This window comes from Periophthalmus magnuspinnatus, chromosome 8 (genome assembly GCF_009829125.3).
Source record: "Periophthalmus magnuspinnatus isolate fPerMag1 chromosome 8, fPerMag1.2.pri, whole genome shotgun sequence".
NCBI classification, from domain to species: domain Eukaryota; kingdom Metazoa; phylum Chordata; class Actinopteri; order Gobiiformes; family Gobiidae; genus Periophthalmus; species Periophthalmus magnuspinnatus.
The window spans coordinates 22726393-22867388 of record NC_047133.1 but is presented as its reverse complement, the minus strand read 5'-3'; the positions used below and the strand labels follow the sequence as shown (position 1 = coordinate 22867388).

Sequence of the window (140996 nt, the reverse complement as noted above, 5' to 3'; positions counted from 1 at the left end):
AGCAGGTCTCAAACAATAATAAAAATACTTTTACTTTTCAGTTCAATTTACAATACAGTTACTTTTCAATGTAGTGGAGTAGAAAGTGCAGATACATGCTCTCAAATGTAGTGAAGCAAAAGTAAATAGTATCCACTTTAAAATGGACAAATGAATGTACAAATTTTAGGTATCTCTACTTTACTTAAGTACAGTACTTTACTATTTTTACTTTGTTACATTCCGCCACTGGGTCTTACTAGTGCTGATATGGATAAATGTCCAATTCTGTTGTATTTACGTAATTTTTTCAGTAATGATACTTGTTCAAAGAAATTTCTAGTTTTGATACTAGACTTAGTAATTGATTGCAGCTAGCTATAGTTTTTCTTTTGACATCCAAAGATTTAAGATTTGCATGCAGAAATCATCCCAAATCATGTCAACTACTAGCATGCTAGTTTCCCTATTTTTATACTATTAATACCAATGCTGTCACCACCATAACTCACACGAGCAAATACATTTGTTCACTAATAGCTTACAATAATTCTTGATAAGACTAATTTCCTTTATAATATTTTTGGCGTGGCAGTTTAGCAAAGCAACCCAGCCTAGCGAGGTACAGGGCTATAAGGGTGTATTTCCTCCTCTTTAGATGAGAATCAAAGTCAAAACAAATCTTGTAATGTAGAAAGATGTAATCACGTCTGTCCAAAGAATGTGGGTCTGAAATCAACATCTGGAATGTAATCTCTCTGGGAAACCATTACATGCTGGAGATTGTTGCTATGAAGCGTGGCGGGTGTAAAAAGGACAATCACATACTGTAATGTTGGAGATAAGATATTCTATACTAAGACCTATAAGGAAAGCAGTGTGGTGGGTTATTTGAGTAGCACACAGGTTACCTAAACGGTACTATTTTACTTGCAAATTTGATAAGCAAATAATGCAAAGTAATAAAGTGTGGGCTTATCTTCAAAAAGCAGAATTCAGTCAAACACCACTTGTATTGTGGCTATGCTAATAATTGCCTTTGTGATTTGGTGATTGCAGTTTTGATCTAACTGCATCTAGGCAGTAGTGATGAAGTACTCAGTTATGTAAGTAAAAGTACAGATACAGAGGTAAAAATTTACTTGAGTAAAAGTAAAAATATCCCATGAAAAAAATATTTAAGTAAAAGTATTTAATTACCTGATGATTTTTGAATATTTAATCATGAAATATTAATTTTGTGTATTTATTTTTGTTTGCTCAAAGCTGAAGCTTGAACTCGAAAACTTTAGTCAGGATGTTACCACAAACATGCTAAAAATAACCCTCCAATCATATGAAAATTAGTAGAACGTACAGATACCTACTCTCAAATGTAAAATACTTCCTTAAATTTTACAGTGAATACTTTTCACCATAAAATTTAAAATACAGTTGCTTAAAAATTCTACTGAAGTACAGTATTTTACTACTTGTACTTTGTTGCCTTTCACCATTGCATTAAGGGCTGTACAATTAATTGAATTTCAGTTACAATTATGATAATTACTTTTGCAAAAAATAAGGAATCAGGATTTTTAACATTAGCTTAAAGTGCGTTCAATGCAGAAAAGTTGCTTGTGAATTGTACTTTTTACTTGTGAAGTACTTTTACAGCAGTATTTCTGTGAGATGTGTCACTACTTTCATTTCATGTTTGTTCTTTTCATTTTAGATGTGCTGATACCTCACTTCCTGATAAGCAAATAACCTTGAGAGTAACCATGTTTTCAGTTATGATTAAAATAATTGTGATTATTATTTTTCCCCTAATCAAGTAATTACAGCTAATCTTACAGGCTGCTCTATGTTGTAGTGAACTCAGGCCAAAGCGCTGAGTGTAAAATGATTCAGCGAGTCACGAGCCACAGGCCTCTGTCAGTGCGTCGACCATGTTGACTTTGGAGGACAGACAGGGAAGGGAGGCTTGGCTGTCTTACTTTTATAGGTTTACGTTGGGATGTGACCAGATGCATTACAGTTCATTGAAGGAAAATGTACTGAACGTTGTTGCAGTTTTGTTGCAACAGCTTCTATTTCACTAGACTTTAAACTGATGCTATCTTATCTTTGCACACCAAGAAACACATTTGTAACATAATTTGTTTGTGTGTGTGTGTGTGTGTGTGTGTATATATATATATATATATATATATGTATATGTATATATGTATATATGTATATATGTATATATATATATATATATATATATATATATATATATATATATATATATATATATATATATATATATATATATATATATATATATATATATATATATATATATATATCACATTACCAAACCAGGACCCATAGAAACAATATGCAATGACTCAGCTAAGTCTAAATTCTATAGAACTAGATCAGGTCTAAAGGAGAACTAAAGTCTGTTTAGTCGTACCAAAGAAGCTTGCATTCCTCCAGTAGTTCCCATGCCATATTTTAAAAACATTGCTTCAAATTCAATTTTCTTTTGTCATGAACATATAAAGCTGTCAAATATTTCATACACTCTTTTGCTTGTGTATTTGTTCGTCTGTGCAGCTAATCTGTCCAGCAAAAAGACTGAATGAGTGACACTATAATTGTCTGCAAATGACAATCACAAATACACAAAGACCAAATGCAAGAAAAAAACAAATGTGTGGGAGACAAACTGGCAGTATAATGAGCCTGTTTCTAATGTGGTTATTAAAACTGAAAAACATCATTTTAGTTGGAACCGAGATAATTAAAACACATAGTTACTCCATTGTTTAACAGCGTCACCTCTGCATAAAATGACTGCTGTGTTGTTGTGTCCCATTCATAGCTTGTATATATAAATGGACATAGCTAACCCACTAGCATAGATGTGTCTCTGGCTCCAATTCACTTTACATTGAAAAATTACCTCTAATATAAAGAAATGACAGGGATGTGAAAATAAAACTAACAGAACAAACTTGCTTCAGATATAATGATTTTTCCTTGAGATGTCATGCCACCCTAGTCTCATGAAACCGATCTGACAGTTACTCAACCAAGACACTTTAAGGGAAATATAGAAACAAGGGAGGTTTAAATTAGACTTGCATTGCTGTTTGCTTCTCTGTCTCCCCTCTGGCCCCCTCCCCTGCTCAGCTCTGCTTTACATCAGGATCCCTACCGTTTGAACCAATGACAAAAGTAATTAAATGTCTGGTGTTCTGTCCACGGGGCAAGAGAGGGTGCTATTGGTGCAGCAGTGATGGAGATGGAGGTGGCAGACTGTGCACAAGTGAATTATATTTGCATGATTTGGTGAGTCAGTGTCAGGCGGTGACAAGCGCTTTGGTTGTCACTTGTCAGGGTAGTTTTATGACGATCCTTTAACTATATACTGGTTTCAAGGAACAGATTTTTGCAGTGATTTTTTTGGAAATGTCACAGTTTGTTGAGGGTAAAGGAAGGAGGATAGTGAGTGACAGCGTGAGGAGGAAATCAATACTATATAGGCCTAGTAGGTTACTATACCAACCTAATGTCCAAAAAAATGAACAATTTTTTATGCATAGTATTTATTGAATGTTCTTTTAATTGCACTAACGTTTTGCAATCTGGCAATCTCACTCACTGTTGTTCAAAAACATGTCAGGTTGAACAACTGAAAAAACTGATTTTAGAAACTAAGGCATTGCAGTAAATTGTGTGTACTCATTGTGTTATAAAATATGGTTAAGTATATTGAAAAAAAAGGTTATAGTAGCAGTGTCAATATTTATCGCATGTACATTTTCTTTGCAATAATGGGGGGATTTGAGCAGTAGAGGGTTGAATAAGTAACTTTTATGGCTAATTGTTGGTTTCAGGCCTTTAAATAATAATGTCTATTTAAAAATGGTTTACCTTGACATACTTGCTGTATTGCGTTTGTGTCAGCTGCATAAAGTACATTCAATATTATCGTTTATTGCAATATTTCTCTGTAGCAATATATCCTGCTTAAAAATTTGTTATCGTGACACATCTAAGTCGTAGTATTATTGGTTATTGCAATATTGCTCTTCAAAATTAGTTTTAGAAAATGAGTTCAAAACCACAGTATCCCAAAAACTGCTGCTCTGCATGAGTTAACAATAATCGCTACGACATAAAGCACAGTGTTAGTACATAGTCTAATTTCTTTGTCCCTACATTGTCATTTTATTCAATTGTTTACTGGATTTTGGGGTAAATACATGTTTACCTGACTCTTGCATGCTTCATCAGTCCAGATCCACTTGTGTTAATCACGTTATCTGGTTGTCTGACTCCGCACCAGACTGCTTTGCTCCAGTCTGCTCTAATCTGGGACCTGCTCAATGACAATGAGGATTTAACATTATAAAAACCCCACAGCAGACAGAACCATGACAAAAAGAAAGATTCATGTCCACTTTAACAATGCCATATGTAAACAGTGATTGCAGCATAGGCTATAAGTGTCATCTTGTGTTATGGAGCATATGGAGTGAGTGAACTGCCAGCAGGGGTCAGACTGGTTTTAAGTATTAACACATTGAAGATGACCCTCTATGGACTATGTCTGGAGTCTTTCTTCCTGCTCCACTGAGTAACCCTTACAACACTTCCTGTCATCACAGAGGTCTAAAACAGGAGCCTGTGGTGCCTGAAAACTGGCAACTCAAAACAGATGTAGACACCAAAGCAAAGCACAAAGTGTTTATAGAGAACTGTGAGATAGTATCAACAACATTGTCTCCAGGCGTATAAAGTTTCAGTAAGGAAACAAATAATGAGTCTGTTATTACTACTATTAAAGATGCCCTATGTAACTTTTCTGCTTCTAAAGATGTTATTGTTTTGGCTGGAAGTTCCACACAATACAGTATATAATCTATCTGGCTTTTATAAATTAAATTTTTTATTGCTAAACATGCAGTCTTATTGTGAATGGGGTCTCCTCCAGAAAAGTTACATAGAGCACCTTTAATATTTTGTGAAGTAAGGGCTTTGAATGGCAATATCCTGGTTCTTTTCCAATTCCGGTATATAATACTTGTTAAGACTCTCATAATGACCGTTGTGAGATAGAGCCAAACTAACTTGCAGGCATTTAATTTTCATAGTGTAGTCATTTTGATGGAACCAGTGTTGTTAATGTAGCTACAATATTTGCTCTTCTGCACGACTCTACTCTCAAATGTGTAATAATGAAAGAACAAAGTGATTGATTGCAGAAGTTAGATGGTGGCACTGTAAAATAGATGTGTGTTAGCCACAACCACAGGGAGCTGGGTAATGGCTGGGTTTAGGAAGTATCTCCTGCAGCCAAGCCTCATCATGGGAATGCATGCACACTCAGTGCAGTGTAATACATGCTGAATGCAAGTAGGACAACAAAGAGAGCCAGATAACAAACTCATCTCTGTCAAGATGTTATTATTTAGTGTTTGTTAATTATTAGCAGTTTTACAACGCTATTCTAATATGGTCACCAAAATCAGTACGGCTCACACTTTTCTTCACTTCAGAAGACAGTTACTTTGTATTTATGTAGGACAATGCATATTATTGAACATCTGCAGTGTTCACTTAAAATGTAAATATGATGGATTAAAGCAAAAGTGCAGTTTTCTATTTCTAATACAAGAGCATGTAAAGACTAAACATGAAATCGTTGTACATTGTATGCATCCAATCTCTTTAAATTGGCTATAGATTCAAAGTAGATATCTTTGCCTGTATGTGTGTGGTAGATTTCTGATGTGTTCTGTCTGTGTGCAGCTGGCAGGCCTGGGGTGGGACAGGGAGCATGGCTGAAGCGCGGAGGGAGAGCACGAGCAGCCTGCAGAGGAAGAAGCCCCCATGGCTCCGGCTGGACATCCCAACTGCTCAGATGTCACTCGACGAGCCCCCCACATTTGTCCCGGTGAACACCCTTCACAAAAATCTATTATTTTAACAAGCTTTCAAATCCTGTCTTAATGTATATATATATATGTGTGTGTGCGTGTGTGTGTGTATGTATGTATGTATGTATGTATGTATGTATGTATGTATGTATATATATATATATATATATATATATATATATATATATATATATATATATATATATATATATATATATATATATATATATGACATCAGATGCTAAGTAACACTAGATCACCCAAACAGCCATAAGACACCCAAAGAGCCATTTGGACCCGGTTTCCACAGAAAAAAAACACACTGGAAGCCACAAATACTTTTTGACATCTAAAATGAAGATAACACTGTATATATTGTTTTGTTTTTTTACCTTTATGCTTTGAATAAACATTTATAGTGTGTTGCTTAAGAATTCCGTGAAGTGCTACAGAGACTTCTGCTCCTGAATCTCTGCACAGTATCTGAAAATTGGGGCTGTGTCTTTATGCAGGACTGTCAGCTGTCATCTGTGAGGCATGAACAGTGTTTGTTTTTTAACATAGTTTTGCAAGTGTGATGCTTATTTTGAGCAACAAAAAATTATAAAATATAATTTTATTTTAATATTTCACAATCACAATAACCTTCCAATTTAAACTACAATTTAAAAAAGAACTAACACAAAAAATACACTTCAATTAAATGCTTAATTTACTTTCTCAAGCCAACAGTATAAGGATGAAAGAGCCACATGCGGCTCCGAAGCGAGCCACAGGTTGCCGAACCCTGCACTCATTTGTGTAGGTACTATAAAGGGGCTTGATTCAGTAGTATGACCAAATGTTAATATCAAAGAAGTTATAATCCTTTGTTCTGTGTTGAGAATTATGTTATACTGTATAAATTATATAGATTAGAGTATAGATTATAATTGAGATAAATGAGCCCTGTGTTCTCTGTACAGGACATCATTGTAGCTTATGCAACTTTTATAAAGCTTTTTCCCTTTGCATCATAGTTTAGTTTAAATGGATGTATTGTGACTATTTCTAATCATACTGTGTTGTTTGTAGCCCACGAAGAGGCAGGGTTTCCTCCGCAGTATCAGCATGCCAGTGGAGACGGTTCACCTCCAGTCTCCACCGCGGGATTTCTTCGACACCAGGCGGCCAGTGTTACAACGGCAGTCGTCTATCACCCAGACAATAAAGAGGTAAAGACAAGTAACAGTCAGCTAAGCACCGCTCTGTGTGGTTCTGTTTGCTGCTGTATACTGTGTGAAGATCAGGTTTCATTGGTAATAGAAAAACAGTTATTCTCTTGGAAAACCTTGGAAAAAAACTTGGTGGTTTATTGCATTTAGGCTGAGTCCTTAATCACCAAGCGGCAGTGAATAACTACACCAAAACTCTGCGAGCTAGCTTTTCAAATTTCTTTTCCAGAATTTCTTCACTGTTAATGAAATAACACTTGGCTGCAATCACAAATGAACAAAATGATTTATTGATTATTGAAATGATAATTAAAGTAATTGTTATCAAGACTTCACTGCACTGTTCAGTGAAAGAAGAATGCATATTTTGAGATTTTGACTGGACATGCAACAGATTAAAAAAAACAAAAAACAGCCCCACAGTGTAATTTGCCTAACCTTTCCTTGCATTGAACTCTTTACCTAACTTTGCCTCTGTCTGCATGCACTTGCACACTTTAGCTGCCCTCTTCACTGCCTCTTGTTTCTCTCCTTCTCTTCCTCTTGTCTTCCCTTGTCTCTCCTCTTCCTTTCCTCCTTTGTCTGTGGCCTGCTCTGGCGGTCGCAGCAGTAGGAGAGTGCACTTTGAGCGGATTAACACAGTCCCCATAAAGGGCCAGCGAGCTCTGCGCCGCAGCATCCGGAAGCACCACTCTCTGTCACGAACACTGCTCAGGTACGGCAGGAGGGAGAGGTCAAACCATTGCTATTGTTTTCTGATGTCATCACAACAGTCCAATAGGCCCATGATGTGTAATTGTCTTTTTAAAATACACTGATACAGATTTCATGAGTGTCTGCTTCCTGGTATGTGCAACATATTGAGGATTTCTTCCCATGCAAAAGCTAAAATATTTTGCTTTAAATTGTTAATGAGTCCTAACTTTTTTTTTTTGCTATAATATATACTTGAGGATGTTTGTCCAATGTTGATTTGATCAGTGCCAGTATTTGTGAATATTTTTCACTATTCAATAATGAAAACTGGCTCCAGCCCGTCTTATCTAGAATCAGTGAATGATTGCCACAAGTAAACTATGGTTAAAATTATAACAAGAACTAACTCTTCCTGTTAGAAATTCCTCTTAATTTGAGTAATAGTAACGTTCCGCCTGTTCCTGGGAGGGGCTTCACATTCTTATCCACATCTGTGCTGCAGTGTTCAGAACTCGAGATGCTCATGGTTTGAGTCATAGTTTCATCTGACTTTATGCAGAGCTGTCGAATCAAATTTAGCTGATAACACTGATAAGAAAACATGTGATACTGACGATTCATCTGCTCAAATCTTGATTTTGTTTTATCTAAATCCAGCCTCAGTCCTGTCCTGCACTTTGTAACTTTTCTGGTTTCCATGGTGAACACAGAGTCTGGAATGTTAGCACATAAAAATTGTGTATCTTACATAAATTAAGTTTATTTTTTGTTACTTAAAAATACCATGAAAACGTGGTTTGTTACAGTGAGTGGAATCGCCTCTCCACAGATTTGGCCTGTAACATGGCCTGATGGCGCCATCTACTTTTCTCCATGGGGATAGATTTGTTTTATGCGACATACAAAGCAATGACATCTTCATGGAGACAAGCAGGTGTCCCTGGCAGTTCTTCTTATATGGTTCTCATCCTTTAAAAATACACATGTGATTACATTTCTTCGTAAATGGGAATAAATTAAGGTCAGCTACTTGGAAAGCCAAATAATAAGTTTGAAAACCACTAGAGTAGTTGTTAACAAACACAACCCTGCCAACGCACATGGTCATAATGAAGCTGTGTAGGTGTCTATCTACCCACGATTATTCAGTAGCTGAAAGAACAAGGCTCTGAAACTAGCACACTGCATATATAAAAAGAAAACTCACCACGTCCTTCCTTTGAAGACAGTCTTGACTTCCTGACCACAGGGAAGCAGTAATGATGTTTACTCTGTTAGTTATCAGCTGCAAGTTCAACGACCTCATTACAAAGCGGTGCCGCACTTGAATGGCTGATAAAACATGTGGAAAAGTTTGTAGAATTCCCACAGTAGGTAAAAATGTGTAACCCGATCTTGATGCCCTGAATGAGTTTGTGTGTGCTTGTGTGTCCTGTCAAAAACATGCCCAGACTAGTCCCTTTTCTGGCCCTCATAATGGCCTTGGAAGCTTTCAGTTTTTTCCATTTGAAGTGTAGAGTCACAGCTGTCCATATGTATTAGTGTAATCAGATATAGCCTGTTAAAATCATTAGTTAAGAACAACATTAATCTGAATTATTTGTTGAAATAGGGGAACAGCAGACTGGTTTGGGGTGAGTAAAGATGGCGATGCGACGCAGAAATGGCAGAGGAAGAGCCTCCGTCACTGTAGCCTCCGATATGGGAAGCTGAAGCCACAGGTGATTCGTGAGATGGACCTCCCAAGTCAAGACAACATCTCCTTAACCAGCACAGAGACTCCGCCCCCCCTCTATGTCCCCTCGTCTCAACATGGGATGCAGAAGGTAACCATATATCTGTACATCTATATAATGCTTTGCTAATGCTGTTTTGGGTGTGAGCAATATAAAGATTTTAGTCAAATTATGATATCAAATGATTCATAAAGATTGCAACTCTGTGCCCATGAGCACTTTTTCCCCGCTTTCCTTACTCACTTCCCCGCTTTCCCTGCTCACTTCTCCTATTTGTCAGCCTATTGAATGAGTTAAAGGAAATATGATGCTCTCTAGATGCACTACTTAAATCATTATCAATTTCAAATACTAGCTATTGAGAAAATGCATTATTTTTGTTGCCCTGTCACCCACTCACTTTAATTATGATCTTTTGACAATAGTTGTTTTATGTTGTAATCAGCTAATCTCTGTGCTCTGATTTATACTTAAACTATGAGCCATTTTTTATACGCCCTCACATTCTCTTGTCGGGTTGTCACAGCGATTCACGCTCACTCAACAAATGCTACTAGATTAAATGTGACATAACGGTGCCTTTGGGGTGGCAAGCTACCTCTTTTAAACACAGTGGTCTTAAAACTGGATACTAGGATTTATGTTTCACTACTGTAGTGTAACAATAATGAATTAAGTGTTGAGAGACGCAGCGGCTAACTAACCTCAAGGTCTGCAAATTGAAATAGAAATTTGCATATGAACATTGAAATTATTTAATTACCATGATTTAGTCTGCAATCAATAAAATATCTCATCTCCATGGGGTGTTATTATGTATAAAACCTGGTAACTGTTTTTTTTTTTTTTACATCTACCAACGTGTTTTAAAATGCGTGGGATTCTTATTATTAGTTTAACAGTTCATATTTCTCTCCAATGTTAATGTTTGTGTTTGAACAGAATCCTATTATTAAAACAGAAATCTCAGTTGCATCACCTGTAATTGAATAAATGTATTACAGATGTTTTATTTGTCTTACTGTGGAACATCCGATGCAAAGGAATAGCATCTCTATGAGACTCTTAAGTGATTTTTTTTTTTTTTTTATGGCACACCTGACAATTCCTCAAAGCACAAGTCTAAATCTGTAAATCAAGGAACTATACCAGGGTTTTATTAAACATCTTTAAAGTAATGAAACTTTTTGGATTATTGGTTATAGTTAGTGATAATATTTATTTCAAACCTGCATGTATAATTCACATAATAACATATCATAACACTACAGACACAAGTACACATATGTATGGTTTGAAAAGGGGATGAATGATGGATGGATTATGCAAACCTAAGGATATTAATGCTTGTGTCTGTGTATATTTCAGATTGTGGACCCCCTGGCCCGTGGCAGAGCTTTCCGTATGGTGGAGGAGGTGGATGGCTACAGTGTTCCTCAGACCCCAATCACTCCTGGGGCGGCCTCCCTCTGCTCCTTCACCAGCTCGCGCTCTGGGTTAAACAGGTTACCACGGCGACGCAAAAGAGAGAGTGTGGCCAAGATGAGCTTCAGAGCTGCCGCAGCATTGGTCAAAGTAAGACAGGAATACTATGCACAATAAAAGATTATAAGAGGCTAACTACTTTCTGATACAAAAATATAAGTAATTTTGGACTGCACAGTGAACACACTGACTAAAGCATGGCACTTTTAGACAGGCCAGGGTTGCCAGATTTTCAGATAAAACATGTAACTAACATCAATGGCTTTGAAAACACTAAGAACGTAGAATTCGCTTATTATTAAATCTATTAATGTGAAGCAAAACTACAAAAAAGCTACTATTGCAAGCAACTTTCTAAGAAACACTTGGCAACTATGAGCTGGCTGTCACACAATGAATGAAAAAGTTATGTATATTAATGGAAAACTTAACTTAAAACTTAACTTAACCTAACTTTAACTTTTGTCTGCATAGTTATTTTGGGTATTTCAACCAGAAAACTTATAGCTCCTCTGATCTGAGTTTTAAGAATGTCAGTAACTTTTGAAGACCAACATGGGATCTGTGAGGAAATGCCATAGAGAACATTTGTCAGGACTCAGACCTCTGCGTGTTGTAGGGTCGGTCGTTTCGAGAAAGCACCCTGCGGAGGGCCCATCGGCGCAGCTTCACTCCGGCCAGCTTCATGGAGGAGGACATGATGGACTATCCTGATGAACTGGACACATCCTTTTTCGCAAGAGTGAGTATGAACTCTCTAATTAGTTTAATTTAACATGAAAGTATTTTAAGGATTTATGAATTCATTACTATATCTTATTCATGGGTTTCAACATCCTGTTTTATGCAATATTTTGAGAACTTTTTAACTATTAATTGCTATGCCAAGGGTCCTAATATAATGATATGTAAATTAATATTCAAATATTGTCCAACATCATTTCTTGTCTCTAGTTTTCTGATCTAATTTGTTGACATCATTTGTACATATTTTTGCACAATAGGACATTATGATGCAGGAGGAGCTGTCCACATACGCTGATGAGGTCTTCGAGTCCCCCTCTGAGGCGGCCATGAAGGACGCAGAGCCCAGCACCAAAAAGGACGACACGGAGCTCACGGGCAGCGCTCTGGACAAGTCTGAGCTGGAGAGAAGTCACCTCATGCTGTGAGTGGAGCCGCTTTAACACACTCTTTACATTTACGCAGATTTACTGTGCTGCACGTGTAGCCTCAGATAAGCCCACAGGTCACACAAGGGCTGACGAAGGTATTTCAGTGAATGAGCTAGAAAACTGCTTAAGGCCTATATCAATTGTATGGAATATAGGCCAATAGTGAACAGATTAGCTGTATAATTAATGTGTAAGAAATGCATAAAGATTTTATTTGTATAAACTGTATTAATAGGTTAGATATTTAACATTTTTGGGAAATACTGTAACTCAAGTCTAGTGGCTTTGTTTAATTATAGACGATAAGTTAGGAACACTTAAGGTAATGAAATATTATGGTAATATACATAAAATATTTTCCAGCCCATTGGAGAGAGGATGGAGGAAAGCCAAAGAGGGGACACCCGCCCCCCCAAAGGTACCCCTGCGTCAGGAGGTCATTAGCAACTACGGGCAGCGACGTGGACAGAGGATTGGACTTCCTGTGAAGAAACTGTTCGCTCGTGAGAAGAGGCCGTACGGGCTCGGGATGGTGGGGAAACTCACAAACCGGACATACCGCAAACGCATCGACAGCTATGTCAAGAGGCAGATAGAGGACATGGATGACCATCGGTACATAGGGATATTGTTTTGCGATTGAATTAAGTCAAGTCACATAATTAGACGTGAAAATTCATATGAAAAAGTTAATAATAATAATTGTTAAATTGTATGTCTTTTCTAGGCCTTTTTTCACTTACTGGATCACCTCAGTCCATTTACTCATCACTATCTTGGCCGTTTGCATCTATGGTTTTGCACCCGTGGGTTTTTCCCAACATGAGACTGTTGATTCTGTAAGTTAATTATTCACTAACAGCCAACTGCCAACAAAATGAGCATTGATTTTACTTTTTTCCCCTATTCTCTTTTGAAGGTTTTAAGAAACAAAGGTGTGTATGAAAATGTCAAGTTTGTGCAGCAGGAGAACTTTTGGATTGGGCCGAGTTCAGTAAGTAAACTGCCTATGAACAGCCATGATTCTAAACGACTGTAGTTAAATTTTTGTTTTAAAACAATTAACGAGGGCTGATCTTTTACTCATTTATCTGTAACTCAAAGAAATATTGGCATTGACGCAGTTTAATATTTCAAAACTTAACTGTTTTAAACCATTTCCAAACAAACCCTATATCAGGATTATACCAGATCTAACCCAGACTTAAACATCAAATGTGATTTAAACTAAATCAGGCCAAAACGAGAACATGAATAACACTGGCACTTGTGTTTTGTCAGCAATACATACCACAGTTTGGGAATCATGGCTCTTTAACACATTTTTCTATTGACCCTTATAATCGTTTTTTTACTGAAACATTTAACTGTTTTACAGGAAGCCCTAATCCACTTGGGGGCCAAATACTCTCCATGCATGCGTCAGGATAAGCAGGTGCACGATCTTATCAGGGAAAAGAGAGCTATCGAACGCAACTCCGCCTGCTGTGTACGCAACGACCGCTCCGGCTGCGTCCAGACCACAGAGGAGGAATGCTCGGTCCGTCAACCCTCCACTTCAATTATCTGAATCCTAACCTCATTAACTCAGTGCAGATTAAAACTGAGCTTCCCTCTTGTGTTTTGGGATTGCAGAGTACGCTCGCAGTGTGGGTGAAGTGGCCTAAGCATTCCAGCACTCCACAGTTAAATGGGAAAGACAGGCAGTATGGCTCAGTCTGCCATCAGGATCCAAGGTATTTGATTGTCTATAATAAAAGAGTGGATTATATTGGCCAGAAGACAATGTTAGTGTTATTTTTATATATAATTGTAGAATTTTCTCAGTTATAAACATTTAAAGGAATTAAAATTTAAAGTATTAAAAGTAATGATTTGTATAAAGCAGCAGGTAATATAAGATTGGTTGTTTATCTACTTCTGTGCTGCCTCATTCTGTATTATGTGAACTATGTAACTTTTCTGGTGAGGTGACTGCTACCTGCTTGTCTCCATGGAGATGTATTAAATTTATGTGTCTTACATTTATTCAGTAATATGTGTTTTTAATAAAGAAAATAAATTATTGCATTCTTGCTGTAAGCGGGCTCACCTCACCACAAATCTGACATGTAACTTAAAAGTTAAATGCCCAAGGAACATTTTAGGTCTCCATAGACACATCCAAGTGGCCGACCATCCACCAGAAATGTTACATAGTGCATCTTTAAATAAATGCGATTTTAGCTCTCGACTGTGACATTGATGTTTTTCAAAAAGGAATATTTTCTTGTTTTTTGTGTCTAGGATATGTCTAGAGCCGGCTTCAGGATCACCTCACGAATGGCCAGATGACATCACCAAATGGCCTGTAAGTAATAAGTATGGCTTGAATATATCTGTTTTTGAGTTTGATATCCAGGGTTAGATAAACAATAACCTGTCAATATGAAATGTAATTATTAAAACATGTTCAGTTATTCTTTCACTAAACACAATTTTTGTGTTATTTATCTTAAATCATTTGGGCCAACGTCCAAAACTTGAAAGGTCCTACTTTACGCAAAATTGACTCTTATGAGCTCTAAGCCATTTTACAATGTTGCCTTCTCAAAAATATACCTGGAGCTGTGTTTTGGTTCATTCATACATGTTTAAGTATTTCTGTGTTAATTCTGTTTACATCTCCAAAGCTTAAAATGTTCTGTTCCACCTTGTGATGTAATGAAGAAGCAGTTTTCAAGTTAACAACTACTTTTTACGTAGAGATAGGAAATCCAGGTTTGAAATTGTCCAAATGATTGAAGTAAAGGTGTTTAAAGGAGTTTATATACACAATAAAGCATTTCCTGTATTACCACATGACATCACAAGATCAGGTCAGGAGTCTTTTCTATTTGGGAGAAGAACCCTAAATATGCAGCATATGTGTGAATGAAACAAAACACCTACGGGTATGTTTTTGATGACGAAACAACATTATAACATAGATCAGAGAATAGCGTCATATGGGTCTTTAAAGCATTTTGTGATACACTTTTTCTTTTCTCTCACAGATTTGCACCAGGTACAACACAGGGAACCACACCAACCTGCCTCATATTGACTGCACCATCACCGGGCGACCGTGCTGCATCGGAACCAAAGGAAGGTCAGTGAATCTACAAACATTTACGCTCATAGTCTTATACATAAGACATGATCACTATGTAACTGTGCGTATCTCTTCTGTTATTAAAGGTGTGAAATCACATCTCGAGAATACTGCGACTTTATGATGGGCTACTTCCACGAGGAGGCCACTCTCTGCTCACAAGTAAGTGGCTTTCATTTGAGCTGAAGGCTAAAGTTTAACCATCGTCACTTATCCCTGCCCCTCCTCTTTCTACATATTGTTTACATTGTATTTACACACAGATTTCAGTTTTGATACATATTTAATTGACATGTTATTAGTTTTTTATAATTTAAATAAGGGTCTGCCACCTGCTTGTTCTCAGGAAGATGTCATTGTTGTTGCACTATCAAACATTCCCATTGCTTAATTCCAAACAAAGCAACAACATCTCTATGGAGACCAGGCAGATGGTGGACCCGCCCCATCAGAAAAAGTTACATAGTACACCTTTAAGACTGTTTTGCTTGAGCTACTATGTCCAAGAAATGTTCTGCTGTGTTTCAGTTAAGTTTCTCTAGATCTAATAAAGTTTAATATTTCCACTTTTAAAACTTTTTCGACAGGTGCACTGTATGGATAATGTCTGTGGGCTGCTCCCCTTCCTCAACCCTGAGATTCCAGATCAGTTTTACAGGCTCTGGCTCTCACTTTTCCTTCACGCTGGGTGAGTCCAACTAATTACAATTTTAAATAATTAAATACATTAATAATTATGCAATTTACTTCCAAAATAATCCAACAATAACATATTTTATACCTACTATTATTAACAGCATTACATTTGTGGTCATTCACTTTTGTAGTTATCTGAAAAACCAGACCAGACCAGATCAATGTTAAAAATAGTGTTTATACCTGGAGGCAGCAACATATTATTAAAGATCTGAATCAGAGTGCTGCTTATTCAGTTTGATATTGTTACACAAGGCTCATATTTCAGTAGATAAATCATAAACAAAAAACACCTGATAGATACAATATTGACTTCAATATTGTTGAACATTTACTGTCTGGGTGAAGCTGAGTTGGAAAGAACACCGGATATTTCTAGTGTTACATGACAAAATTGCCTTATTTTCTGTAAAAGTTGTAAAAATTGTTTAAGTCAAGTAATCAAAAACAAAGATAAAATACACATGCCTTTCACGCAATAGGCAATATACATTGAATGGCCCAGTGAAATCAGACATACTGGACCAACAGCTAACACCAGCTAGTCACTGTCCTCTGGAAGACACGTCTGATCATTTTTGTTAATGTAATTGGAAGCACAAAACCAGAAATAGTGCACGAAATGTGGTATTTTTAAAGAACAGACCACACAAAAATAAGAAAAAAAACTAAATCTTATCTGAAGGACCAGTGCAAGAAACACAAATGTTCAAATAGTTAATTTCATATCATTAATATGGACATAGTAAGGACAGTTTTACATTTACTTTAGTTACTACCCACCTCTGCACACAGGGTTAATGGGAAAGCTTCTTCACACTTCACCTGAACTATTACTGCTGCACTGTTCAGTAAAAAGAAATATTAAAGCATAGAATTAGATTGTAGATTACATACAGTGAGACACATGTAAAATTGCCTATTGTCTGACTTCACTGAAGAGCAGTTTCATCATCTCCTGCCTGTCTGTTATCTGCCCTCAGGGTAATTAAACAAAGTGCCCCTCACCTCCAACTCATTAAGCCTCAATGAGATATAGAGTGTTTCAGGCCCTACTGTTGAGGGCTTATAGACTGGGGGATTACCTTTCCAACACGTGAGCTTTACCGAAGTTCACGTCATCACTTTAACATTGTTTTCACCTATAGAATCCACTGACACTTAAATAAAAGTTGATAGATAATGAGCACGCTAGAACAGGTACAACCAACAAGAACAATTTTTAGTGTCAATCTGACCTAGTTTTTTGTTTCAGTCCTGGCTGGCTGTTTTTATCATTCACTATCCTCTACCACAGGGTAATTATTTTTCCTCGAGGGCCATATTCGAATCCAGGCATATGCTAGAGGATCACTGGTGTAACAAATGCTCATAAACTAATTTCTGTAAAGTATATATTGTCGTAATCCTCTATAAGGAACATCGACTACTATGTTATAATATAATAATTAATAAAAATTGACCTCTTTGTTACATTCTTCAGACATTTTTTCTTTTTTTTTAAATATTGCTCTTCAACATTGGTCTTTCCAACATGACACTATCTTTCCCTCTTTAGGATCCTTCACTGTCTGGTGTCTGTGGCGTTCCAAATGACCATATTACGAGACCTGGAGAAACTGGCGGGCTGGCTGCGGATATCAATCATCTACATCCTCAGCGGCATCACCGGAAACCTGGCTTCAGCCATATTTCTTCCATACAGAGCAGAGGTGACTCAATAGAATGAAATAGCTTTATGTAATCACATCATATATGATAGTATTTTGAATTAGTCTGAGTACTAGTCTAGTCTAATACTAGTGTAATGTGTAGGAATACATTTAGCCTAGGGATTTGGAAAGGGAAATATAAGGAGAATAATCTGGCCTAAAATATATGAAAAATCTACACTCAAAGGCTTTTTTGTAAAATGCAAATACATGATGAACATATAATTTCAGTACCTATCTATTATGCAGGACAACGTGGCAAAAATATTACTCAGTTTCTTTTCTTCATATTCATCAATCATAATTTTCTTTTCAATTTTCTTTTATCTCATTTTGAATTAAGAAACATGGCTTTCAATATTACTTTTCTGGACATAAACGATACAGACTTATTTCCATTTACCACACAAAAATAGTCAGAATTCTCCGTCAAAATCCAAATGACTTTTACTGAAAATTGGCTGTAGACCTCTTGATCAAAAAGCTCCAGGCTGATCATTGGAAATGGATATAATTCAAATTATGATTAATTGCACAGCTTTATCCGCTCAGTTGGCAAAGAATTGTAACCGTGATATGCAAACCACAACAATATATAAGTATGACTTTACAACAACAGTAGCTCAATTAGTTGAGTGTCCATCCTCTGATCTGAAAGTTGGTGGTTTGAATCCTGTTCTTGACATAAACATCATTGGTTGAGTGGTCAGATTCAATGATGCACAGGTTGGTGGTGCAATTGTAGCTCCCACAGATGATTAGTGTTGTTGTGTTCTTGAATAAGACACTTAACCCACCCAGCCCCTGGTGTCTAACATATGTGTGTGAATGGGTGAGTGGTTCCTTGATGTAAAATGCTGTCAATGCTTTGAAGGTGGAAAAGCGCTGTATAAAAATGTAACCGTTTGCCATTTTACTGTGATTTTTCTTTGCCCACATTTTAACAACTCTTTCCTGTTCCTAGGTCGGTCCGGCGGGATCTCAGTTTGGGATCTTGGCCTGTCTGTTTGTGGAGTTATTCCAGAGTTGGCAGATCCTGGCTCAACCTTGGAGGGCCTTCACCAAACTGCTCTGCGTTGTCCTCTTCCTGTTCGCCTTTGGTCTACTGCCCTGGATCGATAACTTTGCCCACATCTGCGGCTTCATCTCGGGCTTCTTCCTCTCCTTCGCCTTTCTGCCCTACATCAGTTTCGGACGCATGGACCTGTACCGAAAGCGCTGTCAGATTATAGTGTTTCTGCTGGTGTTTTTCGGGCTGTTTTCTGGCCTCGTGGTGCTATTCTACGTCTATCCCATCAAGTGCGAGTGGTGCGAGTTGATCACGTGCATCCCATTCACAGACAAATTTTGTGAGAAGTATGATCTGAATGCCCATCTCCATTGAACCAAGTAATTACAAGGACAATATATGGATGTCAGTGTATGTCTCAAGAAGGGGGCGATGTATGTTTCCTGTGAAACTATGGTGAAATGCCTTGTGTTTTTTTATCAGACTAAATATCAGATGGACTTGCTATGTGTTTACTTACCATTGTCACCACAGTCAAAATAAGGTATATCTTTTTTAAGCCTCGTCAAGCTACCCTTTACATGTGAGGTTACAAAAAACAAAGAATTTTTACTTTATAACTTCAAAGTTTTATTACAATTCAGGCAACGTCACAGAAGCGCAGGGAGACAAAATGAAATTCTTGCAAAACCTTTGGTGCCTTGTTCAGAAAATGTACCAACTACTGCCATAATTTTGTTACAGTTTGCTGAGCACTCGAATGTTTTATTTCGTTATTGCTTCTCAAGAAGTGATGGTTGTTCTGAATGTGGTAGTGTTTTAGCTACCTGGCTACTCACATGTAACTGAAAATAACAGTAAAAAATAACAAAACTCAAATCATGTGTGGAGTGTAAGTCACTTATTTGCTCTTTATTGTATATACAGTAGTTAATTATTGTGTTAAGGTAAAAAAAAATCATATGAAGGTTTTATTCAAACTTGAGTGTTACTCTCAGCATATAGCTACACTGAACAGATAAGCGCTAACCTGTAAAATAATTTGCCATAACATTATGACTACCTGATTCACACATAAACTTTGAGCAGAAAATGATAATATGTCTAATATTAAGGTAGGTTCCTTTATAAGATCTGTGTTTTTTTCACTTCACTTGCCCATAAGCTTTATCTTTACCTTAATTGGAATATATTTCTTACCTGTAATATATAATTTTATGTTGGTTTACAAAAATAAAAAAGAATAGATTTATAGAGACAGCTGTACCCAAACAACATACAACTTGACAATAAAACAGTATCAGATAAACAGGAAGTTGGCATCTATACGGTTTTAAATGAACCTATTTATTAATTTATTTTGGACTTGATGGATTTTGATGCCATCATTATCACCATTATCTGTTAGTCCTTTTGCATCTAGTAAATAGGTTTTCCTGTGGCTGTTGGGCCTAGCAGCCACTGTTCCTCCTCGTGTATGCTTGTCCTCCAAGTGAGTACTCCATCTCCTGGAAGTGCATGCTGGACACAGTGATGGCGGATGGCCCTTTCTCCTTGAAGCCTGCTTTGAGGTAGAAGGGGACCAGGAAGTCTTCACAGATCAGCAGAGCTCTGCGGATGCCCGGGATACAGCGCAGGTACTGCAGGTAGCGCCACAGAAGCACAGAGCCTTTGCCCTGCTGCCGACAGTGACGATGGACAGAAAGGACGTGGATGTGGACTGTGGGTGTGTCCGGGACGTGCACAGTCATGGCCTCCTGAGGTACAACAAAAATAAAGTGTATCAAACATGCACAATGCCTTTGTTTCATTGGGAGTTAAGTTCAGTTAAGTTAACTTAAAATTAAAGTCAGTTTTTATTTCTTCATAAAGAAATATGTCCTCTTCAGTTTCAATGCAACAGAAGGGAACAGAGAGCAGTGCCCAGGGATCATGCATGAAAATGAGCTTGTGCACAACTTTATACACTAAGGCAAAAGATAGCAACTGGCTACTTACTAAATATACAAAATAAATGGGGATGCCAATTACATGGGTTTTACATGGCTCAAGAATGCATAATGTTCTTACTTGTGAGAGTCTTTCTTTGTCCCAGCCCGATCCAATGATGAATGCCACCAGTTGTCCCTCCTCAAACCATCCCAAGGACAGCTCAGGACACTGCCCCAGGAAACTGAGCACCTCATCCAGGGTGAGTGGACACTCTCCAGAAACAGACACGAAAGCTGCGGATAAAGAAGGTAACATAATGTTATTAAAAACTGACCTACAGAAAAGCCACATTAGACACTTAAAAAAAAAACAAAAAAACATTGCTGCTTTCAACCTATTTTTAATGTACATTTTGACCTTATTTTAGTATTTCAAGTTCTCTTACCTTCTCTCTCAATCTCAAACACACTGATGGCATCTTGTGGCGTGAGATTCCTGAATTCGCTGGCTGGTAGTGTGTGCCTTCTCTGCCGCAGTGGACTGACCACACTAACTGGAGTTTTCAAAAAGAAAGGTTTGAGAAAAGGCGATCCTGTGCTCACCTGATGCGTCATTATCAAAGTAAATGTATTGTTTCAGCTTGTAGTAGTAGTAGTAGTTTGTAGTTACTTTAAAATACAGTTTGTCACCCTCTTTTGTGGCAGCCAAAGATGTTCACCCTGATCAAGCTGTGAACTTCTTCGTTCCAGAGATGGGACTGTGGTGTTATTTGAAATCAGGTGCTTGGATCTCCTCCTCTGTCCCTCCCCCTTTTCTCATCCGGCAAAGTGGCCATCTTTAAGTAGGATAAACATCATGGCACGTGTGTCCATTTAAAATCCCTGGAAGGACTACAAATTACAACTTTACAAGTTAAACCAGTACTTTTTACATTTTATGGAATCTCTTTTACATTGGTGCTCACATTTTATGCAAAAATTTAAATATCCAGTTGTTTTTATACCATACAAGTGATATTTTTTGTTTTATTTAAGTTAAGAATGGATTACCGGTAGTCCCATCTCATGTATGGCCACAAATGCTCTCTGCTGTCTGCTTTCAGATATGTGTTTGTTGTCAGCTCTACACATGTTTTTGTAGATCAAGGGCATGTGGTTTAAGGAATCTCCCACTTAAAAGAAGGAGCTCAAAGAGATTTACTGTAGACTAATTAACAGAGAGTACTCCAGTGAGACCAGGGCTAAACCAGCTCACTCACTATGTAAACATAGTTCTATTAAACTTATTATGAAGAGATTTTTTTTCTTACATACACAGATCAAGTTACAACTTTAGAGAAGTCCCTTAATCAGCCTTGGCTGGTTGCGATACAGTTCAGAGCTCATTTCTTTCTCCAGTACTAAAGGTCCCCATCTCACAGCTTAGCCTTAATATTGTTCAGTGGATACCCCAGAGATAGAGCAGAAATAGTTGTTGTGAGGATTAAGGACTTGTCCAAATGCTTCCGGTTGGCAACAGCAATGGAAAGTCTTTATGAGGACAGCTGGACATTTGCAACAGACTACTCCTACTTTTGAGAATATAACTTATGCACACAGCAATGATGGTGGTGAGATTAGTAAAGTAGTAAGTATTTTTGTCTGTGGTAGATCCCTTGTAAATTATTAAGTGGTGGTGGTGGTGCTGGTGCTCTCAATTATACCAGTAAATGTCTTGGTGGAAGTTCACTTGACAATTTCTCTGACAATTCTGTTACTACTACAATTTCTTTCTATATCATCAGTGAGTTATTTAAATATTGTAGACATAAGATTTCCCATCTCTAAAAAGCAGCAATGGTGGTTTGCAGATAATAATTTGGCAAACTCATTTATAGCAGCATTTTACTCTTATGAAAGCCATGAATTTATTATATTCATTTTACCACAAGAGCAAGTGGGTCAAATGTGCAATTAAAACCTCATTAAACTTTACACCTGTTTTATTTGGGCAGTCAAACAAATGCAAAGGATATCTATATCCTATGGACAGTGGCAGCTGATAGCCCAAATAGGGGGAGCTTATAACATATATATTTATATTTTTACATAATGATTGATTATCATAAAACAAATACAAGGCCCATCCTGTTTCTGATTTCCTTCTATTTTTATTATTGGTAAAAAACAAAATTATAGCTGTATATGGTTCACTTACAGTTTAATAAATAAAACTAAGAAGTTCTGCTCCAGGGACTGTAGGCCTATGTGTACTAAACCAGGGCCAAAGAGTAGTCTATTACCCAAGGCTAAACTAGGTCTGCCAGCCAATCCCTGGCTTTAGACGTCATTGGGATGTCCCTGCCTCCCAAATGACGTCTAAAGATGAAGTTGTTTGGAGCATTAAGTATTGTTTTGCCTGTTGTGGTTTTCCACATCCTTACTCCTTCTCTCACAAATGCATTTGTTGTTTAGGGAGACACACTTTAATTCTTGGCCTTCTGGATCCTCGTCCTGGAATATGTACAGTGTTTGCCAAAGGATCAACAAAAATACACTGTAACACTGTAGCATTACCATTATCTTTCTAAACTTTGTGACGTGAACTGTCACGGTCGGTGAATGAACACTAGAGGGCAGTATTTGGACCTTCACCAAATTTACTTGTGTGGCCTAACTATTGACGATCAAATGTTCCGAGCCTCATCGATTTCATGTAATATAAACCTAAAAATTAGACCACATTTCACTTAATCTGGACTACACCAGGTCTGAAATTATATATGCCTAAACCCAAAGTAGATCATAACTAAACTTGGTGTAAATCAGGTCTAAAACTGGACAGCAGTATTTAAGTACATTCAGTTTTATCTCAGATAAAGGGAGCAGCTTGAGCAGCACAGGATGCCCAGTATCACCAGGAGCAGTAGATAGAATAAAAAATTTAAAAAAACCCACAAAATTTGCTGTTAATATTTGAATTTACCTTTAATGTTTTACACATGCGCCTATACACGGAGGAGGAAATGGGGGTTCATTTTAGCCACAGCCACATTCTATGGAGCTATCCTGGATACCAGGTTGACAGTGGTCAGGACAGGGAGAGGAAGGCACAGTATCAAAGCTGAAATGCACAGAAGAGGGGAGAGCAACATGGTTTAAGCTTTTATATTCACATGCAAGTGCAAGGTTAGAAATCAAGAGTTTGACTAAATGTGTTCTGTAAAAATGAATATACATAATAAAAATGTACTGCCTTAATAGTTAAAAGTAAATGCATAATTGATAGGGCTACATGGCATATAAACAGTAAGATACATTTCCAATAGAACAAATACAAATGACTGTTTACAGTAAAACAAAAGTCCAATGCAACAAGCAGGCCGCTGTATCAGTTAAAGGCACAGAGATCTAAACAAATGGAGCTACATCACAGAAGCAGACACTTGCATGGCCACATAAACTATACAAAGATCTGCAACAGAACCATGCCATTGGAGGCAGCAGACAAGCAGCATTAGCCACATCTTTGAATACAGCTGTTGGGTAAATCTGTTGCTTATGGATTATTAAAGTATTAAATAACGTGTTTATAGGATCAATAACTTTCATACGAGAATTTGTTTCTATACAATAAGCATTTCTACACTTTAGCAAATAACAGCTTCTTAATACAGTTATAATACATATATCTCACATTTTTCAAAAATTAAAAAAAAAAAAAAGTTAACTGATGATTAAGTCTTGTTAAAAGGGAATAAATTCTGAATAATGTTGGAGTGCAAAATTACAGAAGAAACATGACTTTAAAAATCTGTTCACAACCAAAACACACAAACTTCAACTTTAGTCATTTAAATGTTCTAAATTTAGTGTTACAAACGGTCAAGGTTAAGTGTGCTTAAAAGCACTGCCATATCAGGCAGTGAAACATTATGTCTCAAATATCAACAGGGAATGAAATGTATAAGACCCACAAAAACATGGTCAACTCATGAAGTTAAAAGATCAATGACGAAAGTCTATTTCTCTTTTCTAGAGACTGATAAATGTCCACTTTGTGTCTTGGCTCTCGTCTGAAGAAGCGGTTTGTGAATGAATGACTCAGGGGTCGAGGTGCTCGTCCTCCAAACGATAGTTACTCGTGGGACACAATAGAGGCTGGCTGGAGCAGTTAGTGCTCTGACTCTTCAGGCTTTCAGTTGACTCCGATGACCCTTAAAATGAAAAAAACAAACCACTCATTGAGTCCATTTACAATTTTAGGAGTCATTACTACAAATAGTATAGTACATTTTTAAAAGAAAGCTTATAGAGAAGCAGAATAGACAGGAATGCCAACATACCAGTTACTCGTCCATACCAATGGAACATGAGTCAGGACCTAGAGCTGCCCAGAAGGGGGCGGTACAGAGTAGCAGGATAACAGCAATGTTAGGAAACAGAAGAAGCACAAGAGCACACAGGTTAGTGCTAAAGCACCAGACATGCTAGACTGAGATCTGAACACACAAAGACAGCTACAGTTTAAGAACTGATTTAATGAGAGGTACAGTAATATCTTATGGGTTATGTGTGAAAACGTTACCTGGGAGAGAGAGGTCCTCGGAGGGTCACTCTCTGTTTTGGTCAAGCTGCTGTGCTCCACTGCTGCAGTCCTGAAGGATGTCTCCCCCCGCGGCCAGTCTGTCGTCTGGATGAGAATGAAACATGTAATGTTCTACTTCTCAGCATTTGTGCATGAATGTGTCATATGCCTAAAGCATAAAATCTCACCATCATCTGGAGACAAGGACTCGGCCACATCCTCTGTAGCAGTATTCTGCAATTGATAAACAACAGTCAAAGCTTGTCTATAACACTGTTTGGCTGCAAAGTTTCATGTTGTAAAGCGTACATCTGTGGGTGCTGGGCTGCTGGAGAGATGAGTATGTGGCTGGGCATCTGACATCTCTGATAGCTTCTCCTCATCCTCCTCCTGGATGGGTGAGGAGGGAGACCTCAGGGTGCTGGGAACAACACAACCTGTAAATGCCTGAATACTCCATCCACAGCTCTCCCTCTAGTTTCTTATTATTGTCAAGCCATTTTACCTGTCAGGAGACTTGCTGACTTTGCTCTTTTGCAGGCTGCTGTCGCTCAAATGCTCTGGAGAGCTCAGCTGCCCTCTGTCTCCTCCCATGCCGCCAGAAAAGTTGATCTCATCATAAAGAGGGGCTGATGGGATTGCAGGGGACACAGACCTCAGCCCATTCAGAGCCTCCAGCAAAGAAATGGGCTCGAATCCAGGAGGCACAGAGTCTGAGCTCTGCACAAAATACACAACACAAACAATCTATAAAATGCAATTTCTTGTTGCCATACTATGAAATGCTTGTGTGGATCAGCATATTACTGAGTGTTCGTCATGGTCCATTGTTTGGGCAAGAACAGGACTGAAGGACACAGGGGACAGAGCACCAGGTTTTTTCCTCACAGCTCTAATCTGCAGCAGCGCTCTGAAAGCTGAAAAAAGATACAGCGGCGTAAATCGTTTGCATTCCTCTTAAAATGTTTAAATGTTTTTCTTACGCAGTCTGCAGATGGGACAGTTGTTGCCTGGTATCGAAGGTGTCAGCACACGAGTTACAGAGACACAAATGTCGACACGGTAATATCAGAGTGTCTCTCAGGTCAGACAAACATACAACGCACTCATTACTGTTGTCACTGTTTTCATCATCTGAAGGCTGCAAAACAATATATAATATATAATAATTACTTTTAAAATGTACTGGCAAGGATAACATTTTACTAGATCTTCAGGGTCACCCTTGGTTTCTGGTTGTTTTTATTCTCAATCCCATAGATTTCTTGTAAAAGATAGCTCACACGGTCCCACCTACAAATGCAAAGATAATTTAAAAGCCATTTTAGAGGCACTTGGAGGGAAATTAAACCACATTCAAACAAGACAGAAATTTCTCCAATCTTTAGCCCTCTTCCTAACTACATGGAATATAAAGGATCAAATCTAAAACTTTACAATTTGCTTCTGTTTCAGAGGCTTGGACAGAGAAGCTGCCATCAACGTGCTGCAGGAAGAAACTATATTAGCCAGTAGTTAATTTATAGAATACTTAATTGTTATATGTAAAGGTATACACACTCGTTCAAAAGCTGCCAGTAGCACATGAGCATGCCCCAAACAATCTGTAAACAAAAAAAGTATTTTGTGACCAAAGATACATTTTATCCTCTATCCAGTTCTAAAAGAGTGCATTTAATTTAATATGGAGAGGTGTTAAAATTAACAACTGTTAAGCAATAAAAGCTGTGAAATAAATGCATTTGCATACCGTCTCCTTCGTCAACCACAGCTTGGATCACCATGGGAAACACTCCACGATCCAGGTCAAAGTTCAGCTGTAATGGAAAGAATGCATTATTTAATGAGTGATCGGTTGGCTTCGGCACTGCACAGTGTCCTCAAACACAAACCACTTTTTATATTTATAGAAAGGTGACAGGTCTTGTGTAAATACTCACATCTTCCTCTTTCCACTCACTGAAGTCTATTTTAAATGACGGCATCGAGAACTGTTGGCTCACACCTCTTTTGTAGTGCACTGTTTCAGAAACCATAGATGGGTCCTTGGGACTGTACCTAAAGGGATGACAGGAAGATTAGCAAGAAACAGTGTTTTTAGTTTTTATATAAAATGTAAGAATAGCAACAACATATTTAGAGGTATCACAGCCCATTATATTTATTATAATAACTGTATTGTGCCTTATATAATACTTATAATATAAAGACAAAGCAATGGGACATTCCCATGGATACCACAATTTTCTTTTTCACTGCAAAGGACATAAATGCATCGATTTTAATCTTTGGATTTCATTTATTCTTTATTCATACAGGGAGATCCCAATGAGAGGAGCAGACCCTTTTTCATGAGCGCCCTTTTAAAATACTCAACAATACAAACAAAATAAATAACTACATAAGTCAATTTAAAATATTAAAAACAGGAGCAGGTGTGAATATAAATGTTTATCACCAGATTATTAAAGTGCATTAGTGGCACCAATGTATCCAGTTTTGCATGTCCTTGAAATGTTTTCCATTTTGGGAAGCAAAATAACCAAAAGCTCCCCTCCCCCCATTTCAGTACTAGTTTTTAAATGTAGACAATCATGAAATCTTGTATTAAATGTTCCTGTATTAAAGTTCAACAAGGAAGTGAAATATTCAGGCAGTCTATCAAGCAGTCCCTTATAAGCACATTTTATAAACGGTTGTTCTCTTCTGACATATAGCGATGGCCAACTGACTTTTTTTCCCATACAGTGTACAGTGAAGGGTTTTAAATTCATCCTGTTATGAAATGAAGGGGTGAGTGAAAGAGTATCTAAAGGTTTCAAAGTAGAGGCTCATATCTGCATGTATATTAGATCTCCATAATCTAGAACAGAAAGAAAGGTTGCTTGAACAATTTCTTTCCTGTAATTCAATGTGATATAATATAAGCTTCTATATAATAAAATGATCATTTGGTTTTTAAACTCACTTACATCATGCCAAGATATGCATTTTAAAGGACAAGCTTTAGTCAAGCCAAAGATATTTTATACATTTCAATCAATGTACCATTTAGTGTATAAATATTTGTAGCTTGCACATCACTTACATGCTTTTTAGAAAAAAAAAAAACCCACTTTGTTTTATATGTATTCAATGATAATTTAAGATTTTTGAGGGAATTTTGGATATCATTAAAATCTTTTTGCAGTTTTAAAATCACGTGATCAGAAAAGGAAGTGCCTGCATACAAACAACATCATCTGCATATAAATGCAACCAATAGAATTGAATATAGTAAAAAGTAGCATTGTCAAACCCAATAAGTTGCAGGCGCTTCAGAGGATTTTATGATCTATTCAATCAAAAGTGCTTTAGTTAATTCAAACAATGTTACACAATCTTGTTTATCATCAAGAGCTGTGAAACTGTCATTTAAAAACGTTTGTGTTTGCAGAGACAGCACTATGTCCTTTTCTGAAACTGAAATGTATTAAAATTCACAACTCCCAAATTCAACCCGGTCTAAGTAAAATAAGTTAACATTGTTCTAGTTTTGATGTCTCTATATAACTAAAACCATCTCATTATGTAGGTAATGCATTATCCTTACACTGCCATCCCATTGGAGAATTCTTCAAAGGCTTGGCAATACAGAGTGATGGCAACGCGTGCATCAGCATCAAAGGTGAACTCTACTCCGTACTGAACTTTGGGCTTCCCTCCTTCTTCCACTGGTGTATCAGAGTCATCTTTATACCTGGTAAACAGGTGATACAGTCATTACCACCAAATAAAAGCTCCTCTCTGTAGAACATTTACCCAGCATGTGCTTTTAATGCAACACTTACCTGACCAAGCGTAAGGAGTCCTTTCTAATGTTTACCAAGCTCCGTAGGGTTTTCACAGGCTCATGGGGAGCAGGTGTTACGTATGGAAACTATTAGCATACATTCATAGCATTAGAAAACAATGGCAATGGGTGTTATGACTGTATGAGAAACACAGGAAAGAGGGACGACATGATTACCTGCACTGGCCGATTGCCAAGAAAGTTTAGGTCCATGTTTTCACCAAAAAGATACCCTTCTGGATGGGGTGTGTCAAATTTCTCTCCCCCCATGAAGAAATGGCTTGCGAAATAATTCCCTGTAAAACAAAAAAAAAAAGACTCAAATGTAAATATTGTGGACACGGGCCAATTATAAACTATAAGTACAACTAAAGATGAGTTATTGACGACCTCTGTTTAGCGTGTACAAATATAGCGACAATTATATCACAACGCTTGCACCCATGAACATTATCATCTAGCTAATTAGTGCTAAGTAGCTACCTTTGATGTTAACCAATACGAACATATAACAATGGTATGCTATAATACTCACCAGATTTAGGTGGGAATCGATAAACTGAGTTGGCCTGGATGTCGATATCCTCAACACCAGCGATTCTACGGCTTAATATGGACCCCATGTCTGAGGTTGGATCTGAAAATGTTAGCTTTAGTTAGCCTGAAGCTCTGCGGTGAAAAACGACAAGGCAACTCCTGTCACCACGATCCCGGGCGTGGCAATAAACACCAGAACTAGTGTATTGTTACCCAAATATATCCAAGTTAGCTATTTTAACATGATATCGTTTCGTTCATCGGACACTACCTCACTACGCAGCGAAGGCTAATGCTAAACGCTAATACGGGAGCTGTTGTTTTGCCCAGTGCTCTGTTACGGTGGCAAAGGAGCACATCTGATTGGCTCTCTCTGCATTTTTAATAGTCCAACTTTTAATGACAGAAAAAAAAAATAAAAAATAAAAATAAATCAACCAAACAACTTTATTTTTTGTGTACATTTAAAGAGAATTACTTTTATAAATAAAGTTATATACATAATTTGCAATGAATTTAAGTGTAAGTGCAGTATTTTACTATATATGTCTGTGTTTCTTGATAATGATTCACCCAGCTACCATAAAATGTATTCTCGTTAATTCAGATTACATTGTTAACTGATTTTTCAATATTTTAACGCATAATTGAAGCCAATGAATAATTAACACGACGCCGTAAATTGATAATGAATGACGTCAGGCGTAAATCTAATGGATGTTGTCGACTGTCACTGCAAACCATTTCAGTCTCACCGAGGACGGGCTGTCAGTTTCTCAAAAGGGCAGGTAATTACGCGTTTATTACAGTGACAGCTGCATTAAAACATAAACTAGTAACACATTATACTGCACCAAGAGAAATCAGGCTTTTATTTTAGCGTGACTTCCGAATTCTGTGTTTGCGTGTGGCTACAGTAACGGCGCTAACCACAGCTAACATAACATCACGATATTGTAGTATAAACAGATAATACACTTTTAAAATTAGGGTTTATAGATTGGTGTAAATATTGGTTATTGTGATAATGTTTCTCAAACTCTGACAGTGTAGTAGCTTGTGCAATATAGCAGTCATTAACGCTACGGCTTCGCTAGCTGCTAGCTAAACAACCAATGACCCCTCAGCGTGTTTAAAATGTACACAAGTGAGCATGAAAGCTAGCTACATCTGAAGTTATAGGCAACATACAAGCATTATAGTAATAAAGAGGTAGCCCTGCAGAATAACAATGGTGTGACCTGCTAGCCTCCATTACGTTATGTAACAAAGTTATTCAGAGTTAGTTGTGCAAGTAGCTTTGGCTTGGATTAACAGGCTAAGGATTAAACAACAACTAGCCGGGGTTATTTGGATGGCAGAAGATTTACCTGAAATATTTTGGTTCGTGCTTTAATTAACAATTCCATTAGTTGTACTTTGTATTTGTCAAGGGTGTATTCATTTCAGTAAGTAAATATTTTTGTCCATTTATTACACAGCCAAAGTTTGAGCTGCTGAGGTCGACAGGCAAACTATAAGGTACATTTTGAGATTGTAAACTGGACATTGGAGTTGTTAAAAATGCTTATAGTTTATCTTCAACTACTTTTCATCACTGTCTGTAGTAATTTACAGGTGATGTATGAATTTCTAGCTGTTTTTCCTTTTCTTTTTGTTCAAAGTCACTTGTCTGTTTGTGTCTGTAATAATCATGCAGGGCCTTATTCAGACTTTGTGTGTTTCTGTCTGCAGCCCAGAAATAATAGCCATCAGTGAAGCGGTCTTCTTTAACCATCTTGGTTCAAACATCCGGCAATTATGTCGAGTGATCCTCCTCCGCCGTATCCTGGGGGACCCAGTGCACCACTCATCGAAGAAAAGAATGGGCAGCCTGGTAATGGTTGCAATTGTTACACTAGATCAGTTTTCAAACTGTTTTAATGTCTCACAAATGTGTATCTCAACTTTGGTAACTTCAGTACCTGCCTTAATGTTTTCTTTATCACTATGTGCCTTTGAAACAGTAAGAACAACCCAGCCGCAACAAGGCCACCCTCCACCTCCAGACTATGGCCCTCCTCCATATGAAGGACCACAGCCAGGATACCTCCCGCCACATGTTCCTGGAGAAGGAGCTATGCCCATGCCTATGCCCATGCCCATGCCTATGCCACCTCCTCAAGGTACCCATCTTTTATATAGTTTTTAAGGTTTTTAGTTAGTTCTCAGTGGGGCAATGTTGAGGGTAGTTTTTATGAGAAGTCCCCCCTGCCAGTTGGTAATAGAAATTCTAAAACTGTGCTACAAAAATATTTTGGTGATACATATTTGGAAATAAGAAGAGTTGAGAATAAATGTTAAAAAGTGTAGATTTAAAAAAATAATAATTTTGCAACACAGTCAAATCACTTGCTTATTTGGAGAAAAGAAATGTGTTTATGTTACAGTTGTACAGCTAAAGTAGTCACTGCTTTGATTATTTGATTAAATTCACAACTGTTTTGGTTTTACAAAGTAATATTGTATAAAAAATTAAAATATATTATTTCTTCCCTTACAAATAGAGATGCATTATTAGGTTAGTGCAGTATTGCTACCACCATATTATTGTCTTGTGTATAGTGCCAGACATGTATTATGAACATTATATGACCTTGTCAACAGGTGCCCACTACCCCCCTCCCCCTGGACACTTCCCTCACCCGATGCCTGGACAGATGGGCCCTGGCCCTGGTCCTTTTGTGCACATGGGGGGCCACACAGCCACAGTGCTGGCTCCTCCAGGAGCAGCCACCACAGTGACTGTGTTGCAGGGAGAGATGTTTCAGACCAGCCCAGTGCAGACTGTCTGTCCACACTGTCAGCAGGCCATCGTCACCCGCATCTCCCATGACATCGGCCTCATGAACACACTCTTCTGCCTCTTCTGCTTCTTCGTGGGGTAAGTCCAGGGGGTGACAGGGTTCGATATATATATATATAGCCCAGAGAAGGGCGTGTGAGTGGCAATTGAATTATTAGTTTAGAGTCACTATGTTCATTTTTCTGAGAAAAAAATACTCAGAACTGTTAAATCAGTGTGTCTTTATTATTTAGCTGTCTTGGAAAAAAAAATAAGCACTCACTAATGCTGCTGTAGTCTAGCATCTGTAAATATATAAGAAATATGTACAAAAAATGTTAATGAACTATTAATGTTAATACAATGTTATATATTTTATCTATTTTGGAATGAAAAGCAAGTACTATACTAGCATGATGTAAAGTGGAAGTATATTAAAAATAAAACAAATGTTGAGACATCTATATACAGTATACCCATAATCTACTTGACGTTTTTATTATGCCAAATAATCTCAGAACTAAATTGAAAAAAGTTAATTATTACACAGTTTGCAGATCTTTTTGCACACTTCAAGATGAATAGGCCCATGTTTTTGAGTCTAATACTGTCTATTCTTTGGCAGGTGTGATCTGGGGTGCTGCTTGGTCCCCTGCCTGATCGATGACCTAAAGGATGTGACACACTCTTGTCCATCCTGTAAGGGATACATTTACACATACAAGCGTATATGCTAACCACCGACAGCTATTTGATACAACATGCACCTGAATACACTGGTAGTGATGGGCCTTTTCAGTTTGGTGTTGTGTCCATAACATTATATTGACACCTGTCCTCATTTGTTCATATTTATTGTAAATATCATTTCTTATTTCTTGATCTAATCCCTCACTAAACACTGAAACAGGAGGCGTCCACAGTGGTAGTTGATCCACATTTGCAACTGAGTCATAATGCAGAAAGAAGGATTGTAATTTAATGCATTTATGAGGTACTGATAGAGGGCCTCCCCTAGGAAAGACTGTGAAACACTCACTATTTATTTACATTTATTAATTTATGTTTAAATGTCTTCAAATCATATTTTATTTTTTAATGATTCCATATGAAGAACTGTGATTTTCCTTTTGTTTGTATGTATGGTTATTGGTTTTATCCTAATATCCTTTTGAATGTGAGCAAACTAACATGTCATCGGCTTGTTGTGGATTGCCCGAGGTTGCTGTTACTTGCTAAACTAATTCTGTACTTTTGGGGTCGTAGTATGAAAACAAACAGTTTACATGTCAGTGCTGTCAGGTGCTGACATGCAATTAGACACTAAACATTATGCACTTTAAGTTTTAAAGATTTTATTTACTTCTTGAATTTGTAAAACTTCACACAATCAAAAGATCTGAGTCTTTGTTTTGTAGTTAGTTATTTTAAAAGTTTGGCCTTTTTGCCTTTTTGTTAATTAAAAAAAACACAAATTAAAAATTGTTTTGAGGAAACAATACATAAATGCAGCTACTAGAAAAAGATTTTTATTTTAACAGTAGTAGTTAAAAACAGGGACATGCATGTCATTTGAGCAACTTCTCTTTAGCATCTTGTCATTTGGTGCCACTCAGACCTCTTAGTGCCACTGTAAAGTTTGTCATAAAATGCAGTAAGAACAGTGCTTTTTGTGGCACAATCATCTAAATAAAATGTTACTCTTCAGATGATATTCTGTCTTTAAAATAAACTCAGATGCATGTTAGATTATAAAGATGTTTAACAAGTAATATACACTAGTAACATCTCTGATTAAGCTTTAACTGAAATTGATCAAAAAAAGTACTCCACTAACGGCCATTGCATAAATTCAACTCGTACAAAAGCATGCTCCAACTACACTGGTCATCTTTTCTCAGTAAAGCAGTCTACGCTGTTTCAAGCCATGCAACTAAATAAACAAAAACAACAGTTAATAACTGTATTTTCCCTAATGAAGTTGTGCAGGAAAGTTGTTGAAGGACTTTGAAGACAATGTATTGTATGCCATTGTGGATTATGCTGGTCTGCATTGCTTTCTAAATGTCTGTGATATGTACAACGATGTAAGTCAAAATTGTTGAACTGTTGTATACAGTTACTATTTTATCAATAAAAAGCAAGAACATGTTTGAGTAAAGTAAATTTATTTCAGTGTTAGTTCTGTAACAAGGACACAATCTGACAAGTTGAAAAGAGTTTTGTAATAAATAAAAAAGCAGTTGAGTGAGCAAAGAAATATTTCAGATAACTTAGCAAGTGCTGAGGGTTAATCTCTCCATCTATGTCCACACTGAGCGTTGCAACACTTGTAAAAGGTGGTCATGGGTTCATCAGCAGATCTGGTCTGAATTTGCATGAAATATGCCCGAGGATGCTCACATTTGGGGCAGGTTTCTGAAATAAAACATGTTCATGTTTATGTTCATTCATAGATTGGCCCTTTTCACAAAGCAGGTTGAACTACCCAAGAGTTGTGCACTTTTGTAGCTCATTAAACACTATTTTATAATTGTCAAAGTCATTTTACACCCCATCATTTTTGCACATGTTACGTGTGTCAGGATATATATTTGAGCATTTGGAGTGTAGTAACAAACTGTATTTTTATAGGTGACATTAAATACATTTATTAATATTAATTAATAAGGAAACAATTAACTAAATTAATAGATCTATTTGCTTGATATCAAGCTGATAAACGTGACCAAGCTAAGTATCAAGTTATGAATAAGAAGTTATCCTAAGGAGTGAGTTGTGTTATATTATAAATTATAAATAGAAACAAAATGTATTAAAGTTGACAATAAATTCATTTAAAGTTAAATCCTTGCCATTAAATCTTGTTTTAACTGTTCATAGTACTTTGGTGAATGAGCTCTCCTTCAGGGGCAGACTTTGGTTAAGCTCAGGGTTAGAGGAATAAAACCTGCTTTAGACTAGGTTAGGTTCACAGAGTGAGTTGATTGACTCAGGGTTTAGGTTAGGTCTCCCTGTGAAACTGAAACTCTGAGCTGACCACTTTTCAGTATTAATTAAGTCTGAGTTTGGCCTAAATTTGCTTCTTGAAACAGGGCCAGATATTTTAAAATGAACTGGATTTTATAAACAATAAAAGATTCACCTGCTGTGGAGTCAACATTTTCCCAAGCTGCTGCTCCACCAAGGACATCATCCACCTCCTTTAGCTTCGGGTACTTTCTGTTGTTTACCTAGGTACAGGAAAGAGAATAATAAACATATGCACCATGATATATGAACCAATTTAGTAACAATTAGATTAAATTTGTAATAAAATGAACAGTTACATTAATGATGTGAGACGTACATTAAATATATAAATCAATCATTACCAGATCTATCATTTAAACTTTAAATCTAAAAATAACCCACCTTTCTTGTGATGTTATGAACGTATGGGCATGTGTTACAGGCAAATCTCATACACTTTTGTCCTTCTTCGACGATCAAAACGTTTCCACAAGTTGGACAAAACAAAAGCATGTTTATAGTGAATTATTAACTAAAACTATTTGGACAATACCGCAATTCAGGCGCTGCAAACAAGACAAAATGTTACATTTAACAACAGTAAACAAACCATTGCATGAGGTTGGATACACCGGAAATAAAGCTCTGTAATTGCAGACGCGTTACTGCCGCCTACTGTGTCGGCAGATTAATCAACAACCATCAATATTCTTCAAATTATTCGATCACTACAATATCAATGCACGTTATCCCCAAGTTTTAATGTAACTGAGTAAATAATTAATTATCTGCTAACATTTGAACAGCCAATGCGGTGAAAGTTTGCGTCTTCTTAAGGGGAACCATTCTTTTTTGCCAAATGTAGCTTCGGCAATATATAAATGCAACACACAATGTTTATTTCTTCTGAGTGAACGATTTATATAAAACTAGTGTGATTTTTAGTATATATGGTGGTACGATTATACATCCTAAACAGAGCAGGTCGTGTGGCTAAGTCTCTTTAGGTTTAGGACAAACTTATTAAATGTTCTGAGGGGATGATGGAAGAGCAGAGCCTGGACATGGCTGAACCAGGACAAAGTGTAAAATATGAAAAGACTGAGGAGAGCAAAGAGCCTACAGAGGACGAACCTGCAGCAGAATCAGAAGAAGATGAGGAGGCTCTGCCGCATTCAGAAATCCTAGACATCTTTGAGGAGGGCCTAGCTCGTCTGGTGCAGGACCCTCTGCTCTGTGATCTTCCAATACAGGTCTTTCTCACAATACTTTATAACTGTTGTAACAGTAGAAATATCAAATAAATGTATAAAGGTTTAGATTTACTATATACATAGTAAACGAAAAATTGTATTCTGTCAACTGGACAAAAAGTTTTTGAGTGAAGACATTTGGCTGCTCATCCATGCAGCTTCTTTAGTTCTGGTCAGATTACTGCTGGACGCTGCCTTTCTGAAAGGATACATTTGTAAAAATCAATGTTCTATTGTGTGTGGGCATGTATGTCTATAAATATAATGCTAATGAGTTAATGCTAACTACTTAACCATCTCCAGGTGACACTTGAAGAGGTAAACTCCCAGATCGCACTGGAATATGGCCAAGCCATGACAGTCAGAGTTGTAAAGGCAGATGGTGAAGTAATGCGTAAGTGTATCATTTATATGATATTGAATCTATTACATTATTTAATATTCTTCTAATATTAACATACTATCTGTCGTTTTCATCTTAAGCCATTGTAGTGGTGCAAAATGCTACAGTCCTTGATTTAAAAAAGGCCATATCCAGATATATGGAGCTCAAACAGCAGCGTGAGGGAGGAGTCAGATGTATAAGCTGGTAAGTGCTTAAATGAAGTTAGAAAAAAGTTACTTGTTGAATAATTTCTATCTCTTGTTTATAGGCGATATGTTTGGAGAACATATTATTTAGTGTTTCAAGGGGAAAAGCTTGAAGATGACAAAATGAGAATTAAGGAGTAAGTGTTTCATTTGTTTAATTATAACTATAACACATGATTCAATATAATGAACATGCACATATTCTTTCTATGTTTTAGTTATGGTATTAGAAACCGAGATGAAGTGACATTTATGAAGAGACTAAGGAAAAAGTGATTGGATCATCACCAAAAAGAACCACTGCAGCTTCCTGGAGTGATTTATATCACTTATGGACATTTATATACGCCAAGTATGAATGATGTGTGTTTTTATTATTCTAATTTGTAAGATACAAAATGTGCTGTTATTGTCAGTATATGTATTTTATATATTACATGTTTTCTAAATAAATTAGTCACTATTCGGTTACTGTTTTATTACCATTTGAATTTTGAATATTGAAAAATGGGGCTTTTATGTTTTTTACAGCTCTTGGCTGTCCACATACTGATTTGAATATTTACTGATAAAGGCAAACACAAGCCTGTTGTGTGTCTCACCCATGACATTACAGCCCATATTAAAATTTGAAGGCAGACACGGAACATACAGGTAAACTAAACTTTTAGATTTTTTTTAAAGCTTAATTCTGTACCATGTTTGCAAATATCATTATTTAAAGATTTAGCAGTAGTATGTAAGTATGTTATATATTAGTGCTTCAATTTATTCTTCGGTGATAAGATTTGTTTTGATGAAAGTTACTGAAACTTTTTGTGATTATTACGTTATGTATTCTGTTTTTTACATTTTTTTGAAATTCAAATATACATAGGCTTTTATTTACAAAACATTATGGGTGACAGTCTCCTTTTACTGTACTTGTTTAGACAGATCATATTTTAGTCTGGCAATGACTTCAACAGAGAATGAGGAGCAAGACATATGGTACGAGTTGGAAAATGTATCACTGAAGATGCAGCAGCTTGTGGAACATAAAAAGGTGTTGTGTATCATGAGAGAGCTTAAAAACAGAGTCGGGTGTGAACCGACAGGTGAGAGCCCATAAAATGTGCTAATTTTAGTGCCTATTTTGAACTTAATGTTATTTAGCCATGTTGTGTTTGTGTTGTACATATTAATCTTAATACATTTGGAATTATTTGCTTTAGTTAATGTATAATTATTGCACTAGATAAAATAGACGATGTAAATGAGGAAGAATTAAACAACATTGAGGAGAAACTAAACCAGTTGGAGGCGATAAGAGTTGAACTTCAAAAGAGACATGACAAACAAATCCAAAAACCCAAAAAAGGTGCATTAGAAATATGTCACATTTCTTCTATAGTCCAATGAGATATTATAACCACTTTACAATAACAATAATCTATTTTATAGTAAGCTTCAGTGAAGAATGCAATGTGTTGCCAGATTCAAGTGATGAAAGCTCAACACCACAGATATTCTTTGTGGAACCCCCACCTAATTTTCCAGGTATTTGGTAGTTATTATACCTTTTTCTGCCTTTTGACAAATCACTGCCAAGAAATGTTAATATTGTGGGATGTTCAATTTCCTTCTTTATCTGAATATCGCCATAATATAGATTTAGTGGGAAAATATATAACAGTCATGAAACCAGAAGTAATCATTTAGTCATTCAGGTGTGTTCCAACAAGTTGTCCACTTAACAGCTTTTTGAAACCTTCATTATAGCCTATTCATTAATTCAATATATTCAAAATTGTAATGGTATTGTAATTGTTTTTGTATTACCCTGATGTGTGCATTGATCAGATATGGGTGGAGCAGTCAAAAATGTTACTCAAGTAAAAGTTTTCCATTACTTAAAAATAATATGAATACAAGTAGTCCAAGAAATGACTCAAGTAAGAGAAAAAAAAGCACAACTGGGCAAACCACTACACAATTAAGAAGACTGTTACTTCAAACTAAATATTACTCAAGTAGGGGTAAAAGTATGCAGTCCAAAAACTACTCTAAGAAGTACAGTTTTTTTGAAAGGTTACTGTAGTAAATGTAACTGAATAACTGTAACTGAGTACTACCTATCTCTGTCAAGAACAACAAATCACTGCCAAGAAATGTTAATACTGTGGAATAGAGTTATGGTATGATTTATTTCTCTATAATATTATATTCTTTGCAAGTAATGTTATACGTCTGTTTTTACTTTTTCGTCATTTAAACAGTTTCTTGTTCCCACACAGCTCCTACAGTTTTATTAGATTACAACAGTTTTCAATTTAAGCCAACCAAAACTCAGTGCCCAGAGTGCTCACAGTTTATTACCACAAAGACAACCACGACTGTGAGCAGCATTACTTGGTTAGCCTGCATGATGACAGCCATGATGGGGTAAGTATGTTGTAACCACCCACTTAACTGTTTTGCATAGATGAATACAGTGATGTCTAACAGGATATTGAATTTGCTTTAGGTGTGTTGCTGGTTGTTGTTTACTTCCCTTTTGTTTGAACAGCTTCAAAAAGACGATACACAAATGTCCCATGTGTAACACGTCGATCTCCACTGTGAAGAAACTTTAAAGGCAGAAATGGGGTGTGCGGATGCCAAACCTTAATCAATGAACAAGTATTTTTCATTTAGCTTTTTGTAATTATTTTTTACTATATCACTGCTTAAAAATATGTTATGTAAATACAAAATATTACATTTTAAGTGTTGTGTGTAACAAATTACAGTAGAGACATCTGGAGGGGTGGGTTATATGATACAAACATACAATTGTTTTCTAAGAGCCTAGATCACTATTTAAGGTGTGATAATGATTCATGTACATTCTTGGAGAGGCAATTAAAGCTGTTTTCTGCTTCTGAAAATTGCATTGTGATTGGTTAAAACAATCTGTCACTCACTCTGAGCATAATGGAGGCTGACCAAAAATGTCAGTGTTTGAGAAAAGAGCTGGATTAAACAGAGAAGCACTAAATCATATCCCTTAAATAGCATATTATCACCATTTTCATCATCAACATGGCCACCCTTAGTCTAGACCACACATGATCGTATCTTTCAATTCCTAACTTGTAATTAAGCTGGACTATCCACAGTGTTTCGGAATAATGAAAAGTTAGAACTGTTGCCATAGCAATTGACAATTCCAAACTCGACATTACATCTTTTGAATGTTCAAACATCCTCAGAATGGCACCATATAACAGCAAGCTAAAACCCATGAATAAGGAAGGTATAAAGTATAGCTAACTATGTAACTAATTGTTAGTGTTAATAGGTATTTTTGGTCTGCATTTCAAAATGGAACAAATGGAAAATATTCTGCTTTTAATGTAAAGCACTTAAGAGTATAAAGCATATGAAAGATGCTCAAGTAGTAAGCCGTGTTTACACATTTGTATAAAAGGTAATAGGTCATACATTAAAATACAGACATTATGCAATACAATACATTTTGGTGTCGAGCAAAATTTATAGTCTTCTTTCCAGCACATGTTCCCTCTCAAAGTGCCACCTCTGACTCCCAAAGCGCTGTCAGGAAAAGAGTGATGACAAACGGACCACAGCTTCATTAGTGAAAGTCTTGAGCTGATTTGATGCGAGCTGCAGATGCCATTGGAAAACAGCTGGAGGTGGTTTCAGACAAGGAGGTTTGTGGTCAGAGGTGGCCTGGAATGTTCATACAGTAATGTCCAATCCACCATCTTGAAAATCTTGCATTCAAAAATGGGAGATGACTATTCAAGGTACAAATGAAGCTTTTAGTGCAAAAAAGTGCAAACGCTGGTCCACTGATGAATAAGCTTACCCTATATTTAAAACAGGTTGAAAAATGGACCAAAGAAACTGATGCATATACAATGAGACAGATGCATACATGTGTGCTAAAAAGCCATACAGAAATATGTCTCTTATCATAATTACTCATAGTTCTCTTGTCCAGTACCACTCCTATGAAGTATTGCTCATTTTAGAGTAAGAGCTAAACATGCACTATGTAACTTTTTCTGGTTGCAGCGTCTGCCACCAGCTTGTCACCGTAGAGATGTCATTGCTTTGCCTAAAAAAAATTCACAGTGGGGCATTAAAAATATCTATGGTGCATTTATTTAATTACAGATGTTTTTAGTGTTGAGAAATATCTATACAAAAAACAGCTTTCTTACTTACTGTGAGCGGGGTTGCCTCTCCACAGATCTGATCTCTAACTTGGCCTATTGACATCACCTGCTTGTCTTTATGGAGAAAAGTTTAATGCCATCCTGTGAGACATTATATGCAAAGCAATAACATCTCCATTAGAGACAAGTAGGTGGCAGACACACCACCACAAAAGTTACATATTGCACAGTTTTAAAAAGTACACATTTCCTAAAAGTACCTTGGTAAGTATTTTGGTCTATTTGACAAAAGGGAATGCATGTGGGTTACCGTCCTATTCCCAGCTCAACTGCATTTCATTTGAGTCTAAAAAGTCTGAGGCAAAGATGCCCACGTGAGCGGACATATCTGTGAGGTCCAGCCAGTCCATGCTGTCTTCATTCTGGATGTGTGAATCTGAAGTGTTCTCCTCAAACTCCATGTGAATACTGTGCAAGGGCGAATGCAGTGCTTCTGTTTGCTTGTGGGCAAGGGACTGCGCTGACAGGAGGGGGGGCTGAGCGACTTGGACCACAGCCGGGGGGCGACAAAACACTGTGTTTATTGGCAGAGTGGTAACACTGGCAGTGACAGGGAGAGGCTGATCCAGGCTGTGAGGCTCTGGTTTGACAAAGGGTAGGATCTCTGAAAAACACAGATATACAGTCATTAAGTACACCTGTTTCATTTTATTATGTTTATATTCTTAAAGGTACACTCTGGAGCTTTTCTAATGGATTGTCTGGCATCTGTTGTCTCCATGGAGCAGTCACAGTCTCCATGAAGACAAGCAGGTCATTCCACCAGGACAAATAAAGATCAGATCTGTTAAGCTATAATTGATTGGAAGTGAAAATAAATTGTTTATTGGCACACCGTGGAAAGCTCCAGATGACTTTTCCACAATAAAAACATGAGATTCCTCACCTCCAGTTTCAATGAGCACATCAAAAAGGTCATCCATCTGCTGACTCGAGACAGACGGACACTAAAAGCCAAGATAACACATATATTAGACTACTGCATTAGTCTTATAGAGCACACTCTCAGTAAGACACTAAGTCACTTTACAATTTCATGCACTTATACATTAACTTGTTATGAAGGTGGTAACTTATTTCTGCCTGTAGCCACAAATGACTTGGGGTAGACTAATGGCTGACACTTGGCTGCCAATCTGTTCCTATGGGCCCCTCTGATCACCACCAGTCACTCACACACCACAGACAACCAAATTAGGTTTAGTAGTAGTTTTACCCAAGGACACAACCCCAGTCTGAAACATTAAACTTAATGATTATGGGTGAAATGTTCTCAGCACAGAGCCAAAATGAAACAACTAAGAGGAAATGCACATTAAGATCATATATAGACTATAACTTAGGTGACATTTCACACCTTAGGTTAGTTCAAACAGATACTCCTTATTGTAAACAACTAGGGTGTGTTAGTTTCAGTGTAGCTCCTCCATTTAGACATTAGACATTTAAGGAAATGGCTTTCAGAACTCTGTCAAAACTGAAGAAGCTACTTGGATGAGTTGTGAAACATATTTACTCTTAAAACTTTTGTTCACTTCACAGGATTCAGTGTTTAATTGTTTTGATATTTACAGTCATTTTATGTATAATTGTTTACCTGTGAGATCAAGCCGCGTGTCTGTTTAACAGCTTCTTCATAGCGAGGAGGGTCTTTGGACTTGTGTGGCAATAGAAGTAAAGATGCTTCATTGTGGACCTGCTTAGAAGAAGACCCAAGTTTGTAACCATTTCATAGTGTCAGTGTTTATCATTTTGAATTACCACGTACCTTGTCTGCAGATGTTTGGTTGGAGGAGAACGTGGTCAGGACCGCTGCATCTGTCCACGCCTGCACAAATATTTACACTGGTCAACAACACAGAGCTCCACTGAAATGGGTTCAATGTGGTACAAATGAGCCTTCTGCAACAGCTTATTTATGGTCATTCCCAAACAATTAGCTGGTATTTAGCTGTAAATGACTAAATAACTTACAGACGCTCTCGCAAAAAAACATTTTGAAATGTGCACTAAATTATCAGTGGAAACAAGAGAAGCCTGTCGATCAATTGTATATGATGAAGACTTGGCAAACACTTGCATTCAACAGTATTACAAATAAAATAAAATTACACCCAAAACAATTATTTATATTTTTTGACAATAATGCATTTAATAATAATAATAATATGATATGATGTGATATGATATAATGATAATAATAAAGATCATTAACATTTGACCTTTTTTGCTAGTGCATTACATTACACTAGCAAAAAAGCATTGTAATAGCATAGAACAAGTGCATGCATGGGCCTGTGTATGTATGAATTTAAATGTACTTTTAATATACAAAACACTCAAATATATGGTAGCATCAATTTGTATATGTATGCTTGTTTATTATATGATCATAACTATAATCTAGGTGTGTAATTCTAATGTAGTAATAAACAATTGTACAAGACATAATTTTACTTCTTTTGAGCTTTGTATACTTTCCTACTTGTTGTCTGTATCTCCATTACAAACAGCTCAAATAAACAATATGAACTGAACTGAAAGTTTAATTGTAAGATCAAACTTGAATTCCTGATAATCAACCGACTGTATTTATTTTAGTCTTATACGGGACTATTCTAAACACATTTAACAATATGATTATTCTTTTTGTCCGTATATTGCCTGTCTGCTGCACAGTAATGGATCTGGAGACATGGTTCTTGCTGCTCTGTGACTGATGCTAAATTTGGAGTCTCAGATCAGATGGAGGACAGAGGGCAGACGGGCCGCTACTGTCGACACCTGCCCCTCCAGAACAGTCACCAGGGCCTGACGGGAACCACGGCATTTCATTAACAATGCAACTACAGCTCCGTGGCAACATACGAGTGATCTAGTAGACAGACAGGAAATCAATAACAAAATATTCACTGTATTAAAGTGATGGGTATAGACTTACTGATGACTATTATTAGGATTGGACAACTACAGTTTTTTTTCCCCTCATATTGATCAATTGATGAGATTTTTTATTAGATTTTGTCTTATTAAAAACTAATAAAATGTCTTTAAATATTATTTTCCTGAACATAAACTACAATTGCCACTTCAAATAAAAAATAGCCCAGATTCCACTTCCAAACTATGTGCCCTGCTGTAAACCACATGTTTTACTGGCAGAGGATTGGCTGTGCACCTCTCGATTAAAGGACCCATATTACACTATTTCTGACCTATGCTATAATGTTGATTCCTCATAACAAACAGACCTGGAGTTGTGTTTTGTTGAAAACTACTGCTTCATGACATCACAAGGTGGAATAGAGCATTCTGAGGTTTGGAGATGTAGACAGACTAATAATGAAAGACTACTCAAACATGTGTGAATTAAACAAAACACAACTCCAGGTGTGTTTTTGAGGAGGTAACAACATTATAACATGGCTTAAAGCTCATGAGCGTCAATTTTGTGTGATATAGAACCTGTAAAAATCTGATGTATCTCAATTGTTAAGTTAAAGCATTTCTTACAAGAGGTGAGTTACAAGTGTTCCTGGTCCTATGTAGTGAATCATGCACCACTGCACCAGTAAAGTATCAAAGCATTCCTACATCTAGGTCTAAAAATAGAAACTGCCTGACATATTACTCAAATGTTAAACAAATTAGTATAAGAATGCACCTCCTGCTTTTAACTTCTTGGTATTTGAAGTCCCGGTCTTGTTTTTAGGTGTGTTGCTAATAAACATTCAAAGCAATTATTTATGTAAAATTATGTAAATTCACAAACTACTATAACTGAACTGAATCTGAGTTTGCAATGGTAATTTTGTGCCTGTCCAATGAGATCTTGTCAATACAAAAATAAACACATCCTCATTAAAGGCGCACCATGTAACTTTCCAGAGGGAGGGTCTGCCATATGCTTGTTTCTGTGGAAATGTTGTTACTTTAGCAGGAATGTCCATTAAAGTTATCTATCTTGAGATAACACCACCAGGCCAAGATGCACTCCACTAGATCTGTGGAGAGGTGACCCTGCTCACAGTAGGAATGCATGTTTTTCAGGATATCTTTGAGCCATAAAAAGCTGTAATGAAATAAATTATATCTAAATATGTAATACTTTGAGCCATATTGGTGGCGGACCAGAAATCAGAAAAGTTACACAGTAGACTTTTGGTAAACAAAGTAAGAAATATATATAATCAACAAAATGGTTTACTCTTTTACCTTCTGAGCAGTGCCATGCTGCTGTAACTGAGCAGAGACTTTGGTGTTTGGTCCTGTATTCTGCAGTAGTCCTGGAGAAGACGACCCTGGATTGGGTAAGTTCATGGACATTAGGACGGGATGCACAATACTCCTCTGTATGACCTCTTGTTTGACCCCAGAGGGCGGGACAGGACACAGGCTGGACGTCCCGGAGCAGTTTAAAGGTGTAACTACTTCCTGTTTGACCTGAATGAGAGCAGGGCAGGGTACAGGGGGTGGGGAATCACCTTGCTGAAATCTCTTCTCCACCTCCAGTTGCATTTTTAACTCCTCCACCAGCCTCTGCTCCTGCTCCAACTTTCTCATCAGCTCCTCAATCTGTCGCTCTTTCTCAAACAAGCGCTGGTCCTTGTCCCCCTCCTCAGGCCCCTCACCGGGACAGTCCGGGGTCTCACATGGGACACTGTCTTTCAGGCCCAGTTTGGACACTTTGGTGGCGATAGGCGACACAGGAGGGCTGAGTATGTCCATGCGGTTTTCGTGGTAAGACCGAAGTCTCTCGATCAAATCTATCTTTGTCCCAGAAACAGGTAAAGAGCGGAGTTTGAGCTCTGCCTTTAGTTCAGCAACCTGTAAAGAAATTAAATATAATAATATAACTGCAATCAAAAAGTGTATATGATCACATGATTTGAGCTACACAGTAACATACACACTAGATGCACTCTTCCCTCATATTGATCAGTCCTAATTTTCAACTAAACATTATTTTTGTTTTTCAAAATTGCCATTTAAAACAAAAAATAGTCAAATTTACTATTGCACAGCTCTACACTAAAATCTGTTTTTTTCGATTTATGATGAAGACCCATAAATTGTCTTCATATAACACACCAGATCCTTTTTGCTTTCCAATACATGCTCAGCTTTATAAACCATGAGAGTGATTGGTTGAATATGGTTTGATATTGAATTTAAACCACATTTCTGAGGAAACATTATAATATTTTTCAAACCTGGTGTCCATAGTAAGGCACACTGCATATTACCAGTACACAGTGTATAATAACCTCCACAGCTTCCATTAAACTTTCTTAATCCAATGTATGATCCATATTCCAGCTAAATACATTAATACACTAATGATGTCACCTTCATGTCCTCCAGATTGGCTGGCAGCTCTGACTTGTGATTGGTCTGGTTTGGTACAAGATTTAAAGATGTCACATTTCCACTGCAACAGCTGCTCTGTACTTCAGACGTCTGCCTGAGAAAAGGGAGTGAAGCTGATTTTAGAAACTATCCCCCATTAATCACAATGAACTTCTGTGTAGGAAGCAGGAAATGTGAAGTATTTGAGACACAGTGCAGCTGGGGTCGTTTTATGAAGCTACGCCAGGTGTTACTGAACTGGATGCCACCTATTTATCATCAGACAAGTGAAAAATATCAATGCTGTTGTGGCACTTGTTTGGGACATTTTAAGCAGCTAATGGGAAACATGAGAAACTTTGATGATTGTGCGAGCTGTTTGTGAATTCGGTGCTTGTGGGCCTATCTCCAGATCTTGAGCCAGGATCTTGGTGAGAACTACTTATCGGATTAATTGACCAAAAAGAGGTGTGGTTTGGCATTGGCAAAAGCTTTAAAAATGTAAGAATCCTGCACAAAACCTACTGGTAAACAGCATCCTGAAAAAAGAAAAAAAGCTGATTAAATTGTCCAGTCACTCCCAAGACCCCATGCGTTCTCCTCTCTGCATATACACTTATAAGAACTACACTTTAACTACCCCAAAACTATTAACCATAACCCTTTAATTAAGTAATTCTAGTAAATAAACCTGAATCATTCTTAATTAACTGTTCACTATGAATGAAATCTTTGTTCATGTTTTATTGAGGCTCATTAGGATGTAATTATTATGAAGTTCTGCCAAATAATTAGTTAACTAATATAAAATCTGCTGCCAGACACAGGGAGAACTTAGAAAGACTTCACCCTTGGGAAATGAATCAGTGATTATAATAATATACAAATTTCAGATGACATCTTACTTGATAGCTGGTGGTTGGACAGTGCTGTAGCTGAACTGTTGCTGGCTGAGAATCTGTAGCTGTAGAAACTGCTGTTGTTGCTCTAGGAGACGGGCGTACGCAGAGTCCATGGGCACTGGGTCGTGCTCCTGTTTCTGATGTGGAGGAATGTACTGATGATACTTCAGCTTCTTCACGCGCGGCTTCGGATCTCTGCTCTTTTTACTGCGACTCTTCTCACCTGCGGTTCTGGAAAGGCTTTGCTGCAGGAGAGAATATCCGTGGGTTTCAGAATGATAAAAAAACTACTGTTGCCATAGCGATTAACAATTTAAAACAAAACATATCTTTAGAATGGGGAAAAAGTCCTCAAAATGTTGCATATAACAAGAAAGTGATGCCCATTAATAGACATTTTAAACCTGGTTGATACTGATACCTTTTGACTAGCCAGGGCATTAAGCAATGTGAAATGAAGGTGAAGAGTGGGGAGTGACATTCAGTCATTTTAAAAACTGGGAATCAATCACATTGCTGAGACTAGTGCAGAGCTGAGCATATGTCCTGCCAGCTGTGGTTTGTGGTTTGTGGTTGTTATTGATAAATGCATTTTGTCATGGAAAACACAACATCTGTTACAAGTGTTATATTTTAATTCTTTTTATTTTTGGTTCTGTTTTCTCTATTTATCAGACACCAGAGGTAGTATCTTAGGGTAACACTGGACAGAAAGACAGAAATGTAGACATCCATCAACAGCTAAAATAATGCAGAAGACGTTTTAAGACAAATTAGTTTCTTGAGATGAAATCTGACCTAGATGAAGTGAAGAAAATGTTTATAAAGGCCAACAAATATTTCTCACTACTAAAAGATTTACAGAATGTTATGAAGTAAGTGACTATAGGGACAAGCCAAGGACCATACATTAAGCAGACCTGGCATTGTCCATTTAAGGAGGATCAGGAAACTGCTTCATAAATGTCTCCCTCATTGTTTTACACCTGAGATTGCAGGATACAGATGGACAGGGCTTGGCATATTAACAAGTGACAAAGCAGTGATGAAAGGGGCTGAGGTGAACTAACACGAACACAAACGTCCAATCTATCTTGCGCTCATGTTCCAGGGAGGATAGCAGCGCCCTGATAAATGTCCAGACCGTTCTGCCGTCCTTTGATTTCTGGCTTAGGTTTTACACAGTCTGTCATCTGAGCCTAATTGAAGACAAACTCAGGCTGGCACAAAGTTAAGAACAAGCACTCAAAATCCCTGTTGTCTTTGAACTCGGCAGCGAACAGTGACTTAAAGTTCACCCCTAAAACGATGTGACTATAAGTATGACAAAACACAGGGCTATATCTCTGACAGGACATGTTGCGTTACAATTTCCAAAGAAAACACAGAGTGAATACGAGAGAGGGTGAGAGGTTAATGCCATGCCAGATGTATACGGACACTTACATCATGAAACAAAATATAAAATCATTACCGCATTTGTGGAATTTTGATGTGGTGATGATGAACATGATACATAATGAAATGGATGATCTACTGTACGCTATGACATTGTTCAGCTCAATTTACCAAAGAGCTTTTGAAGAATTTGTTCCCCCTTTTTCTTTCTTTCTTTCTGAATGCCCATTATAGGTAGTCACTTTCTTTGAAGCGGCGGTACCACAAATCACTTGCATTGTTACTGTAGCAGGTTAGATGACGCAACCCATTAACCTGAATTTAAAGGTGCAAAACGAATCTAAATGTTCTGCAGTATGGCATTAAACGTCTCTTTCAATCGTGTGCTTCTAAAACATGCATTCTTATTGTGAATGGGGTGACTTCTCCACAGATCTGACCTGTAAACTGGATAGCGGAGTCACCTGCTTCATGAAGATAGCCAAGTTTAATGCCATACAGTGGAACATTCCAGACTTACTTTAACTTCAAGATCTGGCAAATCACTATAAATGTGCCAGCTTGAAAAATATGATGTCTTTTACAAAATATAATGCATTTAAAAGTAACAAATAACTTATTAACTGGTTTTTTAGACTCACCTTGACCAAAACTGGACCTGGTGTGATGTTATGAACCAATGCCGTCGTTGGAGAAGATGAAATTTGAAAATAGTTCTGTTTCTCGCTGCTCTGTGATACATCGGCAATTGACTGGGGCTTGGGTGAAGACTACAAAAACAAAGAAGACACAAGCTGTTATATTTATATGTAATAATTTAATAATGTATGTATTATAGTTCTTTTAACATGTTTTCTGTTATTCCAAGACACTATAAAATCCTTAATCTAAAATCCTTAATATACCTGTTTGTGGGAGTTGCAGGCAGGCGATCGTGCACTTTCTTTATCCCCACTTTCTCTTGAAGACGTGGAGCTGTCAGACTTTTGGCTGCCGGGAGAGGAGCCATCACTACTGTCCTCATCGAAGCTGTACACATCTGGGGTCTTAATGTTGCTCAGTTCATCACCTAAACAGAACACGTAAGTGAGGCCAAATAAGGAACACATTTGACAAAGAAGGAGGAATGAAATGAATAGACAGTTGATATAGATAGATAGCCATAGATAGACAAAACTAAAACATAGTTCATTTATATTCTAACAAACAGTATAATACAAGTAAAGGCCACATATTAAAGCTAAGCTAAATGTGGGATATGTATTAAAAATGGACAGTAAATGACCAATATTGAGTTTGCTGATAGAATAATGATGAAAAAAACCCAAAACACTTCAACAAAGAGCACATTTTAGATAGATTGCAGAAATATTGACTGATTATTGTGACCCAGATATACATTTTGGTCAATATGTTCCACCTCTAGTCCATAACGTGTCTATATAATGCACAAGTGTCAAACTCAAGGCCCGGGGGCCAAATGCAGCCCGCCATTTCATTTTTTGCGGCCCACGACAAGGTAAATTTAAATGTATGACTGTCTTAAAATGTCAGTTTATCAGAAGTTACGCAGTTACACAGACATATATTTTATATCTTTGCAAATTTGAGACGAACCATTTTGCTGATGTGGCCCTCGTTGAAATTGAGTTTGACACCCCTGATATAATGTGCGACCAGTATGTACCATTCCCAGCCTCTTTGTCCTCAGATTGCACAGGTAGGATGTTTTTCTCCACCAGCTCCATGGGCCCTGGTCGCTGGGAGATCTTTTCATTCAGAGAGTCAGCGAGTCTGGCCTTCTTCAGTCTCAGCTGTGCAGCCTGGAGCGATGAGTCTGCCTGGGTCTCTGTAAACACAATCAACAACAGCTCTGCAGTTTATGTGTTAAAACAACACACAGCAATCCTGTGATTCAAAACAGGGCGAAGGGAGACGTGAAGACCTTCTATATGCAAGTAAACAAACTGAATTATTATAAGCCCAAGTAAACCTAGGAGCTCAATACTATTACTACTACTATTACTACTATTACTACTATAACCATTATTACTACTTCTACAACCACTACTACTTCTGCTTTTACTGCGGCTCTTACAACCATTCTTATTACCACTTACCATAACGAAGTACAGGTAGTAAAGTACTGTACTTAAGTAGAATTTTTAGGTATCTGTACTTAAGTCATGTAAATTTTACAGTGGATACTTTTTACTTTTACTTCATTACATTTGAGAGCAGATATCTGTACTTTTTACTCCACTACATTTTGAACAGGACTGAAAAGTAAAAAGTACTTTTCATATGATTTGAGGCGATATTTTTTGACCATGTTTGCCAAGCTTCGGCTTCGAGCAAACAAAAATAAATACATATAATTAATTTTAAAAAAGAAAAGTGATTCATTTTGTTACTGTTGACCAAAATCTGTATCACATTTTACTTAATATCACTGCACTTAACTAATTAACAACACTTGTGTGAAATACTTTTACTTTTTACTCTGAAAATACTTAAATAACAAAATTGAGTATTTCACCCACCAATGAATATTACTAATAGTACTTTTACACAGAGATGACAAAGAGGATGAGTCAAAATATGTAATGGAAAATATAATATTTCTGTACAATATATTGGTCAGTCAGTGTGATCCAGTTCTAGCATACTATGAATAATCTCTTACTGGTCTGGCCTTATCAGGAGCAGTGATGGTGTTACCTTGGAGGATGTGCATCCGGACCAGCTCAGAGCGCTCAGGTCGACTGCACAGTTTATGCTTCAGGAAAGTCCCAGTCTGCAATAAAAAGTCATTCATTTTACGTGAGTATAAACACAGTCATGATCAACGTTTTGCTGATGATACAGCGTTAGTTAAAGACTCACCCGCGCTCGCTCCAGGCTGCGGATCTGCTCATGAAAAACAGCTGGGGCTTTCAGGGCTAAAAACAACAACAAGTATTATATTTTTACATGAGTCATAATGTTGAATTAGCCACAACAAAGACATATTGTAATGATGTCATGTCAGAAGTTAACTTGACCTTTGCGTAAATGTTGTCGTTAACAACCCACAGTGTATAATCAATGGGATTTTGGTTTTTCCCCTTTGTCCACATATAAACTGAAACAGGATGCGCTGATAGTTTCTTGGTGGTTGTATAGGATCTACTGTATGTAGGTGTAGTGCCACAAACTTTCAAATTTATCCTCAATTAAGGACCAGCAGAAACAATTACAGAGGCTATGGCTTGATGTGCAAACAGTGAGGTTCTGTCATTTCTAATCGTCTATAGCAGGGGTGTCAAACTCATTTTTACAAAGGGCCACAACAACAAAATGGTTGTTCTCAAAGGGCCAGATGTAACTAACTGTAAGATAAATGTCACTAAATGTAACCAAACTTAATGTAATTTATTATTATTATGATTTTTTATCTTGTTAATTAACCATTTCTATATTTATTGCTTATTCAAGTTACAAATATTGCATATGGATTTGCATAAAGATGAAAAAATGGCTCTTTAACTCTGTATCTAATGATAAACTGACATTTTAAGACAGCCATACCTTTTAATTTCCTTTGTCGCGGGCCACATAAAATGATGTGGCGGGCTGCATTTGGCCCACGGGCCTTGCGTTTGACACATGTGGTCTATAGTATGATCTTTTTAATCATCTATATCCAATCCTCTCTCAGAATTAAGGAAGGAAATTTGAAGGAAGAAACAAAGAAACAATACAAAAGTGATTCATGTTAGTTGTCATATTGTCTCTCCTTATATGCAAGTACTAGAAACCTACACAAACTTTTATTTTATATTAAACCCAGGGGAAAATATTGTGTTTTTTTAGGCCCAGAGTCACCACTAGTTCCTGTTTAACCATAAAACTATAACAATAAATCAACCTCCGCCCCGTGATTACTAATAATCGGCTCATCGCTACAGGCCGCCCCGTCACCTCTGCTGGGACGAGGGCTGTTAACTTTAGGACAGTGTGAGAGGGTGAGAGGGGAGAGTGTGAATAGTGTGTCAGCGCTGAAACCAAAACATTCCTGACGAAGCAGAGACCTCAGCGCATACCTGACATAAGCTCACAAGAGGAGACTGCAGAGGAACGGTCTGGTTCATAGGGGTGAAAGTAGACTTCCTCTGATGGAACAATCTATGACTTATGACCATCACATTTATAGTTTAAGGAAAGGGAAGAAGCTTTCAGTGAAAAAAGGAGTTACCTTCTTCAGAATTTTGGCACTGATGCAGATATTACATCATGAACTGACAAGTGTTTTCAAATACTCCTAATTTAGTTTCTTTGATTCTCCTTTGCTGTAGTATTTCCTAAATACAGTGATTTGCTTTGTTTCTTGATAAACGTCCTCTACCTTAACAGTGCATGCCCTCACACTGATAAATTTTCAGTTTTTTTATAGGCTTTTTTATAGGACATTTTTTTTCAGTGATTTGAATGTCTATAATAGGTATGTTTTAGCAAGACCATTAACAAACACAGCAGTGATAGTAGACTGGTGACATAGGTTCAGCTAATTTTGAAAATGTGGAAGGAACCTGATACGCCTACACTGAATATGTGGAAAAAAGAATAATGGACAATTTTGCATGTGATGAGATGCTGGGGAGGGTAAATGTAAGAAAAGTTGAGCCTCAACAATAACAGTTTTTGCTTTTACATGTGTACAAGTATGAAGAAAATTACTGGTCAAACATATTTCAATTATAAAACAACAACAACACATTGACAGAGAATATACTATGTGCACTTTATAAAGAGAGATAGTAATTTGAATCTTACTCACGTGGCATAATGCCCTGCTCAACCAGCTGCTCTCGAGTTCGTCTCTGCTGCAGACACAACTGGAGAACTACAAGACACAAATAATCAAAACTTAACACAAAAAATATTAAATCAGCTAATTTTCCTAGTAGAGGAAGAAGAGCTTACAGCTACCAGTGTGCTTTTTGTGCTGGTTTCATTTAAGGATGTGAAGACGTTACAGTTTCAAAAACAAAATCAAGGAATTTAGATTCAATCGACACCGTGAAAAAGTAAACCTAAATATTAAGTGTTTTGTGTCTGGTTCTTTGGTCACAATAACACAGTTTATCATAGAACAATAATGTATGAGACAATGGGAACAAAGGAAAATGGACACATTTGTGAACAATGGTGACTTGAGTGGACTCTGGCTCTACAGACTTGAACTTTATCTGCAAATGGATGCACAATAGTCCTGGACACTTCTGCAGCCTGCCATCCTGTATTAGTCCTGGTTCAGTCCTGGCTCAGTCCTGGTTCAGTCCTGGTTTAGTCCTGGTTCAGTCTTGGGTCAGTCCTGGTTTAGTCTTGTTTAGTCCTAGGTCAGTCCTGGTTTAGTCCCAGTTCAGTCCTGGTTTAGTCCTGGGTCAGTCCTGGTTTAGTCCTGGTTTAGTCCTGGTTTAGTCCTGGTTTAGTCCTGGTTTAGTCCTGGTTTAGTCCTGGTTTAGTCCTGGTTCAATCCTGGCTTAGTCCTGGCTTGGTCTTGGTCTAGTCCTGGTTTAGTCCATGGGAGTGGATCTCTCCTTCACTGTGATTCTCCTCAAGGTTTCTCTTTTTCCCACTGGGTTTTTTGAGTATTTCCTTGCTGAGAAGGAGGGTCTAAGGGCAGAGGACGTTCTGGGACAGTAATCCATTTGCTTGTTTTCTAATGAATACTGGTTAATCTGCTTGTCTGTTGTTGACCAGTGTCTGTTTAACTGTTGATGTTCTAACAAACTTTCAGTTGGTTAAATCAATGATCTTCTGGAGTTTACAAAAATAAATTGTATTGAAATTTTATGTTTCTTTTCACCATAATCGTGAAACTAAAATGTTATATTGTGACATCTTTTAGTTCCAGTGAAGGGCATCTCCCATAAACCCAATGCAAATCAGTACAAACTAGTGAAAGTATATATTAAAAAAAAGAAAGAAAAAACTGAATACAACAGATTACCAGTAAATAGAGGGAAAGTTCATTCATCACAAGTTCAATTATCTTAACAATTGAAGATTAAGAAACCACTAATGTTTCTGAAGATAGCGCAGTGATGCATGTCTGGTCGATCCAGGGTTATGGCTGATAAGTTATAGTTGAACATCAAAGTTGAGGCCACACGTACTGCCTTCTCCAGTCAATATAAACTAGGCAGAGAGTGGAGTTAAAACATTGATAAACAAAGCAGTGCGGACATGATTCAAGACAAAAACACGGATTAGAAACGAAGGCCCCTCTGATAAATGAGGTGCAGTTTTGGCAGTGTTCACACTACGGGAGAAATCATCCAAGTTTACATGCACACTTTTGTACTAAATCAGTTTTATCGTTGGGCCTTTTGTCAAATTTCAAAGTGTAATTGTGTATTACTAATGATTCAATGGGATACAATTAACAGATGTAATATTGTTCTACTTTCAGTTCTACCTTCTAAGTAATTAGATCATCTACTAATAATAGGTTTGGAATTGGTTGTGATTCCAGACCAAGATGATGTCATAACCATAAATAACTGTACTTGTGCACTGCATTACACATGAAAGTAAAAATGCATTAAGCAAGACAAAATAAGGAAGTACATGGAAATGCAATAAAGGGATATAAGGAATAAATGAACTGCCCAATGCAAGGTCGTCACGATAGTTACTATACCCACTTAATGGTCAATATATGATGAGATTTGAGCTGTGGATGGTTGAATAAATAACTTCTATGACTCATTATATGCACATGCTAACTACTAAAGTGTTTCATTCTGCTGTTTATGTACTGCAGTTTGTGTTTTAAACCATATTGTACATTTAGAATATTTTTTGGGGATAATTCTACTTCAGGATTATTGTGTCAGTGGCATAAAGTAGTTGCAATATTATCGTTTATCTTCTATACTTCAACAATATACACATTGTACTTCAAAATGTGTTATCATGGTCTATATATGAGCTATTTCAATCCTACACTCAACAGGTTTGGTCCCTGAATTGTTTTACAGGGAGTAAAGTGAAAAAAATGGTAGACATGCATGGACTCAAACTGGAAATCTGGCATTAAACAAGTGTGACATGATGTCTGTGTAATCCCTCAGTCGTCCAGGTCTGACAAGAACAACAACATGACAGATAGTGGGATAGCGATTAGAGATAAACCAATGTAATGGCCAACTGATATAAAGGCCAGAAATGTGCACTTTTTAGCAAAGTTTTTTTTTATTTTTTTTAGATTGATTTAAATCTAATTTGGGGAACTGGCTCCACACATTGGTCTCAAAATATGTCTGCACTTAGTTGCCATAGGTTGCTCGGCATCAGTCATAAACAAAACAGAAAACAAAACACTAGTATCCATAGTAACTAAAACTGTAAGATTTTAATAATCTTTGTCAGTCATCGTTCTACTTAAATACAGCGTACAATACTATAAATGGACTTATATATGCAGCAATTTTTGGTATTTTAAAAAATTCATCATTGCAGTAATTGTGCGAGTGTTAATCCCACTTAAACGGCCACTACCCTTGTATTCTGTACCTCAGCAAAACACTTTAAAACACATTTATATCACCAACTCAAGTCACAGTCCAAAAACAAATAAAAATGCATAGGAAAAAGTACTGCAAAGAAGAGCTATATTACATAAGACAAGTACATGTGGTCTGTTCCCTCAAGTGTTCATAAAAGTGCAGTTATTATTAAAGAGACCAATGTATACACACTGTACTCTTTATTATTGCCATTTGCATATACTTGGTTGGTTTATACAGAATTTAAGGGAAAACAGCGCCTCCCTCTCCAGTCTCCAGGGAGGGACTCTGTGTCTGAACAAGTCTCACTGAGTCACACAGCAAAAATAAACGGGGCAGCTGTGAGAACAAGGCCTGGGAACCGCCAAATTTAGGGGCAGTTAAGAGGGCAGGAAAAGGACCGTGGACTGGTGGGTAGTCGGGGGACGCAGAACCATCAAGGCTATGGGAGCAGTGGACACAGTCTGGTTGTTTTGACTGTGGAGGTGAAAGTAATGAAAGTTTGTATGCAATTGAAATGACTACAAAGTATTAATTATACTACTGTTAAAGATGCACTACGTAATTTTTTCAGATACTGCGCTACTTCTTTGTTTCCATGTAGATGTTCTTTGCCTAGAATGTTTCACACTATAAAATTAAACATATCTACGTCGCATTTGTTCAGTTGTATGTTTTGGCCCATGGTGGCTTATGTTTCTCAGTACTTCTCCCCACTGAGAAAGATAAGTTTAATGCCTTACTGTGGAACATCCTAGGCAAAACAATGCATTTTCATGGAGACAAGCAGATGGCGGACCCTCAACCAATCAAGCTACATAGCACACCTTTAAGTTCTTAATTAGATACATATTGTCCCCCAATTTTTGCTTGATTTAAGATGCAAAACTTTCTACAAAATCATCTATATCATCCATTTTTTTCTTGATGTGTTGAGTTTCTGATAAGCAACACATAAAAATAAGACATTAGTATTGCCCTTATCTCTGTTAATATCAAATCTGACACTAATGATCGCCTCATGGGGTTAACTTTATATGAAAAACAAAATAAGAATGCAGAGTTTAATTTGTGCATCCATTTTCCTCTGTGTGGGTCAAGTTGAGGGTCACTCCCCAGACCTAAACCCTGGCTAAACTTCCCATGATGCAACCTGCCTGGCTCATCTACCACAGGGTAAACACAAGGTAGCAGTTGATGTAATCTCTGATCCCAGACCAAGATCCTGGAGGTATCCAATTTGATTTTCATTTGATTTTTTTTTAAAGAAAGACAAATACTAGTAGAAAAATTTTTGGTGTGGTTTACTCTCATGCTGTTATGACGGAGCGCATGTTAGTTTAGGCTGACACCGCTGACTTTCTGATTATAAATATTAAAACTGCCAAATACAACTCTATTTAGTGGAGATTAATACTATTTATCAAGAGAAAAACAAATACAAAAGGGATATTACAAATCAGTGTAGACCAGGGTTGATACATGGTTCATAGTGGAACACAGCCATAACTCTCCAACATCCCTAATATAAAGATGTATGGAACACTTAAGTGCACATACCATAATGTATATGCACGTGCTATCTACATCTGACTTTACTGTATGTGAAAGTTGTTTTTACTTATTGAATTTATATTGTACTACAAAAAAAGATTTTAAAAAAACTGTTATGGTATGTGACGGTCAGCTTTTGATCCAAATGATAAAGGTCAGTAATGCTCTGAGAAATATTATTATTACTTTCTGCTGTCAATCTGAATCATTGCTTGGCTACAGAGGTAATTTTAAAACACTAGACCTATGGTGAAAGCAAGTTTAATAGTTTATAAAGAACTTAAACATGTTCATAGTTTGAGCAAACAAAAATATACACTTTTTTTAGGTGATACTTTTACTTGAATGTTTTTTTGCTCCGGTATATCTCTGGTATTTAAGTAACAAAATTGAGTACTTCTTCCACCTTTATCATTGTTTTTTTGTTTGTTTTTTTTTTTACACTGTTTTATAACTATTTTGTCAAATTATGGTAAATTATATTTTTGAACATGTTGGCAGAACTTTACCCACAAACTAAAAGGTTTAAATTTGACTGTCATACCTCAAATGCCTGATCAAATCTAGACACCCTTATCTGAAAAAGGCCTTATTGCGCAAATTAACTTTCTCACATCTCTCATATTCTTGAATATAGTTGTCACCACTTATATTGTTTGTCCATAATCCACTTTTATCAGCCAACTGTCTGCTTTTCGACAAAATGACAAATGGCCCTGATTCAATGATAAATAATGGCTGCAAAAAGCATTGTTTTGTTATTTAAGCCTAATCACACAGAGCTGGCTTGTTTGTGGGCGCATTAGATGGGGGCATTACTTTTTCCCTTGGTTACAGCTTTCAGCACAAGTGAGTGGGCGTGTCCAATACTCACACACTCACTTCTTTGCCTGTTACAGCTATTTTTAGACCAACGATAAAATTGTGATTACATCATAATAAAGAAACTGTTACTACAAACATGTGAATGTGTTTTTAAATAATTCATTAAAAACATACTGTATTCAATTTCCTTCTTTTCTGCTATTCTCATGGGACTTGTTGCTCTCATGGGGCTTGTAGATTTGAGCATTTGCATTTTACATATACTATAACTGACATGGTAATAGACTGGATGCACTTCTCCCCTTTAATATAAGACAGGATAAATCTTTATTTGGCCCACAATGGGGAAATTATAGTGTTGCAACACAAAGTTCAAAAACAGCAGGAGAGTAGGAAGCATGAAGTCAGAATCAAGATAAATAACTTAACAGACTTAACCATAGACATAAAATCAAACCATTTAACCAGGCTTAGGGTCAGCAGAGAAAGTACAGCTAGTACAAAATTACTACCATTGCTCAACCTATTTCACAGTTTAGTTACTAGTAATAATCAGCAATTTGAATACTAACACTAATACTTATCATTATAGTAACCAATGACCAATTTGTCAGTATTTCAGAAGGAGCAAGTTATAAATTATACTGCATTACAAAGAAACCAAAGTGTATTTTTAACATTGAGGCAGAACAGATGCCTAAGCCTGGTTTGATGGTTTAACTGCCCTGTTATTTTCTGGTCAGCCCAAACGTCCCCGCAAACATATTAATATCAATGAAAACGTACACATTGAAAATCACTGAATACATTATAAGTTAGTACCTGTTTTGAACTTGCCCCTGCAGATTGGGGGGGTCTCCACTTGAAGGCAGGCCATAGGGGACAGAGGTACGGCAGATGTCCAGCTCTGGAGTCCCATGGAGCGAAGAGGCCGGCCCGGAGCAAATAACTGCCCAGCGAGGAGTCACCAAAGGCAGCCACGAACCACCACGAGTCAGTCCCTCCTCTCTCTGGCTCCAGCTTGGCCTCAGCCGACCAAACTGTGAGTGGTATAACGTCATGAGGAGGAGCGGGAGGGAACACAAGTCTGCTGAAGTTAACCCTTGCTGGTCTCTCTCTCTCTCTCAAAGGAATCAGCCCCCAAGAACTTTGTGTATGAGTTTTGGGATCCAGGAAATGCTCGGACAATCTGTAATATTGAAAAAAGAAAAGCTGGGAACACATGTCTATAGCCAAAACTGAAATGAGCAAGATTTTGTCCTAAGGGAGAATAAAGAGCAGCCAAAAGTCACTTGTGTTATTTGGTGCAATTTGTACAAGATTTTCTTAGTGTCTTTAATTGATTTTATGTGCAGGCTGCTCTATAAGTTCTTGAATGCTGATAGATGAGAATTGTATAGGTTTTAATTGAATGTTTTAATTGTGTTGTAGAAATTACTGCATGTTTTATGGAGTAGTGAAATGTTGAAAAGAGAAGGCAGGAGCAGATTTTCATGGTGGCTTGATGTGGGTAAAGAAGCTAAACAGGAAGTGAGATAACAAGAGATTAAGGGCATTTTTTATGGGACTGCTCCATGAAGGCAACAGACTACAACCCTAGAAGTCAAGGTGCAGCAACACTGTGACTTTTGGCAAACCACTTATCCTTGTAACTCTTCAATATAAACAGATTTAGAAAACCAAATGAAGATAAAGAAATGGGAATAAAGTAATCTACATCATGTGACATTGACAGAAAGTGATTACTGACTAGTTAAACTTGGACTCTATAGGCTTTAGAGTGATTAAACATTCAAAACAAAATACTAAATCTTTTGTAAAATCCTCAAAATATGTCTATAATCAGGAAGCTGAAACCCATTAAAAGGGAATGCATATTTTCCTAGCCATAGAAACAACAAAATGGTTTACTGCTGAGTGCACACACCTGTCCAAATTTCCATTTTAAATCTCGTCCTGTCCTTCACAGTCTAAGAAAGGATTTAAAAGTCAAATATTCAGTTCAAAGATCTCAGTATGATAACTTTTTCCTCATTTATTAATTTTTTCCCTCAATCATTTGAAGTATGCTCAGGGAACCGTGGTGCAATAAGCATATTTCTAAGACTGACACTTTGAAGAAAATCATTTGTTGAGTAGTTTTAAATTCTTATTTTTGGCATTTGGTTTTGTTTAATAGGACATTTAACTAGAAATGACACAGGCGAGAGAGTCCAAACTAAAACTTTCAACTTCAAGCTAAAAGGCTATCATTTAAAGAAACAGAACATATTATTGAGTGTAAATTAACTGACAAGCAAGTTCTGAGTACACTATGTCTTCATAATAGTACACAGAGAACCATTTCTAGATAGAGGCATGTTCTGCAAATATAAACAAACCATATTTTTCAAAGGGAAAAACATGTCAACAATACCAACCCGATTGTGTTACTGGCTCCAAAGCTGTTCTAATCTAAGTCAATGACTCATAATACAAACAAATTGTTCAAATCGGCTTGTTTTCACTCACTGGTTTGGTCTTAAATGGTCAAAATGTGAGCGCAAAATTGATGCTTAGATTAGGGCTGTGCAATTAATCGGATTGTAATTAAGATTAGTGATTTGTAATTGTCAATCATGTGTTTGGATCTTTTCAATCGTGAAGTCGGCAGCCAATAGAGTCAATAAAAGCATGTGAGTTCAGACTTGAGAAATAAATTGAACAGTTGATTTTTTTTGTTTTTGTTTGTGCAACTATTAAAAGCCTGTCTTGTTTATTTTGGAAATTAATAGTGAAAGCCACTTACATCTGCTTTTTAAGGAAAACAAAAATGTAACCAAAAATTGTGATCAATATGAGGAAATTAAAATATATAGTGTACTACAGCGTACACATACTCAGCCCTAGTTTATTTCCATGTCACTGTAGTCTTTAGTGACTTCTCAGGCCATTGTGAAACCACACTCCTCCTCATGCACCAGCTGAAATGAAATTACTATTCATTTGTTCGACATTATTTGTTTTGTTGTTTGTTCCTGTGATTGACTGCAAAATGGCAATACGATGACTCACTTTGATTTGAAAGAGTCAGCGATTGCATAATTTTACTTGTAGACCTCCCACAACACAAAGTGGTCACATATCTTTCCATAACAAATGTCAGGCCAAAATCTGTGTCTGGAGAAGATACATCTGTACTCCTACCTATATGTACAAAAACTTAAAAAAAACAACTCCCACCACTTACATATTTATGTGTAAACAACATTGGCATTTTTGGCTTGAAGACTTTTTAGTCAAAACATCTCTCTTAAAATTTTTACAGTGTGTTTTATTTACAAATGGTCATAAAATAGCAGGGATTTTTCATACCTCCCTTGTGGTTGATGCTTTCATGTATCACAAATAAATGTGATATTTATGAGTCTCTTGAGTTTTGATCATTGTCCAAACTTGTTGTCACTCTGCCCTAAAGTTGTTGCTTGAGATTGAGAGAGTAATGTTTTACATGTGTTTCCATGTAGTGGGACAGCATTTAAAAGGGATTCCACATAGATGGAGAGTAGTATTTAGTAAAGGCAAAACAGATGATGAAAATAAGTTTTACCCTGGAACTTTCAGTTTTGCATTTTTACATTTTATGTCAGATGCCCTTCCTGTAAGAACCAGCCCGTATGTATTAAGATTGAGGTAAAATATATATATTTTAAAAATCACACCCCAAAAATGACATGCATGTATATCTTTTAAATAAATCAACTTAACATCTAAATTATTAAAGAGAAAAAGGTAACATAATATATATTCTACAGCAAATTCCCCACTGTGGGCTGAATAAAGCTTTCTTATCTTATCTTCATTTTATAATAAAGATGAAAAATAGCTTTTTAAATATATGCATAACAAAAATATTATGCAAAATTAAAAATACCACAACCAAAACAGCTGAAAAAGTCTGTTTGGACAAACCCATGGCCATTTGACGTAGGTCTTTGTGCCATATGACGGCCCTCAGCTAAACTGCACAGATTAAGCCACTTCACATCAAAGCTGCTCTCTTCTCCATATCTGTGTACAACATGTGCCAAACCATTAGACTGTTTTTTTTTCCCCCAAAGTCCATCTGTGACAAACAGTGAGTAAAAAAATAACAAGATCAGGATAAAAACAGTGTAATCCCCTCTCCTTTCAGCACTTAAAGACTTAAGGATAGTTTGATGGTTGAGACCTTAATCAAACTCAGGTGCAGTGATAAAAAGTCATCTGTATGGGCTCACTCCCTCATGTGTGTTTACTATAGAAGTCAGGCAGTGTCAAATTCCTCATGGATCCAGCTCTGGTCGGGATCAGACTAAGACCAGGTATGCAAGAGAGGTCTTTAAGGACGGCCACACAATCTACCGCAAATACGAGGTAGAAGACTACCCCTATAGAGTTACACTGCCAGCACTACTTACCTACAGTACTCCAATGTGCCTACTTATCTTACTATTACTACAATAATACGACACCAACAACTATTGCCTAGTGTGAATATAGTGTGTGTGTGACTGTTGCTGATGGTTGGTGGGCCTGATGCCACAAATTGGCAGCCTCGCTTCCATCAGTTTACCTAATAGTTGCTTACTGCCAACAAGTATAAAGAGAATGAATAACGCACAAAGTTGTAAAGCGACTGGAAAAGCAATAAGGGTACTACTACAGCTATTACTATTACCATAACTACCAGTAATTATTAGAAATGCCGTGCAACAATACATTCACAACATTGCCTTTTAGCATCAGGTACCTTACGTAACACTTGGATCACATTTTGATTGAAAACATGGCCAGGAATGTGCCTTATGGACGGGAGGAGAATCATCACGGTGCACTATTCTTTCAAGCCAACATTCAAATTTATGGGAGAAATCTTCAACTCATTACAGACCTGATGTCAAAAGAGCGCAATGAAATAAAAGTAGATATTGGTTCTCACAGGGGAGTCACCAAAGCACATACTAGCACTACATCCCATGAAGGCCATTACAGATGGTGGGAAAGCCAAAGGGAAATCCCATAAGGACTCCGGCGCGCTTTGAAGCTACTACACACTGTTGCCACCAGAGGCTAAATACATGTGGCAAATTCACACAAACATGCAGTTACAAACGACATACACTGTTTTGATTATAGTCATTTATGTATGTTGGCTATTCAATATAGGCGTTTGAGTCTCATTATTTACTATGCCCATATGCTAGAATGATACTATCAAGATTTATGGGCATAGGATTGACTGATAGTAATCTAAGCTGTGTTGTGTTAACATTGTGAACCCTGATTTACGTAGCGTTCTCATAGCTTCTGGTAGCTATTCAGAAGCTTGCAGATTTATTGTGACATATCTCCTCTGACTGACCTGATGGTATGTTTCGCAACATCATGAAAAAAGAGGAGTATCTAAACTTAAAGGTCCTATATTATGAAAAATTGACTCTAGTGAGGTTTTAGACAGATTATAATGGTGTTAGCTCATCAAAAACATACCTGGAGTTGTGTTTTGTTTCATTCACACATGTTTGAGGAACCTTTTATTATTATTCTGTCAACATCTCCAAAGCTCAAAATGCTCTGTTCCACCTTGTGATGTCATGAAGTGGTAGTTTTCAAGTTAGCAACTACCTTTTACCTTTAGTTCAGTAGAGATCGGGGCAGAAATAATCCAAATGATTCCAGTGAAGGTGTATGGAGTTTAAAAACACAGTAGAGCACTTCCTGTATTACCACATGATGACATCACAAGGTGGAACAGAGAGTTGTCTATTTGAGACAAGAACTAAATCTAAATATGTAATGTTTGTGTGTTAAACATGTGTGAATGAAAACGCAACTCTAGGTATGTTTGTGATGAGGAAACAACATTATAACTTAAATCAGCAAATAACATAATACGGGCCCTTTAAGTTGAACCTGTCACACTATATCATTAAATCACTTTATCCGATCTGAGCAGAGGTGTATTATGGGTAGGGCTGTCCATGGAAATTGATACCCAGATAAAAACTGATACTAAAACTAGTATCAGAACTAGATATTAATTTAAGTGGAGTATAATACTGAAAAAATCTTATAGTCGGACCTATCAACTTACTATAATTTTACATAATTTTGAGAGCTACCGCAACTGTATTAAACTGTGTCTATGAGTTGAGTGAATCTTAAAATCGTATTTAGCTTTTTTCAGGTGAGTTGGATTTGATGAAGTTTGCAGATTAAAGTCATATGTCAGCTTGTGGTTAGCACTTCACCTCCACCACCATTGGGTTCAACGTTCTTTGCCAAAAACCTCAATTCAACACATTTTCATTTACTCTTTGAAACACTGCACACTACCTCCACTACGGTTTATTATTGTTGTCACATTTATGATCTGAATGCAAGTAATGCTTTACGCCTTGATGCCAGTTGTGTCGTAACTTGGGATTGTGATTTAAAAATGAGAAAAACACAATTGAGTAACTTTGTACAGATTTAGTTGAGAAAGATCCCATAGAGAGTTGTGGTTAATTTGTCATTGGGAAGTTTATGCATGCTTTTCCACCTCCAGGACGCCACTAATCTAATACATGTTGACATTATCAGCCTATTCATCTGTGCTCATCGAATAAAGAAAAAATGAAATAAGATGTCGCTTCAACTCACTACAGAAATAAGTACTAAAGAAACTGTATATAATTACAATGACTAAGACCAGTAATGAAATACTAAGTCTCTCATTCTAAGAAACCAGAAGAACTGTAAAAGCACCTGGATTAAATGTGCACTGTGTAACCTTTCTGAAGGAGGGTCCACCACCTATTTGTTTCCATGGAGATGTTATTGCTTTGCCTGGAATGTATCACAGTATGGCATTAAACTCATCTTTTTCCCTGAAGACAAGCAGTTGACAAGTTACAGGTTAGATCTGTGGAAAAACGTTGGAAAAACATGTTTTTCAAGATATTATTTAGCAGCTAAAACACCTGTAATTGAATAAAATAAATATGTCATTCTACAACATTCTAAGCAAAGCAATAACATCTTCATGGATAAAAGTTGCATAGTACACCTTTACAATTTGTGTTTTTTTGTTTTTTTTGTTTTTTTTTTTTATAAAATGCAATAATTATGTGTTTCTTTTCCAGAAAAAAAAAAAAAAAATTGGGATTATGTTGTCTTTATGCTACGACTTCTAAAGGCCTTTTACAAATAGTTACAGGACTGACTCATTATTTTGACCCTAAGACCAAAACATGTTTTTTAATGTCTAACCAAAGCAATACGTATGACATATTATTCAGCTATCAGACCAGAAACAAAAAACATGACCGCTGCTTAAAATAGCCAATTCATACAGTACTTTAGCAGCTGGATCTAATACTATTAAATAAAAAAAACATGGATACAGCCCCCCATCCCACCACAAGTTGAATAACATATAAAGAAGCACCCTCTTCACACATCCTCTCACATTCCTGGATGTCAACAAGCGTGACTTTCCCATAATGAACATACACTATTACTGGGCACTGGCCTGTTCTCCGCGGGGGGTCGTCCCGGGGTCGACCACAGACAGAAATAGGCCGCTGTTTGCTCACTGGCACTGTGCACTGTTGTTCTGGGAGTCATGCAAAATGGACTGAAAGTTTGGTTTGGTGCAAGAATGGAAAGCTGGAGATACAGTACCCTGCAAGATCAAAACAAAGTTAAAAATATGTACTAGTGTTGGTACTAGAGTCTATTTTAGGTCTGAGACATATGAGATTCTGGCAACTACAGGGGGAAAATGTAATGCCTCCATCAGAAAATTATATATTTAGTAGGTTTTTGGATAACAACTTTAACAGACCATTTTACATGTTGATACATGATGTGGCTAAGTTCTGAAAAAGGGGGTAACAAAGGATAAGCAGAAGAGTTTACACTAAACATTTAGCTTATTTGGTACACAGAGTCATGCTTTTTAACAATGTGATTATTTATTTTTGGATTTTTTTCTGACTTGAGAAAATTAAATTAAATGGACATTAATCTAGAATTGACTCTTATTCAAATACAGCACACATTAGAAGAAGAACTTTGTAAAATGCAGCTAGAATTATTGTTTTAAAAGTAACATTAAAATTGCTAATTATAGTTAAATGTTTTCAAATTGGTAAAAGTCAAGCAAGCCATTTAATACATTATAGCAGACATGTCAGACTCAGGCCCACGGGCCAAATCTGGCCCTCGATATAAATATATTTGGCCCGTGAGATCATATCAAATATGTATTAGAGCTGGTCCACGAGCCACCGCACCAGTATAGCGCAGGCACCTCTAATACTACAAATCCCACAATGCTTTGCAAATGTGTTGGCGTGGCCCCCACCATTTCTGTTGACACTCATTAGCATTTGCTACCTGTTGCCTCACTCAAATTGAATCCACCCCTTCTGAAAAACATGCAGATGTTGTTGAAATGTTTCAATAAATATTTAGTTTGGCCTGTGACTTAGTCACAGTTTTTAATTTTGGCCTTCTGTGAATTTGAGTTTGACACCACTGCACTATAAGAATTATAGTACACAAAGTAACATATTTTCTTTGCCTATTAATTATGGTCCTAGTTCAGTTAACCTTTTTGATACAAGACTGCATTGTTATACACAGTGACGTCAATAGCCATGACTGACACAGTGAAGCTGCTTCCACACTCACATGCAAAACGGAGGCAGACATTTTCCTCTCACCTAAAATCACCTAAATGTGAGCTAAAGGTGAGCATTTTTATGGCCATCTTACCCTGACATCACAATGGTTTTTGAGCCAACAGCGAACCAACTTTTATGAGTGTAATATGGGAGCCTGAACACGTCACCACTCACACTATAAAACAGGAGACTTTGGGGAGTAGAGACATTTCAACAAAAGGTCACTGTTTATAAATAAGCAATGTTTTGGAAGTGAGACTAAACCATTGTATCTATCTAATGGCCCATGAGTCATCCAGCCATAAAATTGTTACTCACTTAAATTTGATCCACAAACAATTTTTGAACTTCAATCCACAATCAGATACAACTCTCAGCGGATTACACAAATGATAGCTGTTGTAGAAACAGTTTGTGTTTTTGTTAAAAATAACAAATGACATTATGTAAAAATCACTCTGTTTTATTGGATCTGATTAGATGTCAAAAAGTTCACTTTAAGTGTTGGTTTGTTAGCCCTTTGCAGCATAACCCTTTTGGAAACATTACTGATGCTGTAAAATCAGTAGTATAAGCAGTATAAATGGAGAGAGAGAAAGTATGTGTATCCATCTCTAACTTTTTTCTATGAGTTTCAGAATAAATATTTGTCCTTTTTATTACATTTTATTAATTTAACATTATTTATTAGATTCAACACTGTTTCTTTAGACAATACAATGTCATTTTCAACATTAAATAATAGGACTTTTTTGTATGACCATGTGGCCTTATATGTGTTTAATCCCTCAGTCGTTTTTTAGTATTGATACTTGTTCAAATGAATATCTTGTTTTGATACTAGTTTTAGTATAGCATATTTAGCATTAGTATCTGATTTTCAATACTTAGCAACCCTAGTATACAATACACATTTTTGGCACAATGTATTTATTAAGCAAAGATAGAGCAGATATATTGGTGTGGTTTTCTTCTGCTACAAAATGCACTAATGCACATTGCCCACAATGATCACGTAAGTGAAGGTAGGGTTTGCCATAAGAGCTACTGAAGCACAGTCCGTACACTAGACTTTATGTAATACAATAACAAGCTTGTTGCTGCTGACTCAAGGGGAAAGCCTAATACTTAATGCCATCTGTACCCTTTACATTGCATTAAATGTACAGTATGTGTGAGCCTTGTGATGAGTGAGGCAGTTAAGTAGTCAGACAAACAAGGATTTGCGGAGTTCCTGAGAAGTAAAAAATAAAAAAGCCATAATGTAAAATGACAGTGAACGCACCGCACTTAGGCTGAGGCCCAGAGTCAGTGATTGGCACCGCACGACTTTTCCATGCCTGAGTGGAAAGTGAAAACCACCACTGCTTTTCACTTTAGACAATTTGTCCAAGTGGGAATGTCTGGAGAACACCGTACCGAGTCATGAAACTTTCTTGAATTTATGAAACTGTTAAATTGCTCATGACTGGTAGCCATACTATCTGGATAACTGCTTAATATTATCTCACTGCAAACTGTCAGTGTGGTGGTTGGGGGGAGGAGTGGCAATGGCACAGACAGAAGCAAAACATTCTGTAAGTCTACCCCAGGGCAGCTATGGCGTCAATGTAAAACACTTTGAGCGTCTTGAAAAAGTGCTATATAAATCCAATGCATCATCATCAATGTCAAACTAGCTTGTAAAATCAATATAAGCATTTATTTATAGTAAACCAATATTATTATCACCAAGTGTCATTATGTGTAATAGTTAACTTAATTTGTTTAAAATATATGATTTGTTCTTATAATGGTAGGTAACAACAGTGTAACTAAGGCCTACAACTAACAAGCTGCAATAACACAGTCCAGGCCTCAGGGAACACTACAACAATGCGTACACTATAAAGCAATCTATGTTGTTTTTATGCGTGTAGGCTACTGTAGCAGTCTATTCCGTGAAGCAGTAATCAAAGTCTATGTGTAATGCTTTTCTTAGGAGCTCTCCCTTGGTGCCAGCCTCCCATGCTCCCCCCTATATTCACACTGTCCTCTCCTCACAGTGGCCCGACTTCCTGACTCTGCCCTGGGAAACCGAAGTTACCCTGATTACGGACATTTCCTTCCTCCTCAACTGTAGCAGCAGCAACAGTAATGGCCCCAGTATTTACTCGGGGCCCGCAGCGGTAAACTGCAGATCCCACACCCACATGGCAATTGCATCATGGGCCAGAGGGGTCAGGGGTGCCTGGGAGAGGGCCTATGTTAGTCCAGACACATAACATGAGGGATATGGCTGTTATTTACGTCACATGATCACAAGGACTGTTTAAAATGTTGAAGCTATTAGCACAGCATGGTCTGAAGATTGGTTAATGACTGATGCACACACCTTTAACTAAATGTGCCTCTAACTTCAACAATGAAAATGTAGCATAAACCAATGCTCAATAGGGTAAAATCTCTATAAAATTATATTTTTTTCATCTATTTCATCTTTACTCTTTTCTAATTGCTTATTGCATAGTTTTCATTGTAGTCAACATGATTATCATGATCTCACAATGAAGTCAATATCAAATACAGGCTTCCTGTTTTAATGAATCCAGTATTTCTTTATGGGCTGCTATAATCTTACAATAAAAGCTATTCATAAAAAATGTTGGGATGAGTTCAGTTTTAAAACACACCACTAGAGGGCAATAGAACTGCGTGTTCTTTTGATCTGTTATGATTGGCTAAAGCTTTAGTTTCCATTGTTAATGATTATAAGGCTTTACACAAATATTATGATGTGACTATTGATCAATAAAGCATTTCTTGTGATAAAATCATCATAGAAATAGAACAAAGGGACATTCCCAAAATTTTTAAGGTAATGAAAGTGAGTCACTTGGAGTGTGTATTTCAGGGTCTGACACAATCCCCCACCCCCTTCATAAAACGTCATGTCCTCTTTCACAACACAAAAAATAAAATAAAATCAAATAATCAGATTGGTCTATCTCTGGGGCATATTCACTATTCCTCTTCTGTCCAAATTATCCCAGTCTGACCTCACATGAGCTTTCTATCTTCACTCTCAAAAAGAAACTGCACATCCAGCTTTGCCAACTATCCTATCTTTAAAAGAACAAAGAGCAATGTTGTTTAATTTTCAAAATTTTAAATAAAAATGTATACTAATGGTATGTGGGTTGGCAGTAGTAGTGACACAAAATACCCGAAAGTTGTGTTATTGGTCCAAAGTGACTCCCCTGTATTTGGATTACACTGCCATCTAGTGTCAAAATGACTTTCGAGTGCACATTACAATAATAGGCATAATATCCCAGCATGCATTTTTCTACTTTTCCAACAGGGAGAGGCTGGAGAAGACAGCCATCATCCTGCTTAGACTGCTCACAGAGGCACATAACGAGAGAAGCCATAGTAGTGAAAACTCCAACTCAACATCCCACGGCCTATTAGTGAAAAAACTCCACCAGGCAAACACAGCTCTGAGTGTCCATGAAAGTTCTGGGTAAATTTAAATTGGGCTGATTGAGTCCAGTAGATGACCCATTTGGCTCGATAAAAATCCCCATTGTATCCAGTGCAGCATCTGGTGCCTAAAAATATGATGTGTCAAATGCTTAATGTAGAATATTTCTCTGCAGTAAAACTTGCAACTAACTCAGAGCCACAAGGAACAGTCAAAGTTGTCCATTCAAATAAATAAATAAATAAATAAATAAAAAATCAAATAACCTTTTTAATGTTTACGATACTGATAGAGGAGGAACCGTCAAATATGTACTGGTGGTGTTATGAGTACATGCAGTTAACTAAAAGTATATGAAATATATCTGCTCTTTGTCTGGAGAGAGGCCACTCTTAGCCAAATGTAGCTTCATATAAACAAAATGAATGTACTATACTTGTGAGTTAGTACTAGTAGTGCTAAAGCCAGACAACATGAAAACACACTGCTTTTCAAAGTTGTGAAATAGTTCCCAAAACCAGAAACAGAGGACTAGAATAGAAATAAAACCATAATTTCTGTGTCTTTATATTCAGTAACATTTAGTTTAGGGATCACATTTTAATTATTAACAAGGGGATATTTTGTATTTAACTTAGTGGTTATTTAGCTATTCGTACTTATTTAAGCTTATTAAGATTATAGTTTATGTACAATAAACACTGTACATTGCTAATAATGCTAATGAACAGTAATGAACAGTAAATAAGAGATTTAATGGGGAACGATTAGCTCGTGTCAAATAACTTGTGAAAAATGGCCATACAGAGAAAATCTTTAGTACTTTATGCTACCAAGAATCAAATTAACCACTTAGCATGTTGTTTACTGCCAGTAAGCAATTAATGTGGTCCATAAATGAAAGTGTTGCCATGTTTTAAATTTGTATGACTTCTTACTATAAATAGACTAAAACTGTTTACCTATGAGATCTATATATCCCTATATTGAGCTGGGAAGACCTAAGACTTTCCCTCGAAGGTCAAATATAGCCTCATCTGAGTGTATCTGTGCCAGACTCTCCCTGTGTGTTTGAGAGATCAGCTTTAGCTCCAGTAAAATGTGCAGGGCCTAAAATAGGTCTAATCGAAGAATAGTGTTTCACGTTTCATGGCACCAGAGACCAACCCAGGCAGTTAAAGCTCTCACTGATGTCCTCTGCTCTTCACTCCTCCAGCATCAAAACACAAGGCCCAAGGGCACATGGGGCTAGACAGGTTCAGATAAGCACAGGAGGAGAGAGTAACCAAAAAGTATACTCAAGAGTTCTGTCTAAATATTATTACTAAATATTATTATTATTAATATAATATCTGATTATAAGTAGTAGTATTATTTGAATGATTATACATAGAAGTACAAAGTAATGGTCCAGGAAATTACTCAAGTAAGTTTGAGTTTGAAATAAAAAAAGAAAAAAAAGTATTGTAACAATAATAAGCCATTTAGTTGCAGTAGCAGTTGTCAAAGTGTAATAAGCATGTCTGCCTTTGTTTCCAAACTCAAGCTTGTCTGTTCAAAAAATTGCTGCAAAAAGAAGCCTCGTTCAGTTGTTTTTATCTTTCTCCAAAATGTATCATGCAAATTCAAGCTTTAGCTCCTTCAATTTACAACTGCTGCTACTGTGAACTCCCCAGGCCCATATTTACAAGTACTTTGCCTCTTTCATGTCTAAAAATAGCCTACAAAATCTGTGCAAAATTGAACATAATGGGCGTTTAGTGGGCTGCCTCACCTGGGAACACGCTGGACTCACTCAGACACCGCTGCTTCACTCCAGTCAGAAATCCCTGGGAACAGTGCCAGCACTGCCAGCCCATTTTTGTCTATCTGTGCAATGGCAGGTCTACAGTCTTTGGCCCTTCAAGCAGCTAATGTTCCCAGCACAGAGACCACTATGGCCACTTCTTCACTGCCTCATATCTGGGTCTCACATAATGCATCGCCTCCAGCAATGGCTTTCTGAAATACAAGGTGAATAGTCAATGACATCTGAAAATAACCACCTGCAGATCCAATTCTTCAAATGAAAGTCAATTCATGAACTGTGCAAATGATACAGGTGTTAAAAGGTGCAGGTTAAGTGAGCGCTGCAGCGATTAACTCAACTTGTCATTCATGTGTCAGCTGTAAAAGCTAAATAATATTAATATTAGTGAACAATGAAACCACTGATGTGTCATTGTATTTTATGAATGTTTTCTGTAAGATTAGGTCGCTATGGAATATCCTTTTTTGTTTGTTTCAATACATGCTGCAAGTTTATCACTAATGTTTCATATGTTTGAAATGTGCACTATGAAACATTTCTGATAGAGGGTCTGTCACCTGCTTGTCTCTATGTAGATATTATTGTTTGGCCTGTAATGTTCCATAGGATGGCATTAAACCTATATCTCCAGGGACACAAGCAGGTGACACCACATTCCAAGTTACAGATCAGATTTATGGAGAGGCGACCCTGTTAGGATTCATGCTTTCAATGATGGGACAATGAAAACACGTGTAATACAATAAGTACAACTTTTAAAAAAATAATAAAATGTAATACCCCACCGTGGAACATACCAGACAAAGCAATAACATCTCCATGGAGACAAGCAGGTGGTGTACCCTCCATCACTTAACTTACAAAGTTAAAAGGCTAAAAAAGTCTCATGCATTTTCTGGCATAATAGGTTCTTCACAACTCATTTATTTTTGTATGAATATAAACACTAACAGGTTTAAAGATGATTTTAATGTAAATATCATATAAAAAGAGGCTGAAAATGCAGTCTTTGAGTCAATTAAATTCTAAAAATAAAGAAACTCCAGGAAGAGGTTTAAAAACACAAGATTTAGCTCCCTATCCCTGACAATAACAACAAAATGTAACCTGTATTTAAAACCCCCCCCCAAAAACCCCAAAATAATTCCAGTATCACGCGGCCTCAGATTATGAAGACTTTCTTAGTTATTTTTGTCATCGAGACACAGGCACCAGGTGGGCACTGTGGGCTCCGCATGACAGGTGACCTCAAGTTCAACTGTTTCTTGTGATACTTCTTCACTTTGAAAAAGACAAAACAGTTTAGGGCCAAACTAAGAAAAACACGTTATTCACTCCTGTACTTGTAAAGGATGGAGGTCAGACAGTAATTTTTTAAGACACATGCTTTTTTTGATTCTTTCCTTTTTAAAGAGTGTTAAAGTTATGGTTATGCAAAATTAGATGTGACAAAAGACTTCCTGGCTTGCAGATTTTTCTTTGAGTAGACACTTCAAAACATTCTTTCAACTACAAGAGTCTGGAAATTGCTTTGCGCATTACAAAACCATGATTTAAACTTTCTCAACTTCCCTTCCAAATCGGATTCCGCTAAAACAACTTACGTGGCCACTCTGACAAGCTCATATTTAAAAACTAAATTAACTAATTACAAGTCCAATACAGTTGTGACCCTAAAGCCCTCCATTCCATCTGTCAAAACCTCACAGTTAATGAGCTTGTCAGGTTTTCAAGCTCTTTATCAGCTACGCCCCGCTCTCCACCACACTGGCTATTTTCCCTGTTACCATGACAACGTCTCTGCCTCTCGATTGTGGACGAAAATGTCACGGTGAGTAGCAGCACTGATTGAAAACCTATGGACAGAGAGAAGGGTGTCCTACTTGCGTCTACAAATGACTCTTTTTGAGAGGCAAAAAGCTGGTCCCTCTAATCTATGTATAGTCATGAGAAAGTGTGTCGGCCTCGTCTCATTGGCCAATATTGTGCAGTCATTCTATATTAGTGAAAGGAGTTGATGGTGGAGCTACAAAGCGTGACAGCTGCAAGAATGGTGTACTGTCAGGAGCGTTTTGCATCCTTCACAGATTAAATAGTAATAAATAGCATCAGTTGCAAGAGTTTATCTGAGGCGTAGATGTAATGTTCAACTCAAATGTTATTGTTTTTAATTTTAGACACAATTATGGTGAAAATGGGGAAAAGATCTTAAACTGTAAAAAAAAAAAAAAAGGGAAAAATTAATGCTATTATTGTGTCCTCTGTTATTTGACTTGGAAGATGACCCACCACCAAGAGAAATACCCACCAATATGAACCAGATTAGCCCCCATCCAACTTTCAAACTCTTTAACTCTTTAACCCCCCCTCAAAAAAAAAAAAAAAGGTAAAACACTGACTGGTGACATACTTGTGGCAAAAACTAGTTGTGATTGTAATACTTTTTAAAACTGTAAGAGTGCAGGCTACATACAGTTCCTCTAACCAGAAGTGTGAAAGGCAAAGACACGCTTGCCCTTATAAAACCACTAAAACCAGATGAATAATTGTTCATTCATTTCCTTTTTTTTCCCAAGATTTCAAATTTTTAAGTGTCTTTTTTCCCCAGATAAAAGACAATTACTTACGCAACAGAACCATACTTCATTATAGCATGTCTCTTAACAGCATGATGCCCAATTAACAGGTCTTTCCAAAATGGACTCTATGAGTGCACTGTAACCACCCTGGCTCTGGTAGCCTGACAAAACTCTTTCCTTTGTGTGAACAGTTAATTAGACTCTCTCTGTGCAGCAGCAGAATTACAGCACTCCTTTTGGCCACCTGCTCCTCCTTCTCAAACGTACCACCATATTGTGATTTCTGCCAATGCGCACGGCCAAGATGCACCTGCAAAGGCCACATGCATATCATGCTGGACTGTTTTATTGAATGCCAACAATTAACAGCTTTGATATTTTCAAATTCTACTAATATAAAGGTACATTAACCCAAAGTAACACAGATTCTGATGAATATTGTTAAGACAGTAAAGACTGTACTGTATTTGTAAAATCAAGGGGTTATTGTTTATGTTCATTTTCATTGTTCCTCTTGTGTAAATCAGACTCACTCAGATGCAATACATACAATAAACCTTTCCATGATTAGAAAGGAGCAGATATGAAGAAAGTTAGGCAAAATACTAGACTTTGAATTTCCTTGGGAATCAATAAAATATATCTATCTATTTGTCTTGTCTCTTCATAATCATCAATAATAAGGCTAGAATATTTGTACTTTAAATCATAAAGCCAGCATTAATGCCTGTGTTTTACTGATGTCATCTTGACCAAACACAGATGCTCTGATAACGTCAACTATGATGAAAAAATAAAAATCTCTCCACAAAAGTCATCCCTTTCAACAACCGTACAGCTTATAAATGATCCTCCATCTTTCAAATATACATAAATACTCTCCCTCAGGGACAATGTTCCAAATATAATGGGAGCTGGCAAAATAATAAATAAATGAACCACACAAAAAAGTGGCAAATAGTAAATCCTCTGATGATTCATGATGTTGAAAAATGTTTGGCCTAAAAATAGTCCGAAAGCCTTTTGTTGTTGTCAGATGGTGAGCTGAGCAGAGAGTGCTGATGCTGGACTTTATAACATGTGAATAAGAAAATATTGTAAAAACAAAAATACAAAGATGAAAAGAGATGATTTGTGTACACTGTGACCTTTTCTTCATTTCTTCATTTTATTATACAACTTCTACTGACCATTACATGCACGATTTTGTAGTAATGTATTGAAACGTATTCTTGCAAATCTAAACAAAGTTATTTTGAGGTGGCTGAGTGAGTATTTTGTCCTTCTTTGAGACCAACAACGTGCAAAGCTTCAACTTCATGATTAGATTCAATGTATTTAGTTAATGTGTAAAACAACTTGACGATCAAAGCTAAAATCTAGAACCATTTACAAGGGGTCTATAAATTGTTAAGTTGAGTTATATATAACTTGTTTAACTTGAGGATGCTCTTGCGCATGTCTCTGTTATCACAGTAACACAGGGCTCAAAGTCTGTAATTAGGGCTGGGTTTCAGTAGCTGCGCTCCCTCCTCTCTCTCTGTTCACTCATTTAGCGCTGTTGTCTGATTTGTGCGCCTAGTGCCACAGCCAGGGGCACAGCCTCACGCGCTCCCCCCTCAGGAGCGCATCTCTCTGGGCGCACGGCAGAAGTGGAGACATTCTCCCAGGAAAAGCGCGCGAGTACGTTACGCATGGAAGCGGAGCAGCGGTGGATGTGGTCCATTTACGCACGGCTCCTGTGTTCCACAGCTGGATAAACAGAGAGGCAGCATGCGCGTGGCAGAGCACCTGCTCGTGTACTTTTTGGTCAAAGTCATGGTGTGCGATGCGGAGGGCGAGCCGGGTCACACAGAAGACGACTTTTTGATCGGGTATAACGACTCTGTAGAGATCGACACGTCGGAGACTCCACACACTGAGGATAAATGTCGGGGGTACTACGACGTGATGGGTCAATGGGACCCGCCGTTCGTGTGCAGGACGGGAAACTACTTGTACTGCTGCGGCACCTGTGGATTCCGCTTCTGCTGTGCATTCAAAAGCTCACGGCTGGACCAAACCACCTGCAAGAACTACGACACACCACCGTGGATGATGACAGGACGACCACCGCCAAAGGTAGACGTGGCTCTTGACGCTTCCAAGGATAAAACTAACCTGATCGTGTATGTGATCTGCGGAGTGGTGGCCATCATGGCACTAATAGGGATTTTCACCAAACTCGGTCTGGAGAAGACGCACCGGCCAAACCGTGAAAACATGTCCAGGTACGACGCACGCGTAAAGTTGATCTGAACTTGTGGTGCGTAAAAGTCACAGACTATTTGACATAGCATATTAAAGACGATAGAGTTTTTTCAATGTGCAGGCATCATTGCACATTTTCTATCTGTAAAAATCCAGGGTACAAAATCCTACAGCCTACTTGTGTCTTGTCACTGGCAATTAAGTGTAAACAGAAACGTGTGGTTTGTTGGTGACTTTTCCAGGGCTCTTGCAAATGTGATTCACCACTCTGAAAATGATGGTGCAGTTGGGCAACACTATGAGAATCTACAGAGCAGAATGAACAGCCTGCGTAAGTATGAATGTTCTATTATTTTGTTCTATTATTTTTGTGTTTTATTATTCCTCACTCTTGATACAACACAACTGAGCAATTGTTTTGGAGCTCTACACCACCAGTCTAAACTAATCTAGCATTTGATAATATTCAGCTGTTTAGAATGCAGATTTCAATGAGGTACAGATAACCTGAAACCTAGTACTTGTATCACTAACCCATTACACACCTCACATTGCACAACAGCTTCTATTAAACCAATCATGGCTCAACAAATTGTCATTGAAGACCTCCCTGCAGCATCTGACTGATTACGGAGATTGTGTGATGATACAATATGTCTGAGATACATATGTGTATTTGTATTATATCAGAGCATAAAGGTCCTTGATGAATGGAGTGGACTGAGAAGATATAATTTAAACAGTCAACAGGTCTAAATTTTCTAAAATGTGTGAAGCAATCAAAATCAGAGGCTGTTTTTGATCCATGTGAAGGCGCTGATTACACTGATTGCCTGTGTCTTTCTGCTTACTGCTCTTGAATCTAAAATTAAATCAAAACTGGGACTGGATTTAGAAATTCACCTGTAGAGTGCATTATCTTACGTGTCAATATAAAACATTATGAGCACTATAAATTTCAGTTGAAATTGTCAAAGATGTTGACTGTTCTCATGGTAACACAGGTGTAATGATGCATTCACATACTCATCAGGTGGTCTGAGTTTCTGAGTTAGAAAGCTGTTTTTTGTTTTTTTTTCTAATCATGGCTCTTGTATGACTAACAAGGAGGAACTAAACCTGTCAAAACAAGGCTAAACTGACTAAAAAAAGGGAAAAACATGAATGAATAAAATAACAATTTGGACAGCACACATTTTAACAAATGTAGACCCAATAAAAATGTCCTCCTTCTAAAAAAACTTGACCTATAAGAACAATTTAATGACCAAAGAAATCAACATGCCCCTGTTTTATCCAATTTTCTTGTAGGCCCTGAAGCACTTAATTCACCTGAGACGACGACGCTAGACTAGACCTGATTTTTTATAATTGAAAAAAAACAATATTAACTTTTATAGCTGCTGTCACGAGAAATACGTTTAGGCAATTGTAATGTTTTAGTATTTGACAAACACGTGGCTTTTTAAAACTCACACTAAAGGTAATAAAATATAGTGGATACCAATATTTAGGTTATGAGTACCGGTAACTATCATTACCCGATACCAACAGACACCAGTGCAACAACTTTCATGCACCTGAATCCTTCATACATTTTAATTATTTTAGGTAAAAATTTGAGCTGATAGCTGATGTGGTATAATAATTCTACCTGCATCTCAAAATAACAGAGCTAAAAGAGAGGTGTGTGTGTGTGTAAATGCAAATGTACTCTGAAGACATTCTAAACCATACCAATTATTTTCTATTCTAAACAAAGAATTACGGAGCCACTTGACAACATCAGCTGCCTTTGAAAGGAGCGCAGACATGGGCACAGTTGGGAGGAGCAGTGAGTACAGTGGGAGCACATTGGACACCACAACCTACCCCGTACCTCTACAGAGAAACAAAAACATTTCAGGAGAATAAGTAGTGACAGCTCACAGCTCTGTGCAGACAAACTGGCTTCTACCTGTCACTAACGTAACCACACTTAATTAACATCTTATTACAACTGAAACCAACACACCATTTTACATTAAACAATTACTTTTGCCTGGTACTGGATGCTTCATGAACTTAAAATATTATATTATTTTGATGCAGTGTTCTAACTAAAAATAAACTAACTATATTTCATGCATGCAGTATTTTGTATAACTTTGACAGGCTTAATAAAAATAGTGAGTAACCTCTCAATGTCAGCTTAAAGTGGCCACTGTCTCAGTGTTTCCAGAGGCCGACACTGGCCACCCACAATACCTTGCAGAAATACAAGGAATAGAATAACAATAACCTGATAAACAACACAACATATTCAGTCTCTTTGAATTACCTAGTTATACCAATAACATATTTTAGTAAATGTCAAGTCAAGTATTTGTGTATTCTTAAAGGGATTACACTATTTTCTGTATGTTTTTCCTCATCACAAACATACCTGTAGTTGTGTGTGTAGTTTTGCTTCATTCACACATGTTTAACACATAAACCCTGCATATTTAGACTGAGTTCTTCTCTCAAACTGAAAAAACACTCTATTCCACTTTGTGACATCATCATGTGGTAATACAAAAAGGGCTCCACTGTGTTTGTAAAGTCCACACCTTCACTAGAATCATTTTGACAATTTCAGCCCTGGAATTGCCAATCTCTACTGAACAAAAGGTAAAACGTAGCTGTTAACTTGAAAACTACCACTTCATGACATCACAAGGTGGAACAAAGCATTTTGAGCTTTGGAGGTGTAGACAGGCTAATTATAAGTGTAACATGTGTGAATGAAACAAAACACAACTCTGGATATATTTTTGATGAGGTAACAACAATATAATATGGTTTAAAGCTCACAAGAGTACATTTTGTGTAATATAGAACCTTTAAAGTGGAAAAAATACAAAGAGGCTGCTAATTATACCATAATTATAATTATACCAGATATACCATATGGAGAACTAGGTATTATCTTGACAAAGGAATACTAATAGCTTCGAAGCAGGTTGTCAGTAAATAATATCAGCTATCTCTTTGTACCATTTTGGAGCAAACTGATCCCAAAATACACTTTTAAATGTTTTATGAGTGTCTGGAGTATTGACTGGCTAACTTTCATCCATGGAGTCTTTAACCTTACGAGTCTGCAGTCGCGCCCTAGTTTTTGGCATGACTTTGACAACAACAAAGAACAAATGAAACCTATCTCCATCTGTCTCCATATGCAGGTAGTGACAGATGACTTCAGAGACTGTGTGTTCAGCTCTGTAAAAAGGCACTGACAATAGATGTGACCTTTAACTAGATCACATACATCAAAGTGTGTCCTTGTGCCCTACTTATCAATCTAAAAAACTGGAGCAGAGCAGTGTACAATCTCATCACTTTGAATGCGAGGTCTCAAGTTGAGCTAAAAAACGGTGACCTGGTTGGATAAATGTGTATAATAATGAGTTAATAATGACCATTCCGTCTAATTTGTATATTAGCATATATAGCATACAATAACATATAATCCATGTGTGTAGGCAAAAAAATAAAACTGAATGTACATTATATATTCCTTTTACTTAAAGCCTTTCCAAATACCAACAAATCACAAATTCTACACTAATTGTACTAATAGAAAAATGACACATGACTGGTTAACATGATAAAAGTTGAGGAAAACGTGTAAAAGTGAATGTCTATAAAAATATCTAAAATATCTCTTAACATGAGTAATACTTAAAGTCTTTTGCGTTGTTTAAGCATTGATAGTTTGAGACTTTCCTAACTAATTAGCATGATCAAGTGCGCTACTGACCAGTGGGGAATAAGTGCCTCATTAACCTACTTTTGTGTTATTTATTTTATTTTTTTATCAGACACAGTTTAGAGCATTGACCTAAAAGGTTTAAAGGTGCACTATGTATCTTTTCTGATAGAGATTCTAACATTTGCTAGTCTCCACGGAGATGTTTTTGCTTGGCTGGATTGTTTCACAGTACGGCATTAAACTTATCTATCTCCATAGAGAGAAGCTACCTGCCACTCAAGACTCTATCATCTTTTTCATGGTATTTTTGTGCGATAAAACCACCTGTAACTGAATAAATACGTTTAATGCCATACAGAGGAACATTCCAGGCAAAGAAATAACATTTTCATGGAGACAAGCAGGTGGCAGAACTGCCATTGGCAAAGTTAAACAGTGTACCTTTAAACAAAATTACTATTTCTGTGTACTAATCTCACAGTTGTGCTGCAGACTGCTGAAGCTCCATGGACACAGTGAACATCTGTGTGCTCTGTCATGCCAGTGCAGTAGGCAGGGGGCCAGTCTGTTCACCACTAACCCTTTAATTTAGCAGATGTCTCCTGTAGGATTACCACAGTCTTACAAAGAACAGTCATGGCTTCCCAGCTGGCACCCAAGCAAGGTCTACTTTACCCAGAGTGGCACTGGGGACGCATCACTAAATATCAAAGTGTGTCTTGTTTAAAGGTGTACTGTGTAGCTTTTCTGGTGGTCAGTCAAGTGATTTAAAGGGCCAATATTATGCTATTCCCCGATCTATGTTATAGTGTTGTTTCCTCATCACAAACATACCTAGAGTTGTGTTTTGCTTCATTCACACATTCGGAAGTGCTCTACTATGTTTTTAAACTCCACACACCTTCACTAGAATCACCTGGATAATTTCAGCCCTGGAATTGCCAATCTCTACTGACCTAAAATGTAAAAAGGCAGCTATCGAAATGTGAAAACTACCGCTTCATGACATAACAAGGTGGAACAGAGCATTTTGAGCTTTGGAGACGTACTAATAATAAAGGGCTAGTCAGGCATGTGTGAATGAAACAAAATGCAACCACAAATATGTTTTTGACTTAAAGCTCACAAGAGTTAATTTGGTGTAATATAGGACCTGTAAATGATGTGATATAATTAGGACCAAAAGTATGGTTGCCCGTCTTGTTCTATTATGACCACCTGTTGGACATGAAGCCCCATAAACAACAAATGGAATCTGACATATTGTTATTTTTTTTTTGCACAATTTTAGTTACTGGTCACTTCAGACTGGTTCTGACAAGACCTGCAAAAAGATGAGACCTAGCATCTGGCCTTTCGTTTTTGGGCTCAGCACTTATCGTGGGCACTTTTTCTTTGCAAAATTGAGGGGATTTTTGTTGTAATACATAAAGATTTGAGCTGTAGGGTGTTGAATAAGTTACTTCTATGGCTAATTATTGCTTCAGTCAGCTATTTATTTGTTGCAGCTCATGCCTTTTAATGATATTGTTTATTTAAAAATGGTTTATTGGGATTATCTTGCTTTATTTTAACTGTATCAGTGGGACACAAAAACTTCAGTATTATTATTTATTGCAATATATCAATAGCAATATATCATGCATCAAAATGTGTGGTCAGAAACAGAGCTTGACACAACCTTATTTACCTTTGTTTTAAATTATACTACAGCTTTTATTTTAGTTTTATTTCTGTTTATCTGCTTTTGTTCTCCAAAACAACAACAATTTAGATATTAGCATTTTTTTTTTTACATCTTTCACGCCTAAAATGAAGATACAAAATTGCACTAAAAGATGATCTGCATTTACTAACTGCCAGTTATAATGTACAAATTCACGGATTACTTTTATTTTATTTTACAGACAATGACCAACTGAATAACTCAAGCCAAGCATCCACACTAATACCACAGCCTTACCCCGTCCCAGACCTCACCAGCCCCTATGACCACCAGCTGCCAGTCAAAGACATCAACACGTACGCCACACTCAAGGCTGTAGGTAAGCAGAAATTATTAATTAAAAGCCATCCAAATATTAATTAACACATACAGATGGTTCAAATCTCCAGAAATCTGTTAGTTAATCCTGTTGCTATTAAAAGACATGGAGTGGCATCAAGAGAATATTTATAGAAGTCTGTTTCCTATTATCAAAACCATTTAAAAGCTTATGCAGAAGGCTTTTGATGAGTAATAATAGAGATGATGGAAGAAGAACGCTTTGCAGATTAAAAGTGAGAGTAAAAATATTTTGTCTGGAGCTATCTTTGGGGTGTTGAAGTTTGATGTTTAGCGGTGCAAGTAACACAATAACACCTTGTGTGGCGGAATCGACAATCATGAAAGTTAAGGCTTACTTTAGACAAACTCTGTAGGCGTAAGGTATCTGTGAAAATTCTTACTCATCCAGGTTAAAACATTTATCTGGGCGTCTCAGTGAAGATACGAGATGATTTATGGAATTAGTAAGTGATTTTATGTTTAATATTGTTCACACATCTGATTAAAATGGAAAAGAAAAGAATAAATCGAACACTAGTACAATGTAGAAGATGTGTGAGGAAAAAAATGTTGTGTGTGTGTATTTTAACCAGTACCAGTTTTTCCTGGTTTTAGATTTCAGTTCAAGATTCAAGATTTTAAGGTCAAATACTTAAATCTAATCCAATACATAATCTAATAATGAGTTAACACTGATGGTGAAACTTTGCATTTATTACTCACTAACTGATGTTAACCAAAATACTATAAACAACCAATTAACTGGTCATGAACTAAATCTTGCGGCTGGATACCTTTACATTTTTTCCTTGTACTGTACTTAAACAATACCTGTTTTGTTGCACTCGTACTTGCATTTAAGCATTCCTTTATATCTAGACAGACAAAATTTGTGATCTAAATAATATATATAGTGTACCAAACCCTACTTTTAGTTAGTAACAATTACAGTTGGTGTTACTGAAAAGCTTGTTGTTGACGTGTTTTCAGCGGAGAAGGTGAACCTGTACAGCTTCAGACAGCAGTCGTTGGAGATGTCCCTTAAAGGCGGCCTGCCCATGGAGTCTCTGGAGGATGTGGAGCCCAGTAACCCATACAGCCCACCCCGACACCCCTCTCTCAAGCACAGCCGACACAAGCCCCGCCCTCCACGCAGTCACAGCTCTCAGTCTCTGTACTACAGCAACAACAGCCCCGCCCTCCTCCGCTCCTGGGACAGTCGCGACACACTTGGCCTGAGACAAGTCTACACCCCTCAGAAACTGTGTGTGATAGAGAAGGAGCTCCACACCACGCGCTACATGCCCCCCCAACCGTACTTTGTCACCAACAGTAAGACTGAGGTGACAGTGTGAGGGGTAACAAGAGACTGTAGACTGTGGATGGGACCCTTAGCACCCATAAAGAGGAGAGGGACACGAGAACCTCTGAACTAATGTGGAGCCAGTGTGTAGTTTGCACAGTTGATGTTGTCCATGGAATTTAAGGCTAACCATACTCTGGTTGGTTTGAAAAGACATGTTTTTGCTTTGAACTTGGTCTGATGTTTGGTAATTTGTTGTTGACATGTAAAGATTGTTTACTTTAATTGAAGATACAAGAAAAATGTGTCCAAGTTTGAATGCATATAGAAAGTGATGCTAGTTTTGGTCTTAAGTTCCAGTTAAAATGAAATGCAAAGTTGTTTTCACATGATTCAAGTGGGAATGAGGCTGTTAAAGCACAATACATACTATCTATATCTGCACAAACATATTCAACACCTGCTTTTTATTTCACTAAATCACCACAGACTGTTGATAGTATTTTACTACTAATGCAAAACTAATGTTTTCTTGTTGGTTTGTAACTGTCAGAACTGAACGTGCATCATGTGATGGTTGTCTCTGAGGCTCTACACGTAATAAGTTAAACAATAATGTTTATTACGTAATTAATTACAATTTTTTGTAAAGGATTGGAGCAAATACAAATCTCAACATATAATAGATATTCATTATACCAAACTGTAAGTGTTAATTAAAATGATAATTTATAGAAAGCCAACGGTGTATTTTCTTACCAAATAGAAAAATGCTTCAGACAGTAGTTGCCTGAACTGCATGCCAGAACTGTATAAGTGTATTACATGACAAAGCATTGACCCTATCTTGCAATGGTAAACAATGTTACAACCTGAAAAAGAATCATGGGAATGAATCATGGTTCAGGAACATTGTTGATTTCGTGGAAATTCCAAACTTCCATTATTGGCTTATTATGTAGTCACTCTACTGTTTACAGACCGCTCTGTTGGAAGCACAGATTTTGATAGACCCCTGAGAGTGCTGTCATTTTTCTGAAGATGCCAGGAGACTGTCTTGTTAATTAGCCAGTGATGTTTCTTTGCACCAGGATGGCTCCCTCTGGAAATTTAATCAGCACAATAACCTAATTCAGTCACATACAGCCAGCTAAGACACCATGATGCCCAAAACACTCAGACAGGACCGCTTTTATGGAATTGTGATAAATGCATTCAAAGTAAAGAAAAACATTCAAAGGCACTTTACTTTATTCCCTTTTGGCCAATTATTGTAAATACAGACAGATAATAAGCAGAAAATGAAATGGAAGGTGAGAGTAGCATTAGTTTTTGGTCCAATAAAATCTATTCAAAATGTAATGTATATAACCTAAAAGAGTTCAACCAAGACCACTACCAAATAACCCCAAAACATACACAGGGAGAACATGCAAACTACACACAGTGCTAACTACCACACCACTCTGCTGCCAAAATCAAGCATTTCATACACCGCTCTACGGCCATTATATTACCATCATAACCATTTTAGAGTAGACTATAGTTTAAAAATGTGATTAAAGTTAAGAAAAATTTAACTTTTGATGAAGAAAGTAGAGAAGACATTTTGGAATTCCACAGATAAAGGATTTTACATTTACATTTAACAGAGCCCACAGATCAGCATTAAGGGCACAAAGAATACATTCTCTACAGAGCCTGCCCTATATAGTATACTCTATGGTTTCAGCAAAGCAATTCAAAAAGCAGACGTCTGTTTTCCACATAATCCAGTGCGCATGCAGCCGGCCCAGCGCGCTCTCATCACAATGAACCACAAAGACACAAGAACCAGATCTGAGACTACAGCTGCCGAAAGACTGGGACAGATTAGGAGTCAGGGCCTATGGAGACATGAATCCCTCCAATATAAGAAGCACTGTCAAGAGGAGATCCTTGAAGCCTCAAATGAACTCTTCATCGTGGCTTTGTGGAATATGTAACTAGGGATAGGACCGAACACAATTCCCACAAGACGAGACACGATATTGGTTCCAAAGATGAGATTTTGAGATAGTTAATTATGCATAAATTGTGCTGTCATTTGGAACTGCAGCCCATGAGGTGTAACTCACCAGCTTTTAAGCCATTTTTGTCCAAGCCATAAGCAAACAGATGGCAAAAAAAATCTCACAAGATCATTTTTCACAGTGCACAATTCTATTACAATGTTATCTTGTATCTTGTAACTAATATGATGCTTATATTTTTTATTATTTGCCTGTTTTAAAATGGTTTACTTTATCATTTGTAGAAAAACAAGTGTATTTTGTTATGATTGTGGTTAAGTTGTTCCATCATAACACCAAAATTTGGACTGCACAAGTGAGTTTTGACCGATGGAAAAGTTTCAATTTGACTCTGTTCCTTGTGGCAAGATTCCGACTGTAATTATAACAACTGTTGTCTGCACTCAACATGATAATTATTTTTACATGTAATCAATGTTGAATTACAATCATGTTCCTGATATCGTTACATTTCCCCCATTCTGATCTAATCCCATAGCTATAATGTTGCGGCTTGATTACATTTACATATGCCTCAGTATTGAAACATGCGTCTGTCTGTATAAGAACCAGAAACCACCTCCTTCACCTTCACATTGTAATTAGAAATATAGTTTAAGCCCCAATCCCTGTTTATGATTTTGTTGTAATGTAGTAAAACGTCTATAAAGTTACAACATTCGTATCAAAAACTGCTAATGAGCTCCACCGCTCTTCTTTGAAATGAATCAAGATAAGAACTTTCATTAATGTTACAAGCAAAGAAATTCACTTAATGATAGTCTAATATATGCAAGTCAAGCCAACTCTTAATTGCATTTCTTTCTATTGAGTCTGTCAAATATTAATTCAAAAACCCAATTCTGGATAAGACCAGCAACCAAAATAAGTATAATAATCCATCCATCCATCCATCCATTTTCTTCCGCTTATCCGGAGCCAGGTCGTGGGGCAGCAGTCTAAGCAGGGACTCCCAAACTTCCCTCACCCCAGACACGTCCTCCAGCTCCTCCGGTGAGATCCCAAGGCATTCCCAGGCCAGCCGAGAGACATAGTCCCTCCAGCGTGTCCTGGGTCTTCCTATAATAATTAAGCAATCAAATTTTTATGTGTTTGTAAAATGTAAATGCCTATGCTTGAAGTCACCATCATTAGGAATTGATGGTTTCATTTAAATTCTGTCATCTGCTTGTGAAACGTAAGAGGGACTGGAGCCAGGTGTAATGTTATTGCAGGGGACTCACATCTGTAGATTTCTGTGCATGCTTACTGGAAGTCAATGTAAAAACAAGGCTTATTTAGGACATTCAACATCTATGGTACATACTGAGAGATGTTTTTTTAACATAAATCTATCCCCAGTCTCTTATCCATGTTATTTAAGTAATGAATAGAACCAAGGTGTCAGGAAAATGAAAGAATTTGAATGTTCATACAGAAATGCAGACTTCCATCTCTAAAGACACGACAATGGGTCTATTCAACTAGCAGAAATAGAAAGAGGGAGACAGGGAGAGAGATAGAGAGAGAGAAAGAAAGAAAAAAAGAAAGGGAATGGGAGAGACACTAATGGACACTGGCTTATACATTCATCTGTGTTATTACATCACAGAGTAAAAAGTGATAATCTTTTCTAGGATGTAATATACATTGTCATATTCAGAAAAGGTTCCAAAATGTGTTTCTGGTTATGTAATCTCGTAAAAACACTTTGGTGAGATTCTGGGACTAAAACGTTTCACTAAACTTATCAATTATGAGGTAAATGTACTTTAGTCAGGCAGGCAAAAATGTGTGTCCAGTCGTGTTTCTGTTAAGATGTCATTGCAGTTTTAAGTCTTTTTTTTTTAACCTCAACAAAGTTTAAAATGGGGGAAAGGCTTTTGTCTATAGAACAGTATCAATTCAATTCAATTTTCCTACAAAATTTGATAAAGATAAGAAAGTACACAGCTTACCATTCTCAAAAACTCAACTAAAACTCATATAACCCATATTTGTGTGTCACAACGATGGCTTATGTTTTGTGGGTGCATTGACAGAAGCTTATCCGTGGGTTTCAAATACAGAATGATGAAAAACCAGGGCTGTTGCCATTGTGATTAATAATTTAAAAGACAAGTGTTATCTCTTTTCAATGGCAAAAAGTCATTAAAATGTTGCAGAAAGCTTAAAATACCCCTAAGTGTAGGATAGATTATTGTAGTAAGCAACAACAAAGGTATGTATTCAGTATTCTTTTCTCCAAATGTAGCTACGCTTTGTTGTCAACTTCATGCATTTGAGCAGCGCAGCTCAGAAAACCATCTGTGACAGTGAAATAATTTGAAATGATGCCCTCAGCTGCCATACTTCGCTTTGGACACAACTGTCACATTCGATTATAAAACAGACTGATCCAACATCTTTCAGACGTCAACACGGAGACAATGTCCTCCCTCCAAAAAGTCACTGCCTAGAACCATGATTACAGTCATTCACCACTCCATGCTGCTAAAGTCATCAGCAAGTTCAACTGTCAAAACAAACGCATTATGAAAAATACATTAAGCCCTAAGCAGACAAAGGTCATATCAAGTATCAGGCATAGCGCAATAAAAACAACAAAGCTTTCAAATGTAATGGCCACATGAGAGCTCAGATTGTGCATGGGTTTTCTGCACTTATCCAGAAGGGCAAATTAACATTCAAACAAAGGCAAAAGAAGAAACTCAGCTTCCTAAAGGGTAAGTCCTGATGAAAACCTTCTAATTGACATCCATTTGAACTGTCAGATTGCCTTGGATCCATTCATCCATCTTTATTTTTTTGTTCAACGTTAATTCATTCAAAAGATATTCCAGTGTTCCAATGGCACACAAAAGATCTTCATCATTTTTTATTTTCTCTCCCCTGAACCCCATTCTCAACATGTAAACATGAGCTAGAGACAATATTTATAAGAAATAAATATTGATAAAATAAATACATAAATGAAGAATGACAGATGAAATAATAAACCTGGTAGAAAAAAACAAAAACAAACAACATATACAATTAATACAAAAAAGATAAAATAAATGCATGAAAAATTAATAAGGTTTGAACATAAGCCAAAAAAAAAAAAAAAAAAGATTCCAAATTGTATAAATTTGTTTAACTTAGCCTTTGCATGTGTACCTAATTATCTCCAACTGAGTGTAGTACATGGCACCCCTAACCCAGAGCCCATATGCAGGCGGTTGTGGTTCCTTCCAGTTCAATAAGATCCTCCTATGAGTTAACAGTTTGCAGAAAGCCACCAGACTAACCTGTACCTCAGTCAAATGTAAACTCATCCCTCTTTATTCTAATACTGAATGCCGGTAAGTAAAAAAACAAACAAATAAAAAAGCACCCTCCAACCTCAATACTAACAAAAAAATTGCAATAATAATGGTAATTTAGAGTTAGAATTCATCAGTGATCTGTATATATCTTTGAATTAGTAGCGGGAGTAGTGGGATGCGTGAAAGAACCCACTATAACATATTATGGACATGCAACTTTCATAATCAGACAATGAGTGGATTGAGAACCAACAATATTTTTGTATGGATGTCAGAATGATGACAACTCTTCCTCTGTGCATAACTTGAAAATAATAGGCTACAAAATAACATTGATACAACAAAAATGTATCATATGGGATTCTGACAGTGCTCTTTTTGTCAATATTTTTTAAGATTTTGGAAAACTAATTGAAGCACCATCTAAGCTCTTCTAAGTAAATGCATCTGTCTGGGTCCAAGCACAAAAGCATTTATGTTATCCAATTAATACAATAATTATTCATCAGCAGCTCTAACAGACAAGTCCCTTTGATTAAAATATAAATACACAAGACTGAAGTCAATAACAAGTTGTGCAATGTTTATAATGCTAATTGGCATGAATGAATGTGGTTTAGAAGAAAGATGCTCAGAGATGCAAACAAACATGATATGTATACAGATGAAATGGAACAAATAGCCAAGACAAAGAGTTATTTACCTTGACATCTTCTTATTTTGATGAGCACAGCAGCTGACAACACCTTTCTACCTGAAAAGGCAATTATAGGTGTCAGTTGTGTCTTCTACTGAACTGTTATAATGAGTTGTAATTGCCTTCACATATCAGGATAAGAAATAATTCACTTTTAGTTATGAGAAAACTTGTATTCTTTATTCTATCATTTGATTCTGAAGCTAAATGAGAGTAAATTTGTTTACATAACCACAGTACCCTCTACTGGTAATGATAGTGAATGCAATTTTGGGACTCGTCACTTGACACAGTCAAACATAACATAGAATCGGTGGTATACATTGCGACTTTATTTCACAAGAGAGGTTCTGAAGTAGTTGGCCTATAAATATATTGTTTATGTTGACTTTAATCAATGAAATTTCCTGTTGGCCTGATGTTATCTGAAAGTGGTTGTACTTTAGAGCCTGGCAGGTTCATGGCTGGCTAAAAAGAACCCAGATACCAAGTACAGAGTAAACATTAAGTTAATCATTACAGCCATACATGTGATTAGGAAACGGGCCTCATGCACTGGTCATATCCTCCACAGTGACACAAATCAATATAATTTATGTTACGTGGGAAAAATGAATCACACAATAAGCTCAATCAGTGTAAACATGACATTTGTGTATGAATATAATCAAATACCTGTAAGTATGTAAAATTACCTGATCATTATTGGATGTGGTTAACATTTATTCAAATGTAAAGAGCAACAGGTGTTATCTCTATGCCATCAGTTCAGATCTACAGGAAGTGGACTCAATGACTGAGCCTCTGTAAACATCAAAGGCCATTCAGTCACAAAAGACATATACATGAATGGACCATTTAGTTCTTGTGTCTACAGAATACTATAAAAATACTATAAAATAACCATATATGACATAATACTAAGCAATAAATGAACAAAAAATAATACAGTTATGTACATTTTCTACACTTTGTTTACAGTTGTCATAACTGCCATCCATTAAAGCAATGTATATTTTTTCAATGCATTATATTTTTAAGACACTTAATAATCACAATGCCAATAAAGCTATTATATGACGATGGTGGTATAATGAAAATGAAAGGGTTAATTATTGCAGTTTACTGACTTACCAGAACCATTACGGGCTTGTAGAGGGGGCAGGCTTCTGCATACAAACACACGCACAAGGGTCAGGCATCAGTGTTTGAGCCTGTAAACGCTGAATCCAGACCAGCAGTTGCAAGGTAAGGTGGATTTAAAATTAAATGCATACACAGGAAAGCATGGTGAGATTGTGCGTTGTGTATTGACCACATACTTGTTTTTAAATATTTTTCTAGTATGAAAGCCATTGTCCTGCTGGTGTTGTTGGCCCAAGGGATCCTTCTTGTGCAGTCCACTCCAGATAGCTCTGCGGAGAGGGGGACAGAAGAGCCCATCCCATGTTCAAAGTCATGCACCTGTCATTACGATGACTACAGCCTGGAGCTCAATGGCTACTGCAGCTTCAAAAACTTGACCCAGATACCAAATGACATGCCGACATCCACCCATTCACTTTGGCTAGATGGAAACTTATTCACGTCACTCCCCGCTAACTCTTTCAAAGATCTTTCTAACCTGGATTTTCTAAACCTTCAAAGTGGACAGCTGGCCACCATTGACACCCAGGCCTTTCGCGGACTAAGATCTCTCGCTCATGTCCATCTTGAGAGAAATAGACTAAGAACTTTGCCAGGAACAGTTTTCCAAAGTACACCAAATCTTGCCTCACTGAGTCTTCACAATAACCAGCTCACTCGCATTGAGGAAAGGCTTTTTGCTGGACTGTCCAACATGTGGCTCCTGAACCTGGGCTGGAATTCCATAGCAGTGCTCCCGGAGACGGCATTCCAGGACCTCCATGGCCTGCGAGAGCTGATACTGGCTGGGAACAGGCTGGCCTACCTGCAACCTCAGCTTTTCCAAAATCTCATAGAACTAAAAGAGCTAGATCTAACTGGAAATTTTATTAAGGTGATCAAAGCTAACGTGTTTATCAAACTTACCAAACTACAAAAGCTGTATCTGGCTCAGAATCAGATTGTTACTGTGGTACCAAGAGCTTTTATGGGCATGAAGTCTCTGAGATGGCTAGACCTTACAAATAACAAACTAACCGCTTTGCATGATGATACTTTCCTGGGTCTTCATAGTCTACATGTGTTACGTCTGTCCAATAACACAATTAATGCAATACGTCCGAGAACTTTCCGTGACCTGCAGTATTTAGAAGAACTTCGGCTCAGCTACAACAGAATCCGATCTTTGGGAGAAAGAATTTTTGAAGGACTTGGTCATCTTGAAGTGCTCGAACTAGATCACAACCAAGTCCAGGAGGCACACGTGGGTAGTTTTGCAGGGCTGTCCCACGTCGCAGTTATTAACCTTTCAGGGAGTTGTTTCATCACACTTCCAGACCAGGTTTTTAAAGGCTTACCAAAACTTCACAGCCTCCACTTGGATAGAGGTTGCCTTACCAGAATAACTTCTCAAGCTTTCACTGGACTTTCGGGTCTACGCCGGATATTTTTACAACATAACAATATCTCTGTGATAGAACGCAACAGCTTTGCCGACATGGCTGGCTTATCAGGTTTAGATTTGCGTTCAAACAAACTAGAGATCTTAAGTGTCCAGGCATTCTCTGGACTAAAAAGTTTAGAGTATTTGCTTCTGTCCAACAATGAATGCCAACTGTTGGCGCTGAATGATACAAAGCATGTTCTCCCTAAACTCAGATATATTGACCTTAGAAACAATGCCTTGGCTAACTTGTTCCCAGACTTCCCATCGACCATGGAAAAACTTCTTCTCTCTGGAAACCCCTGGAGATGTGACTGCAATGCTCTCCCACTCAGGAAATACAGCCAGGCGAATGTTTTGGTTGTTCCGCGACAACTGGAGACTCATGCAGAGGGTGAAGAGCCAGATACTACCATTACAATATACAACAACATTACATGCACTAGCCCAACTCGACTGGCAGGACAGGATCTACGGGACATAAACAGTGAACATTTTCAGAGCTGCTAGTCTGATAGTTATATTTTTGTGATTTCAAAACTGAAGGAAAAAAAAAAAAACACAGAGAGCACAGAGAGCTTTACACATTTCACGTACAAGTTTAGAATTAGACAGAAACAAAATCAATGAATATGCACTTTTTATGATACGGTAGGCTATGATGATGATGACCTATACACTAATATCATCATTGTTATCATTGTAAGCGCTTCGAGTGCTATAAAAATTGTGAGCATTTACCAATGTTTACAGATCTACAGGTAATTAGCCATTAATGTTGTGCAATATATTCCATTTCTGATCTCTGATGTAATAAGGAATATCTGGTCAAGGTAATTTGTGATTTTATGTTTGCTTTTGGCATTAGTTTGCACTGCTGTTCAAAAATATTGAGCAATAAAAATAACAAGTATAACGCAATGTATAAAATGTCATTATTTTCCCAGAAAAAAAAAAGACAGACAGCATGCTAAGCTAACAAATGATCATAGCAGGCTTAGCTAGGTTATCAAGGCCAGCCATGGATCTATATGGAGCTTGCCAATATGGTAGGGGCTTTTTGGAAATTTAGTAGGACAAAGAAGTGCAGATGAGTTGAAAAGTTTCAAATAAATCTAGTACCTTGTGGACATCGGATCCTGTACTGATGCCTCATATAAACTTTCACATGGTAGAGATAGGTACTTTTCCAACGGGCCCTGAACGACACACGCGGAGCAGGTAAAGTTTCCGTTGCCATGGTACCCGCAGTTTCCCTTACAGCACGTAACAGTTAATCACAGCCATAGCAAACAGCTCCAAGTTAGAGTTTGGTTTAACTTTAGCCCATCATTTCTTCCCTGTGCCTAAAAATAATGGACGGGAGCCTATGGAGGTCGATTGTGGAAAAAGTACAACCGTATATACCCTCCATTGACTCAAATTCATCGGTATGTACCAATGTTTTTTAGCAACATGGCTAACGTTAGCTTAAACTTTGAGCTTTATGTGAAAGAGACAAAAATTAAATAAAGATTAACAGATGATTATTTACCGTGCAGTCTGAGGACGAAGGTAGTATTGAAATATTTCAAAGACCAGCTGGGCTCTCTCTACAACTTCCTAATGATGGAGACGCGATTTCCCCTGGCAACAGCAGCATTTTTGCAGAGGTAGAGGTATTTCACTGACATTGAATAACTTGTTTTATTTATTTAAAACTTTTATTTTTTCACTGACATTCTGATGTGAAATGAAGGAGCCACTTGATGTAAGTGAACCAGAAAACATTACAGAGTTAAGCAAACAGAGTCCTGACACTGCTTTGAACTCAAATGAAAGAAGTCACAATAATCCCATTGTCCTCTCCTTTGCTGTAAGTACATTCTACCATTTTCCACCTAACATTACATGAATCACATAAGAAAGTACAATGATACATTGATTATCACAGAAACTTGAAAATTTGGATTTAAATGTTTTCCAAAACATCAAAAAAGATGAAGTAATCAAGCCACGACATGCCACAGTTGAAATAGGAGATGGATATGCAGGCAAGTACCACTGTGTTCTACATTACATGAAAGTGCTCAGAGCAAATTATTTGATCTGTATTCTGTGCAGATAAGGACAAGGAAGATTACTATAAAAATATTTTGGAAAAAATAGCATCTTTCTGTGAGAAGCAGTCAATAAAGTCCCCCCAGAATCCAAACTATGTGAAGTTAGTAAAAATGTATCTTTTATATATTTTTTATAATATTTTTTTTTTTATTACTTGCAATATTTTTATCTGCAATACAGGAAGGACTACATGGGGATACCAAGGGAAAATATGGTGGAAGAGATCAAGGAATGTCCAACCGTTTACATTGATTTGAGATGCACCAGTCAGACATCTACAAAACCAATAAGGTCCCCCTCTCGGTGCTCTGTTCACGAAGAAGCAGTGCCAGCTAACAGCCCCAGACAGGTCCATATGGGAACACAAATGAAAAATGTTCTGAATGAGAAAAGTGAAATCATATGTGTTAAGCCACTGGAATTTGTGGAGACTACAAACAAAGACGATTGTGAAACCCAACCAGAGGCTACAGTCCATTCATGTGTGGATTTTGAACACACTAAACCTAAAACAGAAAGTCAGAAAAACAACAAAGAACTATCTAAGAAACAAAGGTAAGGGGTTCTGGTTTAAAAAGTAAAAATAAAACATGAGAAAACTAATTATGCATTATTTATCAGAGATCATTACCATAAGCAATGTCAACATACTGTAAAAGAACTGGAGAAATGTCAGCCAACAAAGTCTGTTGGACAGAAGCAACCAGCTGCTGAAAATACTCATCTTCTTTATGATATAGTGAGTGTGATGTACAGAAGAAAACAAATTACAATTGATCAAATAGTGACAGATGAGCTGACTTTTTTTTCAGAACGCTTCCCATCTTGAACCAGTTCGAACATTACCAACAGATATAGGGAATGATGGACACATGCTGTTGATCATCAATCTCTCAAGTCCTGGAATGGTTACTGAGCGAGGACGCAGGAAAAGAATAAGAATCGATTCAGCATTAACCAAACCACACCTTTATAACACCTTACTGACTTGGTTTCTTTCTTTAGTTAGTATTAAATATTTTTTTCTATTAGCAAGAACTTTTAATTGGTTTCTCATCTATGTTTTTGTTATGTTCTTTTTAGGTGGGCCCTCATCCATCAAATGCTATTGAAGCTAATGCTAATGTACCATTCTGGGTTGTTGGATTGCAGCAGCTTTGGACAGAGAGAGGACTTTCTTTATATGTCTTAATTGTGGCCAAACAAACCTATACTCAAAAGGTAATAGTAAAAATAGTGTGATGATTAATATAATGTCAGTTGTAGATATTTTCCATTTTGAAAATTACTCTTGTGTTTATTACTAGAAAAAGGACACAGATATTCCTACTCCATTCTACAAACACATTAATAGATTTCTGTCTGAGACTTCACTCACCACTATAGCTCACTGGATTCCTCAGCTGAATTTCATCATGGGAGACGACATCTACAACACACCGATTTGTCTCCCATCATGCAATTTAAGCTCTTTTATCACTACAACCTTGAACAAAAAAGTGAGTTATATTATATTTAAACTTTCTGGATTTGTGGATTATTTTATAACTGTGTTGTTGGTTTGCTGTTGTAGGTAATAGGCAGAATATTTGAGCTCAGTCCAGGGTTTTACTGGCAGACATTGGAAACCTCAGGCTATGAATGCAACGGAAGAGAGACCATACAAGAACTGCATACAGAGGTAAGAGTCGACTACTCAGCGATTATTTTTCTGAATTATTCAAATAGTCAAACGATACTTTCTATTTCAAATTGAATTAGTTAAAGCCAAAATATGTTAAATTGAGGCTTTTTGATATAAAAAAAAAAACTACTACTAAATAGTACTGTGTGTTTATGGTCCATCCATCCATCCATCCATCCATTTTCTTCCGCTTATCCGGGGCCGGGTCGCGGGGGCAGCAGTCTAAGCAGGGACTCCCAGACTTCCCTCACCCCGGACACGTCCTCCAGCTCCTCCGGTGGGACCCCAAGGCGTTCCCAGGCCAGCCGAGAGACATAGTCCCTCCAGCGTGTCCTGGGTCTTCCCCGGGGCCTCCTCCCGGTGGGACATGCCCAGAACACCTCCCTATCCCATCCTGAGCAGATGCCCGAGCCACCTCAGCTGGTTCCTCTCAACGTGTAGGAGCAGCGGCTCTACTCCGAGCTCCTCCCGTGTGACCGAGCTCCTCACCCTATCCCTAAGGGTGCGCCCGGCCACTCTGCGGAGGAAGCCCATTTCAGCCGCTTGTATCCGCGATCTTGTCCTTTCGGTCATTACCCAAAGCTCATGACCATAGGTGAGGGTAGGAACGTAGATTGACCGGTAAATCGAGAGCTTCGCCTTCTGGCTCAGCTCCTTCTTTACCACAACGGACCGATACAGCGACCGCATCACTGCAGACGCTGCACCGATCCGCCTGTCAATCTCACGCTCCATCCTTCCCTCACTCGTGAACAAGACCCCGAGATACTTGAACTCCTCCACTTGGGGCAGAGACTCACCACCCACCCGGAGAGAGCAAACCACCTTTTTCCGGTCGAGAACCATGGCCTCGGATTTGGAGGAGCTGATTCTCATCCCAGCCGCTTCACACTCGGCTGCAAACCGCCCCAGTGCCTGCTGCAGGTCCTGGCTTGAAGAAGCCATCAGGACAACATCATCTGCAAACAGCAGAGATGAAATCCTGTGGTTCCCAAACCAGGCCCCCTCCGGCCCCTGGCTGCGCCTAGAAATTCTGTCCATAAATATAATGAACAGAACCGGTGACAAAGGGCAGCCCTGGCGGAGTCCAACATGCACTGGGAACAGGTCTGACTTACTGCCGGCAATGCGAACACAGCTCCTGCTCCGGTCATACAGGGACCGGACAGCCCTTAGCAAAGAGCCCCGGACCCCATACTCCCAGAGCACCCCCCAAAGGACACCACGAGGGACACGGTCGAATGCCTTCTCCAGATCCACAAAACACATGTGGACTGGTTGGGCATACTCCCATGAGCCCTCGAGGACCCGATGGAGAGTATAGAGCTGGTCCAGTGTTCCACGACCAGGACGAAAACCACACTGCTCCTCCTGAATCCGAGGTTCGACTATCGGTCGGATTCTCCTCTCCAGTACCCTGGAATAGACCTTACCGGGAAGGCTGAGGAGTGTGATTCCCCTGTAATTGGAACACACCCTCCGGTCCCCTTTCTTATACAGAGGGACCACCACCCCGGTCTGCCATTCCACAGGTACTGTCCCCGACCGCCACGCGATGTTGCAGAGACGTGTCAGCCAAGACAGTCCCACAACATCCAGAGACTTGAGGTACTCAGGACGGATCTCATCCACCCCCGGAGCCTTGCCACCGAGGAGCTTGCCAACCACCTCAGTGACTTCAGCCAGGGTGATGGACGAGTCCGCCTCTGGGTCCCCAGTTTCTGCTTCCTCCTCGGAAGACGTGACAGTGGGATTGAGGAGATCCTCAAAGTATTCCTTCCACCGCCCGACAACATCCCCAGTCGAGGTCAGCAGCTCTCCACCCGCACTGTAAACAGTGTTGGTGAAGCACTGCTTTCCCCTCCTGAGGCGTCGGACGGTTTGCCAGAATCTCTTTGAGGCCGTCCGATAGTCCTCCTCCATGGCCTCCCCGAACTCCTCCCAACCCCGAGTTTTTGCCTCTGCGACTGCCCGAGCCGCGGCACGTTTGGCCTGCCGGTACTCATCAGCTGCCTCAGGAGTCCCACGAGCCAACAAGGCTCGATAGGACTCCTTCTTCAGCTTGACGGCATCCCTTACTTCCGGTGTCCACCACCGGGTTCGGGGATTGCCGCCGCGACAAGCACCACAGACCTTACGACCACAGCTACGAGCAGCCGCATCAACAATAGAGGTGGAGAACATGGCCCACTCGGAGTCCATGTCTCCAACCTCCCCCGGGATCAGGGAGAAGCTCTCCCGGAGGTGGGAGTTGAAGACCCCCCTGACGGAGGGCTCCGCCAGACGTTCCCAGCAGACCCTCACAATACGCTTGGGCCTGCCAGGTCTGTCCGGCTTCCTCCTCCGCCAGCGGATCCAACTCACCACCAGGTGGTGATCAGTTGACAGCTCAGCCCCTCTCTTCACCTGAGTGTCCAAGACACGCGGTCGGAGGTCAGATGACACGACAACAAAGTCGATCATCGACCTCCGACCTAGAGTGTCCTGGTGCCACGTGCACCGATGGACACCCTTGTGCTCGAACATGGTGTTTGTTATGGACAAGCTGTGGCTAGCACAGAAGTCCAATAACAAAACACCGCTCGGGTTCAGATCGGGGAGGCCGTTCCTCCCAATCACGCCCCTCCAAGTGTCACTGTCGTTACCCACATGGGCGTTGAAGTCCCCCAGGAGAACAACGGAGTCCCCGGTTGGTGCACTGTCTAGTACCCCTCCCAGGGACTCCAAGAAGGCCGGGTACTCTGCACTGCTGTTTGGCCCGTAGGCCGACACAACAGTGAGAGACCTGTCCCCGACCCGAAGGCGCAGGGACGCGACCCTCTCGTTCACCGGAGTGAACCCCAACACGCAGCGGCTGAGCTGTGGGGCAATGAGCAAGCCCACACCAGCTCGCCGCCGCTCCCCGCGGGCAACGCCAGAGAAATGGAGAGTCCAACCCCTCTCAAGAAGATGGGTTCCAGAGCCCAAGCTGTGTGTGGAGGTGAGGCCGACTATATCTAGCCGGTAACGCTCAACCTCCCGCACAAGCTCAGGCTCCTTCCCCCCCAGCGAGGTGACATTCCATGTCCCCAGAGCTAGTCTCCATGTCCGGAGATCCGGTCGTCGAGGTCCCCGCCTTCGACTGCTACCCGGATCTCTCCGCACCCGCCCCTCATGGCTCCTCCCGCAGGTGGTGGGTCCACGGGAGGACGGCCCCACGTCGTTTCTTCGGGCTGGGCCCGACCGGGCCCCGTGGGGAAAGGCCCGGCCACCAGGCGCTCGCTGCCGAGCACCCACCCCAGGCCTGGCTCCAGGGTGGGGCCCCGGTAACGCCAGTCCGGGCGACGTAAACGGCCTCGTTGGATTTCTCTTCATGATGGGCTTCTGAACCGCTCTTAGTCAGACCCGTCTCCCAGGACCTGTTTGCCATGGGTGACCCTACCAGGGGCATGAAGCCCCCGACAACATAGCTCCCAGGATCATTCGGGTGCTCAAATGATCCTGTTTATGGTCCAGATATTGAAATAGTCAATAATTACTTTGGTAGCTGATGCGTCACAATCATGCTAGTTCATTTGCATCCATCATTGCAGCCCCTATTGTACATCGTATTGTGTTTTTGTAATTATTTCAATATTTTTTTAAATGTTATTTCTCAATATACTGTAGATATCCATTGCTTTGGGACATAAAGACTTTTATCAACGCCCACTGGCCACACACTATACCCTACAGGCCATCCTCGAGTCAGGTTTAGATGTCTGTGGTTTAAGACTCCTTTATCCTTCATCTGAACCTCTGCCTGATCATTTTGGTAAGAAAATATTTCTACAACTTTATTATGCTTTGAAAATACTAAACAATGTACTTGAAATCTTTCAGGTTGCAAGAGCTTTCTTCAAAAAGGTGGTGGCACTCAATGTGTCCTAGCCATGGGAGTCCGTGGCCCCTATGCCCATTCAAAATTACAAGGCATAAATAGAACAGTGCAGCACATGTTTGGGCAGAAGGCAGCTGTTGTTGAAGATAGTGAAGGAGATTCTTTGCTGTTGTATGCTCCTCACCAACAAGTTCAAGTCCACAAAGAGCTGTGTCTGTGGTTTTCTGGAAGACTGGAAAAGTACCAGGAGGAATCTCTAAAAAGGTCTGTTGTCAGATAATAATACATTGTTACAGCTGAAACAATTCATACATTGGTTACATAAGGGATTTTATCATGTATCCATCTTGCACTGTTTTTTTCTAATTTTAGAAATATTCCTATGAGGTACTGGTCCAAAATTCTGAATCAGTGCTGACGATGTAGTTTGTTGGTTTCAGAACCAGTGTATATGAACATAGCTTTAAATCATTTCTTTTCTTAGCGAAGTTCAGTCAGTCCAGGACAATGCATCTTTCCTGTGTGCTACAACTAAAGGTATTCTACTCCCAGTCCTCTTGTTTACAGCATGTTTCGTATTTTTTTGGACAGTTTTCTGACCTTCTCTTCTCACTGTACAGCTGACATACTTCTTGTGGTGTCACCCCTCATTCCATCATGTTGCTACGGCCAAGTGCTGTCCACATGTGAACACAGAGGATTTATTCTCAGAGGGTTACAGATAATGGAAATTGATAATGATAGAAGTTCACTACTAGGACTCACCAGTCAGCAAGTAAGAGTTAATTAATTATTATGTACAATTAATCCACAGCAATATGTGCATAAATGTTTGTGTTTTGTAGGCTCAAATCTTCTGCACATCCCAGAAATGTCTGGTGTTGATACTTAAGAAAGAGAACGCCCTACCTCACAGGATTTCTCTTCCTGCAGGTATGTAATTTTTTATTTTTGGCCGGTGAATTGTATGTAATCTAATTAGTGCTTCTACTAGTGTGGTTTCTTTTCTTTTTGTCAGCTCTTATGAAAGAATTCAAGACACACAACCTTCTGACCTTCCTGCGATCCAGGGGTGATGCTGTTCAAACTGCTGAGCCAAGTTTGTGTTTCCATACAGCCCCCTACAGCAACAACATGTTTAATATTTTTGGTAAGAAGTATAATCCTAATGTCATTTTAGCTCAAGTTCATTGTCAATTCCATATTTACATTTGCATTTACAATATGCTTAATAGTGCAGTTGGCTTGGGCAGTTCCAGATCCTTCCACTGTGGTCCTGTCCAATCAAAAGTGTCCTCTGGACTTGGAGGAGGATGAGGTGGTAGTTTTGAGTTTGTGTGGACAGGACATGAGCCAAGGTTTGGGCCTCCTACACAGAGCCCTCACACAACATGGTAGGTAAAAGGCAGCTGTCGATCACTGGTGGCCTTTTTGTTGGGATCTTACTGCTCGACCAATGATGTTTATGTCAACAGTGTGATTTGAACCACTAACCTTCAAATCAGTGGACAAACACTACTAAACCGAGCTACTACCATAGTAATAAATTGTTAATCACTGTGGCAGTGGTCCAGATTTTTTATACATATAAGCAACAGTAGCTGTCCATTTTGACACAAGGATTGTTTAAAAAATAAAAAAAAAGATCCACGAGGAATCAAAATTGATATTGTGCCTTTTCCCTGTATTGAAACTGAGTTTGAAATGTTTGTATTGTGACAACTTGTATCTTAAAACAGATATTCTAGTTACAGGTGCGGCTCTGATAACTGTTCCTTACCTGGCATTGATAATGATGTAGTATCTAATGAATGTTTATATCAGCAGATTTAAAACATTTATTATACTACATTTGTTGTGCAGGGTTTGAGCTGCTCAGTCTGAAATGGCTGCATGCGTTGAGTCGCCTTCAGGCCCTGGAAGTGAGCCCTTATGAGGTTGGAGAGAAGTGCAGCCGCAGCGCTCTGGTCAGTCTGATGTCTGGCCCTGCTTTACTGTGCGCTCTGAGGCGGAACAATGCTCTGTCTGCTCTGAGGAAACTTCTGCTGAGAGAGTCCAGTGGAGACTTGGGTATTTTGATGTCACCCACACCTCAAGTGACAGCCAGACAATGTGCACTTTTCTTCTTTGAGCATGAACTTATTTCTTGTAAGCATCGATTCATATTGTACATTTCCCAGCATTTTGCTAACAATGACATTTAAGTGAGTGTATATATTTTAGGTGCAGTGAAAAAAGGGACTGGAACGCACGGAGGATATTCTAACCCACAACACTGAACAGTCAATTACCATCTACCCATAATTTCATTTGCAAAAATTGCTTGAAATTTCTACTCTGCGTGTGAAATACTATGTAAATCTATGTAGGCAAAGCCTGAGGTTCAATTTGTTTAATTTATATTTTCATTAATAAATCAATAGCTGTTTAATTCCCAGAATGTGATGCATGTATTTTTATTCACATTTAATTTAATAAATAAAAGAATAAATGTCAGCATGTATTTATTTCCAATTATGCCATTTCTGGTCCTCCATAGCAGCAGTAAACTGATTTAAATCTGGCAGACTGACACTCTATATTAAGAACGTCTCCTGTGGCTTCAAACAGACTGTGTGACATGTTGTGCAGTTTAGAAAATAACTTTTTTTTTCTTTTTTTTTTTTTTTTTTTACATAATATTGTGTTTCTGTGTGTCAAGTATCCAATATGCAGAATGGCCAGTGAAAAGCAGACATGGATTTTAAAATGCATTCATCTTGATCATTTTCCCAAGTGTTTTTAGATGGTATTGTTATGCAAGTGTATCATTTCTGAAAGCTCTATAAATTATTAATTAATTTGGTGAGTCTTTGCCATTATAAGATGTTGAAATGTGACCTTTGTAAATGTACACTAAGTGGTCAGTTGTGCTTATTTACTGGTTTCAGAGTTCCTGACTCTGTGCACTCTGGCAGACAACCCTATGAGCTGCTACGGTTACATCTCTGAGCCAAGTGACTTTAACAGTACATGTATTCAATTCAATTCAATTCAATTCATTTATTTTTGTAACGCCCAAAATCACAACAACAGTTGTCTCGAAGGGCGTTCATGTTTTGGTTGATGGGGGAAACCGGAGTACCCGGAGGAAACCCATCCAGACACGGGGAGAAACATGAAAAACTCCACACAGAAAGGCCTGGTGACCCGGGGATCGAACCAACCTTCTTGCTGTGAGACATGAGTGATGGCACTCAGTCACCGTGCCGTACTGTATGTACTGGAGGACATGTCGGACACATGCTGCCATCTAGTGGAACGAAGGATTACAGCGATAACCAGTAAATCTTCTACATGACCCTTTCTCTTCAAGCAGAAGCTCGTTAGCTCTGAAACAATGTGCTCAGGAACAGTTTAAATATTTCTTTAGGTCTCTCGTGGTTGTAAGAAACATTGTATGTCCATGTTAATCCTTGATCTCATGATATTAATTCACCTTGGGATAGTAGAGCATAATAAGATTTATAATGAGGAGACGAGGTTCCCTGCAGTGACACCACTGCCTGTGTTTCACTCACCTATAACGTAGTTTATATAATACATGTAACAATTTTCAAAATTGTTGTTTCCTCTATCAACAGACATTTATAAAATAATAAAATATGCTCAGACAAAAACACATTTCAGATGAAAACTTATTTTAATTGTCAATATGATAGAATTCTGTAAACCATTGCATAACTGTAGTGTAACAAATATCAAGTGTTAACAAACTAGTAATACACTACAGAGAATATGCCATACACAACCCTTGATGTAGAAAAGCAATATCTAATATCCTAAAACTTGCACCTATTTTGTGTTCACAACACAAAACATCGCATTATACCAACAGTTATTTCTACAATAATCAAAGTATTTCCAACATATCCATAGTTTGTTACAAATAAACATTGTCTTTACCCACTTGCATTAAATTTATTGAAATGCTAATTTGTTACACATTACATATTCTGCATCATCATTGCTGTATATTCATGAAAAATACTTTTTTTTTTTCTAAACTGACAAATAGAAACGTGAAAACTTTATTTCTAATAAATTTTTATTTAATAGCAGTTCACAACTAAATGCTACATCATAATGAATTTACTGCGCTCTGTAATATTCCAGTGACCTATTATTTAAATATCTAATTTAGAACAATACATTCAATGTTTTAGGGCTTCAACGCAAAAAAAAATCCTAAACAATATGGAACATTTGTTTCCATTTTAAAAGTATTCTGTCTGACAACACCTGCAATATTTTCACTTAATTTGAACAGCTTCATACATTATACTCATAAACATGTACAAGATTGCATAAATGTTTTAGGCTCCATTTTATAATATTAAAAACAAAAAGACAACATAACAACTAACTAACTAACAATAATGCAAAATAGAATCAGCTATTCTGCTGCAGATCATAACGATACATCAATTACAGTTCATTTACAAAATTCCCACCATTTGGTGCTTTTCTTAAGGACAATTGTTTTTGTCTCCTAATTGAAATCAAACTCTGTAAGTTATGTATTGCTGTTTTTATGGCATGGCAAATACAGACTGCGCCAGATATTTCTTCACCAGTTTTTCCTTAAAAAAAAATCTAAATTAGGCCTTATCTTAAGTGGTCATAATGCAAAGGGGGCATTGTCACATTTTTAGAATCACACATTTTAAGGCACTGAGTCTTTTATTCTGATTTTTTTTTTTCTAACTGACTCCAACTATAATAGTATTTAATCAATATAAAAGCAAAATTTCAAACAAGGCACAATCTAAGAGTTATGGGTAATTGGTCCTTTGAAAAGATCTATGAAAAGTTTTTTTTGCACCGTTTTCCACATTCGTAATAGTCCATTTTTATCTTTTATTTTGTCTGTATCTGCCATTGATGCTCATCACAATCATATGCCCCGTTTCACTTTACAATATAGAGAACCAATTTGGACCACAGCTTGAGGACATGGAAACGCAGTCAGATAAAAGAGCACCTTACAGTCACTGTAGGCCAATTAAAACAGCAGAAAATGCTATACATCAGAAACAAATGAGAATAGGTTCTGTAAAGCCAACCAACAAATTAACTTCAATATGGTACAGTATTGAAGTTTATATGGCCACTCTAGATAAATAAATGTCATTCATATTTCTTCACTATAGACAGTTAACCACTCTAACCGCATAAGGTCAGCATGTCTGTGTGCTCAAATCTGCCACTTACACCACTGTATTTAAACCTAACTGAAATGAAATGTACAATACACTTTTGTGGCAATCTGACACATGCTTTTGATGAACTCAAACTATAAGGATAGAAATTTTAACTAGTCTCAATTAAGGTACTAGGTGATTTACTCCAAATTAGATTTGCCACAAATAAAATTCATGAAATGCAATGCAAAGAAAGGAATATTACAGGTCTTTGGTAAAACTGCAAGTCCAATAACATAAGCCAGTGGCATAACTCTTACTTTTAAAGGCTGTCTCCTGGCACATTGCATTTGACAGTAAGATCCAATCAAAACATTCCTAGACTTATACAAACAGAGCTGCCCTTGACCTCTCCCCTCTGACCTGCGGTCAAAATCTTCAGATTACAGAGCTACTTGAACACCACTTTGGTTTGTTTTGAGAAATTCACAAAAGACATCATTAATTTAGTTGGCTTCACGGGCAAAAACGTTGACCAAAAGACCCTGCGAACAGCTTTACAGGGAAACAACGCAACAAATACACACTAACTTTGAATTACTCGAAAAGGGTTCATCTAGAGCAGAACAGGTCTATGACATCATTCTAAGCCATTGTACTCAAACAGACGCATTACACAGAATAACAATCATATTTTTCATAGTTTGTGGAATCTGAGCTGTGGATGCACAACATTCAAACATCTAAATGTATTACAAGAACTACAATAATACCTTTTTTCCAGAAGCAGCAAAGCTTGCTGAAAATGTAAGCCGTAACTACTCTAAAAATAACTCCATACAAATATTCTGGCAGTGTGACACAGTGCGATTATTTTTAACTTTTTTTTTCTTTTTATAACACATAGCTGGTTATTATATCGCATAACATGCAATACCAGAAGTGCTTAGCCTGCTTAATGATGTATTGTAATCAGTAATATGCGAAAATACCATAGCCTTTACATATGTCCTCTGAGTTGTGTACTTGTCATTTGAGTGAATGTAAACAATACATCTTCCTATAGTTATAAGAAGCAAAAGGTATACCTGGAGATAAATGTTCTATTGAATTTAAAGCAAGAATAAACACAGTAGAAGGTCATTTCAATTAGACTATGCACAAGGTCTATGTAAAATGTTACAAGTTAACACACAATTCTTCATTCAATGCTGAAATATGTTACAATTACAGCTGTCAACTGTTTAAAAACCATTTATAGATGTTGCTATACTCTATTTGCATACTCCCGAAATTGAATTGTAAAAACTAACTTGACTGAAGCTGCACCAAAAGAGCACCACGACCTAGGAATGGATTTGGGGCGAAGGTGGGGGCTCTTGAAAAGGGTCAAAGTCAGGACACAGGCACTGGCAAATGTCTGTTTACAATGATCTTTAACTCGGACACTGGATGCAATTGCCCAAATTACCGTTTTGTTTTTTTTTTCTCTATAAACATGTTATTTGCAGAGACCTGTGCACAAGCTTCAACTATTTGTGTTTGCTTCACCATGTACATTTATTTCATTTAGAACTAAGGCAAGGCACTTTTGAAATATGTTCTATTCAAGGTCAGGAGGCTATTATAGTTATATATAAAAAACTTGCCATATTCGGCAGCTAATACATGCTCTCTAATAGATAGGCTATAGAAATCTTTACACAACTAAACTAAATGATTGAATAACAGCCTTAACATGTAAAATGTGCCTTACTGATATTACAGCTGCTGGTTATGCCTAATATGCATTGTAAATTTGCACTTATTTGATTGAAAATTTAAAAATCTATGAAAAAGCATTATAAACTATGTAGTACGTTCTATGAAATCTTAATATGTAGAACCATGCCATGATTTACTAATAGAAAACATAAAAACAAAAAAAAATCTAATTACTTTCACAGTACACACAAAAGCTTCAGACAATAGCTTATAGAAAAAAGTATAAATCTACAAAAGACACAAAAGAATACCTAAAAAGCAGCTTAAAGCAAATATCTAAACCCTTAACATAGTCCCACATTAACAAAGTGCTTTAATAAGAAAACAAGGTTCTTCAGAGAGTTGGTCAATATTATGATGGCTGACTGAATGGCTTTTTAAAATGAGTGTGTTTGAAAAGTCTACACAAATTTAAGAGGAAACCCCACATTAACTAACATGTAATGTCTCATTAACCATCATTAAATAACTGCCTTGACATGTTCATTTACATTACATTCAAATAAATATAACTACTTGTTTCATGGAAAATTGTATATAGTTCTTGTATTTCTTTTGCCCATTTTATGTCTACCAGTGTGCTGGTAAAGGTTTTTCAAATTTTCCATGGGACAAAATGTGAATAAAAAAAAACAAAAAAAACAGTATGAGAATGTATTTTATAAATTACTAATAATATGACAGTCCATTTCAAAATAATCAAACGTTTTGCACATTTATCTCAACTACAAAATACAATCAAAGTGAAATCAGAAGTGCATTTGGATAAGATTATGCTGAGTGCCATTATTTGTACAATTTATACAACAATGAAAAGGCAATAGAATAGAACAAGTACTTTAAATTCTGTACATAAATCATAATAACTGTAATGAGTGCATAACCATTTATTAGTTTAGTGTCAAATGTAATATTGCATTTTGTAAGGAAATTTGTTCTATGGCTTTTTATGTAAAAGATTAAATTGGGTGAAGTACACATAAAACAGGCAAAAGTTAAATGTCTTTGAAAACACCATCAGTCAAACATCATTTAATATCAAATAAAATTATTAATTGTAGAAAACTGACATTGTTATACTGTATATAAAGTGTAAATATACATTAGTAGTTTTCAAAGAGCTAGGTTTTTAAATAGTACCTCGATTAATTGTATATCACCATTTTAATATTTTTGTTCTACAGTAGGGGCATTCGGCTTTACTAGACGCACAGTTCTCACATAGTACATAATGTTGGCAAGGCTGCAGAACAACGCAACGATCATGCTTTTGGCAAACTATACATTTCTTTGACTGAAGCTGATATATTACCTGTTGGAGAGAAGAAGAACGAGTATCAGCTGCAATCTTGAAAATGACAGTTCATGCAGTTGTTGCTTTCTATTGAGCATGCTTCACCAAAAGACAGTGATCCGAGGAGTATTCGGATGCTACAAGTGCAATGCTGTGTGTGATCGCGCCTTTCTTACCCCGTCTATTAGGTCTAGGTCATTGCGCAGTTGACTCTTGAGGGAGTGGAGCTTAGACAAAGGGAGTTGCTCGAGCTCTCCGTAGCTGCGCAGGAGAGGCGTTCCCGGCGTGCGGCAGAGTACGTCAAAGTCCCCTTGGAGCTCCTTCAGCTTGCGTTCGGTTTCCTCCCACTTCTGCTCTGCTAGCTGCCGCTCCGCCTCAGCTGTTTTTGCTTGTTCCTTTGCTTCATGAGCATCTTTTTGACAGGCTTCGCAGGCCTAAACGTCCAATAGTGATCAGAACAGTGGAGACAAAGTAAGAACAAGTAGTCCTGTCACAATAATAATTATAACAATTTATTGTTTAATACATGAGAAATGGAAAAATCATTTTGGAGGGCAGTTTTTATCTTGGATACATTTTCTTTATACTCGTGCAAATTTTTTTGTTATTTTTCTGTACTAAGATACACTTGATCTGAAGGAGGTTGAACTAACTTCTAGTTTGTGAGTAAAAATGAGTGATAGGTTAGTGTTTCATTCTGGTATTTATATATAGCAGTTCATGTTTATACGCTACATTTTAGTTTAGGGTTATTGTGTAAGTGGCACAAGTAGTTTCATTATTATAGTTTACAGTATTTTTTTTCCTCAGCAAGATATAGCAATAGATCACACTTCAAAATATGTTATTGTGACAGGCCTAAGGACAAGGCATTGTGGGTTTCTGACCTGTTTGACCTGGTGCCATGTTTCTTCCCATTGTTTGATCTTCCTCTTGGCTTCCTCCAACTCTCTGAAGAGGCGGTTCACATCTGCACTGCCTGCTGCTGAGGTCAGGCTGCTGTACACAGGGGATGGACTAGGGGAGAAATTGCCGCTTGCGAAATCCCAAATGCTGCTTGAGCCGCCATTCAACCCTAAGATGTTAAACACACACATATTTACCCTAGTGCAAGGATTCGTTAAGTAACCATGGAAATTAACAACCTGAAGCACATCTGAACTTACCCAAATTCTGAGTAGAAGAAGTTGGAGTTCCTAGAAGACCATGCTCTTGCTTGGCCAACATGGCTGCAGGCTGATTTTGTTGATTAATTGCCGCAGACAGGAGAGACTGGGACAGGGAATGGGAGAGGGAACTCAGAGGGGAAGTGGACAGTGAGGATGAAGAGTTAAATGAGGACGAACGCCCGAGAGAACCAGGAATGTTAACAGGAGCAGATCCACTGAGCATGCGACGACCTGCAGGGACAAGTATACGTACATTAATTCAAGTTTTTTTTTAATGATCCAAAAATAAAAAACACTTACCTCCCAACCCCAAATTATGGTCCTGTTCTTCTAGCTCCTTATCAAGAGACGCAACATTGATGTCACTAAAGTTGAGGTCTAGGGCAGATCCTAAGGACAATACAACTGTTAGTACTAGTGGTAATTAGCGGAGATGAGCCCGTAACCTCTACATACCTATAACAGACTCCACTGTGTTGCTCCCTGGGTAGAATGGTGTGGCTTTTGCATTCATGGTGGATAAGGTGGTGGGTGAAGAACTATCTGAGCCAATACTGGAGGCTAAGCTAGATGTGATACTGGAGGTAAAGCTGGATGCCAAAGCGTTTACAGCTGAGAATACAGTATTTTGTGTCTAAAAACAAAAAAGGTCACATTATATTCTTAAACAAAAGTAATTATTGTATTGTGATTTATTCACATTTAGTGATGGAAGACATACCCTTTCTTGGTCCATCAGTTTTGACTCTCCTTGACCCTTGTTCTTAATCTAAAAACAAACAAACAAAAGTGTTATTTATTATTACTATTTTCTACTTGTAGTATCAAAGAAATTTGAAAAAAAGATAAACTGACAAGATAAACATAAATATGATGTGACAAAAAACATAAAACAAGCTACTTAGATAAATGGTAAAATACTGTGTATAGACTGTGGCAGGTGTTAACCTAAGAGTTTTGAAAGCTACTGAGAGTCCGTGTACCTGATCCTCACGTTCAAAGCCTGGTGCTTTGGGATAGTTAGACGTCAGAGATGAGACACTGGATGTGGTGGACTCTGAGCATAAACTATTGTTAGTTAAAGATTTGGGCCGGCTGATGGAGCCGACCGGGGATAACAAACTGTCGCTTTCTGAGCTGGTAGTTAAAGTTGAGCTATTTGAACATGAAACCTGAGGGGGAGAAGTGAACACAATGAGTAAAATAAACAAAAAAGAAAAACAAAACAATGTTTTCACCAAAACAAATAAGGATAATAGTTGATGTGTTGTGTACTTATTACTTATTCTATTAATTAAAGTAATAATGTGACCTACTAATACAGTATTACAAGTATTAATTTGTTTAAATTTGGTTGTAGATACATGAAAAAATACAAAAATAAAAAATACACATGAATAAATGCAATGATGAATGATTTCGTTGACGGGTGGCGGGAGGGGAAACATACACTTCCTACACCGTTGCTACTGGGGGTGCTGGAGTTGCCCCCACTGGTCCAGTCGCTGGTGGGACATTCTGAATACTGCTGAGAGCCCAGCTGCGACTGAGAGCTTGACTGTATCGCTGTTAGCAAAGAACTCATGGTCTCTTCTGTAGAGGGGATTCCTGGTAGAACATATCATTAATCTGCATGTAGCCCAAATCATAAAAAAAACAAGCAATATTATGTTTTTACTAAGAGCCTTACTTTCTACATGTGCAAATGCACAAAATGGTCCTCTGGGACAGTATCCAGTTTGCCTCATATCATTGCATTTTGTAGATTTGTAGATCTATTGTATGAAGAAAATACATAATAATATAGTGATATTCAAAAATATCCATATCCATATCCAAGTATCCACACAACACACAGCTTATTTAATTCATTCATCTTAAAAAAATAAAATAAAAAATTATATATATATATATATATATATATATATAAATAAAAGCAAGAAAAGTGACTAACCTCTGGGTGAAACTGCTGCTCTGTGCGAGAGTGACAATACTGACAGCTGTCTCCACTATCACACTTGGAAGGCTCACCCCACTCATCTCCATGTTTCACATTTGGACACGGAGTTGACCTGCACTCACAGACAGATCCCGGTCACACCCTGCATGTATTGTTTACACAATCTTTCATTTAATTAAAACATTTTCCAAACCTGTATTTGAACTTTCGAGGATTTCGTCTTCGATCTCTACTGTTGTGGTAATGGGGACAGGCATAGCCCTGTCTGCATAGTCTAGGGGGCTTAGTACACTGGTCTGTTTTATAATTGGCTAAAACAAAATTGGTATCTGAAAAGGCACAAAAAAGGTTGGTCCTAGCTGTTCCCTTTTGGAAATGTTAGCTATTGCACAATAATCTTTATACTGTATACAAAAGCACACCTTGCCAGCGTGGGTCTTCTGTTAAGGTCTTCTCAATCATAGCTTGACTTGCTAAAACACCAGGCTGCAGGTCGGGGATGCCTTCACCTGATCCCAGCTGTCCATTCTGAAGAGCTTCTTGTGCTTGTATCTCTCTGTAAATACAAGTGTCATTAGCTCCTACTGATATAGCTAGTCCGTTCCCATAGATTTAGCATAATTTGGCAAATTTTATTAAAGTTTTTGGAGCTTAGAACAGTTAGATGTAGATGTATATATCACCTGACCTGATATCATAGACAGGAGGCCGGAGGTCGTGTGGCCCATGAGCGAATGCACAGTGGAGCCCATTCTTCACACAGTGCCCCCGAGCATCTGTCTCGTGGATACAAGTGCCTGTCTTGTAATAGCGGAGATGGTACTTGCGCTCGGTGTCACCAGTCGTCCGGTGTAGATAGGGACAGCTGCAGAGGACAGAAATGTTTTAAAAGTTACAAATGACTTCAAATTAAAAAAAATGAAATGTTTTAGAATAAAGGTCAAACATTGAATCATTACAATGACAATTATTTTGCCAACTACCTGACCAAGCTCTTTCATTATTCAATCATTAAATTGCAAAAGGGATATGAATTTGTTTTTTTGTTACATCTTACCCAATTGAAGCTAAAGTGATGCTGTTTGAGGATATCTTGACAGAGTATACAGACAAAATATGTTTACACATTCCCTCAAGCCATGTTTTAGAGTGAGTATGGTCCAAATAATATTTGTTTAATTACTCTATTAGTTGCCAATTACTCTAAAAATAAATGTGTTAATGTTAATGGATAAATAAATTTTAGAAATTTCAGAAGATTTCTGACTTTTCAGAAAAATATACTGACTTAGGCTGATTGGTTAACAAAGTCAGGTCACCATAATAACAAATTTTCGTCGTAAAGATGTGGCATTGTTCAATAAGGCATAGTGCTAATTCACAGCCTGCAAATTAAAATATTAAACAAGACTGATTTGTGCACTGCATCTTAGAAAATATCTGGTTTATGACACACAGCACCTCCCCTTATATTTTCTTCTAGAGCTGCAACAGTTTCTATAGCAACACATAAGGTCTTACAAAAATAACTACCATTAGCAACGAGCTATTGTGAGGTCTGCAGTCAATTACTTGAGACTGAGTTTCTTCAGCACTTTCATTTAAGCAGTGAGCTCAGCTTTATCTTGCCAAATAGTGTTAGCACATTAAAAAGCATTACTGAAGTGACATTACGCAACCTATTTGAGTACATCAATTTTAAAAAATGGTGAAAATAACCAACCATACAAAATTAAATACAAATATCTGCTTGCAAAATATGGCATGTGTTTGTTTTATGCATAGTTTTAATGTCACAATAAATTTGTCACAGTTGTCACACTATTATTGGTTAAAAAAATAATTAAAATCTAGCGCAATGGCTTCGGTTATTGTAAATATTTAATTCCCTATTGTATACTATTTTTAACTGGAAAAAGGTTCTAGTTTTCATTTTCATATTAAAACTAATTTTCATAATATTGATATAATGGTTTTAACAGACACATTTGTTTTATCAATACAACACTATGAGCTGATATGTAATGTCACATAAGAAGCAATATATACTCAAATCCTCATCTCCAATTGATAGCTTTTACAAAGGTTTTCCAGGTACCACAATCTGATTAGCTGTAACACAAAACACAACTCCAAAATACAAACAAACCCAGAGCTGATGAAGCAGATTGTCACAACGTGTCCCCTTAGTAGACAGACATTAACCACAAAATGTAAACATGACTACTACTTCCACGCGCTGAAGTGATTGTACAGACCAAAGGCCCAGTGATGAGGAGGCAAAGCAGGGGCACTTACTCGTCTCCATCGGGGCAGATTCCTGTGGTCTCGTCGTATTTAGTGCAGTAGACGTCAGGGCTGTAGTTAAATGTCCCGTCTCTACGTCTGATGGGTCGCCGTCTTCGCTGGTTGAGAAAATGCCAATGAAAGCACGTAAAGGGTCTGTGCTGCGTACACTTGTGCTGGAGGAACAAGGGGCACTGCTCTGTCCGAAACTCCTTCAAATATCTACAAAAGCGGCGAAAAACATGAATTAATGAATAAAATGTGCTGATTTTACTTGATAGAAGCTTATTCGTAGGTTTGGTTAAATAGTTAAGTGCAGAGTGTCGTGTCTTCTGCTAGTCTCAATCAACTAAATATTTTAGGTCACCAACGTTAGGTCGTGATTCACAGATGAGAGTACGCAAAGAATCTGGCGTAGCGTGTCTGAAAATGCCTACGCGTACGTCAGTAAATGTACGTAACAAGAGGGAACTCAAAATAAGGCCGAGCTATTTACAAGCGGTCTGTGTTAGCGAGTTCCTGGCTAATCATTTAGCAGCCCAAGTTGTCGATCTAAAATGAAAAAGATATTTCAAAACACGGCAAGAAGTGTCATAAAATAGTCTTAATCCATTCGGATAACGTCCAGTGAGATATAAGAGGGAAATAAGGGAGCTGTGCTTCTTAGATTTGAAGAAATGTCGGAGCGTGGAGTCGCTGTTTGCTATGCAGCGTTAGGTAGTCACAAAGCCAGGAAAAGCACCATGTTTCAACGCACACACAAGAGCTGAGGAATGTAAGTAATACAATTGCACAATAACGCACATGCAAAAATGCAAATAATGTGCTACGCCCGAGTAAGGTTACGTGTAGCTGCTTTACTCACGTATAGTGGGTAGGTTTCTCGGTTTGAGGAGACGCATTGGCCGCCGTTTTCGAAACCGACGGCATTTTCAGTCAAAACAATGAAATGCGCATGCGCTCAGATCTGTTGCTCCTGTGCACTCACGCACGCACCACAGCACAGTTGCAGGGGGCGCTCCAGCAGAGACAGTAAACAGAAAGATTAGGGACAGTTTGCCTGCTATATCAATCAAAACGTGTACTGCGTGACAGACGTGACTTAAAATACAGATTCTTCTTATTCTGCAATAACTCAAATTTGCATAGCGCCTACTATGATGTCATTTGCTTTTAGTAGCATTTAATTCCTATTGCATTAGAATACATTATTTTGCGACTTAATTTAGGGTTGTTCTATGGAATGTTTGGACGTCAAGTCTATTTGCTTTTATTCTCACAGACATACTGGATTGCATCCTCCACTTTGTACATGAGCTAAAGACATGTACGGACAGTGACGTGACCAATAAAGTCGGGATGTGGGAGACATAGCCTATTGTAGCCTGATAATGAATTAATTAATTAGGCCTGAGCAGGACACCTTTGGGTATTGCTTGCTATTGCCTCCTGCTGTTTTTTGCCCTACAACAGGTTGCATATTTGTACAGTTAGACTATATTTTAAATATAGTGCTCCAAATATTCTTCTAGACTGTTATCTATAAAGGACATCTGTTCAGTGCCACTAGCCCATTGTTGTTCAGCAGTCTGGCAAAGGTTTTAAATGTACAAATGCAATTATATTTCTAATCCATTATTCAGGGACGTAGACCCACATAGCACTGTCCCGTGTAATTATTCATCAAACATGCCATATCCAGTCCTAATTACTTTATGTGCCCGACCTGGTTGCCCCCTTTGTCTGAAAAATAGACATCACTTTAAAACCTTTATTTCTCAATATTTGTACCACTGATATTTTGGTTACAAAGCTGCTGTTTTATGTATATTTCTCCAGGAAATGTTTTGTGTCAGCAATAGTTGAAGTCATACCCCTATTTCTTTGTTTGACGTCTATCTGATACTCTTGCCTAAGCAGCTAATTAAGTGTACAGGCCACAGGGCATCTGTCTGGTCACCTTGATGCACTTCTCTGCTTACACAGGTGCAGGTAAGGTGCTGCTTGGACCCATTTAAAACTTCACAGGATAAAAAATCTCTTCACAACAACCAACAATATTCAATAGCCTATCCTTAGTTTAAAATAGATAATTTATAACATAATTTGGCAGTTTTTGAGTATATTGATATTTATTTATAGATGTTTTGATGAGTATTTTTGGTACCAACCAGTCTGTTCCTCTCTTGTCTGTCCTAAATCTTTTGACAATTTGCCTTGCCATTCACTGGTAAATATTAACACTGACAAAAGGCCATTTAATACTAAGTGATGTGTTTACCTTGCTTGGTTCCTACCAGCACCTGGCTCTTGCTATACCATCAACCTAACAAGAGCAGACACATTATGGGGGCAATAAGACACCCATGCTACACCTTAAGCACAGGTGTCTTATTGTCCCCACTTTAATACCAATCTAAAAATATCTGCCATCTGTTGAACTCTGCAAAATATATAACAAAAATCCAACAACACTTCTCGGGACTCACAACTGTGAGTGAACCCTTTCAACATTAATGCTTGGATAGTGTTTGTTTAAAGGTAATTTTCTGGTGGAAGGTCTGCCGTCTGCTTATTTCCATGGAGATGTTATTGCTTTGCCTGGAATGTTCCACAGTATGGCATACAACTTATCTATCTCCATGGAGCTAAGCAGATGACCTAGTTACAGGTCTGTGGCAAGGCAACAGTCACAGTAAGAATACATGTTTTTGCTATAAAAACACATGTAATGGAATGAAACACAAAAATGACAAAGCAATAGCATCTCCATGGAACATAAAGGTAGCAGAGCCCTACCTGAAATTTTACATAATACAACTTTAAAAAGACAAATGTAGACCTTGCCAAGCTGAAAACACAGGCAAAACAACATACACATATGTATATCTACAGTGCACGTTTTTTCTCTTAAGCTTTTATTTTATTTTATTTATTAACCCTTCTTTGTCAGTTAGCCAATGTTGAAGTAACAGACAGGCAGATTAAGACATTAAATGTGCAGATACAGAAAGGCAATAATTAAGAGCATTATTCGTACTTATGTTTTTGTTCATGAAGCTGTGGAGGTCACACCTGGGTCACGTCGCTCCGGACTGACAGGCCTAAGTTCAAACTGTTTCTGCAGACGCGGTTGACCACAGACCAGCCCGCCTTCTGCTTGACAAAGAGCCTCAGCTTGTCCCTGAAAGTTTCCCCCAGGAAGCTGTAGATGATGGGGTTGAGGCAGCTGTTGGAGAAAGCTGCCAGGTTGACGATGTGCCCTGTGAGAGGGTAGTCGTGCCACAAGGGGGCGTCAGTTCTGTGGGCTGGATCTGCAGTACCCTGCAGAAGCTGGATACTAATGAAGACGTTCTCAGGCAGCCAGCAGATGAAGAACACCAGCACTACCACCACAATCATACGCAGGGCCTTCTGCCGCCTCGGCCACAGTCCACGGTGCTTCTGGGATTTCATTAGGATTCGGCCAATCAGAGAGTAGCACAGGCCAATAATGGAGAAGGGCACCAAAAAGCCAATGGTGACCTCCAGCCACTGGATCTCAAACACGTTGGCAAAGCAAAAGTGCAGCTCCCCTCGGTGCTGAGTCTGCACTATGGTAAAGGGCAGCAGAGTGGCCAAGAGGGATACCATCCAGATGAGGCCACAGCTCATTTTGGCGTGCTGCATCGTCCTCAGCGGGCTGCTGTTCACTGAGCTGGCTAACGCCACGTAGCGGTCAAAACTCATCCAGGTGAGGAAGAAGATACTGCTGTACATGTTGACCTGCAGAAAGAGCGACATGAAGGTGCACAGCACAGCATAGTCATAATACTTCTCATTCAGGTTGAAAACCTCAATGAGAGAGTCTGCCACTAAGATAAGATCAGCTACTGCCAGGTTTACAAAGTACAGGTCTGGAATGGTCATCTTCTCTCTGTGGTTCAGATTGACCACTAGGATTAAGATGTTCCCAATAAATCCAATAGGAAACAGCAGGACAGTGTAGAGACATGACAGGAAGAGGCCGATAATGTAGGCCTGGTATTTGTCAGGGTCCTCAGTCACCTCTGTGGTGTTGTATTCCTCTGTTGTATTTACATACGTTGTACTGTTAGCATGTATCCAGGGCAGAGCTGTGAACTGCTCTTCCATAATGGAGATACTGGCTGTCCCGTGTCAGAAAACACCTCTACATCCTTAAACCCTGTTAGCTCCCAGTCATGGCACAAACACTGCAGATTCATCAATGCACAGGGCTCATGCTGACTGATGTCAGATCAGTCCTAAAGTTCATGGTCTCATGCTGTCGTTCCTCTTCTGTTAGGTCCCAAACAAAACATTCCTATTGTTATAAAACATTGTGTCCTCAAAATCCTAGAGTCACATGGCCAAGACTGTGAAGATTCCTGCCTTTAGAGCCCTGGTTTGACTTGTACCTTGTTCCAAATGTGGGTGCATTTTTATTCAGCAAGACACAATTGGATATGCTATAGAATTAACTGCAAGCTGTAAGACAAGAGAAGAAACATACACAACAAATATGTTATACATAATACAGTGCAGACAAATCAAGCTATAGTTATTTAACCATCAATTGTTCATTTACACAGTGGTACTGCCTGCACATTAACATTCAATGGTCACATTTAAGTAGATGCATTGAAATTCCTCTGAAATCCTCTGCAAATTCAAACTTACTTCACTCTCTGCTCAAACTTTATGAATATTGACATCAAAGGATGTCATTAACATTGAATATACCCTGTGTGAACTTACAGTCCTCACAATGTACGCTGACTGTAAACACCCATATTTTTCTACATAAGGATCATGCATGCAGAGCTAGAAGTGTTTTCTAAAAACAGTAGAGCTAGAAAAATGACCCCGAAATAATCTGGCCTACACAAGAAAGCAGAAGTGTTGATTACGTAATATAGTTGATAAATCTGACAATTGTGCATAAGCTTTCACATTTGGAAACAGTCTCTGAATTATGCCCTTTGTTGGAGAAATGAGGGACAATGCAATCTAAGCATTGTATCACATATATTCATTAGAAGAAACAGAATTAGCAATTAGGGACATATCTAAATATGTGAAACTGCCCGAGCTGAAACTACACAACAATTACATCTTTGGAAGATACCCAGTAATAGCACGCATTTATGAAGCTTGACCATTTTCCAGTGCAACCCCAAAGGTCATGGCCTCTTGAAAGTACTACTCTGACTCAAATAAATAAATACTAGTAATCAGCTGTTTATATTTATATTGTGCAGGAATTCAAATTTATAGATATATATAGAATAAAAATACCAGAAATCTAAAATAATAAAAAAAAACTTACCTCATAACCGTTTCTTGTCAGTGCTCTTCTCTCTCTTCAGCTGGACACTAAACATGTGTAAATCTCAAACCATTTCTTCTGTTCCACCTGCTCTTGTTTGGACCACCCCTATCTGGACAATACAGGGAGGTGATTGAGTGAGAGAGGGAGCAAGGGAGGGGGTGAGGGAGGGAGGGGGAGGAGAGGAGGGGTCTGGTGTTTGCAGTGACACTGGAGTCTATATCTGTCCCACTTTGTCTCTCTCAATATATCATAACATGACTCCTCCTAATCAACATCCTAGTTTAAAGAAAACCAGATAGACAATACACTAAAGACTATGGCAAAATGTTCAGATCATTTTAAAGGTGCACTATGTAACATTTATGATGGTGGTCCAATTTATTCAGCTTTTTTTTTTAATTGAAAAAGAAACAAAACAAACCCAAAACAAAACTGGAAAACAGGCAATCTTCCTGTGAGCAGGCATTCCTCTCCACAGATCTGACTTGTGTTTTGGCCTGGTGGTGTCACCTGCAGCTCTTTATGGAGATAGATATGTTTAATGCCAAATTGTTCACATTCAGATAAAGCAGTAACATAAGGAGACCCCCACCAAAAATCTATATAACTATAACTACATAACTGTAGTGCATCTTAAAATATATTCTTTCATTCAATTATTTTATTTAACTTTTTCTTTCTTTTTTGTGTGTGCAATTTTGGACATTTCAGTAACACCAATAATAATGTAGATTTACATTTATAATTTATATAATTATATGAAAATAATATATCATTATTTTTAAATATTTTCTAATGGGCATGCAATAATCTATTTCTTCATTATATTAATTAATATACAGACACGCTGTGAGGTAGCTACAAAATGTAATTAAAGTGAAATCAATAAAATGCATTTTGAAATAACCAGAGGCCTAAAAACCTGACTGCAGGCTTGATCATCAAAGCCAATAAGGAGGAAACAGAACAGACCCTGCAGTGCTCTGGGGGCACAGGCACATCTACATAATATAAACTAATACGCCTTAACTCAAAAACAGGGCTATAAGAACCGCTGGGTTAAATGAAGGGCAGTCAGTCTGCAAGCACGTATCTAATGTGGGTGAATATTATTTATTATTGTTTGCTTTACAATTTTAGTTAAAGTTAACAAACTCAACCTTGTGTATCGCTGTGATATGCTGGTATTTCTTTGATTTGGTCAAGAACGATACAGACGGTGTAGTGGTCTATATCACAATGGCCTACATGCTACTGTACCAAGATGATGTCATGGCTGAGTCCTGGTCCTAAACAGTCACATAAGAGTTCTGTACAGTGGTGTAAAAGTAGTATTAGCAGCAGCATCAGTTTACATACTAGCCTGTCACTAAAATCTCTAAAAGCAGTACTTACAAATACATGCTGATGCTGCTGACTAACAGAGTAATAAGGATTTAAGTCAAGTTTTCAACTCAAGAAGCCTAAAACTCACTATTGTTCTTATATTCATCCATCCTTATGTGTTGCAAAGCACAATTAGACAGGCCCTGTGAATATGACAATTAAAATCTATATTTAGCCTCAGAAAAAAAGGCTAGTACATGTGATAGTGTAACTTCTTTAAAATGTACAATATATGATAGCTGGATCTTTCATTTGTGTAATTTTGAAAAATAACAATAGTCAGATGTTATAATGATTATACACTGTAAAAATCCTGTTAAAATGCATACATTTTCAATAGTACTTAACCATTTTACATTACTGTACATTACCCAAGGTAACCCTATCCCCAAAGTCTAGACAGGACTTATGAGTTTATAGATTTGTATATTTATTTGAACAGAATAATACAATGTTTATTCTCTTGGAACATGTGTGTTTGGCCACGCATTTGTCTCAAGACAGAAGTTTGAGTTCAGCTGTGATCCCACCAATGCTACACATGCATCTTCACTGGATTTATTTTGAGAAAAACAAGGAACTGAAGGTCTCTCACTCATCAAATGTACTCATGGCTCTGACTTAGGGACAAATGTTTTATTTTAAGTCAATATGCACCTTGGGTTTGTGACATTATTAATGCCAGGCTGGTGTAACTATAACTAATAACTCATTGCTAATAACATTCTTTTGCCAGCACTTTGTTGGCAGCAATGTCATTTGTCAGACATGTTTTTTTCAAACAGAAATTAGTACTGGTTTGTTGCTGTCATAATATTTGTTGATTGTGTTGTTAATTTGTAGATATCTGCTTCTGTGTCCAGAAGTGTAGTGGTCAGATGAACTTTACTTCCCCGCACACTACACCCTGAGACTTACTTTAAGTAACACCTTAAAACATGACTGCATTACATTTCCAAACGATGTTAGGGGGCATTTGTGTTGTATTGTGCTTCAAACAAAAGAGAAACTACACAGACAACATATTCACTAATTTTCTTTTGTAGTGCCCTTTTAACTCATGACTAGGCTATATATTTAATATATAATAATAACGACATATTTTAGTGTGTTCAAATATGTCCAGGTTCCTGAAATCAAACTGATTAATTGTGGTGTAATCTATAATAATTGTTTCATGGATTTGAATTTTAAATAAAAAGCCATAGTTTCTAAGTTAGTGTGTATAAAGGAGTTTTATTTTGAAAAGCACAATAGGCTTTACCGATAAAGAAATGTAAAATCACACACAGTAGTGGGTTGTAAAAATAAAAATAATAATGGTGAGACAGTAAACCTGTAAACGGTAAGTAGCAGTTCTTTCCACCGCTGCTTATCGTAAATATGCGGCTCTGTACAGGCACATTTTGCTGCCTGCTCTTTACTGGACATTGACGCTGTTTTTTCTTCCAGAGTCGCTTTGAACAGTGAGGCACGTGCCTAGGCCCTCGTGCACTGCAGGGGCCATAGTGTGTCATTAAACTACGTAGACTAGTCTTATCTAGGTCGCAGATTTTGTCATCTCAGATTTTATATTTGTAGGTAAAAATAATAGATATTTATGGAATAATTAATAATTTAATAACAAGATTTGATTTGTTTAAATTACATTCAATTTATAAACTTAAAAACAGCTCTATAGGGGATTTGTTTACTATAGGACATTATGAGATAACCTCTGCCTTCGGGCCAATGATTTATTCTCACAGTTGAGTTCACTCTCCCTGACGACGAATGGCAGTGCATGAGTTTGAGTTTATGATGCAATTCCACTTGTGTACACTGTGTGGCGCACTAACATAAAGATTAGAGCAAGGCATTTTGCTCTATCCAGAGACACTTTTTATCTAGACTGTACAGACTGAAACAGACACAGATAAATGTAACTAAATACATTGACAAATGATATTATGTAAATATCTCTGGTATAGCTGTTACACATGTTTTATAGAACACAGTGAGGCTATATTTTTCAGGTTTTCTGTGCTTCTTCTCTTGTTGTGGGATAGACCAGTTTATTTATGTTGATTGTCATTTCAATCATACCTTTCCTTTTGTAAGACACTAATTTAGTCTTTTTAAAATTAGTTTGAGAAACACTAGTGTAGAGGATGGAAAATAGGCTAATTATGATATTATTATTTTTAATCTTTTTATTGATGGCAAAATATGAGGGGGTCACAAGCAGATTAGTCTAGGCTCAGTTGTTTTTTTACATAAATAGTTGAGGCTGTAGTAGTAAATTGTGCTGTACTGTAAATTCCACACTTTCATTGCATACTTCCATTTAGGTGAAGGTCAAATGTATTTGTACAGCACATTTACAACCAGCAAAGTGTTTCACAGGAGAGCCTCACAAGAGTTAAAAGCACTAGAAAAGACAAGCACCAACATTAAACATATTGGTAATAACATACAAAGTGCAACTCAGCTCAGCTCTGTTATTGATGACCAGTGCAAAAAAGTGGGTCTGTAAATTATGCATATGTTCAGTGTCACAAGTTGATGTAAAAGTACTTTCTTACAACTGCCATTTCTTGTTCAATCGCTGAGTAAGACTTTCAAATGTCACTATTCTAATTGAAAATCACTGATATCCCATTCGCTCAACACCTCCCATTCATATTTTACCCCCAAATTCTCTTTCCTCTGTGCTTCATTTCCCCTAAATTATCACGTTGGTTTGAGAATCACCTCCTTTTGGCCTACACTGTGTAACTTAAAGACTATTTCATTTCCTTGCACACATTTTACCTTGTTCTGGTCCTTACATCTACCAGCCTAGTTTGACCCACATCAGGAAAAACACTGGTGGTCTTAGCCTTTGTGTGAAACTTGTGCAACAGCCAAATCAAATATTGAAAACCACAATCCAAGCGTCCTGCCAGAGCACCGTGCTGTAGGTGGTCCACTGTACACGGGACCAGACCAGACTCATAGTTTTGGTCTGGAAGTTCTGCTCAAGAAAAACATGGTTAGTGTAAATGGGGCACGCTAGAAGAGGAATATGTTGTTAAAGATGCACTATGGAACTTTTCTGGTGGAGAGTGCTACCATGGAGATGTTTTTTGCTTTTCCTGAAATATTTTATACAGTATGGCAGTAAAGTTATCTCCATGCAGACAAGTAGGCGATACCGGTAGGCCAAATTACAGGTCAGATATATGGAGAAGCAACCCCAGTTACAGTCAGAATGCATGTTTTCAAGGTATTAAAACATCTGTAATTGAAATAAAAGCAAGATATATCAGGTAAATGCCATACTGTGGAGCATTCCTGGCATAGCAATAATATCAAGCCAAAGGGCCTTCCACCAGAAAAGTTACATAGTGCACATTCAAATACATAATGGCATAATGCTATAATTGTGTTCTTAATCTACTCATGTATATTATTCAGGCATTGAGTACATGAAAATAACAAATCTGTAATGTTTTGCTGAAGTATTTTAACACATAAGGCTAATCTCTTCATTAAAATGTCATTATCAACTCCAGATGTGCAATACATGTAAGCCTCCCGAAAACATGATTTTCTGCCAACTTTCTTTATAACTGGCTCATAATTTGTTGCAAACACATTTTATATTGTGCAGTTTAATGTTACACCAGATGTGACTGAGGTGAAGTACAAACAAGGTTTTATGATGAACAAATGGAGCTCAACAGTCCTACACAATTCGATGTCCGCTTTGGTTCGGAAGTATATTTTCTGTTCATTTTTCCCATAGACTTTTCAAAGCTACATGCTAACTAATATCCATAACGCAGTTGTTTTAAGTCCAAAAAGGTCATTTAAAAGGCAAAATTCTGCAAAATAAATGAAAACAATAATAATAACTTAATGGTTTATAAAGTTTCAGAAGCAGGTTTTACATAAAATGTTCAGTCTTATGGTCATTAGTCACCACGTAGCTGATTATCCCTGAGAAAGCTTTTGAAATTTTCATATATATATTTTTTTTTTCAGGAAGTGTATAAGAAAAATGAATGGGTAATTTTTTTCCAGAACCATGGGGTAGGCGGGCACCATTGAGCTCCATTGCAGTTGCCGCTAGCATCGCCACTGCTACCCCTGCTATAACTGTTACCTTATATAATTTACAATGGAGAGTTGAGTGAAAGTTAGATTGACAGATTAATATGCCTTCTTGAATCAAAACTGTAGCTGGTTTGCACTTATAAGTCATGTGGACAATTCTCTATACAATGTTTCACCAATCCCCAAATTCAAAGCCGTTACAGCTCAATCTCACGGCTATATCTTCTCTATCCTCTGTACAAAATGAACTGTTGCTGTTTATCTCTGCATTTAGCTCTATGGCTTATGGTGCATTGTTTTTCCTGGAAACAATATCGGATTGTTAGACTCAGCGAAGACTAAACAATCCCTAGAATGTGAGGAATGCCGCTATTTTTTCCCGATCTGAATGGCGTGGTTACAGGGCCTCGCCGCAAGCAATCTGCCTATACCACTACACAACATGGTGACATCCCTTAAACATGCGTGTCAGCAGACTCAACACAATAGTCTGTGTCTTTGGTACCAGCTATTTACTCTGGCTGCAAGAGAACACTATAGAATACACAGAGCTAAAAGTCTCATGATTTTCACTGGCAGAAACTCAACATTTTCCTTTTTTTTTTTTTTTTTACCCCTGAATTGGTGATATAAAAATATAAAATAAAAGTTGTGTTGATTTATTGAAATACAGTAATGAGATGGTCTAAGTATAAAGCATTGTTATATAGAATCTGGTTTCCAATATAGGGCGAAATATACCAACTACAGTAACTATATTTAAAATTGTGGGAATGATAAATTTTGCAGAGATCAGAGCCATGCAGCTGTTCGTGAATCATTTTTAAATATCATACACAATATTACTCCTGTCATCTGATGATATAACACTCTACCTTACCATAACAACAAAGATTAATGAGGCAAACAAAATGCGGAAACGTGTCCATGAGACTGTAAACCGGGACGAGGGGGGCCTTTTTACTCTCACACACCTGGGATACTGTCCTAAAGGAGTCGGACTGCAGAAGACAGTGCCAAAACCTGTTGAAATCAGCTGATTAGACCACTCTGAGGAAGACCACTAAACAAACTAAACCTTGGTCTGAAAAAATAATCTATTAAAATAAAAATTAAAAAAACAAGGAAGACGCAGCATTGATTTTCACGTTAGTTTATTGTTTAATCAGTCTTTGACTCACGTGACAGTCGATTACTTACAGAATCTAAATATATCTCTCATGAAATAACACTGTACTTTTGAAAGAGCCTGGTCTCTGTAGGACCATTATTCACATACATTATATACACACATAATATATACTGTATTTTACACACATGCACCCAGTCGTCACATCTGAAGGTGCGTCTGATTCTTGAGGTCTTTGAAGAATAGCTTGAGTCTGGGAAGTTTTACAGTATTTCACCGTCATTATCAATCCACTTAGAGGCGATGTAGGGCCCCATGGAAAAGCACATTCTAGTCACGGACAGTAATACGAGCTGTTATTTGGAAGTTTCTTCATCGAGCTTCATTAGTAAGTCATGGATATCGTGCAGTTCATTTGTGGGAGAAGCTTTTAATTTGTGGTGCCAAAAAAATGTTTCAGATCTGTGGCTGCAGAACATACTTCGTAGATGGAGTCTTAGCCGTGGTTAAAGGGGATGTTTGTGTTTACTTTGGACCCTAGGGATATTCAGTTCAAAGTTTTAAGTGATTGTTCTTCAAATTTGTGTTGTATGGACTAACATTACAATTTTATGCATTTAAACTTAAAAATCATGAAGTAGTTCAGTAATTTAGTTCAGTATGATGAATGCATACAATCATTTGGTATAATTGTGTACAATTTTGAATTTATTAGCAAGTCATCAAAAATTTTGATGCAAAAAATAATTTAATAAATGTTACAATAAATGCTTGAAATAAACACATTCTGTTAACAATATTTTAGACTCAAATGAATGCACTTTTACCATAACAGCATACTTTCCTGGTGCCTCTATAGAGTGATACGAAACATATTTAAAGTGGGATTTTCAGCTTATATGATCAAACAGCGTCATTTCCCTCATCTAACATTTAACCCGGTGCCACTGTTTGCATTCAAATCCTAAACAAATACCAGGACTTTGAGCTGGCTCCAAGTAATGATTAACTGCCTCGAATGCAGTGATTTTTTAGAGCAGCAAATACAGTAGGATATGACAAATGTTTAAACAAAAATAAGAAAGGGATCACTGTTAAAAATGTATTCAGTTAATACAGACTAAATTAACTGGGCTAAAGCCGTAACTGTAAATGAGAAGGTCAAGAACCATGCAGAATTCAATTAACATTTTGTAATGACAATAATCAGGGGAAGCAGTCTCTAATTCAGCCATTACACAAGCGCGCAGTATTACTGTATTTTGGTGGGAACTTGAAAGGCAATCCTCTCATATTTAAGTGAAGGTCTGTGACAGTGTCTGAGCCGGTTGACATATTTCCACTGGACAAAACCTTCTCAAACACTCATACAATGTGGGGAATGTACAAAATGCCTCCTCTGCTCACAGCGTAGATTTCACACCACAGTTTGTATAAGAGACTTTGTAAAGCAATGACTATGGCTAAAGAGCTTAAATGCATGTAATATCAGCAGACACCATAAGAGGTATACCAGTTACAACTGAAAACCTGATTTAAACTATTATCATGAATGTTCATGAGTGAGGCGAGCTACCATAGTTTACAGATTAAAAAAGGCCTTTAAAAGAACGCCACCATCAAAGTGTTAATTTAAACAGGTTATAATCAAAACATGAATACATCAAAATCTTTATTCAAGTGATACAGGTGTCTAGTTTGAGGGGACTTTTTCTCTAATTGTTTAAAATTCAAGCATATGAAATCTACTTAGTTTTTATATATATTTATTCATGTGGTTATGAACTTCATTCTTCAAGTATTCATAATAATCCTGTAGTTGCAATTATGCCTGGTGGCCATGCTCTAGTAAACATGCAAACCTAAATGGTATACATTAGACATGCTTGCACCAGTAAACCGATACTCTGATTGGGAATCCTGGTTAAAAGCACATTTCCTTCATGGTTAGCTGCTGTTTGTGCCTAATGCCCTCAAACTAGAACCCTAGTAGGTTGGATAGCTTTAGTTGGTAACAAACATAATAGCACTTAGTGGTTTAGCTTGTGTCCTCACTGTAGAGCTGCATTGATCAGATGGAGCTCTTAAAAGGTGACAGGAAATTCCACAGTCCGCTGTCGCTGTAACACAGCCCAGAGCTGGGCTTCACAGGCTGGCAGGGGTCCAGTGGACTGCGGCTCTGGAGCAGAGATAAGTGCTGCTGGGGTCAGAGGGTCTCTCAGTGGGTGAGCTCACGTCACCACCTGTTGCACCGCAGAGCGTTCATGTGGACACGACTGGTCAGAGCAGTGCAGCCTCCGCAGCAGCCGCTGGAGCTTGTTAGAGAAGTTTTTATTCATTTGCCGATACATAAGAGGCATGGCAAAACTGCTCGAGAAGGCCAGCAGCTTGGCCACGCATCTGAGGAAGTGATAGGTGGGATAGTGGTGTCTGTTACTAAAGGAGCCCGGGCTCCCTGCTATAGTGTGCACTAAAAGAGTCATGTAGTACGGGGTCCACAGCACAAACTGCACACACACAGACGCCAGCAGCAGTCTGTGGATAGATGGGTCTAGACGAGCAGAGTCCTGGTCCAGAGGAGTAGACTCTTTCCGAATCCGTAAAATGAGCACAAAAGCATAAAGCACTGCCACTGCTGGTACCACGTAACCAATAAACATCATGATAGCATCTGCTGCCTCCTTGTTTTGCATTTTGGAGCACTCAATCATCTTGGTGGAGACATGATTGCAGACATAGAAAAGCAGAGAGGAGAAGCTGGTGAGCACAGCCCCGCCCCAAATGAATCCACACACGTGTTTAGTGTTGTAGACACTAGACATATATGTCCGAGGCAGCGCCCGCTCTATGTAGTAGTCCAGACTGAGCAGTGTGGTGGAGTACATGATGACCAATGAGGAGATGTTGAACAGGATCAGTAGAGTAATGTACACCTCATTATTGTAGTCCCAGACAAACCAGCGGCTGAAGCTGGAGCTCAGCAGCTCCACTGGAGCGACCACGTTGAGCACCAGCCCGGCGATGGCCATATTGACGAAGTAAACGTCTGGCATCGTCATGGAGACCTTGTTGGACAGGTTGACCACAACCAGCAGCACATTGTAGCACAGCCCCAGGGGGAAGCACACCAGGAGGTAGACAAGGGAGAGGATGGAGAGGAGGAGGCCAAGGTCCTGGCACAGCTGCTGGTCCACACTGGAGTCTGTCTCATTGTAAACCAAGCACATCCACATCGCGGGCTCCGAAACACGCTCCTCAGCACGCCAACTGCAACACACACACAAGGGACTGTTTGATACTCATATACACATTGTATCACACAACAAAAACACAAGCGTATATATTTTCCTTGTACAAAATTTCATCCAAGATAATACTATTTTCCCTGTTACTGCCAAACAAGTCCATAGATCAGTGATATAATGTGTAGTAATGGTGTTTACTGAAATAGCCCCTTCCCTCAGTGCAGTGTGGAGTGGGCAGTCACGTCAGACATGGCCTGGCCATTATCCCTGGGTAACTCTGTTAATTTCACTTCACTGCCTCTCACTGGCTGAATGCGAACACCTCACAATTCATTTCAGCTCCATTTGCTGGCTCAGCCCTCAACCCCAGAACCAGAGCCACACTGTCCCGAGCAAATTAGGCTCTTTAAAGAACAAGAGCGCGTTTGTTGTGATGCCTGAGCAAGCTCTTTCTCTACCACCTCATCTCCTACTTTTGTTATTGTACTGAAGGAATGGTTGAAACTTCTCTGTTTTACAACTTGTTTTAGTCCAACTATAGTCATGTTGGGAAGAATACTTACATTACATATAAACATTAGTGTAAAAAAATCCAATTTAGGATTAATACAACTTTATGTTTGTTGCAGTGTATTTTCAATTTTCATGACACTGTGCAGTTTAAAGCCTAAATTGTGTGATATCGCAATCTGTTCCTTTTCCATTTTAGGAAAGTAACTGTACTTTGACTACTACTAAATTAAATAGAAACTGTACAGCAATACAAAATCTTCATTTTTCTGAATGTGTATTTTGTTACTTCCCAACACAGACACTCCTAGTTTAGTGCTTGGTTTGCACTAGTTGATTAAGTCTGGTGTTCAGCTTCTCTTTTACTGGAGCCTTGAAAGAGTATTTTTCTAATGTCTTACAGTGTGGGCTCCTGATTATAAAAGACATTCAGAGAAAAGCATTGTGGGTACTTGTCTTCTTTCATTAGCACCTCCTGTACGAAGGCCACGGCCCACCGTCAGGGCTTTCCACATGACTGCCCCGCCCGATAAGAGCTGCTCTCATCTGGGCAGACACTTGACGTAGCTCTGCCCCTGTTCCGGTTACAGACACTTGGGAATGTGGTGATGGACAGATTTATAGAGTGATATGAGGAGGTAGAGACCAAGGTGAGGTCAAAGTTTAGCAAAGAGTCAGTGAAAGCAGTAGGAAAACATATGATGATTGATTGGCAACTAAGACTGAATCTTAACCCTAACCATAACCCTGAATGAAAAAGAATAAATGTTGTGTTCTGATGTAAAAAAAACATGTTGAATTACTTATTGTTTGAATTATCTTATTGTTTATTGTTGTTTATTTTCTGAACACAAGGGCTACTGTAGGCCGTAACCCACTCCAAAAACAAGAACAAAACAACAGCAGTCTCAAGTCAGCAGAGCCAGTCTCCTAACCCACCACAAACTGACAAATTGAACCATCACTTGTAACCATCCCTAGTAACTGACAGCGTAGCCCCGGCATTTTGTTGAGTCACAAGGGACGTGAATGTGTGACATCATGAGTAATGTCATGTGTCTTGCTGTTTTTGTACTGAATAATATTTATTTTTCTGGCTGTGATTGAAGCCTACTGCTAGGATATTTTTGTTTATGGCAATATTTGTCATTTTTCAGTTCAGTATATGTTTATATTCCTACGATGACAAGAGAAATACCAAATCAATTGCGCTTTTCATATATAAAGTGCTTTTGACTGAATGAAAATGCATGTTTTATGATTATTGCTGTAAGATATGTCACAATCTAATAGAAATTGCAATTTAAATAAGACTACAATTATTTAAATAACAATTCCTTCTACAAACACCAAAAATCTATAATCTTATAAGATTCCTAAAGAAACAAAAAAAAAAAAAAAAACACTTGCTTAAATATGTTATTTAGTGGGTACATTTTTACTATTTCTTCACATTCAGATAAATCATATTAGACTAGTTTTCAGAAGGTGAGCTATAATACCAAAGGAGCAGGGGAAACATTCTTCCATCCACTTATGTAACTCCCCTCCACTACAGAGCGGCTTTTTTGGCTGTAAGCCCTGAAAACCACGCGCACACACACACACACACACACACACACATACACACAAGTCCTTGGCTTAAGCCCCGCCTACGCCGCGCTCTGATTGGCTGTAATGACACTATAGTAGAGGAAGAAAAGTGTAGGGTTACTCTTTTACAAAACCCTGTCTAGTCCAGGACAGGAACAGCGGTCTGGCCCTTTTGTAAACATACCCTACAACAACAAGCGGCCGGTGACTCATTCAGTAAACCAGGGCTTTACGGACAGGACATAATTAGCTAATGGTCCCTCTAAGATTATCTAGTCTTTTGTTGTTTGCTAATGTGTTTGTGGGTTTAAGGGGCAGACTGTCAAAATAATTGGCCAATTAGAAACCCAAAATGGACGGACCAAAGTTTTATTAAAATAGCCCTGGTTTTGTCATGTTTAGAGGGGTAATCTTGATTTGGAGATTGCTTCAAAGTAGATTAGTGCTGCTTTGGACCTAGTATCCATGGGTTTCAGAATTATGAGAAAATATGACTGTTGTGATTAACGATTTTAAGCAATTATATCTTTTGAATGGGAAAAAAGCTCTCAAAATGTTGTTGTTGCATACAACTGTGAACTGGAACTAAACCAGAACTCATGGGTCTCAGCTCGAGTCCTCAACCTGAGATTAAGTACTGGTTGATTTCATCCTGAAGTAGTTTGTTTAGTTTTCACATTCCAACATTTTGAAGGCAATGCAAATTTTTCAGTTGTCATATTTTGCTGCTCTTGTGCAACATAATGCAGCTCCAGGAGTCTTTCCCACTGATTCTACCTCTCATCACCTACAGACAAAATTACTTGAGGAGGGGTCTCTGATTATAACAGAGAAAACGGCATTGTGGGTATCTAGTCCCCTTTCATTAGTGTGTGCTTTATAAAGTCGTATCTAGAACCCTTTCATTACCACATTGACACCCAAAGGCAGTTTCCTACAGTAATCAAGACCTACAGAAACTCAACTACAGGGCCCCCATCTGCAGCTATTAAGCCCTATTTGAAAGCAGTCAAGTCGCGTTTTATCACTAGAGACACTAAGGCAAGGTTTTCATCAGCTAAACTATCATGTGATCAGGAAGGAAGGAAGAAAGAATGAGATCTTAGTGCGTGAGGTATTGAGTTTCTGTGTTAACACTTTGGCAAGTCATATAAGGACACTACTACTGTTGTTTAAACATTCACAGTATTGATTCCTAGCATAAATTCACGTAATTCTTAAAAAGTGAAATTTATACGTGCAATAAATATATTACTGGAAATTCTCAATGCTTTTAGAGTTGTGTTATGAGCTGCAAATGTGTTTAAATGTGTAAAAAGACTACATCATCCACATCCTGTTCCGACTACGTCCCTTGTTCAAATATTTTTAAGCTACATGCATAACCTTGTCAATAAGTGACCCGAAAACCTTGGTTAACCTTTACTTTTTTGCAGTCCCTACATTTTAATAACGTAAGCAGTGTAGAAATGAGTAATTAAAATGGATCTAGCGCAGCTTAAAAATGAAGTGGACCGTTTTGTGAATTCAAATTTGCAATATTCATTTTTTTCCTCGAAAGCTTTAGCCCTCTCCAATCTAATCCACAAACTCTCAGTGATCAAGAACAGAGACAATGACCAAAATTATTACACAACTACAGATGGTGGTGGTTTTCAATGGGCGGCTCTTGGGTCCCATAAGCACGTCATTGTTTTGGCTGAGAGGAGTCCAGCGCACAGCAGCTCAAATGCAGACCTCCAGAGAACCAAAGAGTGATGGTTTTTATTAAACTTTGGAGATGTTTGAGAAAGAACAAAATCCCCTATGTTTCGTAACAAAGAAACATGTCCTTAAGCGGGTCCATGTTTTGTTTTCCTAAAGTTTTCAACAGCCAGTTTAAAAGGCATTTTAAAGAATACTTCTGAAATATAAAAGTTAGCTAAGCATATATTATGTAACTGTACAGCATATAGTAATATCAGAATATCAATACAGTAATCTGATATTTGTCTTGCCATTGTGATCAATAACAGATATTTACCAACATTAATACAGAAATAAAACATCTAAAGCGAGACCCACAAATTGAAGTTGACAAAACAACTTTCCACGTCTTTGGGAATTCTTATTAGGCCTGTCACGATAACAAATTTTGAAGTACAATAAGAAGAAATAAAGATAAATGATAATTTAATAACTAAATTATGGCACTGACACAGTAGAATTAACTCCAAAAAACTATTCTAAATGTGCGATAAGATTTAATAAAGTAAAACAGCAAGAAATAAACTGAATGAAATACTTTTTGGTTTGCATCTATAATGAGTCATAGGAGTTATTTATTCAACCCTCTACAGCTCAAATCTTATCGTAGAACATGAAACATAACATAAAATTCCTGACTAGAACCAAGAAAAAGTACCCATGATAAATATTAACTCCCAAACATGATTATTCCATCAAACATATATTGAATGATACGTTTTTTTCGTGACAGGCCTACTTGGGAAGGACTGGGCAGCGTCGGAGAAAATACTGGGAAATTTTCAATATTGAATGGATTCCGATACTAACACGATACTGATATTAGCGCTGATATATTGTTCATACTTAATGCTGTCACTGGTGCTAAGGTGTAGACCTAGACTAGACAATGACGCACAATACCTAATGGCAAAAGCTGTATATTTGTATTTTTTCACAATTCTGTCAAAGTTCCATCCCAGAAATAGTCACTGGATCAACAAGGGTGAACATCTGTGGTGAAAGGAAGTAATCACAGAGTACTCTCACACTATCTTTGACGTGACCAAGAACTAAAAGTTGCTGTTTCATTACAGTACATTCAGTACTTTGACCATAACAAGTGTGATTAAAGTCCGTATTGTAGAAGTTTGAACAGCTAGTGCCAGTCCTCCTCTGTCAATCCACTATGAGAAAAAATATCATCCTTGATCTTGTTCATGAACAACACAGTGCTTGAGTTGTGCGCATTGTGCCAGCCAGCAGCCTGGGATAATGAAATTGTTTTTTTTCCCCCCTAGCTGAAGGAAAAATAAGAAAGGTGAGAGAAAAAGTCTGCTTAAGCATAAAAAGAACTTACCTCTCCTTTCCGCTGTGTAGTGTCGTGTGTGATTTAGGCGAGTGAGTACCTTGCACATCTTGTAAAATGGGTTTCATTACAGTAAGGTAATTTTAGCGTGTCAAACTGTTGTAATGGTGTTGGAGGTGGACTGTAATTCACAGTCATTGGACTAAAGTACACCTTGACAACGTGAAAAGACAACAGACAAGACAGCAAAATAACAGGCATGCCAGAATATACTTAGTTTGATTGCCTCCCGTTTTACCACATCCAACTTAAATTGAAAGCAGGAATAATATTTTGTGAGGTCAATATTTGTCGTATCTGGCATAAATGAGTTTCAATATCATTGTTATCACCTATATTTACTTCAGCAACATATCAAACTTTAAATGTGTTATCGTGACAGGCCTAAGAGACATTAACACAGACATTGTAATGTTTTTTTCTCATCATTAACTGTTGATTGCACAATACAGGATTGATCAGCTCATCAACCCTGTATTGTCCTGAATTTGAGGCCAGAGTGCTTAAAAGATTTGGAGAAAAAAAAAAGTAAAATCAGACTTCAGTGTTGTGTGTTGCATAGTCATCTTTTAAAAATAAAACTACCGTAGATGAAAATACACACTGTGAGGAGGTGGGGGCAGCAGTTTTTAACAGGAAGCCAATAGACAGGTTTCTATTGTTAAGTCAAATTCGATCAATATTGTGTTTTCGACTTGCCAAAATGTAACAGAATCCACACATGCACGTTCAGTTCTACAAAAGCATTATATTTCTTCTTTTATGAGACGGTTTGCTACGCCCAGGCAACTGTACGCCAGCTAACCTCAGTACATTCATTTTCAGACCCCGAAACAACCAACATGAATGATTGTTCTCCTGTTCATAATTAATTTCGAGATAACCTTAACATCTTTTTTCACTTCTTCTCCAGCTACGCCTCTGACCTTCCTCTGAATGGCACAGTCTCTAAATGACAAAGTACTCGAACATCTGGCATCATAAAAACCTTTCACAAAATTACTTATAAATGAAAAACTCAGCAACTAAAACAAGGCACAATTTTAGAGCTTTTTTATTATTTGATACATTTAATACTATGGAACATTCTAGGCAACGGAATAACACCTCAGGAAGACAAGCAGGTGGCAAAAAAAGTTATGCAGTACACCTTTACGTTTAAGCATATTTTGACTTTCTTCTTTTGTCTTCACATTGTTTCCTTTCTTGACCTTTCGCTTGAGTTTTAGCCTAAACATTCTGAATGCTGGTGCGTGTTTTGATTAACAGCATAGACATGTACTATCCTTATTGTGGGGTATTCAGTTCATGCTCGGCAACGTTTACGCCCAATTAGGGGTGGAAAAGTTGCTTAGTCCAAAGCTTGATCAATGTTTAGACTGGTAAGACTCATAAACTTAATATATGAACTTCAAATTGATCCCACATTTGGAGTTAACAGAGAAAAGACAGATTGAGCTGTCATAAAAAGAAAAAAAAATCGTATTCTTCTTGCATATGTCCCGGGCTACAGTTGTATATGTGATTAAGCCCCATGTGAACTTTTGTGCACTACTCAATGTCAAACGTGGTTAAGTGAAATATTCCCAGAAGGAGGGAGGCCCTGTTACAGCATGCTCCAGCCTCGCCAGAAAAACACGATCTTGTATTTTGAGTGACGCACATGTACTTGGCGTCCGAGAGTTGTGAATTCAGATCTGCCTGATGTATGCGCAGATGGGAGTAGAGTGACATAGCAGTGCAGCCCACACCAATCGTATATATCCTTACTGGAATTTACGGCCTTTTCTGAGAATGTACCCGGTGATGTCACAAGACCCCCCTTATGTGCGCAAGCAAAAGCACTACAGCTGAAATGAAACCAACATTGCATGAGTCAGTCTTGTTATGATTCTGCAGAAGCGTAAGGCCGTCCCATTGCTGGACATCATTCAGTTATAAGGAACCTGAAAGGAGTTGCCAGGTTTCAGATAGCAAAGAGAAGAAATGAGCATGTAAATCTACCTAATTAGTACCTAACTCTCACAAACCCTTTGGCACGTTGTTAGTATTTGCATGCATGCATTTTTGGGAGTGTGCACAGGTTTTTCAAGCAGCAAAGCGATAGCAACGTTTATGTATGGTTCTTTCAAGCCATATCAGAAATTGCTGATTTTATAGGTTCCTCTTGTGGGGAAAACAAAATGTACTATGATAGGTTATGTATTTCTATATGGGTTATCACAGCACAGCAAATTATTATCATTTCAAGATTTACTTTTAAAATGTCCTAAAAGTAGAACACAGCATAGAAGTTTAGCTTAGGCAGGTGGATTTTGTTCATGTTTAGTCTTTAGCAAGCCTGTGAAAATAATTACTACATTGATTTATCATTCAATATAGAAAGCTGAACCAATATATTTGAGGGCTCAGTATTTATCGTGAGTACAATTTCTTTGCAATAGTGGGGAGAATTAAGTTATTTTAGTTGTAGTATGATAAGATTTGAGCTGTAGAGGGTTGCATAAGTCACTTCCATGGTTCATCTGCTATTTATTTGTTGGTGCTCAGGCTTTTAAATGATACCGTCTATTAAAAAAGTGGTTTACTGGGATTATCCTGCTTTGTTTTGATGGTGTCAGTGACATTAAGTAGTTTCAGTGTTATAATTTATCATGATTTTTCTCTTTAGAGTTATATCATGCTTCAAAATGTGTTATCATGATGAGCTCTTTGATTTCGCCACACCTTTGACCATTAAGCCCACAATCAAAACTGAGACTTAACTTGTACAGTATCCTTATTTCACCATAATGTGTCAAACCATGATTGAACATGGCTATCATTGCTGTATTCATAGTTTTTTGTGGTATTTTGCATCCCAATGACAAAGCAAAGTCTCTCATGCAAAAGTGAAACAATCATCTCTATAACAGGGAGTCCATGACAACCAGTTTAACCAGTTCAATATCTTAAACAAAGCATTTGACAGTAATATTTCCTTTGATGCAACTTCCAGTATGTTAAACGGGAAATCCCCGATGGTCTGGCTCTCATTCATTGTCTCATGTTTGCAAGTGTCAGAATCAAAGTATTTTTATTCAACCTTTTATTATTAAGTCATTATCATTGTCATACACATATAAAACGCCCTACAAATGCACATTAAAAATCTATAGCAGACTTTTACTGAATAAGACTAGAGGCAACTTTTAAAAAGTGTAATTATCAATATTACTTACATTTAGAATACCAAGTTCAAACGCGAGTAGACAACCTTTTAAAAACGCAAAACTGTAAAATTGTTTGTTTAAATGTGCAAGCGCCTCCAGTGATTTTCTTTGCAGTCGATTATTCCTGGAAAGCAGCCTGGTGACTATTCATGGTGTGATTTCTGGTGCATACTAATGCAGGGTAACATTTAACAAATTAAAATTATTCAGCTTTCACCATGGATTAGAATAACAGTGATTCATTATTTGGGACATATTAACTCCCAAAATACTGCTGCCCTAGAACCTGAACTCATTAAAAGAAAGGCGCACTATTTAACTTGCTTGTTTCCATGGAGATGTTTCACAGTATGGCATTTTAACATCTATCTCCATGGTGACAAACAAAGAAAAGTTAAGTTACAGGTTAGATCAGTGGAGAGATGTTCACGCTGACAGTACGAGTGCATATTTTTCAATTAATTTTCAACTAATAAAAAACAGTTGTAATGGAATAAATGCGAGAGAGATACATTTAACACCATATTGCGTGACATTTTAGGCAACAGTGACTTAAGCATTGTTTTATTGCAGCGCTTGAGTAACCCATTTCAAGCCATTTTGGTAACCACTTCTGATTTTTGCTGGTACAGTGATCTTCCTGTGTCTATGAACGCTTGGGGAGTGTCCCTATAGAATCTACTGCACAAAGCTCTTAATGCACTTACACTGTGAACGATAGACAGTGTCATGTTTACAGTTTTTCCTCATTACCTGGTCACGTTTAGGTCAGCTCTGTCCGGTCTGACTTTCCGCCTCCACGCTGAACTGTCAGAGCTGGACCCAATAGTCAGAGTTCATTTTGTGGGCAGCACAAAGCCGGCTTACATCCATTAAGCCCAACCACACACGCCCAAGTCCACACCACTCACATGGGCCAAGCACTGATAAGAGCAGAGCCTAAATCTTCACTTCAACCTTGCAACAACTTTCACTACTAAGAGACCGTTTCCAATACCATTTATTACCCAAATGTCCGTACACATATGCTGAACATGTGAACCATTCATCAACACGACTCCGCTCTTGTCAAACTGTGGCTTCAACACCAGTGGGTTAAGTGTGGCGAAATATGCAATTAATGTCAATGTGGTGTATAATTTCAATGATAGATTTGTAGATTTTAAAAAGACACAACCAACAACTGCGTATTTATTGCCCCATAGACCAATGACTACACAATAACAATCCTTATGTGACAAGATGGTTTAATTATGAGTGCACCGAAACACATATTCCAAGTTCACTGTGATGAAAAGTGCCTGTGTAGCTGTGGAGAACGTGAAGTCAGCAAAACTATGCATTTGCACAACAGGGGTGTCTCCTATATGCTTTTAATGCAGACAGTGCACATTTCATCTCATGACCTTTCTCTGTATAGTCCATATTTATTGCTGATACAACTTAACCCTATTTCAAACTGTAAGAAACATGGTTATTTTTCCTCTGACAATCCTGCTGTTTTCTGAATGAGACTGCAGCTGAGCACACAGACATAATGAACCCATATCGTGGTCCCTTTATTTTTGTGCAGACCTTGTGTCTTTCCATCACACTTGAGTGAGCCGATCAAAGCGTGGATAGCTGTCACGGTCCTACAATTATACGACCATTTCCACGGCTATTGTTGCCAAAACCAAAGCGCCTCACACTGGCTTACTCCAACAGGACTACTACTCCTCTAAATCATTTACACGGCGCGTATGAAGAGAAAGAACACCAAGAAACAGAGCAATATTTGAGTAAACTTACCAGAAACGTATAGCTCTGGCTCTGTGACAAACCTACGGAGGCATTTGGTTTGGATGTAGCGTTTCCATTGGTGTTTCTCAATCGTTTCATCTGACAAACACGTCCAAAAATACGCGCTCGCACTCTCTCCGCCCTCGTAAAGCCTAAAAGCGGCCAAAAGTGTCGTTTTACTGCATTTTGGTCCCGTACAGTCCTCCCCTATCAACTTTTCAGACGAGGCTTGTTCTGGAAAGGGGCAGTCCGTCTGATGCACACTTTACTACCGCTGCTGCTCTGCCCTACGCTGTGTACACACGTGACCCTCCCCCACCGTCTCTGTGCCGCTGCGCTCCGGCTGCGCTCTGGCTCCTCTGGCCGTGCTGCGCGCTCATTGGTCCGCCGCTGAGGAGGTGGGACACCGCGGGGGAACTGGAGGGGAGCGCGCACACTTACGCACAAACACACATGCAAGTTTACGATTAGATTTCATGTGTTTTTGAGGAATACAGTGAAGTACTGGATTTTGCAATCTCACCTAACATAACCTTACACTAAGAGGGTTTCCTGGAATTGGAAAGTTAGCTCAAATTATTTATAAAGTCATTTTTTAAAACATCTCTCTGCACCTGACTCTTTGTGGTTTAATTGCAAGCTCAAGTGGGAGATTTTTAACCCTTTCTGCATGTTGGTTAGGTTTTCTTTGTTCATCTTTGTTGTTTAC

At 37.9% G+C, this 140996-nt stretch overlaps 14 protein-coding genes across 18 annotated transcripts in view; 7 read left to right on the top strand and 7 right to left on the bottom strand.

Annotated features, from left to right (window-relative positions):
* Window positions 1-19632, top strand: part of rhbdf1a (rhomboid 5 homolog 1a (Drosophila)) — a 43541-nt gene extending 23909 nt beyond the window's left edge. Inside the window, exons 2-18 of the mRNA XM_033970739.2 lie at window positions 5770-5914; window positions 6972-7111; window positions 9420-9633; window positions 10912-11118; window positions 11648-11770; window positions 12033-12196; window positions 12567-12818; window positions 12931-13042; window positions 13123-13197; window positions 13582-13743; window positions 13839-13939; window positions 14490-14553; window positions 15239-15333; window positions 15423-15498; window positions 15924-16024; window positions 17591-17744; window positions 18709-19632. Of these exons, the coding sequence (XP_033826630.1) occupies window positions 5798-5914; window positions 6972-7111; window positions 9420-9633; window positions 10912-11118; window positions 11648-11770; window positions 12033-12196; window positions 12567-12818; window positions 12931-13042; window positions 13123-13197; window positions 13582-13743; window positions 13839-13939; window positions 14490-14553; window positions 15239-15333; window positions 15423-15498; window positions 15924-16024; window positions 17591-17744; window positions 18709-19128 (2577 nt within the window). The 5' untranslated portion in view covers window positions 5770-5797 and the 3' untranslated portion in view covers window positions 19129-19632. The remainder of the gene's footprint in view (window positions 1-5769; window positions 5915-6971; window positions 7112-9419; window positions 9634-10911; window positions 11119-11647; window positions 11771-12032; window positions 12197-12566; window positions 12819-12930; window positions 13043-13122; window positions 13198-13581; window positions 13744-13838; window positions 13940-14489; window positions 14554-15238; window positions 15334-15422; window positions 15499-15923; window positions 16025-17590; window positions 17745-18708) is intronic.
* A 572-nt stretch (window positions 19633-20204) lies between these two features.
* aanat2 (arylalkylamine N-acetyltransferase 2) lies at window positions 20205-21299 on the bottom strand. The gene is made up of 3 exons (XM_033971202.1): window positions 21131-21299; window positions 20824-20978; window positions 20205-20510 (listed from the first exon to the last, which is right to left on the bottom strand). The coding sequence occupies exons 1-3, from the start codon at window positions 21297-21299 to the stop codon at window positions 20205-20207; spliced, it is 630 nt and encodes a 209-aa protein (XP_033827093.1).
* Window positions 21300-24766: 3467 nt separating this feature from the next.
* mgrn1b (mahogunin, ring finger 1b) lies at window positions 24767-29958 on the bottom strand. Its single transcript, XM_055223546.1, is given in 21 exon segments — window positions 24767-24880; window positions 25010-25053; window positions 25252-25269; window positions 25272-25308; window positions 25310-25356; window positions 25440-25485; window positions 25561-25672; window positions 25757-25971; window positions 26059-26168; window positions 26235-26269; window positions 26271-26392; window positions 26475-26544; window positions 26684-26712; window positions 26714-26737; window positions 26812-26855; window positions 27002-27068; window positions 27192-27309; window positions 28844-28990; window positions 29082-29170; window positions 29261-29379; window positions 29619-29958. Coding segments are annotated over 20 exon segments (1578 nt in total). The 5' UTR covers window positions 29707-29958; the 3' UTR covers window positions 24767-24880; window positions 25010-25012.
* Window positions 29959-30313: 355 nt separating this feature from the next.
* On the top strand, window positions 30314-34595 carry cdip1 (cell death-inducing p53 target 1). Of its 3 annotated transcripts, XM_055223541.1 has the most exons (6): window positions 30316-30408; window positions 31102-31141; window positions 31355-31496; window positions 31627-31785; window positions 32267-32543; window positions 33070-34595. In XM_055223541.1, exons 3-6 carry the CDS (start codon window positions 31421-31423, stop codon window positions 33179-33181), a joined length of 624 nt encoding a protein of 207 aa, XP_055079516.1. In that variant the 5' UTR covers window positions 30316-30408; window positions 31102-31141; window positions 31355-31420; the 3' UTR covers window positions 33182-34595. The 3 variants fall into 3 exon arrangements, with proteins under 3 accessions (XP_055079517.1, XP_033827067.1, XP_055079516.1); XM_055223542.1 differs by lacking the exon at window positions 31102-31141 and having other exon boundaries at window positions 30314-30408; window positions 31627-31793; window positions 32275-32543; XM_033971176.2 differs by lacking the exon at window positions 31102-31141 and having other exon boundaries at window positions 30315-30408.
* A 64-nt stretch (window positions 34596-34659) lies between these two features.
* On the bottom strand, window positions 34660-36102 carry polr3k (polymerase (RNA) III (DNA directed) polypeptide K). Its single transcript, XM_033971178.2, has 3 exons — window positions 35859-36102; window positions 35590-35677; window positions 34660-34862 (listed from the first exon to the last, which is right to left on the bottom strand). Exons 1-3 carry the CDS (start codon window positions 35967-35969, stop codon window positions 34735-34737), a joined length of 327 nt encoding a protein of 108 aa, XP_033827069.1. The 5' UTR covers window positions 35970-36102; the 3' UTR covers window positions 34660-34734.
* A 215-nt stretch (window positions 36103-36317) lies between these two features.
* Window positions 36318-37652, top strand: snrnp25 (small nuclear ribonucleoprotein 25). Its single transcript, XM_033971196.2, has 5 exons — window positions 36318-36709; window positions 37013-37103; window positions 37193-37298; window positions 37363-37437; window positions 37519-37652. Exons 1-5 carry the CDS (start codon window positions 36497-36499, stop codon window positions 37574-37576), a joined length of 543 nt encoding a protein of 180 aa, XP_033827087.1. The 5' UTR covers window positions 36318-36496; the 3' UTR covers window positions 37577-37652.
* Window positions 37653-37799: 147 nt separating this feature from the next.
* Window positions 37800-40085, top strand: LOC129456439 (lipopolysaccharide-induced tumor necrosis factor-alpha factor homolog). Its single transcript, XM_055223543.1, has 6 exons — window positions 37800-37954; window positions 38233-38397; window positions 38538-38660; window positions 38744-38839; window positions 39577-39724; window positions 39807-40085. The coding sequence occupies exons 2-6, from the start codon at window positions 38256-38258 to the stop codon at window positions 39913-39915; spliced, it is 618 nt and encodes a 205-aa protein (XP_055079518.1). The 5' UTR covers window positions 37800-37954; window positions 38233-38255; the 3' UTR covers window positions 39916-40085.
* On the bottom strand, window positions 39469-60353 carry mrtfbb (myocardin related transcription factor Bb). Of its 2 annotated transcripts, XM_033971195.2 has the most exons (14): window positions 59933-60352; window positions 53995-54060; window positions 52062-52117; window positions 51897-51972; window positions 50863-51024; window positions 50081-50244; window positions 49817-49945; window positions 47781-48022; window positions 46876-46990; window positions 45742-46353; window positions 43295-43354; window positions 43124-43222; window positions 42413-42473; window positions 39469-42130 (listed from the first exon to the last, which is right to left on the bottom strand). In XM_033971195.2, the coding sequence occupies exons 1-14, from the start codon at window positions 60027-60029 to the stop codon at window positions 41781-41783; spliced, it is 2289 nt and encodes a 762-aa protein (XP_033827086.1). In that variant the 5' UTR covers window positions 60030-60352; the 3' UTR covers window positions 39469-41780. The 2 variants fall into 2 exon arrangements, with proteins under 2 accessions (XP_033827086.1, XP_055079514.1); XM_055223539.1 differs by lacking the exon at window positions 53995-54060 and having other exon boundaries at window positions 40674-42130; window positions 59933-60353.
* Window positions 60354-77250: 16897 nt separating this feature from the next.
* shisa9b (shisa family member 9b) lies at window positions 77251-85737 on the top strand. Its single transcript, XM_033971102.2, has 4 exons — window positions 77251-77931; window positions 78154-78242; window positions 83555-83692; window positions 84685-85737. Exons 1-4 carry the CDS (start codon window positions 77435-77437, stop codon window positions 85047-85049), a joined length of 1089 nt encoding a protein of 362 aa, XP_033826993.1. The 5' UTR covers window positions 77251-77434; the 3' UTR covers window positions 85050-85737.
* A 6477-nt stretch (window positions 85738-92214) lies between these two features.
* igfals (insulin-like growth factor binding protein, acid labile subunit) lies at window positions 92215-94536 on the top strand. The gene is made up of 2 exons (XM_033971270.2): window positions 92215-92301; window positions 92398-94536. The coding sequence occupies exon 2, from the start codon at window positions 92399-92401 to the stop codon at window positions 94130-94132; it is 1734 nt and encodes a 577-aa protein (XP_033827161.1). The 5' UTR covers window positions 92215-92301; window position 92398; the 3' UTR covers window positions 94133-94536.
* Window positions 94537-96100: 1564 nt separating this feature from the next.
* LOC117375358 (dynein axonemal assembly factor 8) lies at window positions 96101-103704 on the top strand. The gene is made up of 15 exons (XM_033971658.2): window positions 96101-96280; window positions 96347-96464; window positions 96538-96729; window positions 96809-96946; window positions 97033-97224; window positions 97299-97406; window positions 101058-101202; window positions 101271-101532; window positions 101753-101805; window positions 101889-102043; window positions 102114-102201; window positions 102287-102418; window positions 102504-102662; window positions 103132-103416; window positions 103492-103704. Exons 3-15 carry the CDS (start codon window positions 96598-96600, stop codon window positions 103545-103547), a joined length of 1905 nt encoding a protein of 634 aa, XP_033827549.2. The 5' UTR covers window positions 96101-96280; window positions 96347-96464; window positions 96538-96597; the 3' UTR covers window positions 103548-103704.
* A 1227-nt stretch (window positions 103705-104931) lies between these two features.
* unkl (unk like zinc finger) lies at window positions 104932-115906 on the bottom strand. 2 transcript variants are annotated; one of them, XM_033970765.2, is made up of 16 exons: window positions 115790-115906; window positions 114937-115146; window positions 113327-113503; window positions 113061-113194; window positions 112832-112967; window positions 112633-112750; window positions 112369-112453; window positions 112129-112286; window positions 111662-111850; window positions 111400-111447; window positions 111135-111312; window positions 110979-111068; window positions 110676-110909; window positions 110397-110584; window positions 109686-109943; window positions 104932-109527 (listed from the first exon to the last, which is right to left on the bottom strand). In XM_033970765.2, the coding sequence occupies exons 1-16, from the start codon at window positions 115852-115854 to the stop codon at window positions 109372-109374; spliced, it is 2424 nt and encodes an 807-aa protein (XP_033826656.1). In that variant the 5' UTR covers window positions 115855-115906; the 3' UTR covers window positions 104932-109371. The 2 variants fall into 2 exon arrangements, with proteins under 2 accessions (XP_033826656.1, XP_055079475.1); XM_055223500.1 differs by lacking the exon at window positions 111662-111850 and having other exon boundaries at window positions 115790-115894.
* A 777-nt stretch (window positions 115907-116683) lies between these two features.
* On the bottom strand, window positions 116684-120319 carry gper1 (G protein-coupled estrogen receptor 1). Its single transcript, XM_055223647.1, has 2 exons — window positions 120254-120319; window positions 116684-119412 (listed from the first exon to the last, which is right to left on the bottom strand). Exon 2 carries the CDS (start codon window positions 119056-119058, stop codon window positions 117994-117996), a length of 1065 nt encoding a protein of 354 aa, XP_055079622.1. The 5' UTR covers window positions 119059-119412; window positions 120254-120319; the 3' UTR covers window positions 116684-117993.
* A 6540-nt stretch (window positions 120320-126859) lies between these two features.
* Window positions 126860-140625, bottom strand: gpr146 (G protein-coupled receptor 146). The gene is made up of 2 exons (XM_033970735.2): window positions 140297-140625; window positions 126860-130118 (listed from the first exon to the last, which is right to left on the bottom strand). Exon 2 carries the CDS (start codon window positions 130082-130084, stop codon window positions 129083-129085), a length of 1002 nt encoding a protein of 333 aa, XP_033826626.1. The 5' UTR covers window positions 130085-130118; window positions 140297-140625; the 3' UTR covers window positions 126860-129082.
* Window positions 140626-140996: the final 371 nt, after the last annotated feature.

What these genes read in the sequence shown, in the direction of transcription:
- aanat2 (XM_033971202.1), bottom strand. Translation starts at nt 21,299, where the DNA reads ATGACGCATCAGGTGAGCACAGGATCGCCTTTTCTCAAACCTTTCTTT. An exon ending in GTTTGAGATTGAGAGAGAAG is followed by an intron (nt 20,979 to 21,130) that starts GTAAGAGAACTT and finishes CTTTATCCGCAG; the next exon opens with CTTTCGTGTCTGTTTCTGGA. An exon ending in ACAAAGAAAGACTCTCACAA is followed by an intron (nt 20,511 to 20,823) that starts GTAAGAACATTA and finishes GTTGTACCTCAG; the next exon opens with GAGGCCATGACTGTGCACGT.
- cdip1 (XM_055223542.1), top strand. Translation starts at nt 31,421, where the DNA reads ATGTCGAGTGATCCTCCTCCGCCGTATCCTGGGGGACCCAGTGCACCA. An exon ending in CACCTCCTCAAGGTACCCAT is followed by an intron (nt 31,794 to 32,274) that starts CTTTTATATAGT and finishes ACAGGTGCCCAC; the next exon opens with TACCCCCCTCCCCCTGGACA. An exon ending in CTCTTCTGCTTCTTCGTGGG is followed by an intron (nt 32,544 to 33,069) that starts GTAAGTCCAGGG and finishes ATTCTTTGGCAG; the next exon opens with GTGTGATCTGGGGTGCTGCT.
- polr3k (XM_033971178.2), bottom strand. Translation starts at nt 35,969, where the DNA reads ATGCTTTTGTTTTGTCCAACTTGTGGAAACGTTTTGATCGTCGAAGAA. An exon ending in TTCATAACATCACAAGAAAG is followed by an intron (nt 35,678 to 35,858) that starts GTGGGTTATTTT and finishes TCCTGTACCTAG; the next exon opens with GTAAACAACAGAAAGTACCC. An exon ending in AAATGTTGACTCCACAGCAG is followed by an intron (nt 34,863 to 35,589) that starts GTGAATCTTTTA and finishes GTTTTATTTCAG; the next exon opens with AAACCTGCCCCAAATGTGAG.
- snrnp25 (XM_033971196.2), top strand. Translation starts at nt 36,497, where the DNA reads ATGATGGAAGAGCAGAGCCTGGACATGGCTGAACCAGGACAAAGTGTA. An exon ending in GGCAGATGGTGAAGTAATGC is followed by an intron (nt 37,104 to 37,192) that starts GTAAGTGTATCA and finishes TTTCATCTTAAG; the next exon opens with CCATTGTAGTGGTGCAAAAT. An exon ending in GACAAAATGAGAATTAAGGA is followed by an intron (nt 37,438 to 37,518) that starts GTAAGTGTTTCA and finishes TCTATGTTTTAG; the next exon opens with TTATGGTATTAGAAACCGAG.
- LOC129456439 (XM_055223543.1), top strand. Translation starts at nt 38,256, where the DNA reads ATGACTTCAACAGAGAATGAGGAGCAAGACATATGGTACGAGTTGGAA. An exon ending in AGTCGGGTGTGAACCGACAG is followed by an intron (nt 38,398 to 38,537) that starts GTGAGAGCCCAT and finishes TTATTGCACTAG; the next exon opens with ATAAAATAGACGATGTAAAT. An exon ending in AATCCAAAAACCCAAAAAAG is followed by an intron (nt 38,661 to 38,743) that starts GTGCATTAGAAA and finishes TCTATTTTATAG; the next exon opens with TAAGCTTCAGTGAAGAATGC.
- mrtfbb (XM_033971195.2), bottom strand. Translation starts at nt 60,029, where the DNA reads ATGGGACTCCAGAGCTGGACATCTGCCGTACCTCTGTCCCCTATGGCC. An exon ending in CAGGGGCAAGTTCAAAACAG is followed by an intron (nt 54,061 to 59,932) that starts GTACTAACTTAT and finishes TGTGTCTTGTAG; the next exon opens with TTCTCCAGTTGTGTCTGCAG. An exon ending in CCGGATGCACATCCTCCAAG is followed by an intron (nt 51,025 to 51,896) that starts GTAACACCATCA and finishes TTGTGTTTACAG; the next exon opens with AGACCCAGGCAGACTCATCG.
- shisa9b (XM_033971102.2), top strand. Translation starts at nt 77,435, where the DNA reads ATGCGCGTGGCAGAGCACCTGCTCGTGTACTTTTTGGTCAAAGTCATG. An exon ending in GAGCAGAATGAACAGCCTGC is followed by an intron (nt 78,243 to 83,554) that starts GTAAGTATGAAT and finishes TTTATTTTACAG; the next exon opens with ACAATGACCAACTGAATAAC. An exon ending in CGCCACACTCAAGGCTGTAG is followed by an intron (nt 83,693 to 84,684) that starts GTAAGCAGAAAT and finishes ACGTGTTTTCAG; the next exon opens with CGGAGAAGGTGAACCTGTAC.
- igfals (XM_033971270.2), top strand. Translation starts at nt 92,399, where the DNA reads ATGAAAGCCATTGTCCTGCTGGTGTTGTTGGCCCAAGGGATCCTTCTT.
- LOC117375358 (XM_033971658.2), top strand. Translation starts at nt 96,598, where the DNA reads ATGCTGTTGATCATCAATCTCTCAAGTCCTGGAATGGTTACTGAGCGA. An exon ending in CTACAACCTTGAACAAAAAA is followed by an intron (nt 97,225 to 97,298) that starts GTGAGTTATATT and finishes TTGCTGTTGTAG; the next exon opens with GTAATAGGCAGAATATTTGA. An exon ending in CAGGAGGAATCTCTAAAAAG is followed by an intron (nt 101,533 to 101,752) that starts GTCTGTTGTCAG and finishes TTCTTTTCTTAG; the next exon opens with CGAAGTTCAGTCAGTCCAGG.
- unkl (XM_033970765.2), bottom strand. Translation starts at nt 115,854, where the DNA reads ATGCCGTCGGTTTCGAAAACGGCGGCCAATGCGTCTCCTCAAACCGAG. An exon ending in CCTCCTGTCTATGATATCAG is followed by an intron (nt 113,195 to 113,326) that starts GTCAGGTGATAT and finishes TTGTATTTACAG; the next exon opens with AGAGATACAAGCACAAGAAG. An exon ending in TTCTTCTACTCAGAATTTGG is followed by an intron (nt 110,585 to 110,675) that starts GTAAGTTCAGAT and finishes TTAACATCTTAG; the next exon opens with GGTTGAATGGCGGCTCAAGC.
- gper1 (XM_055223647.1), bottom strand. Translation starts at nt 119,058, where the DNA reads ATGGAAGAGCAGTTCACAGCTCTGCCCTGGATACATGCTAACAGTACA.
- gpr146 (XM_033970735.2), bottom strand. Translation starts at nt 130,084, where the DNA reads ATGTGGATGTGCTTGGTTTACAATGAGACAGACTCCAGTGTGGACCAG.